This window comes from Prorops nasuta, unplaced genomic scaffold (genome assembly GCF_024137725.1).
Source record: "Prorops nasuta isolate Cenicafe-Biocafe unplaced genomic scaffold, Cenicafe_Pnas_1.2 PNAS00073, whole genome shotgun sequence".
NCBI classification, from domain to species: Eukaryota; Metazoa; Arthropoda; class Insecta; order Hymenoptera; family Bethylidae; genus Prorops; species Prorops nasuta.
This window is the reverse complement of record NW_027116870.1, coordinates 122092-266270: the sequence shown is the minus strand read 5'-3', so window position 1 is coordinate 266270 and position 144179 is coordinate 122092. Positions and strand designations below refer to the sequence as shown.

The 144179-nt window shown below is 42.0% G+C and overlaps 2 protein-coding genes across 5 annotated transcripts in view; one reads left to right on the top strand and one right to left on the bottom strand.

The window, feature by feature from the left end:
* spoon (spoonbill) overlaps nucleotides 1-5531 on the bottom strand; it is a 13217-nt gene extending 7686 nt beyond the window's left edge. The window contains exon 1 of the mRNA XM_066745712.1: nucleotides 5309-5531. The gene's annotated coding sequence lies outside the window, so the exon portion shown is untranslated. The remainder of the gene's footprint in view (nucleotides 1-5308) is intronic.
* Nucleotides 5532-38076: 32545 nt separating this feature from the next.
* LOC136784815 (nuclear hormone receptor E75-like) lies at nucleotides 38077-127394 on the top strand. Of its 4 annotated transcripts, none has more exons than XM_066745729.1 (5): nucleotides 38077-38583; nucleotides 111216-111304; nucleotides 118361-118505; nucleotides 121734-121975; nucleotides 122335-127394. In XM_066745729.1, the coding sequence occupies exons 1-5, from the start codon at nucleotides 38355-38357 to the stop codon at nucleotides 124411-124413; spliced, it is 2784 nt and encodes a 927-aa protein (XP_066601826.1). In that variant the 5' UTR covers nucleotides 38077-38354; the 3' UTR covers nucleotides 124414-127394. The 4 variants fall into 4 exon arrangements, with proteins under 4 accessions (XP_066601826.1, XP_066601828.1, XP_066601827.1 ...); XM_066745731.1 differs by lacking the exon at nucleotides 38077-38583 and adding an exon at nucleotides 75285-75692; XM_066745730.1 differs by lacking the exon at nucleotides 38077-38583 and adding an exon at nucleotides 110122-110810.
* Nucleotides 127395-144179: the final 16785 nt, after the last annotated feature.

Here is a 144179-nt window from a genome sequence, read left to right as displayed (position 1 = left end):
TATATTATATAGTCAGCGTTTTCGACATCACACTGCTGTTGAACGTTTGGATTAAAGTTTCGACGAGCGCGAGCTCTTATAAATTTATATAGATGTATTTACGTTATTGATTTAGATAGGCCTTCTAAATTAATCTACCGTAAATAATAGTTTTGAATGTTTTTCATTTTTTTTTCATTATTAAAAAAATACAGTTACTTGATTAGAAGCTGTACAATATCATTTTGCTATAAATTATGCATAAAACAACCTTTTAGTTTTTACCGCAGCATTAAATCGATCGAGCGTACAAAATTAAATGTTTTGGATATTTTTAATCGACCTCTTTCTCAATAATTCTAGCAAACTGACAGTTTCAATTATTGCAACTTGATATAATTTTTAATACTCTTATAAAGTACTCGAATGATTTGTTTGTAAAAATATTAAAAAGCTTCGTTATTTAATTAATCAATAAAATATTCTCTACTTAATATTAAATACGAATTGTTTTTGGAATCCATAGGTATCATATTTAAAAAATCCTGAATTTCTCTAATTAATATCTTACAGCTGCGAAATTAGCATATCAGATATTAGAGAATTTTAACAGAAAGGAACAATGCCACCTGCGTAAAGAATAATACTGCTGTAGTTTTGCAATTTTCTGTAAAAACGATATTTGAATAGTAGAAACCAAAGAAAATTAACAAATTCATTGGCTAATTTCGCACACCTTAATAGAAAACATCAGTAAAGGTTGTTTTTATTTAAATAAAAACAAATATCAAAATATTGCGAGCCTAAAATATTTAACAGTTTTATTATTTTTCTCAATACTCGAACAAATATTTTCTAGCAGCAGTCTTTGCAGCTGCACTTGGTTGTCATAGCGGCTCGTTATATTACAGTATATTTTATTTGCATAAGGCTCGATTTGCACTATTATGATGAATTTTAAAATGTAAAGTTAGCATACCAATTATTTAACTTAGATTTTCTTGTCTATAATAACGCGGTAGCACTCTTGGTAGATACAATCAAGAATTCCAAAACTACTTAAGCTGCGTATAATTAATGCTGTTATAATTCTTAAATTCTAACTTTTAACACACAAACTTCACAGCAGTTAATCTTTCGATCAAATGTTTGATAATATTTATAGAGAATTGGTTGTCAAAACCATTTTTACAACACTAATACTACCCAGTTTATAAGAAAAATGCAATCAGTAAAATTGACTACGGGAAATAAAAGTGGAGAAAGTAAATTTAATTTCCTTTCGTGACTTTTTACTGATAAGAATGATTAATAATTTACTGCCAATGATTGGCTCTTACCGCATTGTTTAGAATGTCATTTCTTTTTGTGTTAGGAACTTTCAAAAATCAACTTGATGCAAATCAGTTAAACAGAGAAAGTTCCCCTCGCTGGCTGGCCTAATTATAAAAGATTCTATTTCGTTTCTTTTTTAGCTCGTAACACGCTTACGACAGTCTATTGGGTCGTCGAGGTCGTTCAAGCCATTTTTTCCTTTTACATTCAACAGACTAAATTCTAAATAATTAAAATTAATTCTTACGACACAAGTATTGTTTTACAGAAATATATAACTAAAGTAAAAGAAAATTTAATCAACTTGTGTTATCGGTATAAACCTTTAACACTCGAAGATAATTGTTTAGATAAATAAGTAAATGATGCAATTATAATTTTTGTTCACTGATTAATGAAAAAAAGCTGTTTACAATAGTAGAAAGGCTTGTGTATGAGAAAAATAATTATTGAAGAAAATCATGAATTGCAAGTAGAAAAACAATGTTTATAAAATGATTGTAAGGAAATAATAGGTAGAGTTTCTTGAGAGCGGAAGGGTAGGTTTACAATATTAGGCTACTATACCATAGAAAACTGCCTGTACATTTATCTTCACAACAGCTTAGTTTGCAAGGTCATGTTACGCGCGTGGATCTTTCGAAAATTCTGTAATTCACAATGAGTTTGATTCTCGCGAGTCGTGAGATGAGAAGCAAGCAAGCCATGAATAGTCGAATAGACAAGTATGGGCAGCACAAGTTTGGGTTGTTTTGCCAGTGTAACAGACTGTGCAGAGAGACAGAGAAAGGTATCCGTGATGGTTCAACGTGCTCTTGGAATGCTGGACTAAAAGAGAGCCGGTGTCTCGAAAGCAAAACGATATGAAGTAACCGATGCAAAGCAAACTTGTAAGAAAGCAAGAAAACCACGAGTCAGCTGAGATAAGGAAAAGGGAGGAGCGTTAGAAACTCTTTTATATATACCACGTATATTCACAAAACTATTTTCAATCATTGTTCGATCATCCTCTCTTTGTACACCCTACCCGCTCATATATATTTCCTCTTGTTTCTCCAAGCTCCTATATAAATCTCCTTCACTCACTCAACTATTTTTTCAATTATTTTCTCTTAAATTAACTAAACAATACTTACAGAAATTTTACATTTATGTATATATACTTAATGTTATTTCTTCTTAGGGATTAAAACTCCTTCATTTCTTTCGTACAATTTTTATCGAATCTAAGTCTATAACCGCAGGCAAACAATGTTGGCTTTGGAGAAATAGGAGGAAGACATTTTTTGCAACAGCAGAGGGGCGATAAAGGTTCGTCGAATCAGTGTAGCTGCTCAAGAGAGGTAGTCGTCGTCAGTAAGGTCTTATGGAATACAAGGATAAAAGAGCGAACATCAGAAGCGGCCCAAACAGGTAAGAGGGTTTTTGTATCTAGTTAAGTTTAAGAGCAGTGCGTAACTCTCTGTAGAAATTTCGACTAATATTATTAGATTATTTTCTCATCAAATAAATCCCCTATACGTCTTTTTTCGTACAAAAATTCGTCAAGTTTCATTAAAATGAATAGTTTTACAAAAATGACAAGAGGATAAGTATTAGATTATTGTATAATGTATGGTTTTATGCAAAAAGAAAACAATTTCCACTATACTATTACGTTAATTGTCAATCACTTTTGTAATAATCTCATTGAGGAAATCTCATATTTCTTACTCGATTTATAAAAATTCAATGTTATTTACTCACTTTCGTTAAATTGCGGCTGGCTTGCTTTATTTTTGCATAGTTTCGTTAAATTGAAATTAAAATCAACGATAAAAAACTTAAATTCTTAAATACCGAGAGATATATTTAACCAATTAATGTTCCTTTCTTTATTACAAAAGGGATTTTGCTAGATAAATTATCCAAAATTGTGTATCTATATGGTGTTTCTCAAAGTGTAAATTTTAGCAGCTCATATCGATATGACTACAAGGAGAATAAAATGAAATAGAAGAAACCTGTACAACAAAGAATTAAAAAATTCCAACAACTTTGCTGGGAGATTGAAGAAAGAGCGGTATTAAATCTAGACCGTTCGTCCAGAGAGAGGCTCGGAGAAATAAACGAAAAACTTAACACAACTCAGAATCCTCTTCCCCTTTCTCTAAATGAATTCATAGATGTACCATTATTGGTCCGCGTGAGAGAGCAAAATTATAACATACACAATCATATATATATATATATATATAAATTAACAAAAAAAGAATTAAATGAAGATTAATCTTATAGTCAGGGAAAGGTTATTGGAATAAATTGATAATTTTATACAGTTGTTTATAATTTATTGAAGCGTCATATGTGTAAACTACGATTTAATTATTTATTTCGAGACTTAGGGATTAATTTTTATAAAAATATAAGTACCATGTTATTTTAAAGAAGCAAAGAAAAAGTCACAAAAATCAGAAGCTTTTTATATGCAACTTTTAAATAAAGAATAATATTACACTTTGATAAATAATTAAAATGTGTTAAATTGCTCTGTATTTTATATTGTTATACAACAGCTCGTGCTTCGTGTCTTACTTCGTAATATATTTATTCAAGGTGAATTCTCTTATTAATAATAATAGTGAGATAGTAATAATAACATTGTGTAAAGCTAATTCGTGAAGCATTCGTGTGAATGAGACATCCCTTCTCTCAGTGTTTCTCGCAAAAGAAAAAATCCAAACAAACAATTGAAATAAGAACATTACACAGACAAAATTATCAGTGAATTTCAGGTTTTATTTTTTATTACAACGATATTTCATTAGTAACATTGATTAAAATGTAGTAATACTTATCGAAACTTATTAAGCATGCTATCTTTGCGTAACGAAAAATGTAGGCTGAAAAAGTTTACTCTTTATTATCGACGATAACATTTTAAAAGATTAACGTAAAAGCAGCAAAGACTATTTCATGGATTATTTTAATCATATTTAAAAAAAGATCAAGAGCGCTTTAATTTGGTAGCGTTTTGCCCAAACTTTTTCTCGTGCTAGTGTATAGCGATTGTTAAATTAAAAATGACGTGCAAGGTACAGATTGTACGAGTTGCAACATAATAAATTGTATAAGCATAGAGATAACAATTATTCAATTACGACGTCTATTGACTAGTAACAATGTAAAAAAGAACGAACAAGTATGAATAACAATGTTGTGTGTTTCTTTGAAAAAACAACACTTATGGTGTTTACAAGTTTTTTTCTTCCGATTTTTAGGGGTAAAGAATAGAATTTATAATCGGAGGTAGCAAAAACTTTATGTTAAAGCCTAGAATCATTGAAAAAACTTATACGCGTATTACGGAAGATTGTTAAATCTCAAAACATTGTTGACTATGTATAGCGAGTTTGTTTGAAGTGCGATAAGTTTAGAGAGGATGTTATATATTAGGCAAGAGTAGAATGGTGAAGAAAAAAGGAAGCTGCTATAGCGAGATAGAGAATCGCTATCAAATAGCACATAGCATCTAAACTAGTCGAAGAAGCAGCACTAACGGCCATGCTTGAGAGCTATTTCCAGATGTCATCCGCTACTTTCATCTTACCATTTGTTTTTTATAATAATTAATATATCGACTTGGAGAAAAGAAAGAGAAAACTCCAAGGGCCATTTTGGCCGCTATAATGATAGTGAAAAGGAAAAGTTTGATCTAACACTGATTAAAATCATCGCTTTAAGGAAAACGTGTATGCGCGTCCATATTGTGAGCACAAATTGACGATTAACACAATGAATCTGCCAATACTCATAAACCGATGAAAAATAACTAAACACATACGCATGATCTTATTTTTTTCTGTAATAAAAAAAACGACTACAACGAAAACATTGAAAATCTCAATTCCATACAGAATTTGTACTGAGGCGAAGAGAAAAAAGAAAACACGAAAGGGGAGCCAAAGCGTTAGGCGTGTGATGAGCACACGGCTACACGATCAGGTTTACTTACCGGTTCGATTATAACGTTGACAATACTGGATCTTCTACTAATCCGTTACACGGGAATCACAAAACTCACTGAGTTATTATAGATACAGTAAACTTGTTGAAAGTAACGAACTATCAATGTATTTTTTCAAAATTCTTGCCGCGTAACCACAATGTTTTTCCCTGCAATGTAAGACACAATATGGCGGTTCCCGAACAAGACAGCATGTCTGGCATGGATTGGATGAAAGCATGAAACGACGACCAATACGCTCCCTTTTGATTTTTCTTTCTCCCTTCTCACGCGCACGTGTGTTGCTCGACTGGTGGCGCCTCCTCCCTAATTTCTATTTCAATTCCTAACTATTCCAAGAGATGGCGCTATTATCATAGTTTGGAATATTCGAAGGGTTTTGAAATATCTAACAAGGAAAAAGAAGATAATATAACTCTAAACTCTATTGTTGAAAATTCACCATTCTTCACACAGTTATAATAATAAAGACCGCGCGTAAGAAATATTAAAAATATATATATTAGGGTGGTCATTAAAAAAAAAATTTTTGGCGGATCCTTAAAAAACACTAGTATTTGATGGGAAACTACAGTGGTTGAAACCTGTGGCCTGACAAATGATATAAACACGTGACTCACTGCGATCAAATATAATTTTCGAAGAATTTTACAGTTTTTCGCTGATAACTCATTAAATATTCAATTCTATGAAAAGATGCATATAACCTTTTCTCTGAAGAATTAAATTCTACATAATAAAGGTTCTATACATTTTTCTTCTGGAATGCATACTAATCGAGATATTGCTGAAAAATCGATCCTCTTTTTCGTTTATACACATTATATCGATATGTTTATATGAATAATTATTTTTAGTTTACCGTACAATTAACATATTTTATTAAATTAAGAGAAATAAAATGTGTAACTACAGCGAAATAAGAATAACTATACTCATACGAGCATATGTCTATATAATGTGTATAAACGAAAAAGAGGATCGATTTTTCAGCGCTCAATATCTCGATTAGTATGCATTCCAGAAGAAAAATGTATAGAACCTTTATTATGTAGAATTTAATTCTTCAGAGAAAAGGTTATATGCATCTTTTCATAGAATCGAATATTTAATGAGTTATCAGCGAAAAACTGTAAAATTCTTTGAAAATTATATTAGATCGCATTGAGGCACGTGTTTCCATCATTTATCAGGCCACAGGTTTCAACCACTGTTGTTTCTCATCAAATACTAGTGGTTTTTGGGGATCAGTCAAAAAATTTTTTTTTTAACGACCACGCTAATATATAGTATGTATATACGCCGCAAATAATACAAGAAAGATTAATTTCTCCTTTCTTTAGTCTTCATAATCTACTCCTAGATGGCGCTAGCACTCCTTTATAGTCCAACTTCATTTTTATCTTCTATGCTTATAACTATGGATAAAATAGAAAACTTGCATTAATAACAAAGATATTTAGTTTGTTCAAGTTATTAATTTCTATAACAACAAGTATCTTAATATAAAAGCTTGGTGATTACTGCAGTGGTAGTGTTTATATTTTATCGGTAAACGATAAATTCCAATATTATGCACAGTGGATAACTCATCGACTTTGACAAATATGGAAAAAATAAGGTAAGGGCATGCATCTTTAACTATTATATTGTTTTATAGTGCAAACGGTAAAAACCGAACATAATAAATTGAAATTTACCGCCAGCTCACACAAGTGTGTGAGTAATAAATATGCACAGTTAGTAAAGTGTATTTGTTAGTTTGGTAAAACATGTATAAAAATGCGTATACAATCAACTATCAGTTTTAATGTAAAATAATCAAGAAAGAGACACTTTTAATATCGAAGCTAGGAAAATTGTTCTATTGCATATTTACATATATTCAGTAAAAGAAAATTGCACACTAGTTATTACTATTTATGTGGATTTAGATGTTAGACCATTATACCCACTGTCAAAAGTGAAACTGTCTCTCTATGACTTATTACACTTTCCACTAGATGGCAGGTATATGTATTGCAACAACAATAGCTTCTGTTTTCCTTTACTGTACTACTAAACTAATGTATTAAGATCAAATGAGAAAACAAACAGTGGTTGTTTTAACTTATTACACCGGTAAACGGTTTTGAAAATAAAAATCGAGTTATATAAATAATACGGCATTAAAAATAAATCAAACTGATTAATTACGACTTTTGAATAAAATTGTTCATAAACATATTTGAAAAATGTTTGTAATGAAGAAAGTGAAAAATATTTATCTCAATCCGATATTATATATAATATATATTCTATATGTATTATATAAATAATGTTGCAGTAAACAAATGTATTTATACACATTTATTTGACAAGCATTTAATTATTTTTGTACAATATTAATATATTAAAGGAAAAACTATATTGAGTTTTATATACACGAAGCAATAGTTAAGGTTAATTCCGTTGTATATAGGCACAAGCTGGAACGCAAGGTTAGAGCGGTCGTCGGGTCAGCAACACCATGGCTGTCGCTGTCCTCCTAGTCTTCTACTTGTTCCTCTTCTTCTCATTCTTCCCCTCTTCCATCATTTCCCTCTACCTTTCACACTCTTCCTCTGTATTCACCTCCATCTTCAGCTCCATCCCATGCAGCTCTCTCATTTACCTTTTTTACAAACCTATAACTTTCAATATTTTTCTGTCCATGCAATCACCGTGGTATCCGCAAGAGAAAGAGAGAAGCGAATATCAAGCAATTCGTTTTTCATATAGATGAAGTAATATATAAATAAGATTATCTGGAAGAGAAGAGATATATAGGTTTCTTTGTGTTATGGGGGATTTATTTTAGCATCACTTGTACTTGAATGATTGTTTTGCACGGAGGTAAGGATCGGACTGTTTGCAGACCACTCCGTAAAGGGGGTGGCGGCTTCTTGGACACCCTCTTTAGCGTTATTTTGTCTGGCCAAGCCGGCTGACTGGTCGGCTGTGACTGACTGGTTAGCCCTCTCTATATAGTATACTATATATACATATATATCAACGTGTATAGTTATTATACGCGTATATATAGGACCCTTGCTGTTGTGGTACGCCGTATACTTTGCGCACAAACGGTAACCCCGAATTATACCAACTGCTTTATACATAAACCAGTCTCGCTCTGGAGTAATCGTGCTACTCATGTAAATTCTATATTCTATACGCAATAACGTATGATACAATTGTATTAATAAATATACCGATGGGCTTGTATGAAAAACTTGCATCGCCGCTCATCCTCGTCGTCATGAAACTTTGAACGAGTGCGTACGATAACTCTAATGCTATAATTATGTAAAAGGTATATACGAGCTTCGCAGATTACCATGTATTAACACTTTCACGCATTATCTTAAACTAAGTCAATTTTTTCTTTGCTTTCGCGCTTATAAGATAATGCAAGGAAAGGTGGCTATAATTTTAATTGGCAGTGAAAGTGCATATTACACGCTTTGTAGAACGATTCCGCGGCAATTATTTCAATCAGTATATGGTTTCTAGTAAAAATACACTTGTTCCTCTCGCGCGCGTGCCTATCGCGTCTAATAAATTTAGCAAATAATGATATGAACGCGATCTAACTTTCATGTTACTGCCTGTATCTTCTGTACGCTGTGGAATCTGTATATGTATATATATAGTATATATATATATATATATATGAAACCGTTGTGAGAAGAGTATGCTGATATTATATAGAAAAGTGTGAATTTCGATCAGGAGAGAAAAGGATATAAACATAAATCTCTCCAATTTTTTTACTCAACAAATGTTTCGTATTGACACTGATTCAATATTACTGATCGCTCTCAGTGTCATTTTCTTGCAGGTCAGGTAAGGGATATCGATCGTCGACTGGTAATAATGACAAGGGTCCAAAAAATTAAATTTCAATTAAATTTCTGTAACAATCTTATTCCTATATATATATATTTTTTCTATACTATAAAAATAAAATTATGACTTAATTTTTCATTCAACCAAATATTACATTGCTGTGATGTTCAGTACAACAAATTTCTCATTCGAATCTGACCGAGCATCTTAAGATGATCCAAAATAGAGATACTTATATCCGCACATCTACTTTACTGAATTCTAAAGTTGACAGAATTATTATAGCGCAGAAAACTATGTTTGTCCAATTTGTCAATAAGATTTCTGAAGTAATCGTATATATAATATGTGTATTCTATGAAGGGAATATAAATTTTAGCGAATTATAATGGCCGTTTTTCGTTATCGGATAATCCAAGTTTTGCACCCTAATTCTTATATTGACTATAGCCACACTTCCAGAAGCATTTCTAAAGCCCTGATGGAGGGAGATCCAAGTTGGCTGGAGGGGGTGTCTGGGTCAATCCCCTCCAGTCTGGTCCGGGGGTTCCCAAACGCATTTCCCGGGGTTCGCAAATCACCCGGGCTCTTGGTGCACGCCGCGCATCAACGATACTATCTTGTACGAGACAAAGCTTCTTCAGCCATCTCTCTCTCTCTCTCTCTCTCTCTCTTTCATTCTTCCCGCCTGTCTGCCTGTCTCTGCCTCGCTTCTTCTCCCTCGCCCTTTATATCGAACAATTCCAACCCATTTGCAACAAGAAAAACTTTTGTTTGCGTTCCTTGTTCAAGGTCTGCTTGTATACATATGCATAACCTATATATATTTTGGCTTAATTATCATTGAAGAAGCAGCGAATCAACAAAGTTTGGAATTATTCATTTGTACGATAGGAATGAGGAAGAGGGTAAAAAGAGATATCGCGAAGAGAGGGGAATACTATACATAAATAGCAATAAGTTGTGGATTGGTTTGAAAGCAGAAAATGAAAACACAGACGAGGATATTCGTTGACATTGATCCGGTCGATTCACTTTGTCTACAGGTGAGTCATCGTAGTTGATTGACCTTCCGATACGTCCGTAACCTAGCGTAACAATATTTATTGATCGTACGTTCCTGTTATGCCTGCACATTATTGCATCAACGGCACATAATTTAATAAATCATTAATTGATAGGATAATATTCCTTTACTACTATTACTGCTAATATTACAACTACTCTACTACCACCAATATTATTATTATTACTACAACTGCAGATGTTGCCATTTGCTCGTAAACTTCAATGAATCCATATAGTAGTACGTACGCACTAAAATGATACACTTTTCTTTCTCTCTACGTAACAGTTAACGACTGCATGGAGTAAAAAGTTGACGTAAAATAAGCGAAATCAGGAAAAGAGCAGTTTTATGACTATAATAAAACTTGACGAATATATGCGATCAATTTAAAGTATCATAACTGTTTCAATAGGTCTGTAACTCTTACAATTTATACTGTCATTTTGTCTACATTCAGATTATTCTCTATACGATAAAGCAAAAATATATGATTCAATCGCTAAAGAGGGGGGATGAGCAAATGTGATACACACGCTTCTCTTACGGTTCTTTCTCAGAAATTAATAAATTATAAGATACAAATGATCACATTGCAAATAAGACAAATTTTTAATAAACGCGATCTAATGTTATAAGGCTTGCAAAATTTGCAGGAAGGAAAATTTTTCTTTTCCGCATCATATCGAATATAATATAATTAAGAAGGTTACGAGTATTATAGAAATTGAGTAGAGAGAATACACAATCGGTAGATTTATGCAAGTGATGAGAGGCGATTAAGAGCATTGATTAGGATTAACTAAATGAAGTATATATATATATATATATATATATACATTTGGGATATTTAGAGATAAAAATGGTACAATTGGTTCAGTGGGGCGGCCGTACTCCTGTGGCCTTGCTCTGGGACAGTGAACTGGGATTGTAGCGCGCGACGCAATAAGCTGAACGAGAAGAAAAGAAATAGAAAGAGAGGAAGGGGGTGCGCGATCCATGTGTAAATATTCTCATATTTTCATCCGATAAAAACCATTTTTTTCGCTTTTAATCGAAATAAAATTCCGAAGAGCGCCAACCTCGCACGACAACTTTCAAGTAAGATATGTCTTCTTTGAAAAGGGGATTTTTTTCTTGGAAAGATAAATACTTGCAAAGATAACTTTCATACTATATTTATAGCGTCAGTGTTCAACGCCTCAACCGAGATGCAATTTTACTGCCTGCGTCCCTTTGATTGCGCTAACGTGATTTATTCAATTAATTGATCATTAATATACCAACGTTGCTTCGTTTATTAATTATAATAAGTCAACGCCAGTATACATACTCTTAATAAAGCTTAAGATGAATATTATTTTGTAATTCTGAACAAGGATCTGAGTGAATTGAGAATGGCATTGAACCGGAAGCATATAGTTACTAATTTTAATAGAATTGCAAATAAGGGAAAAAATACATACATTTATTTAACTTAATAATATATTATTCAAACACAAGAGTGATAAGGTCTGGAGGGAAGAAAGTTTAAGGCTTGAAATCAATGTTATTTCGATAAATTCTAACGCAGGGCAGTTGAGCAAACTTGAAAACAATAGTTGGATCGAGAAAGTTGTGTAACTCATTATTGTAATAGTATAATAAGAAAAGAAATATTTTGAAAATTGTGCGATTAATAAATGTTCGTATTAGATGTGCAGCAGTGATAAGATTTGAAGAAAGCATCAAGGTCTGAGGTTTGAGATGGATGTTATTTTTGAGTTGTGAGCGAGGAGTGGAAGCAGGGAATGGCAGCTGCATCGGATGCAGTAGCAGAAGTAGCCAAGTATTAGAAGCAAGAGAATGCAGGATGCTTTGGTAGAGGGAAAGAAGCAAGTCAAGTTGAGCTGGAGAGCATTCACCTTGCGCTGGTTGCGCGATGCTTGCTTCGTTGCTCGTGCGGTTCAACGCACGTAGCTCTCTGCTGCCGCTGCACGCTTTACGTCGGCACATGTGCGAATTCATCCCTCGCCTCCCCACTCCCCTAATCTTATATACCTATAGCACGAGTGAGACACCGACCACCTCGACAACTGTTCGATAAATAGTTCCATTTTACTATTACCATCCTTCTCTCCTGCATTCATTACCCACCGTTTCTTTCTTTTAATCATTCGTCGTCCCCTCAGCTGCTACCATCTCCACCCTCTGATTCTCACTAATTTAATCAATACAATAGTAAACTACCCTTTCACTCTTTCCTTCAAGTATCCACTGCATTCATTTCTAAATGCAAACTAGCAAATTTTAATGTTCAATTTATATATACGTTTTTCTTCAACTCCAATCCTCTCGAATATCTTCTCACTCGCAAACTACATATACAATCTGTCGCACACCAGTGGTCCAACAATATTTTCTGGAATATCCAACAATCAATTCTCTTTTATCTAGGATTAATCAATTCAGATATATAAGTTTGATTAAATTTTCAAACTGAGCTTACGCTTTATTATGAGTCGTAAGAGAAGTGATTCCAGTGAATCTATATAGCTATATATATATATACGCAGGGTGACGGAGGCAAGTTTTGCAAAAACGGAAATTGATGCAAAAGGGGTAAATTTCTGGTTTCTGACTACCACCACGAGACGATTCGATTGGTCAAAGGTAATTTTAATTTTTGCAATGTATAGGACGAGGAGTGGGGGTAGAAGCGGGCGGAGCAATCGCTCGCATTGGATAGCGCAGGAAGAAGGGTAAATAGTGGTGGCGGATGACAAGCTTGGGCATTGCACTTTCTTGGGAATGCGCTTGAGCAATCCAGCGTTCTTGAAGAAATGGAGGATGAGGATGCGAAAGAAGGGAGAAGAAAGAGGCGAACGAAAATGGCCGAAGGGAGCCGGACTCGCACGAGCTTTCGTAGTGGCAACGGTCAACGAGAGTTCGATGCACTCGATTGGCTGTAGAGCTTGCATCGCCCTATCGGTTTCTTCGGCTATCTTGAGCTATTCGTTTCGTTCTCACTCATGCGATTCTGCACCAATGACCAATGACTCAGCTCTCTTGGTTGGCTGGACGATGCGCTCTCTGCCAGATGTGACCTTGACCCGCCTCCCTCCTCCACCACCTCCATATAGAAACGCGCCAACGAGAGAGAGAGAGAGAGAGAGAGAAAGATGGAAGAGACCGTGGATTGCCCGAAGTAAGAATGTCTTTTCTTCTACATCTTCCACGTTTCTTCTTCTTCCTCTTCGCGATGGAGCGCATCTTCATCGCTTATTTTTGCTGCGACTCTCTTCTTCTTCTTCTTCGGTTGCTCTCTCTCTCTCTCTCTCTCTTGCTCGTTCAAGGTCTCGCGCGTCAAGTTGCGGTCAATAAGCACACATACACGCTATATGTTTGTGTGCGTACATATATACGTATATGTATATATATATATATATAAACGCAAATACGTTATTGTCCCCGGCGCCGTCGCTCGCCGTTCTGCCGTCGTCGTCGTCGTCGCTCACTACAGGGTTCAATGCCTGCGGAACAAGGGTGACAGCAGGGCTGTCACGGCTCTTGCCTCACCCCGTATATATATATATATATATATATATATATATATATATACACTCCACACCTCTTCCAGGTAAACGCGAACGTTCAGCATTGAGTCAATGACACATTACGCTGCTGCCTACGTCTCATGCCAGAGCCTATTTGCCCTTGCCTCGATCCTCTTCTTCTTAAATTAAACGCGACCTCGAAACTTCTTCTTCTTCGCTAGAAGAAACTCAATTTCTGCGAAAATCTCTTCCCCTGCTGCTTTTAATTGCGTATATATGAGCCGATGCTTTGGATTTTTTCTTTAATTGCTTTTCACTCTCCAAGGTCACTCGTGTTATTTGTATAGAAATTAATGGGAATGTTTGTTAATTCTTTTTTGTACGAGTCTTCAAAGGTTTTCTCAAGTTAATTGATGCAAGAGTATAGATGTGTCTTTTTATATGTGTAGGATTGAAGGATAAAGAATAATAAATGGTTTGACTAGTTTGAAGAGGAGCCATGTTGGGTGTAAAGGGAGAGATTTTTTTTTTTTTTTTTTTAGGAAAATATGGGAGTTTCTTATCACCGTTTTTAGTGCCAGACTCACTAGGGTGCTTTGTTTCAGTTTGTAAGGTTTCAGGCGCAGCAAAGCGTGTAAACAATGCTTGAGACACGAAAAAGCAGATTCAAAGAGAGAATCTTCTAATGGTAGCGACTTGGCTGTACACATGCAAGAATCGTTTTCAAATGCAGACTTAAAAGAATAGAGATATGCTGACAAAGATTAAGATATAGACTGAAGGCTTATTATTCTATATATTTATATGGAACTGTATAATTGTAATTGTAACGATTTTAATTTTATTCTTGTGTATATTCTATATATATATATATATATATATATATATATAATCAAGATTAAATGAAGATTACAACAAAAATTCTGACTATTTTCTATAACTTAACTTTATTTTAATTTTTATACAACTGAGTACTATAATTTGTGCTTTTTTTTAAAATAATGTAACACATTTATGCTTGGGGAAACTTAAGATAGGATTGACTGTTATTGTATATACACTTTGTTAGAGAAATCTCCTTTTTGATAATCTCATAAAACATGTTGAAATTGTTAAATAGATGCAATGAAGAATTGCGCTGTGTTCTGAGAAACGGAAAGGGGTATAAGGCGCAAAAAGAGTGATTACTGTGACACTTGTATAAATACACCCAAAGTGCATACGAGAGAACTTCAAAGAACGTAAAAGTATAAAAATCAAAAGTGTTATTTATATTAAAATGTTTCTTTTCATAATAAAAATGCTCTTTGCTGCATAAATAGACTAACGTTGCTATTCAGTCAAATAAAGTAATGAAATTATGAAGAAAAAATCATTTTCACGTACACGCAACTAGTTCAGGGATTCGCTTTAACAATGATTGATTAACAGTTGTCTCATGAACGAACGAAAATTTAATTCAACATTTTTAACACCTTTTTTCATTTGCTAAAATTTTTTGATCCAAGATAATAAATTTCCATTTTTTAAAAACTGCTATTATCTATTTTTTATTATTTCTAATAAAATTTAATCTTCATTATTACAATAAAAATAAAAGTTATCGCTAATAATAAACGTATGAACACCTTAACACAGTGTATTTCGATAAGAACTTGATAAATACTTTACGGGCAGAAATTAAAATTAAACACATGCATTATGTAAAAGTTACTGTCACTTGATACAACATATATTAACAAGTCAGCTAAATTCAAAATGGTCAATAAAATAATTCATCGAATTGGAGAAAATACCAAAAATCTATAATAACTTTCTTCTTTCTTTCCGACTGATTAATTTGAATTAGATAATAGAGAGATTTGTTTATTTTTCGAATTACTCACGACTAACCCCTTTACTATTTTACACACACCTTTGACTTTTATTCCCCTGCTCGTCCTCTGAACCCGTTAAGCATGTTTACCTTTAAACTAGTCTGTCTGCCTTAAATTAAACTATTCTCCTTATCCAAATAGTAATCTCATTAAAAGCAAGTACGTATATTTAGTAAAGATTATATTATAATTGCATCTATTAATCATGTGCTATAACTTGTGTGACTAGAAAAAAAATGCTTCTTATATATTTTTTATTGAATACGCAATTGTTATTGATTATTATCGTATTCATATAAGAAAGTATTCTTTTATAGTTCGTATAATCGATTTCGTGGCAAAAACAAAATGTGATTCAGCGACCCATCGAAGACGAAAATATCGAAGGATAACTTTTTCATCCTGATGAAAGTGACTTTCGTTTCTCTGAGTGGGTACTAAGTTATTGGCGATTGGGCTTTTCTTGTTTTCCTAACTCTTTGTCTATTTATATATGGGCGAGAAAGTAAGTATTTTGGTCCAGAATTCACTGGGAGATGAGCTTTTAACCTTGAACCGAAGAACGTAGAAACGCAATCATCCACACACGGTCCACAGTGAAGCTCGCGACAAGAAGCAACAGTAACGGTGCAAGTAGAGCAGTAGCGTAGCAGTTGCAGCTTGCTCAACTATTTCTGGCAATCGTTTTTCGGGGACTGTGTAGAAACATTGAAAAAATCTTCTCCCGCGAAGAAATTCTTCAAAATGACACCAAAACCTATAGATATTATTCGTGAATATTTTGATACTAAGAGACAATAAATGATTAATATAAATATTGCCATTTTCTGTTTCAATTCCATGCCATGCAATAATATAAGATTGATAAAGGATGGAGACTCGTCAGGCAATTAAATTATTACATGTTGTTAAAAGAGATATTGGATGAGAGAGATAGGGGGAAAGTGAGTCATGGCCAATGGTTCGTCGATTTACTGGCTTCCTGAACTGAGACTATTTACATGGACGAACCTGACCAGCACCGTATTTGTCCTTATTGATCGCGTGCCGAGAAACTGGGGTTGACTAATAAAGCCAACGCTCCGTGGCTAAGGGTACAGGCTGTGCGTCTGAGAACAAAGGCCATCTGCGGAAAGACAAACCCTGCCATATCTGGCATGCAAGGTCCTACAAGGTCGAGTAAGGTCGTGTATAGGACTCCCAACGAGCTTCCATATTGGTTACATTTCTCATGCTTTTTCTTCAACCCCTTTGAGAGGTTCTGTGTCAGCGATTCCTGGGAAAATAAGTATCATTGGGAACGTATTTCTTACAAAACATGTATATGTGTCTCTAACATTGTCACGATACATCAATTGTAAATAGTTTTCATTGCTATGATTAATAGAAAAGACGCGAATACTTAAGAATAGAATGTTTTTTACTCGAAAGGATTAAACATGCATCGTTTAGGGATGAAAAGAGTTGACCTAGTAAATATAGAGTTATACGAGAGAAAGAGACAAACAGATGTACAGGATGTTACAATATTTGCCAGACAGAATAAGAGGTCGTTCACGTCAACCCTTTGTAAGAACACCATCCTTTTACTACCTTGCAGACAAATGTGTAATTATTTACAGTTATTGAGGTTTTGACTAAATCCGATATATGACGTAAGTTCTCAATTGTACAGGTTGCACGTTTATAAAGAGAAAACCCTTCATATCTAACAAATTACGCAATTATGTACAAAATGGCAGAGGAAAAATATTCTTAAATTTGTTCGTAGAGGATGAATAAAAATTGTTTCCGAAAAATTTAGCAAGGCCCTGTATAATGCAAATTTGCGCGTAAGCGCGGGAGAAATTTGTAGACGACAAAAGCTACTATCTCTCGTCAAGGAATATTAACGTAATTTCGAAAGTAAATCCGTATTTACATATAATACTTAACGGATGTCCGAAGAAAAAACCAATATTAATGCTTTTTATTAAGCGGGAAAGTCAGATTGAGAGATTAAGGGGGAGAATAATAGCGATGCTAGCAGTTTGAATTGCGCGAGCGTATAGACCCATACGAAGGCATTAACGGAATATAGTCGGTGCTTATATATAAAGAATCTTCTGGTTTTGTCGTTTTAGATGCTTTTCTCTTTTTATAGCTGCTGGCGCGCGCGCGCGCGCGCGTCCATAACCGATTCTGGAAGCTTTTTGGCTTCCAGCTAGGAGAGGGTATGGTGGGGTGGAGAAGCAAGGAAAGAGGGTTTAAAGAGGGATGGAGGGAGAGAAGGAGGAGTTGGGTTGGATCGGGTCGAGTCGAGGCAAAATGGGGTGGGTATGGAGTATGGGGTAGTGGGTAGGGGTTAGGGGGATAGGGAGGGTGGATTCTAGGGTAAGGTAGGGAAGATAGGAGGTTGAGGTCGTCGGGCTCGCGGGAACGAGGCATTGACCTCGAGTGAGTTAGGATGTCTGCCGGTATTGATTCGGCGGCAACAGCAGCAGCGGCGGCGACGTTCGGTGCAACTCGACCGACTCGCAGCTCGCAGTTTCGCGTCGATTCGACCGACTCGCCAAATTCGTCCAACTCGCCCGATTCTCACCCAACTTAACCAACTCTCCCCCTCTGCACAGCACAGACTTCTCTGTCGGGGGTGGCGAAATTCTACCTATAGTATACAGCGTATTATATGTATCTACATCACTCTACATCGAACCTCTATAGCCTAGTGCAATACATATATACGCAAAGATCCAGAGTACCGAGAACATGACGAAGGGACCCTGCCATTGGCGTAGCAATTTATTTCGCATTTTCACATTATTGTCGTTCATTCCATTCTTATGTTATGTGTATATAAATATTGTCGATTATCCAAATTTATTAACCACCGAGTTTTTCTTTCATTATCAATCCTGAGAACACAAAGAATTATGTGACATTTTTTTTACAAGAAATAACACTTTTTACTTGATATATACTATAGGATAGCTTTGTATTTCAATAACTGATATAATACGGTTTGTAATGTATTATACTAATGTTTATTTCCTTGGGGAGGTAAGATTTTTTTAATCATTCCATTAAGATTATTTTAATCATTTTCAAGTATCGACAGTAGCTGTTAGATAAATAAGGATGTAAGTGGATTTGTCATATGATAGAATTTTCCCACCAGACCTTCAATGTCGTTTCAAACATTCTAACAAATATTGTTAAGCAACGAGAAGCTGTTATTTATTAAGTGATCATCTGGACTTGAGAAATATCAATAAATTATACATATAGCTTACTTTTTTTACGTTAATAACTGACGATAAATGTTTTCCCATATTTAATATACACATAAGTAAATAATAATTAACATTATTATTTTGATTCACTCAAGATTTACTCTTAATCCAAAGTCCTTTGTTCCTCCGGATCTTCTCCAACTTCCCTCTATTTATCTCAATTTCCTCTCATGCATTTCCCTTTTTCCTCAGAATAATTTATCAAACATTTTGAAAATTTTCAGACAAATTTTAATCACAACAGTTATGTACTAATAATTTATTTACCAATACATTAAACTAAAAAACATTTTTGTTAAGCAACAGAATAGTGAAATGATTAATAATGACCATTATGACACGAAAATGTGTCGGCAAACATTCAAGATGTTAACTAAATTATTATTCTTTATGAAAATGCGAAATCACGCAGAGAAATTAAGATAAATAAAGGGAAGGAAGAGAGGAAAGCCGGAAGAACTAATAAAATCTCTGGATTAAGTTTAAATCATGAGTGAGCCAATATAATAACATTATCATTTAATTAAAAATAAAAAAAGTAATTATAAAAGAGTATTTTATCGTCAGCCACAATTACAATAATAGGTAATAGTTAACTATTTAATGATTTCCACAGGACCAGCTGTTTAATTTATAAACAATAACTTTTTACAACTCACGTACATTTATTTAAACATTTGAAACTACGTTAGAGGTGTGGCACAAAAGTGTTACAATGAGGTATATAGGTCTGCTTAAATATTTTGTTATTTAAAATTAATCAACGACACTTGCAAATGACTAAAAAAGCTTCGATCTGGGTGATCGAGGAATCTCACCCCCAGAGAAGTGCATGATTAACGTATCACGATTTATAATCATTTAGAAAATAATCGACCGGTTAGAATTGAATAGCACGCCGATTGTATCAAATAGCAAACGATAGGATATGATATTGGGTATCGTTTCGCCTCGCGGGACTGCGAAAATAATGATATAGCGTGAGACAAAGAGAAAATAGTGCTCGATCGGAATAGGATGGGAGCTCGTGCGAAATCAGGACGAATTTCGTTTTAGCAAAATACTATTCGACATTGTTGACGTTCCTTTTCCTGGCTGAAAGTTATACCTGAGTGTAGTAAAGCTGCAGGCAAGGAATTGGAAATATGAATGGAATAACCGCAAATGTAAATAATGTGATAGATATTTGGCACGAATTCGCCATTATGATGGTAGTGAAAAAAGTGTAGTAATTCGACGCCAGTGCATTTGTATAAGTGGGATATGGAAAGGGAGTGATGGTAGTGGTAGAGTAGGAGTGGGAGATGGGGGGGGGGGGGGAGGGGGTGACGCGACGACGCCCAGGAGGGGGGAGGGAGAGTGCGTTGAGAGGGGAAGCGGGGTGAAGAATCTCGCGATGAGGGTAAAAGAAGGGCGGTGGAAGGGGAGTGGAGGTGGTAGAGAGTCAGTGGACGAGAGAGGGTGCAACGTACTGGGGCAAACTTTCCTCTCGGCGCTCTGCTGCCCTTCTCCCCTCACACAACCCCATCCTCCCCTTCCTCACTCCACCCCTCAGCCCTCCGCCCTCCCTACTTCTCGTCTCCTTCCTTTCTCCTTGCACCCTCCCCCCCCCCTCTCACTCCCCTCACCTATACATATATCTATATCTCTATCCTTATAACGATGCACACACACACACACACACACACGCATCTTGTCACTGCATTGCTATATAGACTTTGTCCATTTGCCAAATTGACAGAACGAGCGAGAAAAACACCTTGAAAAGCTCCGATGAAAAACCTCTAGAAGGTCAACAAAAACTACCACCACCCTCCTTACCTCTCACATTTATAAGGGACGTTTTCAAATTATACCGTCCAATCTGAATGCTAATTTTACCCACTTATCGTCCACGGTTCTTATATTACCTTTCTCTGACATTATTTGCCAGCTTATTGTTATAAATTTTACATAATTGCATTGCTCGAGCTGTTGAAAATTATTCGCGTTATTATATATAGGTTTTGATTAAATTTCCTTTACGAGTACTGTAATTGTTAGCACATGAGCTGGTAGAGAAAATAAATGCAAGTTTATATAATTATTATAGAAATGTAATGAAAATGGAAATGGGGGTGGGGATAGGGTGGAACATAAAAATGGAATGAAAGATAAATATTATCATAAATAAATCTCTGGTAGAGAAAAGCCATTAATTTTTTTGTGTCGGAGATTTTTGGTAAGGGGATAGTAAAAAAGAGTCGCTGCCTATACGAAAAAATAAAATAAGTAGAGGTTTGAATCGTCTCCCATCTCATTTCCAAGGTGATACTCCATCGAAAATGGTGTCAACGACTGTCTGGCCTCAGACCCTTGTTCTCCTAAAATCCATAGGATCTGCTATCTCTGGAATGAAAATGGTAACCCTTCCAATCTACGTTACGCCGTTCCCTTCGATACACTTGAAACGAAAAATCGCCAGACTTTACGCTCCCATGTGATTCCTTATTTTCTATTTATTTTTCATTACTAAGCGTTTTAGCAGCAAGCAGTAAAATAATGCTGAAATTTGAAACTAATCAAACTTACCATTTGAAGTGTAATTATACAAATTTGTTGCAGCTTCGATCCTTGTTTCACCATTGGTCAGTATAAATTTGCTTGTTATAATTGTACTCGAGTATAAAAAGTCTATAAAACTTTGAATAATCGGCTCGATAGGTGAAAGCAGAGTATAGTGCACAAAATAATATATTTTCTCTGGAATTTGTCTCCAGAGAAGGAAAATTTAATTAAAAGAAAACTAGTGGATATGTGTATATAAATTTTCCACTAACAATACGTTACAATTAGAGTGCAATGTGCACGTGCATGCAATCTGTGGGGGGGGGGGGCTTTGGTCAGCAGCAGGATTATACAGTTACGGGGTCATTAAGCCTCGGGGGCATTGTCACTACCAGCTATTTTCTCTTCTACCTACTCTTGCAAATATCTATCAATTTTCGTTCCACTTATTATTGCCTTGTTTTAATTAGTATTTCAACCCTCTACATTACACCCCTCGAATGAAACCTTATCGAAAAGAATATTATAATTCGTACAATTATCTCCAAAATCAGTGTGTATATATATATATTAGAAAAGTATTTAGTAAAATGTCGTATTTTTATGCGAAGGCTTTCACAACCAGAGAGAATAATGGAACTGAGAGAAGTTTGCAAGAGAGAACGAGAGAGAGAGAGAGAGAGAGGGAGAGGGAGAGACGTATAGTAAGAGGGTAGTAGGTTGGCATTGGCGTATACGAGGATGTGTAGATAAGGTTGGTATTGCGTTTCCATGTGATAGTGCAGACGCAGACAGGAAAGGGTGAGGCGACCCTCTAGTGGACTCATCCAAGACGTCTAATACGAGTCATGGATCTGTGACGATAACCAGGTCATTCCATATCTTTATACACAATTGACAAATTCCTTTCAATTGCCATTGGTCGCAATGACCCTTTACTTCTCCAAACCTACAATAATTTTGCTAGCAAAACCACATGGATTGAAATTTCTAAATTTTTAAATTACATCGAACAAAAGATTTTGAAACAAAAAAAAGGAGCAAAACAATCCTCTAATATACTATAATTATACATTTGCTTCAATTAAATCATCGATGAATTATCGCAGGTTTTGAGAGAGTAGGAAGAGGGGATGATAGAGAGACTCTCGACACGTATGCTCCAGATTCGAGTAGCGGCAAACTGGCTGCTCGGTGGTTGGTAGAGGGTAGGGTTACGGTATACTATATATATATATATATATATATAGCAAATGCAAAACGAGAGGGATGGACGAGAGAAGAAGAAGGGGTTGCAGTCGAGACACGGTGAAATTAGAGGGGATTGAGAGGGTGAGAAAGGCTGAGGTTGAGAATGGTTGCGCGCGCAGGCTGCGTGCTCGGTGCAGCGGAGGTCATCCACCTGAAAGGTCGGGGTCACACTCTTGGTCTCATAGTCCGACTCTCTTCCGAGGGTTGCGGAGGGGTTGGAAGGGCTCGGGGGTAACGGCATGAGGCATCAGCGTCGTCGTCGGCGTCGGCGTCGGCGTCGGCGTCGGCGTCGGCGTCGGTTTGACGACTGGAACGAGCTGTGAGTGGGCGAGGGGAGGGGGAGGGGCAATATTATCGCCATAGCAACCCCCACGCACAGTAAACGCTAGACTAGACCGTTCCATGGTTCCTAAAGGGCCAGAGTGTATCTATGGGGGAGTAGTACTATTTCTACCAGACTACACTCTCCTTCCTTCTGCCCCACCATCCCCTACCACCCCTCTCCCCTTACACACTTATACCCCTACCCACCTACTAATCCGTCTGGCGAATCCACTTCTTCGTCTTTCCAAAAATGCCTGACCTCCCTAACCTTCCCTCACTTTAATCGAACAAAAACGGAGAATAGGGTAGAGATGAACCTTTGGTAAGACAGAAAGAAAAACCAGGGAAAAAGTTTAAGTATTAGAATAAAAACAATACTGAACTCTGTGCAGTTCAAATGCAATTGACTACTTTTTTTTAAAAATATGCATATTATTATATTGTTGATTGAAATGGGTCTTGCTTTAATAGTTTATTTTAATGGTGTTATTTTTTATTTATAAGAATCAACAACTCCAATTGCTATAGATTAATCGATTGAATTATTATTTTGCTGTATCGCAGTAGGTTTACAGTATGTTTTAATATTTCATTATCGAAGCATTGTCTCCGGTGCAGCGTGCGAAATGGCTGTTGTTAGACGGCATTGATTATTTCCCTCGCGCTCTGCTATGCTGTCGAAGCTCTTTGTTTTGGGGAAATGTGAAATATTGCGTCGTGTTCTTCGCTAGGTCTCGCCACCTGTTCTCTCGTCTGCCCTCAACGATTTTCAAGTTTCTCTGTGTGGCAAATTAGAGACGAATAATAACTATCGATTTGGAATTGATGATATAGCTGGATGAAAAAGCGAGGTCAGGAGTAACATTTAAACGGTGAAAACGAAGGAGGATATTCTATGAATTGTACAAAGTCCTCTCGCTCATCAAGTGGTTTATGTAAAAAGTTATTATATACGTGTTTTGACTAGAAATATTAATAGGCATGGTTTGTGTTGTAACAAAAGAGAGACATTTTTTAAGATATGGGGGCGCGTAATTAACAAACATATTATTTATGATACATAAAATTAACTTTGAGATAATGAGGGTTGCACATCTGCAATCCAATATCTTAATAAATTTGAAACAATAAAGAAATAAATTTTAACAACTATAGGACTGTTAATTGTACAAGAAATGTTGTGTATTCTTGTGTTTCTAAAAATTCAATTTCACGAATTTAGACTTATGTTTTTAAATAAAAATTGTACATAGCGTTACACCCTTCATTATTTCTTAAAACTTTTTTAGACCCATTGTTACACTCTACATTTACCATATTGTACTCGCACAGAAGTCGTGATTTCTCTTTGTTTCCCAAAATAAATCTCTGTCCCCTTACGATGCGGGTCTTACAACCTTGTTAGGTCACAATTCATATACTTACGAATCTTGTAGAGCAAAATTTACAATTGTATCCAAATAGCCAATAAGAGGAGCTAAGTTAACAGCGAATAAAAAAAGAAACTATTAAAACCAATATTACTTTTTTCTTAGAGATTGATTTGTATTTAAGTTAACATAAAGATAAAATTGTGTGGAGTTTTAGAATGTAATTTAATTAGAATAAACTTAAGCTAAATGTTTAATTTAATGTAAAGTAGAAATAAGTTTTAGTAGACGACATTATTCTTGTGGGATTTGTTAGTAGAAATTAAAAGAATGGGGAAACAGATATCGGACGGGAAGCTTGAGGTGAGACCCTCATGTTTCTTATCAACACGAAACACGAATGTAAATTTTACGTGTGACGTTTGCGATCATCTCCTTCCGTATGCCATTAAACTCTTAATAACTCAATTAATAAAAATGATTAATGGACAGGTGTTTTGCTTGAGACGTCGCCAACTAAATTTGTTATTATGTAAAAGTACTTAATACTCTACAAGATTTTTCATATAAAGATATATTAATTGATTTAACAAAAAGAATGCATCTGAATTTGATGTTAACGTAAACATGGCGTATACTATCTGCATAAAAGTGTCTTAAAAGAAAATAATGAACAAAATTTTTTTATTTTGTAAACAAATAATTTTGTGTGGAAAAACTAGCTAGTTTTGATACTATTTATTTATATATAATCTTATACTATTTAGAGTTGCTATAAAGAAATACAATTTTTAAATTAACATTTTAACATTAATTGGATAAACAAAAAAAATTCTAAGAGAGCAAAATTATTATAAAAAGATTAATAACAAAGTGTGAGATATTTTTAATTTTTAAGAATCCGTCTTTTCAGTGGTAGCCACGTTCTCGCGCAATAATAGGTCTTTTAATAAAATGCAATATATACTGAAACTCGCTACAAAAAGCATTCAGTCATCAATTTAAGATGCGACTCTACGTTCACGGAAGTGTTACAATTTATCACGTCCACGGTTAAAGGTTAACACGAGAAAGATTAGGAAATTTTCGGTAGAAAGGCCATTGGTTACGTAAATCTAGTCTCACCGTAAAATGATCATTTTTATGAGATCTACAAAGTTAAAATTCCTTCAGAAAAGCATAATCACATATATACATTGGATCATAAGGAAACTTTAAGTAGACTTTTATAATTAAACATTTAAATAAAACTTGCGTTAGCTTTTCTCGCCCAATAAATTGAAAATATTTTATGTTACGTATATATCTTATATATTTTTTCATATCATTAAACAAAAAATTGGAATTTGTACAACAATAACAAGTCGATTATTGTTTAAGCGAAAGCTCGTTATCCTAGAGAAACAATTGTTATTTAATTAATAAGTCGATTGCCAACCGTTTAAACGTTGCTCCGTAGAACACGAATGATTAAACACAAATATAATGTTATTTGCAATTAGCACATCGTATACGATTAAGGTTAAATTTTAACATAACAGTTTAATCAGTTTATTAAACTGGATTTATTGCTGCTGAGAAATCGAGATGTGTTATAAAATCCTATCTGATATTTATTAACGATAAGTTTGTCAGGGAAAACAATGGCTTTGCCAAAAATATTTTCTTTTACGTAATTGGAGAGCGTCGCATAAATTTATGGGCCGATGCACCCATGCAAAGCGTGAAAGGTAAATTTTCATGCGCGAATGTCGACAAAATTGCAATCGAGCTCAATAATTTTGTTGGGTTGTGACCGAGAGTGAAATTTATATCGACAGCGATAAGAGGATTGTACACAAAAGATTCGAGAATAGGCGCCAGAAAAGTGGCCAAACGACGCGAAACCAATATTATTCCTCGTTCCTGAATCGATCTACTCTCTAATTCCGTAAATTTCCTCACGAGACTCATAATTCACTTTCGCGCCCGTATTTCAATCATGTGCATATGCAATTTCTTTTATTTCCTTCGTCTCATTCTAAATTTCCGATAAACCTACAAAAGAAAGTGTGCTAGAATCTGTCACAATCGGGACGTCATTGATTTCTGCTCTGCAAATACCTCATTAATAACCTCTGATATATTCTTCAATTTTTTCTATCAAATTTGTTATTTTTACAACCCTATATACGCAATGAGCAATTAAATACTTAATGTATGTGAGTTTGATTATAGTTACCTCATAGCACAATACTCATATTAAGAAAACAAATACAGTGGCACATATTAATTTTTATATTACAATAGTGCTATAACCAAGATTAGACGTGGTTATACAAAAAGGAACCAACTTTGTAATGAAACTTCAGATCTTTAAAAATAATCTCTAAAACAATGTAAATTACAGTCATAAATTTGGATTTATAAATTTAAAACTAAAAATACAGCTGATGTATTATAAAGAAATGGACTGTACTTTATGTATAATAGATTTTTTCTCAGAAATTTATTCTCGTAATTCAAGAGTCCCACATGTGGAGCACTGGTCTATAGCATTAATTATTATGCGAGTGTTATGTTAATGTAAATTTTACAACTTATATATCGCACCAAAGGGACTAGCTCTGCATTTGCTAAATAAATATAATAAATCAATTTTATTACAGAAATAGAATATTTTTAGGCTATGCATTCAACAATATTTGATGTTGTCAATTTTCATAAAATTTTGGCTTGGTTCCTTTTAATATACTGTGTGTCCTACTCTTTTTTTACACTAAAAGTAGTAACAATATTACGTAAAAATTGTACGTGGATTCGTGCATGGTAATAATGTCTTGGTAAGGTATTAAAAAAATGGAGAGATTAAGTAAGAGAAATTTGGTACACGCACAAGTCGCGTATCTCTATAGATATATTTTTTCTCTTTCTCGTTTTGGAGAGAAATCATAGGGAAAAATTCCGTTGATGACGCTCGTACAGCAATGATGAAGCGTCGAAATGCAAATTGCGCCGGGCGCCCGCTGTTTTTTTCACTGCTTGCGCGCTAAATAAAACGGTGATAAGAGGTTCAATGTCAAGTTCGGTGCAGCTCAAGATATCGCAATCAGCATTCGCCTACATATATTATATACATATATTTGTGTGTGACAAGGCAAATGTTGCTGTCAACGAGCTTCAATGCGCAAATTGTCGTAGGTCACCTACAATACCAACCTAATATCCAAGATAATCTCGCTTCTGATCCTCCAACAATTGTCTGTATTAATAACACAATAATATAATAATAAGAATAACAGTGGATTTAATAAGACGATGATTTTGGCATCACGATTATCTTCACTCATTGTAAGGTGATTACTAGAGAAGCTTTGAATTTGCTATTTCTTTAGCGAATTATTTCTCAAAATTTATTACAACTCGTGCGAACTTGATAGAAGCATTTTTTGATAATGAAATATATATATATATATATATATATATATGCAACAAAGAGAAACGACGATAATGACGTTAAAAGACCTGCGGTATCTGAGTTATCAGGTTTCTAGGTTAAATTTTTCACAACAAACTCTAAAGTAATTTCAGTACAACAGTCAATATATAATTAATGATTCTTTTACAGCATATTACTATAATTTCATCAACAAAATTTAATATAAATTTATAAATCCGTCTGTGCTACAATATTGGCGTTTCATCGTCAATTAAAAGAATCAAAAATTATATGAAATTATAAGAGGTCAGTGGACCAGTAAAAATAAATATGATTAATATATTTTATTGTAAAAATATAAAACTAAAACTGTGTAGAGAAGAATAATTTTTATAACGATGGAACGGGTGGCGTGATTTTATCATTTCTTTGATGGTAAATTTAGCACGAGCATATTAAACAACGCTTCACGAGAGAAAATGTTATAAATTTGGGAAGAGCGTCTAGCTATTATATTATATTACATTTGGAGAATAAAGAAATAGCGTAATCGGTTACTTGCAAAATCAGGGAAGATACGAGAGAACGGTGATGAAGGCCACGAGGTTAAGGCAATAAAAATACTAATACGAAATGCATTCACGTCTGAAGATATGGTATCTGAATCGGACACACCGTCCTCTAGCCGACCGTGCTCCGTTTCAATGTTAACATAAATTATCACAGGTGATACCGCCTGCTGGCTTACGACATATCGTCTGTACAGATAATTTCTTAACTGGTATAACTTTTATTTTCGAACGCCTACCTAAGATTCGACTGATTCTGTCACATCAGCTACGACGATAAAACTCCCTTGTCATCGTCGAAAAAAGCGCAATCGAGACTCACTTGAACCTATTTAATAAAAACCATTGTCTACAAATAATTCTGTCCTTTAATTAAACTCCTCCCTGTGATAATCTCAATCATTGTATTTTATTGAATTTCTCAACTGTAATAGTAAAAAAAGCCATTTAACAATGAAATAACCTACCCTTGATCGTCCCCGAAGAGGTTAAATAAATTTCCATATAGGGAAAGAAAGATGTTTACGAAAAAAAGATATCAATCGACTATAAATTAATGATGAAGAAGTTTTAACGTCACTCGCGATAGGCTCTCTCTCTCTCTCTCTCTCTCTCTCTCTCTCTCTTTTATTTGCTTTTCAACTTTTTACCCAGATTTTTTTTATTAATCTTCGGCAAAGTTTGAGCAAAGGTCGAGGAATAGAGTTTTATCAATCTTAGATCACAAAAACAAAGTTTAGCATTTGTTCTATAAAGATCTGATTTCTTAACCTATCGATTGATATTTTGAGTTTATTTTGACACATATAATACGTATATAGGTACCATATTATGTGTAATATATATTGATATGTGTATTATGGAGTACGTGCATATGGCTCTAGACACACCCTTGGGATTCCTTCTTCTCAAGGTGAGATAAAAGTTGTGTGTTTATTCAACTTTTACACCCAAAGTAGCGATTGTAATCGTCGTTTTTATTTTCTATCCAACACACTCTTACATAAAAAATACCTATACCACTGTTTACAGCCTTTCTCCTGTTCAAAATCCATTCGGAATTATGTTTTGGATGAAAAGAATGTGGTGATAAACAGAGAAAATTTGGTTAGAAATTAATTTATTATCGAGATTTCCAGGAAATTATAATATTTTTAATTAATGACGTATATTGACCGATTGCAATCGCAACAGTGCAGATAATACACGAATTCCTCGCGTTATAATTAATATTAAAACTCCTACCTGTGTGTGGTTGTTTTTAATTTCATTGTCTTATTATTATTGGCTTTGGATATATATAGATCTATACTGTATAGACCACGCGATGACTTTGAAGATTTACGTTCGTCAATGAAAATCATTTGGCGCAAGAATGTGTTATACCTACTCGTATATCACGCGAAACATCAAAAGTACCTCGTTAGGCGATATATTTTTCATTTAATTTCATTCCGCGATTGTGTCGTCAACAAGTCGTTTGCAAGCAAAAAAACAGTAAAATATTTCCAACGCATCAAGATTATTCGGTAAAAGTGGAAAGTTTATTTTGACACGACTCACAGACGCGATGAAATTACTGAAAATCAGTATACATATATACTCGAACTCTCTGTGGGATTTAAGTCGTTTGAAATGAACGTTAATGAAATTATCAATGGGTATTATGAGATGAATAATGAATAGAGAAAAGTGAAATTTAAATGAAGAGGGGATTTTTTTCGTCCATAGGGAAGGAGAAGTTGAGAGGAATGAAAGGAGGCCGAACTAGATGGTTATCGAAGGGCTGGAAGAGGAGAAGACCGGTTCTCTCGTATGAAGGTTACTAGTTCAACGGCGCGCACTCTTTAGCGAAGGTCGTTTCACTTTCGGCCCAACTATAACTGAACAGAAAGCGCGCGATGCTTTTCCATTTTGCCCTCGGCCTCCATTTCGATTTCACTCTCAATGCCAATCCTCATTTTGGCTTTAACTTCCTATCCTTATAACCTCGAATCTCGCTCCGACGTTCTAATCTCACCTTCAACGCCGATTTCTACCTTGACTTTTACCTCACAAACCTCCTACGTTTCACCCACAATACCGCGATTCTCACTTTCGCTTCCTCGTCTATCTGGCTAACGACCTTTACCGCACTCCTGTTCTTTATTTACAATGAAAATTCTATCCTCCAATACTTGGATTTTCAGCTATTAGCGTCTTCTTGGACTTTTATTTATTCTTATAAACTTCCCTTTCACTTATTGCAATGTCGACTCTTAGTTGACCTTTGCTTTTGTTCCTTGTATGTGATATTTATACTCATATATTTTAATTTTCTGCCACTAATAGAATCTCTATATTAAATCTTCTCGTTACACTTTCACTCGATTAATCTTTGATTAACATGAAAAATTCCAATTTTCGTATATATACGATTAAGTTTTCACATATCAGCGTGAAATTTGGCTTTGACCTCCAACTCCCTTAACCCACATTAGGTATATATAATCGCGAGTCACAAGTCTCGGACAAGCTATATACTCTTATTTCAGGGCTATACTTTCGAGTCAAACGCCTCGTTTCTATATACTTGTATTCTATACATTTATATAATATATCCGAGGCCACGAGTTTCTCGGTGTCAATGGTAATTTTCGATTTCGCGTTTCAAGGACCAATACCAGAGCTGCGAGTTTCTTCTTCAGTGTCAATGTCGAGTTAGCCGTCTTCCTTGGGGCACTCTCTCGAGAGGCGATTTCGTCGATTTCCATTTGAACGCTCAGACTCAGCTTGAATTTCGAGGACGATTTTAACGCGGTTTTTTGGCCACTCGGAATTTTTCGGTTTCGCTTTCGATTTCTGTGCCATCGGAGCGAGCGATGGGGCGGACGATGTTGGAGGTGGATATCTCATCGACCTCTGAGCAGGGATGAGGGGGTTCACGGGGCAGTGAGGAGAAGCTGAACCGGAGAGGCCAGCGACGAAACGCGCTTGCCCACCTCGCGCGAGCCCCACACAGCTCATCCTCCCATCCGTTCTCATCCGATTTCAACCGAACCAGGAGAGCCACTTGCACTTTCGGAGCCGGTTCAAGGTCGCGTTCGGACTCTCTGCCTCTCGCTCTCTACCGATTTCGGCCCAGCCCACCAAAATCGACCAAAACCTATAATAATAATCGATATTCAATTTTATCTCGTTTTTACATATATATATATATATATATATATATATATATATTCAGTAAAATTCAAATGTCAACCCGTGGGAAATCCTGTTTTAGAAATCATTATAATTTACACGTCCCAGTTTTATGCAGAATTCACTGTTACGCGTTAGTATTTACATCGAGTATACTCGACCGGTTTTACGTCGCTTTCCTATAACGTTTGTCGATAATCTTCTTCAATCATTTGTATTCCTTTAAGAATCGTGATGGCTTCGCACTAAACATTGCTAAATTGCAATTTTATTCTTTCTTGTTAAATTGACTTTGAAGAAAATCAAGTGAAATTAAATGGACCATAAGTATAGAAAGACAATGGCCGGGTTTCCAAAAGTGTTTATTTATCATAATTAGACCAAAAGTCACATCAGTATATTATCCTGGCATATAGAAATAATACAGATTATTGATGATTCTAATTTACATGTCCCAGTTTTGTTTCTACAGAATTCACTGTTACGCTTCGTGCATCCAGCCTCTCGACCGGTTTTGCATCGTACCTCCTATAACACGTACAGATGCTCCTCTTCCACCATTCTCATTCTTGTTTCAATCCTGATAATTTTACAGCGATGATCGCTGCCAAATTACAATTTTAGCCTTGCATTGTATGCGACTAATATGTTAACAATTAAAGCCCAACGGAATTAGTCGATAGAATTTCTCATATGACGTTCTGGTAACGATCCACGCTGAAATTTATATGATTATCATTGTGTGAAATTAAAATATCGTTCTGTAGAAAATGTAACTTTATGTCATCTACAATTTTCCTTGTCCCAGTTTTGTCCCTGCTGAATTCACTGTTTACGCACGTCGCGCATCGAGCACCGCGACCGCTTTTCTTACAATGCTGATGCTCTTCTATCGTCTCAAAGGTCTGAATACAGAAATGACAGCTAGAATTCTTGCACGAATGGTGATTAATCTTAGGGGAATTACTGTTAAATTGCAATTCAAGCTGAATTCGATATTGTTCTCCACTGATAGCTGTACGTCGGTAACTCTCACTTTTAGATGGAAAGTGGTCTACGAAGGCATTGTCCTTGTTTTCACTTTCCACAGCGAGGACTCTCACATTTGCTTTTCAAGTCCGGCGATCAGCAAAGAACGCCTTGGATCTTCGGGTCTCCGTCCGATCCCATAATCCGATTTCTAAAACTCTCGCTCGTTTCGCTTTCATTGGGCCAACGCCATTGGCACTTTTTCGCCCAGAAGGAAAGTAACCAGCTCGTCGAGAGTGACCCTGAAAAGCCTGGTCGTTGAACCTATCGAAACCAGCCTAAAAACTCGCCACTACCTCGATTCCGTGCCTCCCTCGTCCTCATTCTTCTTCAATCATCGCATTTTTAATATATAATACAGTTTTTCTTCCCACCCCCTCCCCCCACCTCCCTTTCTCATTTTATTACACGATAAGCCATAAATTCAATCGCAACTTTACGTTCTTGCGCGCAAATGCGAAAAATACAGATTAAACAATTATCTGTACTTTCTTATTTTTACTCGCTGCCTTACGAAATGTGTGTATTGATTGTACTATGAAAAAAACATGAATAAATTCACGTTGCATAATTAGAGATTGGAGGTCAATTTTATAAAATGACCGAGATCGGTTATTTTTGCGAAGAACGTACGAGCGCGTACAAGTTTGCAGGCCGATACCTCGGGTTCTTGGTCGATGAACTCGCCTTCTCCCGTTACTAAATAGATTACTACTAGCTTATTGTATGGGGAACACTGCATTCGATAATCTCTCCCGACTTAAAAAGTATAACTTACCTTCTCAAATAATCAACATACAATGTAGTTTTTTTTATGTTATGTTTTATTCGATTAACATCAACACTCGATTACTCCGAGAACGAGTTTATTGTACCGTGTTTTCCGTTCACGTCATGTTAGTGAATACATCTACTCTATTCCAGGCACATTACTGCTCAAACCAATAATATATTCTATTTTTTACAAACACTCATCGAGCAAGTACTCGAAGACGTTTGTCGTCTATCGCAGAGATCCTGTTGCGGGGTGGATCAATTGATATCTTTTAGAATATGAAAAAGATAAAGTTTAAAAATTAAAGTTTAAGCATTTTTGTAAACTGTCTCATCTAAGAGACATAAGTATTTTGAAATCGTTTCAACATGTGAAATTGAGTCCAAGTACGTTATAGAAATGTTTTTGCCACTATAGTATGCGTGGTGAGAAAGTATCGGCAAACTGATTTGTTGACATTTCAACTGTCTTCACTCGTGTTATACTATAGTACGTTTATACTGCAATATATCATGCACTGTCCTACATCGACTCTACTTCCGAAAAGTTGACAATCGGGATGATTCCAGCAATATAGGCTCCCTCTCCTTTTTATCTCGAGAAAGTAAAATCGAAACAAGTCAGTTTGCAAAGTGAAGTCAATGTTTCGAAAAGCTCTTGAAAGCTTCTGAAAGAATACACAATGATATGCAAGCTGTTCTATTTAAGAAATGCAGATCAATCTCTACTTTGTCTTCAGAAATCATCTCTGAAAGTCAGGTAAAAAAAAAAAACAATATTTAACTCCAGTTTCTCGAGCCTCGAAACTTTCGTCTAAAATATTATTATTTTATAAATGCATAGTTGATGAGATGTTTAGTTGTGTAGTGAAACGTTTGGCACCTAATATGAAACAGTAAGTGTCGTCGTGCGATGGAACAATATTGAGATCGGTGTTGTTGTTATCGAGTTGCGAAAGGGGGAAAAGAACTTTGGTGCATAGAAAATGGTGAAAATATTCCAACTGGTGATAAGATACGGTATAGGGATTTCGTATCTGGATTATGTTATTGTCCAGAAGGGGTATATCTGATTTGAATGCAAGCCAAGCTTCCCCCTTTGTTCTTTCCTCTTGGAATAAACGCGAAATACTTGAGACGGCGCGCAGTGTTGGCGTTGGCGTTGATGTCAACGTCGTCTACATCGTCAACATAGACCGTCTCCCCTCCAGGGACATGATACAATCCCAGGAAAATACCACACGTATACGCACACACTACCTTATATATACATAGAGTACAGTATAAGAGAACGAGGTTCGAGGTTGCTCGACGAGACAGCGCGCGAGGAAAGAGCGCCTCGGTCTCGAAAACCTAGCCCTAACCTAACACACTTGGCCTCACTCTACTCCACTCCGCTCCCTAAGTCTCTCTCAACTCATGCGTACTATAACATTTCTTGTCCCTAACCTAATACAACGAGAGGCGTAAGCTGAGTTATACCGACCGGCCACGCTACGGACCGGTTTAATGATTCAGGTTCATCTAGATCTAAACAAGACAACTGGCAGAAAGCGCGCGAAACGTAACACTGCAGCGCCACACATAACTCGCGCGCGACACACAGCGGCAAATTCCAAACCTTGCGCAACATACTTGTGCCCTCTGTCATCCATTAACCAAATTTCCTCGTACGTCTCTCGTTGTGCGTGCGCGTTTCTCGACCGACCAAACGTAAACATCCTCTTGAGAAGAATCGTGAGAGAGTAGAGCTTGCTCGTGTGTAATAAATCGAGAGAATAATAGCATCAGTGTGTATCGATGATTGTGCGTAGTAGGATCATAGACGAGGTTAGGTGTATATTAGGGTCACGGCGAATTAGGGGGAGGGGAGGCCTTGACCTTGCTCGTTTAGACGACCTAGAACACCCGTCTAGCCGGTACAACTGCCTGCTCTGCCCTCAACTACGAGCTGCGATCCCCAAATCTTCCAAAGCTACCCAAAATAGCGTCTCTGACTGTCGCAATGAAGCGTAGCTCGCCGCTCTTTGTCCACTCGCGTTCGTTGTGCTTCGTTAGAGTACAGGTCACGTGTTGCAACAAGGTACACACAATCGCAATGGAATTATTTGTGAAAATTCATAGATTAGTTGGAAAATGTAATTTATGATTTTATCGCGAAAACTGCGTTGCTCGAAAATAATTGTATTTTGATGAAAAAAATGTGAATACGCAAAATACATTGCGCACATTATATGTATATAGGTATAGTTTCTAGAGTGAATAGGTGCAATAGGTATTGCCGTTGTATCGAGATGGAGGAGGACGGGTGGTGGTTATATGGCGAGTGCGTCGAAGCGGGATGCGGGGGCTGATCGATAAAAGCGGCGGTCGGGTTCACGAGCCTCATTCAAGGACAAGGCCACGTGATAGCGGTAGCGCAGTCGCGGTCGCTGCTCTTGCTCTCGTTCTCTGCTTATCCCCCTACCGGCTCTCTCTCTCTCTCTCCCCCCTCCTCCCTCTCTCCTCCCTCTCTCCTCCCCTCTCCTACTCTCGCTCACTCTACACTTCCTCCCTGCATACACCTCTGCCCCTAATTCTCCAAGCTCCTCAAACCTTTTTCAAACATTATTATTTTTACAATCCAATTTTTTTCCAATCGTTTCTAATAATAATAAAGTCTCGCTCTTTAACAGCAAGCTTTCTTTTCAATACTGAATCAACAAGTTGAATTTTTCTCAAATACGGTCAAGAGTTTTGAGTAGCTTCTTCATTCCATATATTGGCTCTTGAATCACATGAATTATTTCAGCAATGTGAGAGGGCTGGTAACAAAGAACCGTGGAACGTCGGGCGCGAAAAAACACGTAGCCAGCATTTGTTTCTCCCCTGATAACCCTCGGAATATACACTACTTGCGTCAGACGCGTCTAGGTCAAACGCATCGCTCCTTCCACCGAATTATCTTCTTTGCCTGATATTTCCATTAATTCCCACTGCACAGCGATCGCGCGTTCTCTCGTTAAAGCCGATGAAAATCAATTTTCAATAAACTCTCTTTCAATTTTTTCATTTTCATTTCTATCCAATTAAAAAAAAAAGGGGGAAAAAGTAGAAAATGTCGTAGGATCAGACTAAAACTAGATAACGTTACCTTGAAAATAAAGGCATACGAGACACAGTCGATAGATATCGTGGAATAACGAAGGATTCGATGAAGATAATAATGAAAGTAGTAATTCTATGATAAAATTTAAGAGTAAAGCGAGCGAAAGAAAAGAGAATTAAGATAAAGTTAACTTGAAAATGATAACACATGGAGTAATAAATGAAGGATTCGACGAAGATGGGTGGCAAAGGTGGGAATTTGTGGATATAAGTCAAGGGAAGGGAGAAAGAGATTGAGAGAGAGAGAGAGAGGAGTGTGAAAGAGCGAACGCTATAGGTCGAGTCTCTCGGAGCTGCGAGGTTGGTTTACCAGGAGGCAGCGAAGGGGCCAAAGGGCCGTGCTGCGTGCATTCGACTGCTCGTAAAAGGGAGAGAGACTGGATTTGCGAGGGGTGGAGAGGCTCGCCGCCGACGAAAGGGAGCGAGAGAGAGAGAGAGAGAGAGAGAGTTAGCAGAGTGCGCCAGCGCGTCCTCGTGCATCGCTGAATGCTACGCGCGCGCGCGCGCCAAACTCCCGCTCGCTCGTGCCACGCTCGACTCTCACTTTCGTCCGCGCCGATCACGCGCGCTTCCCGACCGAATTTCAAATCCCACCGTTGCTCCGCATCGCCCCCTTCGCTCAGCCAGCCTTTCTCCAAATTCAACGCAGAAATAAACTAATAATACTGTGAAAAGCCGAAGGTAAACATCGACCCGGAGAAAATGGACGTTTCGACTGGTACGGAAAATTAGACAATTTCGCGTTGCATTGTTTGTGTATTGGAGAGCATACTGGAGTGGGGAGAGTGTGTATATGCGTGGACGCGTGGGTGGTGGGGTAGCGTAGCGTAGCGTGGCGTGGCGTGGCGTGGCGTGGCGTGGTGCGCGGCGCAGCAGACAGCGCAGAGGGCGACGACGACTGAAACGAGAGAAAGAAAGAGGAAGAGAGAGAGAGTGAGTGAGAGGGGGGGGGGGGGGAGAAAGGGAGAGAGAGAGGCTCGTGCCGCGCCGGCCGCGGAGAAACAGACGTACACGAGACACGAGCAGAGAGCGAAGCGAGCCGAGTAACTGCGTGGAACCATCGGACACTTCTCTCTTCTTCGTCGTGATATCGTTTCTTTCACAGAAATTATTCTCTATCTATACCTACTCTCGATATTAAAACCTCAAAATCCTCCCCCCCCCCCCCCCTCCTCCCTCTATCTAGGATACACAACAACTCGCACTGTGCTTATACATGTGCGCGTGCACGCGCTTCGAAAGACGCGCGCGCGTAAACAATTCTCGGAAGAAACTTGTATCGTTGAGTGAATCGAGTTGAGAGTTGGCCAGCAGTGATACGTCGATCGAGGAGACTAGTGTGAGCGATTGGTGGTCCATGGCTAAATTTGACGCGACGGTTACGTCAGGATCAGTGATGTGCGATTGTGGACAGGAAGATCGACATTTTAGCGTGGTGTAGGATAACAATAAGGAGGCTCTCGCAGGATATTATACCGTAGCATTTATATATATATATATATATATAGTTTAATTAACAAAGACGTAGCCCGCTGATTGGCGGGTTTATTCGGCGAAGGTGGCTCACGCAGGGAGAGAGAGGGCAGCCGAGCTGCAGGCGGAAGTGCGCAGTGCTATAAGGGTACTGCACGGTTGGTGTCCAAGAGCCTCAACGTCAACGTCAACGTCAACGTCCACCCCGGCGTCAGCGTCGATTTCGATCTCGTCACCTGCTGCTTCGGTCCAGGCAACCGTCGCTAACGGTCAGGGTCACGGCCAGGGTCACGGCCACGGCCGCACCGCCACCGCCACCGCCACAGTCCTCATGGCACCACAGACCAACGCGCAGATCCGTGCAAACTCTAATCAGACCAACGCTCAAATTCACCACGGAACACCTGGACAATTGACGCAGTCCTCGCCCACTGGAACCGTTGTCGTCAGCTCTACCTCCAGCATGAGACCTCCACCCCCGCCTCCGCCCCCTAGGTCCAGGGCTTCCGGCGATGCTAAAGCGCACCACGAGGAACCCACTAGTTCCATTCCCGACCTTGGTAAGTGCTTTCTCTTTTCTTTCCCTTTTTTCTATTAGTATTGGCTTTGCATACATTGTTTCTCGGTTCTTCTATTTTTTTCACAAATGTCAGCTCTCTTGATACTGTTTTCTTTTTTCAAAGAGTATTTTCGTCCAGGAACGAAAGATTTGTGTACGTGCAATTGTAAACACGTTGGTTATTGTATTGGATAGGTTTGTTATTCTTGTACTTGGGCTGGAGTTTATGGTTATGTAATTCTGCTTTTTGGTAATCTCTCTCGAATTAACTTGTTTGTTTGTGCTTTTTAGCCAGGTTGTGGATAATGATACAGATTTTATTTTAGTGTGAAATCTTACTTTGGTCGATGATTAGGGATACACATGTATTTTATAAATATGAAAAATTCATGTTTTATTTTTATGTACTTCTTTCTGATGCTTGATTTGACACTTTTTCATTTTAATAACTGTTTGCAATAGTGAATAACTGGTCTTATAATGTACTATTTGCTCTACATTTGTTAGCAACTTTACAAGAGCCTTGTAAAATTTTTCTGACACGTTTATTGCCTCTAGTTTATATTTCTTTTATCGTGCACTAATAACATTGTTTAAAAATATCTATCATATTTTCAAATTCTCTCTTTATAAATAATTTTCATTCCAGTAAAAGCTTTATTTTGCCAAACTTATGCAACAGCATCTCTCGAATTTACCTCTGCAAATTAAATCGGTAAATATAACTACGTGGGTCCAGTTGTGCACTCTCCACCCTCTCCCTTCTCGCAGTATTTTCAAATTTTTAAATTTACACGTCTTAAAAGATTATTGGCAGTCTTCTCTTAAAAGTGTTTTTAGTGAATTGAATGTTTTATTGAAAAAAACAAACCTATACCGATGACTCATTGTTATTGTTGAGGTGTATATTATAATGACAAAATATTTTATTGCAAGCTGAATCATGGAGTTTTAGAAAGGCGAAAATTGTCATGAAAATTACTCGCAGAATTGCTGGTCGATTAGATTAGAATAAAGAAACTGAGGAGAAAGAGCGGAATTGTAATATTACAGCGGCACTTGACACAAGAATTGAATTGGAATGCATTCTCTCGAATGTTATTTTTGTTGCGTCTGAAAATCGATTGCGGTTATCGCGGGAGTACCGTCATATAGTAACTGTGATAACATTGCTCTTCTCCCAAGGTCAGCTTGGTTTTGTTCATATTTTGACAATTGCTCAACAGTTGGGTGTTTATATTATTCAGTTGCCCACATCTCACCGTTCGAAATAACATATGTAATGTATGTCGATTGGGATTTCATTGACAAAAAACTAATACATGGAAAATGTGGATAAAGGACACATTATATATATAAATGCTGAGACTTCTTTGCTTGTTATTTACACGCACCACATATTCTCTATCTCTTTCAAACTCAACAGTTTTAACCTTTTGCTTTTTCGGAATCCAACTCGTTCATGGTCAAGGTTAGCACAAGCGTCACCGTTGAATTTATATTTGGAACACCAACTCGAACTTTCGGCTCAAGTTTGTATATTAACATAGATCAGGCACGCATTTTGTTCCCAGGGAGAGACATAAGAATTGGAGAGACCACCTCTCTCTCTCTCTCCTCCTTCTAACTCGAGCATCAACCATTTAACCCAGGCACTTTTCTCTCTCTCTCTCTCTATCTTTTGTACACTAAATACCATCGGTATACTTGAGCCTTACTTGTTATCAGTGAAATATCCTTTTCCACTACTGTACACTCGCTCAATTCATGGATAAAATACTTTCGTACCACTACACTTTAAAAGCTTGTACACTGCTCGCTTCTATTTTTAGTAAAACTTTGGAGAGAGGAAAAAGATAAATGTAGAAAGCAACATTGGAACAATTAGTTTGTTTCGCTGTTGATTTAATTTAACTTTCACAAAATTTACTCAAAAGTGTCTCATTTAGTAGGATTTTAAACAATAACTGACAATTTTTCAAAACAAATTCTGTGAGGATTGTCGATGATTTGCTGTCTTGAATTCGATCACAATTTTGGTAATTTTAGCTATAACTTATAGCGACCGTGAAGAAATGTTCAATGAGTTCTATATTCACACGTGTTATCCCATTGTCTCGGATTTTTTGTCCAGACGTTGACATATATATATATATATATATATATAGTTTGTAGATTATATTTAAATATTCTATAAATAAACGGTTCCGAGGGTTATTCATATTGTTTTATCTTTATACTTAATTATAAATCGATACATAATTACAATTGAAATTAAAAGTGCTGGCTAAATGATTTATGAAGATTCTTTGTTTTTTCGCGACAGTAATACGACCTGTCTTTCTTATCTACGCATTTTTCTGCACTTTTTACAAAAAATGTATTTTGCGTATCATACAAAGCGTAATTTTTTAATCGAAAGCTCGGAAAATGTAGGTAACAAAAACATTCATATTTTACAACCGCCTACTACAAACTGCCTCTAAGCGTATTCTTACGGTTCGGTCATCATCCTTATAAACATACGGCATATTTAAGTTCGATGAATATAAAGGATGAAATTAATTTTTTGACATGAGGGATTTCTTACAGCGATCACTAGTCAAGCTAAAGAAACAGTTTATTGTACGAATCTTATGTAATTATTATTAATAATTAATCTTAGAAACATTGTACAACATTCTCTCAAAGAGGCAACAATAATAGTCTTTGCATCACTGGAACAAAAATTATTTAAATCCAATCAATTTTTAATCTCCTTAAACTTCATTAATGTCAAAGAAATTTTTAATTAAAGTTCTTTTATTCCAATAATGTCTCTCAATACAGTAAACTTTTCTATTATAGTAAATTTATTTTAAGCAAAGTCCATCGTAGTAATTTATAAAAAGAAAATAATAATTATTGTGCATATTATACATATAATATATATATATATATATATATAATAAGGGAACGGTACAAGGGATTTATTTAAAATGTAATAACGGTCTCACAGTGGAAAAAAAGGGTAAAAAGCTGCAGTGCATGCTATACGCAACGTGTGCCATGGACCCAGACACCCTTCAAAGTTCGTTGTTCGTCGGTATTAGTGTGAGTGAGCGTACTTCCGAGTATACAGGGACAACGAAGCACGTGCGCGTCAAGTGTGCACGATTCTATCTGCCTAAAGGTACCAGAGCGCACGGTACGCGCCCTGATAAGCAAGATAAATATTATTAGGTTCTCGTTCCTTATCTATATTCTGACTCACCGAAGATGTTTTCCAAATTTCTTCCCCACCATACTCCACCCGCGTGCATTAGCCTCCGCATACCAAATTTCAGTCCACTTAAAAAAACAACAACTCTCCTTAATGGCAAGCTAAAAAACTTGCAATTTTCATCCCTCTTTATCGATCGAGCAAAACTCTTATCAGTAATCGGTTAATCGAAGATAAGAAATATTCCTGTTAAAAAGGGTAATGGAAACACCGGTATCAATAAAGCTCTGAAAACGAATTTTTCGTTGGATGTTGCTGGTGATTCGGAAGAGGAAATTAATTAGTGCAACGTGTAGTATGGATCGCACGAATCATGGTGGAGTGTGTGACGCCTAGCCAGACACCCCCACTCCTTTCCCTTCCCCACCCCTGCACCCCCAAATAGCTGAGGATCCGCACACACGCACGCAGACTTGCCCCTTCTTTTATCTTTCGCTATTACTGTCTGTATCGTCTACCATATCCCCACCCGTCCTTCTTTCTACCTCCCCTACTTCCCCCACCCTTTCCTCGCCAACTCTCACTCTCACTCTCACTCTTGTCCTCCGCAGTGCGCGAATCCCTAGTGATCTTTGTTTTTCCCCTTTCGCGCTCTCCTCTCGTCTGGCCTCTCTTTCTCAAGGGAAACACAGCTTCGACAAAAGGATTAGTGATAGTCAGCTTGATTTTAACGTTTAAACTAAACAGTTCTCTCTCTCTCTCGAAGAAGAAGAAGAAGAAGAAGAAGAAAAATAAATGTATAACGAGCGCTGTGTGCTTCGACTATTGGTCGATTTTTTCATAAACGAGGAAACAGAAAATTTCTATATCTATATACGGATTAAATTTTTATGAGCAAGGTCATGAAAGATGTTGCAGCTTCGTCACTTTTTTAAACGGAGGGAGGGAGGGGGGGGGGGGAGGGATATTATATTGAAAAAGGGACGGAAGGAAAATGCACGGAGTGTTGTGCAAGAAGGACAAATGAAAGGGCACGAGGATTGGAAGGGTTCAGTGGCTCGCAGTGACCTCTGTTAGCCCGGCGTCGTGCAAGGCGGGGGGAATGACCTAGTCCCCCCCCACTTCCACTCTTTCCCCACTCCCCCACTCGCCCAGTTCCGCTTTTCGCTATGTGCTTGCGCGAGGGCAACTCGACCCTGGCTGGACTCTGGAACCTACAGCACTGCACAATATATTTTACCCCTTTCTCGCACACTTTTCTCCTCTTCCCCCGATTATTCCTCTTTTCTCCGAGCAATCTTAACACTGTGATAATAATATTTTTCACAGAAATTCCTATAGATTCTCGCGAAAATGACTCTCGATTTCACCGGGAGGAGGATTTTTAATAAAAGGATAAATATTTAAAAGATTCGAATGGAGTGGGGGGGGGGGGGGGGTGGTGGTGGTGGTGGTGGTGGTTGTGGTTTCAGGAGCAGTTTGGTGCAGGGATGGGCTAGTGGGTGTTGTATGTAAGTGAATGGTAAAAGGTAGGTAGGTAGGTAGGTAGGTAGGTAAGTGGATAGGTAGGTTGGTAGGTGGTGGATGGATGGCATTGGTAGTGGAGAGTGGGCCGCGACGGAGGTAGTGTGGGCGACGGAAGGTGGGGGGAGGATATGCCTCGCTAAAAGCGTGGAGTGGGAAGAGCGGGAGGAGGTGAGGGGTGGGGGGGGGGGGGCAGCGCAAGCAGGCAGCGATGCCATTGCACTGTACCGTGCACTGGGTGAGGGTCATTACTCCGAGCAAAGCGAGCCAAGCCGGGTCGAGCCGGTGACCTCGGCGGCAACGCCCGGAATCGATCCAACCCCTGCAGAAGGAGAAAGATGCAACGAGGAGAAGTTAGAGAGGGACACCGAAGAGAACGAAGAACGAAAGAGAGGCGGGATACGATGCACCGTTAACACTCTACCAGCACACCGCATACTTTTACCCTTTTATTGCCCTTTTGCGGGGCTAGCGTCGCGACGCCCACTACACTTCACGGGCCCACGTGCTCACACGCCCACGCACTCATCTCTATCATTTGATAAAACCTTGCTTATCCCCCCTCCCCCCTCCCCCTTCCCACCTGTATAGACTATCATTCTTACGACTACTTTAGCTTTTTTTTCATCATTGTCATTCTCATTATCATTATCATCACCATTAACATACTCGTCATCGTTCACGACTTTTTTATTACCCATTACTAACGCACCATAACCATCAATCACGATAATTCTTATCTAACGTGTATTTCATGCGAGAAATTGCCTGTTTTTAACCGTGCCAAACTGTGCATTCGAATAAATATCAATCTTCGTCTTTGTTTTCATAAACTCTATCCGCTATTTGTTTTATTGTCTTGAGGGGTTTCTAATTGATTTTTCATACTATTCTACGAAATATAATTTTTTGCGGAATTATTTTTGCAATTATTTTCTCTCAAATGATTTTATCCTGTGAGTTATTCGTTTATCCTTTGGACTTTGAAGCTTTTACCTTAAAATTATGTAAAAGGGCCCATAGATGGCTCCGTTACATCAGTCCCAAAAGGGCCCACCGTTGATTTTTGCTTTTCGACTCCGTGAGATGTCAGCACACGTTCAACGTCCAGAATTTTTTTCGAGAGTACGTATTGCGCGTGACACAGAAACTGCGAAATTATTACTATTTTTGGTAAAATATTTGTTTAACTCTTTTTCGGTGAATTTTAAAATATATTTGAAATCATTTTAAATTGCTGTATTATTTCGCAGCAGAGAATTTTGATGATTTAAGCAGAGATGTGTACAAGGAAGCGTTATGCAAAAGGAATCAAAATGAGAAAGGTTGTGTGAGATACATATGACACACACACACACACACGATGAGTATAAGGATTTTTAATCGTTGCATTCCGCACATCTGTTCAGCGGTTGAGTTACATTTTATATTAACTCTTTGACTTACTGATTGTGGTCGATGCAGCCAGCTGCACTCGACGAAAGAATGCATGGCCAACGAACCGTTGGAGGACACATTGCACATGAGTTGCACAAAACTATTTATGCATTTTGACGAGCGTTCCATTCAAAATTTCCACAAAAGATGCTGCGATCTCAAAATTCGCAGTGATGAATCCATTTACATTGATATATATATATATATATATATATATATATATATATATATATTCTCTCAATATGTTAAGAATGCTTTTCGATTATTCCCATTCAACATTTAATTTTCAATCCTTTCATAGAGGCCTCGTCAGGATTGGAATGTTTCGCGGTTTATTTTATCATTACTTATCCGATCCGGAATAAAAATTGTTGCTTAAGGAAGCAAAAATGTTAAGGCCATGGCACAGAAAAATGTAAGAAAAGCTTAAACATTAAAGATAAAAATGGACCAATCACTGCAGTTATTTATTGCTGAAATTTTCAACTCCAATTGGTTTATTTTCATCTTACTGCTTAAGTCTTGCTTGAATTGTTCTGTGTACTTTGACCCTCTTACTATTTAAAAAATAAAAAACATACGAAAAGTGAAGAATGAGATGGTATAATCAATGGATGACAAAATGCAACTAGTTATACCATATGGCTGTTGAAAGGTAAGACTTTCTTAAAAATGTATAGAGGAAAAAAATATTATTTCAGGCAGAAAAAGATTAATCGATATGAAATTTTAAAAAAGGATTGAGGATATTTGGTGTAAACCGGATGTGACCCAAAACTCGACAGATCGCTCGAGCGATAAAGGCTTTCCGAGTTTCTCGAACAAAGGGTATAGTTGGAAGGTTCGAAGATCTATATGATTTTTGGAAAGCAAAATTTCTGGCTAAAGTAGAAGAAAGGGAGGGAGATGGGTCTTCGCGTGGGAACTGGTCCGGAAGGGTTGTTTATACACGCTGGGCGGGTTAGCGAAGGGAAAAGATGAGAGGGAGAGGGGGGGGGGGTGGTGGTGGTGGTGGTGGTGATGGTGGTGCAGATGCATCCGTCACCATTCGCGCGGGCATATCATCCTTTCCCGTCCTTTCCGTTTTCATTTTTCGCGATCTGCGCCCATACAAAGACCGACGGGATCTCACCTGTCTCCACTCGCGTGTGTTTAGCTGCGTCAAATGTTAGCACATCCGGTACAATTCCTCCGCCAACACAGTAGTCTTCCGTATTATACCTTGTACATACCATGTTCACTGTTTATATCGATGATGCAACAGAAGCAGTTGCAATATTTCCTATAGATTACTTCTAATCATCTCAATAAGAATCGTGTAGAATTATGAAGAAACATTGGAATTTTTTGTTTTTGGACTACTATTTGAAAATAGTAATATGGACAAATTTGAGTTTAGCGTGAATAAATAGAAAAGGAAAGAAATTTGTGTAAATGAAAAATTAATTATTTCGTTTTACATAATTTTCAAATATATATTTCTAGCTGAATCTCATTATTTAACAACATTGCTGTGTTGGGTTAAAGAGAGTGTCAAAGAATTTTATTGTTGACTGTACACTAACCGTCTGTTGAAGTTAATTAATGCAAGCTTGCAAAAAGTAATGAGGACATTGCAGCTCTCTTAATTACTCCCTTCCCCCACTCCATACAATTTTATCTAGAAATTATCATTCAACTGAAAAATTCTCATCTTTAAAAGATTTTTTCCAAATCATTCTAACAATGGTTCAAGAGTTTCGTTGAATTTTCTTTAAATGAAGCTCTTAAGTTTATAACCAGATTGGGAAGTAAATCTTATCTGGGTTATTTTCGCCAGGAGATAATTGGCAATTAATGGAGAAAGATAGCGAAAGAGACGCGATGAAATGTGAAATGGTTGAAGAAGAGTGGAGCAGGGTGGTTTAGAGTTTCAAAAAGGGTGTGGTAGAGGGTGTCTGGTCACGTGTTATGCCATATCCAGGAAAAGATTGAACGCCATTGAATATGGCATAATAATAAAAGCTCTTCGGTATTGCATAATGGGACTCTCTTTGGTAAAGGAAAGGCGCGTGGCTCGCAGCTGTCCCGTTTTATGGCTACCTCGAACACGAGGCTAGTGGGCGTCATAACTCTGCATTTTTCTTTCGATACTATACCGACCGACCAGTCTCGCTTTGCCCACTGATTGACTAAGCTTTACCTTAACCTTGCTGTTAGCAAACGAAACCTACACATGTTTTCCTTGCTATGAGACAAAAAATGTTCTATACAGCACAGTTTTTTGCACCTGTACCATTATTCCTTTTCTCGTTGCTTTGGAAAATGTATGAAAAATCAGTACAACTATTTATTACTCAAAATTAAACCTCGATTGTTCGGGTGTGCATCGTTATGTGAGAATTTTACGACGAGATTTGGCAGTAATTTTTGCATTAATTTTTTGTTAAATATCACATTGATATTAGAGAGGTGTACAGTTCGAGGATAAATGCTTTAGAATGGTGAAAAGCGATGGAAATGCGTTAACCGATTCCGAAGTTGTTACCCTTTTTCGAGAGCAGATGCAAATATTCTGACCTAAGCAGGGTAAAATCTTTATTCCGGCGGATTCTTGCGTTTCCGGGGATCTACAGATCCACTGTGTGCTACTTGCATGCTTTGATGTTGCATATGCGGCATTTGCGTAAACACCAGCTGCAGCTGTAACCCTTTTTCCTCTGGCCATACCCATCTGCCTAATGTCACCAGTCCAAGCACCTGGTTCAATGAAATCGTACAATAGTTATATGTACTTGCTCCATTTCTGCTCATGTTAACCTTGTCTAGGTGAATTTATATACAGGAATACAGCATGGTACTTGATTAAAAATTAAAACATTTCTCCCTAATTGATAATAAGTTGCTATATATGTTACGTGTACCCATTGCGAGATAAATGAGATTAAATTAGATAAAGGGTGGAGGATAATCGTGTACGCTCTATTAACCTTAAGGAGCCTCATTTACTTTTAATTTATTTCACAAGAATGACAAATCAAGGGACACGATTTAAATTAGGTTAAGTCTTATGTTGCATGAAATGAGTACCATCCATAGTCAGAGGGTCATTTTTAACATTTTTTACAATTGGTTTACATTAACGAAATTATGAATCAAATATAGATAAAAGTAGTAAATTAACATGGAGAATCTGCAATATTAACGTTTATTTTCGGTTTATTCTTTTTAGAGATTGTATTATTTTATAGTAACAATTGCTACAAATCATCTACGATCATGTTGACTAGCATCAAAATGTTCAAACATACATACATAATTTTTATTATTAACATTATACATTAAAAGAGAAATTAAAAGAATTTTAAAGAAAATACACTTATCATATAACTTTGCACTAATACAGTATTATTAAATTTCTCTCAAAAAAATCTCAACTCGTATTATATTCCAAATGGAAATATTTTTTATAGCTTCCATAAATAGCTAAATTAAAAATTGAATAATTTTTGTCACATATCGCGAAGTGGTCGCGAGAAAAATTCTTATTATACAGAAATAATTATGATGGGGGAATAATTATTGATACAAGGATGTTCTTGTAATGAAGAAAATTGTTCTGTTTGTTAATGTGTATACAGGATTTATTAAGATAAAAGCGTTTGAGCAGAGGGAAAATGGTGGGGGGGGGGGGGGGGGGTGAAAGAAAAGTGTGTTAGTGAGGTTAGGCGAATACTGCTGTGTGCATGTGCGTTACCGTGTGGAGGTTAGCCGTGACCGTCGTCGACGACGACAACGACGATAACGACGATGGCTGGTTGGCTGAGGGATAGGATGGAATGGGAAATATACTGCAGAAGACTAGGGCGTTGGACGGGGAGGGGATGGAGAGGAGGGGAGAGGAAGAGGAAGAGAACGACAGAAGACCCTCTCCCACTCTTTTTCTCTCCCTCAAGGTCTGTGCCGTACATTGATCCTCCTCGGTCAGGGACCCTCCTCATTTCTCCTCTCTCCATCCTCTCTCCATTCTATTCTGCAGCAAAATTTCTTCTTCTCCCCCACCACTCTTTCACCCTCTAATAACCCCATTCTTTGTCTTTCTCTTCTTCCTTCTTCCCTCCCTCTCTTTCCTCTCGAATCTCCCAGAGAAACCCTTTCTTCCAAAAAAATATCCAATATTAATCTCTCATAAAGCAGTACAGATACTCTCTTTGGAGGATAACGAAATTGGATAAAACATACGTTATTGGAAAAATCTCTTTCTTAGTATTATGTGTGTGTGTGTATATATATATATATATATATAGAATCTTATCAGATGTTAGGAACTTGAGGGATTCGTAATTTTCGTGATAATTTCCAAGATGATGAGTATAATCTATATCAGGGTTGGAAATTGGGAGAAGAAATAAACTGAGAACGCGTGAGTAAATCGTAAGGGGGACTGATAAATAGAATCGCGAGACATAAAGCTTGGCTGTAATTTGCAATCAATTGAGTTATGTGGATGATTCATGCTCTTTGTTAGAGGAGAGTTCGAGAGAGCTCTCGGGAGAGAGAGAGAGAGAGAAGCGATCTTACGAGTGGTTCAAGGTTGCAGACTTATCTAGGGTCTAGTCACCAAGGAAACCAATGTTCTGTTTAGGGCTCCCGACCTTGGCCACACTCGTGCTCCCCTTTTCATAGGCTCATCTTTTATTTCCATTGCTTCGTCCAAAAGGTCTCCCCGATAATCTTGGGTCGATTTTAGATTTCAGTCACGTTATACGGAGAATCGTCTACATTTATTCTTCAATGATTCTTAGTAATCTCTTTATTTTTCCAAAAAAATAAGGATTATATAATGAATATTAAAAATAATTCGTTGGCGATTCGGGAGATATGGGCTTTAAAGACATTTGCAAGGTAACGAGGGGCGCTGAAACTGGGCGAAATTGCTTCTTGCTTTAAAATGTTGCTTTATCAAAAGAGCTGTGAGAATTTCTAGTCATTTGTCATAAGTCGAGGGCGCTATTATCGTAAATCACAGAGTATTAAAGGTAAAGTGTGATTTTACTCCATTTGTTAGATTTACAGACTTTCGCGAAAAGGGTTCAAAGTTTCGGAATAATTAAGTAACCGAGTGAGTTTTGCGTGTCTGCAGTCCAGGGCTTTAAATTGAAAAAAGGCAATTTGGCTCGGTTTTCACGCAGGTATTGTGGGACAATGCGAATCCTGCTGGGTTAAATCTATCTGTCCCAGGGGTAAGGCCACAATAATCGTAAAAGTATATCTGGAGCAAGCTAAACCCTTCGACTGGAGCAAGGTCGTAGAGCCTAGAGAGAACCCTTTGAAGGCTCTCTTACAAACTTTCGTCCTCCTGCGCCTGAGTTACGATGTCGAGGAGCTCCTCTCTCAACACTGACGGACGAACAACTGTGCGGTATATGGGAAGGATTTCCGAATTTATCAAATTTACCTGTTCCACCCTCACCAATCTGTGGCTACCTGCATGACTAGTCCCCTGATATGCTTGCTCTTCGATCTACGTCTTACTCCTAATTCAACCATTCTTCTTCAGCAATTTTTTCACTAACCTCACACTCTATTCCTCCAAAAACTTTAACTACATGAAATTAAAGAATTACAAGAATGTATTAAACTAAGAAAATAATATTTCAATTGTTTAAAAGTACAATTATATAACTCTGTATCTCTCTATCTCTTTCTGAAACGATAACCAAATTCAAACTATTTACTTTGGTTCAATCGTGACTCATTCGATCAATGTTTACCACTTGTTATCACTATTTATACAATATTAAATAATGATTCCTTTGATTTGACTGTTTACACACTTGTTTGATAAATATTACCCATTATTTCTCTTCATCCAAATAAGTCCTTGTGTAATTTTGTAACGGAAGCGAAAGAAGCGAAGGGCACAAACGTTATTCCCGGGGACAGAAACATGATAATGGGAATATTTGTAAAGGTCAGAGAGATGCGAGGAAGACGAGGAAAAATGGACGCAAGATGGTCGTAAATTAATAGGAATGTCCTTGGTGTGGCGTGGCGTGGTCAGTGTTTGGGGTTTTGAGACTGGAGAGTGGAGAGAAACAGTCGAAGACTGGAGTTTGCATTTGGCGGGGCTGAGAGAGCACGGTCCCAGCTACCCGTAAACCTATAATGCTATTTATGCTTCGAATCATTCGAACCCTTAGGCCTGATTTACGACTTTACGGCCTGCGTTATTTACGGCCATAAGCGTAAATTGCGCGAAAATGAAGCTATATATTATTTATACTTCTGTCTCAATTCTTACCTAGCGCTCTGCAGCTTTCCAACTTGGAGGACTTGCAGCATTTCTGTCCAAATTTATTCCGGAAGTAAACCGTGCAAGTTCCGTTCGCTTCCTTCCTCTCTCCCCTAAACATTTCCTACCTGTTTTTACTACCTCGCTATTATTATATTTTCCAATGGTACAAATTTCCAATTGCTGTCCATTATCTTTTTTTTTTCATTTCCTTCCACGGGCAAAACGATTTCTACCGAAATTTACAATCGCGGCGAGTAAAAAGAAATGGGCGAAATAACTGATTGTCATCGGAGCTGTTAGAGCGTAATGAAGAGAGAATTTACGAAGGAGACTCGGCTGCATAATAGCGCCAGCATTCTCCACGTGAAATTAGAGACTGCGTGATATGAGCGAAGCGAAACTGAAGCGCCGCGCTTTATGATTCTCGCTTGTCAATCTAATCGAATTATTTTTTCAATCGTCTACTCTTTCAACTTCTATTAATACTGCTCATTATCTTCTTGCGGAATTATTGCGTGAGATAAGGGATGCCTGATTATCGAAACTAATCGATTGCTGAGTGTTGAACGTTTTAAATCGGTCTGTCGTGGGTAGAAAGAAAAGGAGGCGAAAAATAAATAAATGATTGTTGGTGTAATAATTGCATATATATATATATATTTATATATAGGGTAGCTTGTGCGAAGATGGCGCGTTACATAATTTGGGAAGAATAAATTAATGATCCGAGAGAGGTCAGGATCAGCGTTGGCGTTGCGTCGTTTTGCATGGCGTTCCATTGCGTGGCAGTGGCAGTGAAGAAGAGAAAAGGGGGGGGGGGGGGGGGAGGGCAGCAGTCGCGCTTTGCTCTCGAGTCGAGCGAGGCCGGGCAAAGACCTCGGGCTGCGGGACGATGCACCCTCGGCCTTGTCCCAGCTTTATACCAGCTACTTGCCAACCCTCCAGAGAGAGACTTCCCTCTATTCTCCTCTCCTCTCATTAAGAGGGGGGGGGGGGGAGAGAGAGAGACTATAAACGTTTACATTCGAATAGTTTCTCTAGATACATCTCTTTTTTTTGTCTTCCCTCTCTTCTATCTCCCTCTCTCCTTCGTCTTTCCCTTTGCTCGTATCCAAGTGTTTGACCAGATAAAAGGGGGAACAGCTTTCACCGAAAGACTCCTCTAATATGCATACAGCTCCCTTTCAACCGATCAACCAACCACTCACAAAGATTCATGCACATCTTTGATCAAACTTCTCTTATATACTTGTCTTCGACACTCGCCAGCCTTTATCCGTAATACCATAACTCATCTTACGTGCATCAACAGAAGCAGACTGCTTTCCATCCACAATTAAACGACACTTCCCAATACAAATCCTATACGTTACGTTCGTGTATACTATATTGTTCCATTGTTGGCAAAGGTATTAAATTATGAGTATAAAGCAAAATATTTTTTACTATATTTTTTTGTATGGGAGAAGTATCAAAATTCTTTGTAATCAATATATATTTAGTCCATGAGACACAAGAGATATGATTGTACATATAACAGTTGGTGTGAAAATATTTGTGAGAATATACCATTTATTGTGCAGAAATTATAATTAAGCTTTTCTCAGTATTAGTGGTTGAATCTTTGCAGTTTACATTCGAGTGATAAAGAATCACTGAAAGTTGAAGGAACATAATGTTGTCCCGATAGAGGATCCGATCGAATTTTAATGGACTTTTCAGGCATTCGTCTCTTGCTCATTATACTTGGCGCTACCTGTCGAAGATAGCTGAGAGATCGAGTATATGAAGAATGAAGAGCGATGTGTGTGTGTGTGTGTGTGATATAATGAGAGGCTAAAGAGCAACGTTCGTCCAGCGTGAATCAGCAGAGATTCCTAGTCTTATGCTACTGACCCAATAATATCCATATGTACAATCTTCACCGTTGTGCCTTGCAATTATTCTCCTCTTTCTGATACAAGCATCTATATACAATTGTTACGCCAAATATTTAGTTGTAAATTTTTCATTGCTCCACGATGAAAATTCTGGTCTCTTATATTGAACATTTACGTTCGTATTGTTAAACAATAAACTACTAGGGTCCATCTTAAACTTGTCATTAACATTTCTCTATATACATTAACCAATCATGGTAGAATTTGAGGAATTTAAAAGGAGTATCACTGAGAGATCGCTAAAGCCTATAATAATCATGAAATAATGAATCTGGCTACTTTCCCCTCTAACCAAAGAACACAGGTGATTCAACGGTGGCTAGCGAGTGAAATTGGTAGAGCAACGCTGGATTAAGTTGGATTATACGAAGGAGAGTAAAGCGAGGTGAATTTTACGATCTCGCGTGGCTAAATCGGCAGATCGATCGGTCCAAGTTATTGCTCGCGGAGGGTCGGCGACCTCCTGCCGCTAGCGGTGAAGGTCCGCGCATAACCCACTCCTTGCTCGCTGCAGCGGAGATGTCGGTGACCGGGACGTCGATCCCTACGACCAAGGTGAAGGACCTGCCTTGTACTCTCGTCCTGACCATTCAAAACAGACGAAAAAGGTGGCACACGCCCCGTCATCTTTATCCCACCTCTTTTTCTTCTCCATGCAAATCGTCCTTAAAAAATAAACGTTCAAATTTGTAAAACGATTGGGGCATCCGAGACTAACACGAGTGAGTTTGCTTCTAATGGGCTGGGGGGAAAATGTATCGAGCATCGCGCGATGACACGACAAAAGACTTTATATATATATATATATATAAATATTTATGACATACATATACATGTACAAATCTGCGAAGGAATAAAGCTTGTGATTTTAGGAAAGAGGGGGAGGAATGCTAATTTCCATGGCAAGTGGAGGCTCCAACGTCGAAACGCAGCGGTAGCTTTGTTGGGTGGGCGTTGCAGGGGTGTCATAGTGGCGGTCGTCATGGCAACCCCCAAAGCTAGACGCACACTGCACCCCTATCCTGGACCTTGAATGAGAATCGAAGGGCAAAGCATGTATACGCTCGACGCGACGCCACACGACGCGACGCCAAACGACGCGCCGCGCTGAAGATTCTCTGCGGGTGCGTCGCGTCCCTTCCACCCTTTTCCTCCTCTTCTTCCATTCTTCATGCGATCCCCCCCCCCCCCTTCTTTGCTCAAACCACGCCGCCAGCTTTTGTCCTTCTCAGCTGCATTTTTCCACCGTCGAGCCACTCATTCTCCACGGAATTTTTAACTACCACTGCGGTGCATGTAACCCCTCCCCCCCCCCTCCCCCCTCTCCCGTTAAGCTTCCACCTGAAAATAATAAGAGAATACTAGTGCGCGCAGTTCTGTCCACGAACACAATCGACGACATCCAATCGGGTTTTTGACTCTTAGGCTAAATTATGGAGCTTAAAAAAATAACATTATGCATTTTATCGATCGTGTGGCAAACGCTGTGGGTTTCCATGGTTACGCAGCGCCACTACACTCGCGTGAAAGCACCTTCGACCCTCGGTTCTCTCGGCGCATTCGCCCTTTCCGCAATATGCAGCTTTTATGGGGAGCCATACCATGGTACAAGGACACAAGTATGGTGTGACGACGAAAACCTTCATGATCAGGAGGACCTTTATGGAGAACGACGGAGAACTTTACGATTCATCACTGAGCACCAACTCGTTGCCAGAGTTTCCTCTCGTGAAACCTTTCGTAATGGATGTTCTCGCATTTCGCTCGATTGAACCAAGCAATTGCATGGTTTTTTAAATTATTCATCTTTCGTTAATCCGGAATGAGATCTCCTCGTGGACAATTTTTCGATCGACCCTTCGGACAAAGACCTTTGTTCTGTTTCGGAAAGAGTTCTTGTGATAATCATTTCTCTCATTGTTGTTCAAATATAGTAACGTACAATGTGTATTCGTATAATCGATTTAGTCATTAACGATAATCACGTATGTTTTTATGATAGTGCTTTGAAAGGTTTTGTAAATTTTCTTTATGATTTTTGCCCATTGTGTTTCGAGTAAATATTGGTTGTTTTTGAAATAAAGAGAAATTTAGTCGTTGTGACGTTATTGTGGTTAAGTTGGTTCCATGGATCATTTGGATGTTAAACGATGAATTCTTTCACAATGGATATTCTCGTATTTGAATCGATTCAGTGGACTGCGATCATATATACTATTTCTATGAAACTGTAATATATTTACGATTGATCGATACAAAGCGAGGCTTTTAATTAAAAATGTTTCTAATCAATTCCCGAATTATATAGAAATTCATTCTACTTCGGATCGACTTCTTACGACTATGATCACTGTAATTGTATATATAAATACAGCATATACATATTTATAATGGATTTAGGCGACGACGAGAGCCAGCACAACGACAAACAAGTTGAGAAAATTCAGAAGCAATTCTCACCGATCTTCTACATTGTGTCCTCATCTCTGCTTTAATCCGATCACGATTGAGTGAAATATAAGCAGGCAGAAACGATGATTAAACTACTGATCAGCTTTAGAAACTTGGCTAGAAACTTTTCCAATCGCAGTCCCTGGCACCGCTCTTACTTCATTCTTCGGACGGAAACTTCTCTATGGCAGTGGTAATTTCTATGGTGAAAAAATTCTACGAGTTTTATCGCGTGACTGGTGAAACGTTTCTTTCTACGAAGATTGTGGGATTCACGGGGGAGGTTGATCGTTCGAGGGTTGCTGACGCGTCGTTCCGAGAATTAGGCTAACACTCTCGTAAACTTGCGATTTTATCAGGAGATTGTGTAGGATTTTAATTAACGCGATTCTCCTTATTGTTGAAAGTTTTGGCGATTTTGTTATTGAAATTGGAGCTTGCTGGGATACAGTGTAGTAATTAATTTGTTTATGAATGAAATTATCAATGTATGGCCTATCGAGCAAGGATTAAAACAGGTTAATCAAACGTAGACTCCGGAAGGACTAGTGTATGCAATTTGTGCGGGAGTCCGGTACAAGGTCATCCTGGTAGTCATGGCAACGCAAACGAAGGGACTCTTCGTCCCTTTGTCTTCGGATGCGTCTTATTTCCCTTCGGTAGGCGCAGCCGCCGCCGCCGCCGCCGCCGCCGCCGCCGCTCCAAAAGCCCTACACAGTCTTGTCAAATTTTAAATTGAATTCCTCCATCAGCCGTAATAATTACTGCCACTTGCCCACTTCCAAGCTATTATATACGTCTTGGAATGCTTCGATATAATCGATCCTGATGAAATGACAAAGTCTCCAGATGCCTATAAGGTCGAAGGTCATCGATGCTATCGCGTGCCACGTGCCGAGAAATTTTACTCAATTCTCACCCTTTTCCCTTTCAATTTTCCTACAATATTTTAATATTTTTCCAATCTCAGGTTTATCTTACTTTTTCGTCCCCTACCACCGTTGTACATAGGTTTCCCTAGAGCATATGTTTATCTTAATGACGCAGAGAAAATATGCAAAGGACATGACGAGTATATATGTTTAAAGAACGTTGGGATATCCTTAGAATATTTTGAGGATGCTCGTAGGATGTTTGTGCTATTTTAGCGATTGCAGTGTGGGTGTAATAATTAGAATTTACGGAAATACTTTGATAATTGGAGGCAGGCCCGATAATGGAGTTTTGATAAGGAGGAATTTTTCTGAGTCGATCGGGTCAATTTTCTTCCGGAGCCTCGAAAAATAGTCTGGATCAATGTATTGTATATATTTATGAGTTATACTCGATATGGAGAGAGTCGAGGATTAAATTCCGGACGAATACTAAATGGGGTGAAGGTCTCTCCGACCAAGAATGTTATGTGGAGAGGAACTTTCCGCCCAGGAGGATCAAACCTAACCTTCCACCCTTACACTCATCTTGAGAGACACGACATACACACAGGGTGCCGGGTTGCCAGAAACTAGTAATTTCTTCGCCCCACTACGACTCTCAAGCTCTTGCCAACATATGGACTGTGTGGAAGCGCGCAGCTATAGTATAGCGGGGAGAAGAAACTATCCGCTTCTAACGACTCTAGGTTACAATAGGTGGGGGATTATGGTAGGGGTAGACAGTAATAAGCAGTGTACATCGATATACTGTAACTACTTTACTTTTCCTAAGGTTCTATGTTACGGCCAGAGGCTTAGAGATATTAGGTAACTTCCGGCTGTTCCTATCATCAGTTAGGCTTACCCCAAACACCACGTGTCTGCTCTCTAACTTTTTCACTTACCTCTCTCTTATTACCCTTCTTACAATACTTCACCTTGTATAATTTACTAGGAGCTTTTACAAAAAGTCGAATTAATTTTTAACTCTCTCTATTTTTAAAACTTGATCGAAGAAATTAATAGTATTAATTAAAAATCTTTTATATTCTACAATAATGAACTATTCCTTCTTTTTTTTTTTCAGGTAAGTTTCAAACTCTGAATATTCGTCAATAATCCCAGAAGTTTGTAAGTAAATTATCAAAACATTTTGTAATAATTTTCTTTTAATTTATAAGGCATATACAAGTTGAAAATGCATGGATAAAATGGTAGTGTGTAAATACATTATAAGAGAGCAGCAGCACGTGCTCTTGGAGTGAATCACGTGTTTGCGTGCGTGGTAGACGCAGACGCAGAGACAGATACCACAGCAGTACTGCATGAGAAACATGAGCTCACTCACAGCGCTCACAGTCCTCGCTCAAGTTGAGTCCCCGAGTAGAGCGCTAGACCTGTTGCAAGGAAAGGTTTGCTAAAACAATCGCGAAGACGTCCGAAAGATGTCGCTGTGCAGCACGTCGAGCGCGCACCCTGGTGAACGAATATAGAAATACCGAGCACTCTGCTCTTGGAGCTCTATATTTTCACCTCGCGCTTGTGTGTCCGACTTGTACCGCCACCTACTACTGTTTTCATTCCTCCGGATCTGGCTTGCCCGATATGGAAGTTACCTACTGCGCGTACAACCTCCACTCTCTCTCTCTCTCTCTCTCTCTCTCTCTCGCTCTCTCCCATCATACACGTTACTTTACCGCATTGTATCGACTGGGAACAAACAGTTTTCCCCTTAAATACCTCAATGGACAGAAAAATCCCCCATTCTTTACCGACAATTTCCATTTCTAACAACAGACACGCTCAGCGCTTCACGTTTCATCATATTTTATAATTATCACAACACTTTTTCTACTTTTTTTTTTTTTTTTTTTTTTTTTTTTTTTTTTTTTTTTTTTTCAACTTCCGGCAATAGTCGACGAGTTTTATATTCCAAGCTCTCGATCTCTGAAAATTCGACAAGTAATAAATTGAGGTAAGAGAACCGATAAAGTTTCAATAATCAAACCGTGGACATGAAAGTAACGGTTGTACTAGTTTAGTGTTCCCAATCGTGCAAGGCGTTGGGTGATACTATAAGTTTTAGGTCTGATTTCTATTGCTGCACTGTTCAACTACTGCAATAAGCTGGAATGAAAATACAATTATACTTTGTCTTGGTTCAATTTATTGCACCAGTGCACTATCAGGTCTTTATAAGTTTTAGGATACTGGTAGTAGTTTTTGCAAAGCGCGCGCGTGACGTCACTCGCTGCCAAGTTGAGATTCGCTTTCTTATGACAGAGATAAACTGGAACGATACATTTTTAGCTGCTTCCTGATTGACACAACACGTGTTCTTCGATTCCTTGACAAATTTAACAACGTGAAAGTCGTAGCAAGCTCTCTCTCTCTCTCTTTCTCTCTTTTGAATTTTTCCTCCCTTCAACACATTTCGCACTTTCCTCTATCCCTTTTCACCAACCACTCGACTTTACCCAATAATTACAGCTGCACCAAAAATGTACCTATTGTTTCCTATGTACCATTTTTAAACCTTATGATATTTCTGAAACTACACCCCTTTCACTAAAACTGAAATTGTCCAAAAAGCTTCGATTAATAGAATCAAATAAAAGTATATGTATAATTTCTTCGGAGAAATAAATTTTGTTAGATTAATCGTTGCAGTTGACTTTGAAATTCGAGTGCATCAGACAGGTGGCGCCACTCGCGGGAAATGACGGTGTTCTGGAACGGCGAGCGCGTTCTCGTGCCTCGTGCTTGTTTATCCTTTATCGCGTACATAACTTTTGAGAAGAGTGTTGGCATATCGTTAGATTCGACTTTACATTGGAGATATGCTTCGAACGCGGTTCTTTGTAGAATTTGTCTGTTACGGAGTGAGGTTAAGGGAGGGGAATAAGCTTTAAGCGCGTTTAGCTTTGTAACATAACCACCGAAACCCGCTACGCGTAACTGCAGTTGCAGCAACCATCTCAAGGAAAAGGCTATCGGTTTATATTGCGTATATCAGCTGTCCGGTATTATTTTCTTCTGCGTTGTTTCAACAGTTTGGAAGGAAAAAAATGCACATACTTGTCTTTCTTCAACTTGTCGCTTAGTTTAAGAATGCAACGAAAAGTACGTAGATGGCCTATGTTGCATCGTTGGAGAAATAGATCTGTGTCGACGAGACACAATCGGGCTTAAATAATTCCAAGAGTACATGTGCCACATTGTGCGTGTGTGTGCGCGGTATGCGAGCTCCCGCGGAACATCAAATGTTGTCTTTACGCAGTGATTTTTGCGGAAAAAGAAAAAGTGTGAGGAAAAGGAAGGCGCGAGCGTCGATACGTGCAACCGTCGAACATCTGTCGGTATCTTTATCTTTACCGACGCGTCGTGACGAACGTGTGTATGAGGATGTGTTCGCATATACACAACAAACGCACTCTCTCTCTCTCTCTCTCTCCTGTTTGTGTCGGTTAAGAATAAATGTGTGTAATGCACACATATACCGACGCGAAACGCTACTCGCATGAACGTAACAAAAGTTCAGTCACTCCATAACCTCCTTTCGATCGAAACTATTACACACTCGGTAAGCAGTGGTTCTCAAAGTAGGTCTTTTTACTTTCGTTCGGGACATGATTTTCGCTCGAAACTTTCTCAATTACCACAATTTCTCTTTTTCTTCCTTTCTGCCAGAATTCTCACGGCTGTACGAAAACGTATAGGAACACTCGGCCGGGGGGGGGGGGGGGGGGGGGGGGGTGATGGAAATGATCGAAGAAAGAAACGAAAGCAATAAAAGCGAGTTTCGCAAGGAGCCTTTGAACGCGTCGATATATATATATATATAGGGACGAGACGACAAACATTGCTCTAGCGTAGAATTTGGCGCGAAACGCTTTTGCTTTCACCGCCCCCCCCCCCCCTCCCCGTGAAAAAACTGGCTTTCGCTCACGGAGAGACGTAACTTAATTCATCCCGGAATGGTTATTGTCGTCGAGTTTTCGCATTATCCGCTGTGACGTCATCAAAGTGTATCCCGGGACAGTGGAAGAGCTCGTGTCGAGAGGAAGATCGATACGGTCCAGGCCTGGTGAAATGCTTTTGCCGATAAAACTTGCGACGGGAGAGAAAATCAGCTATAGATTTAAAGCGCAAAGGGAGAATCCATGTGGACGAGAGATGAGGGGATCTCTCAGCTATAGGTTTCTAGAATCTATCGAAAATTACGTTTTAACAGTTAGGTTTCTCTGTCCGTGGTGCATTGCTCGATCGATTGCTCAATACAAGTGGGGAGTGAGTTGTCTTTGGCGCGGTGCAGCGACCGTTCGAGGACGCGTTTCGAACCGGCCTCCTAGCTCACACCTACTTTTACTTTCGCACTCCGTGTCTCTGGACCACCTCCCCTCCCCCCCCCCCCCCCACAATACTCAACAATCTCGACCGGAGAGAGAAATTGGTCGATCGTTTAGCGATTTGGACAAAGCAGCTCGGATGGATGGTATAAGGTGAACGGTGGCTGCACTCGATACTCGGTGTGGAAGTTTAGTCGGTCGTCGCTTACGTTGAGCAAGCCGCCGAGAGCGAGAAGCAGTCACCTCGATAGCGAGTGTTGAACCCGCGGCAATCTAGGCCAGCGCACTGACACACCACACCACGCCGTACGCCATATCGCATCGCGTCACACACGCTGCGTTATACGTGCATGTGTATATATACACCTCTACGAAAGTCATGCGCCGCTTTATTGTCGCAACTGGCAATCGCACGCTATTCGTCCTCCATGATTCGACGAGACGATGTGCATATATGTTGCTCGAGTGTGCGAAGGCGCCCCATGCACACCGATGTATAGCGTCCTGCGATAAATATCAAACGAACGACGAAAAATCTAGGGGATCGTCAGCTTAAAATCATAAGAATGATTTTTCAAAGGGACGATTTCACGACTTTTATCCAAGTGGATCGGCCGTGGGGACTTTCCAAACTGTGTACGTGTGTGTGGAGGTGTTATATATATATATATGTTGGGGTCGTTGCTCCCAGCGTGCTGCTCACGCACTTTCGGCTTTCGTTGCTGCCACTTTCGTTCGTTGCTATTCGCCGCTAGTTTGCACGTGTACACTCTCTCTCTCTCTCTCTCTCTCTCTCTCTCGACGTTTTATTAATCGATTGTGGAAGAGATTCTTCGTCTCATCCCTCGCAGTCGATCCACGTGCCATCATAGAAATCGAGATGATTGGAAATTAAGCTGACAAACAGGTTGAGAAGAGGAGAAAGAATGTATTGTTTCAATTGGAGATTCTCCCCTCGCTGCTCGATTGGTATCATCTCCGGCCTTTTTTCTGCCTCCTCCTTTCGCGCTCCGCTTTTGCGCTCCGCTTTTGCGCTCTTGGTGGATTTATTTCGTCGGTTAGCATCGATTATTCCCAGATGGAATAAATACACGCAAAGTCGGTCGGCTTGTGCAGCGCGGACGTCCAACTCTCCTGCACTCGCGCCGCGCTATATATGAAATCAGGAACTTTCAGCTCCAACGTTCGTCCGTCCCTCGACGTTTCAAACGTCGTTCTATCGCTAGGACATCAATCTTGCGCAACTTTTCGTACTACGCGTAACAAGTGGGCGTACCAAAACTAATGTAACCCCATTCGCTTTTCTTACATCTATACGTCTGTCGTTAGCAGGACTCTTGCGTGATCGTACCAGACGTATTATTAACATATTAGATTTTAGCACGGACTCGCCGCAGGGAATATTTTACGAGAAAGCTCTAAGGATCGTTTTTCAATTTCGATGACGACAATTTGTATAGTTATATGGATATAGGGGTAATACGGTCGTTCGCTTGTTATAGAAGGAAAAACGAGAGAAGTGGAGGGAGGGGGGAGTCGGTGCACTCTGCATAAAGTTAATTTGCATAGTACGCGGCGTGCTTAACGAAAGAACGCTCGTTGTGAAATATTTCAGTGGTATATAGTTGCGATTAGAGAAGAAACGCGTCTCACGCGTATGTTGCATCCTGGGCCCTAATTTCGTCCTTCGATAAACTCGTCCCGTGCTAAGAATGAAAAAAAAAAAAAAAAAGAGACGGAAAAATAATTGTGATTATTGCAAGAAACGAGACAGTTGTATCGAATCGATAACCACGGGAAATTTCTTTTCTTCGACTTATTGTGCATTGTATATTATTAATGTTAAAAGCAAAAATAGAAATAACGGTGATTGCTAAAGAGCAAGGGCAGTTGTATCGAGTCGGCAGGAGAGATGTTTCGTTGGTCTGTGTGTTGCAATAGGTTAGAAGGAGAAAAAATGTTATTTCTATATGTTATTTCGACTCGTTGCACCAGTTGATAAACGCGCAACGCAATATATATATATATATACATATATAGGACCTATATTGTTAATGCTGAAAAAAAATTAACGGTAATTATGAAAAATTAAGGACAGTTGTATTGATCGAACAACGACAACGAAAAGATGTGTTGTATCCGACGAGAGACGAGCAAATACACGTGGATTTTCTTGGAATGTTTGGAGTATTTGTATAAAACGCGACCTTGAAAGAAGGACAACGATAACCGCGTTGGATGGAAGTAAGTAAATACGGATCGGATGAGCGATATCTTGGAGCGGGTCGAGTCGAGTTGCTGAATAGAGAGATCGAGCAAAGTTGAGAACCAGCAATGTGCGCAAGGCCTCGGCTGAGCAGAGTGCATTGAGCTCAGGCTTCGGTATATACACGGCAAAACCGAACAGCCACCACCAGGCTAAGCTTACTCACAGCGCTCCGAACTCTCCTTCCATACATCATCGCGAGATTTATATTTCTCGAACGTTCCGATCAAATGTTCTCCGCGTCGCGAGCAAAATAAAATCCATTGCTTAATTTCTTATTCCTATATACTGACTGAAATTAAAAGCAGAAAAAATCTTTGCAGATTTTCTTTCCGCTTTTCTTCGACACTCTCATGTATTGTATTATTGTACACAAGTACTACACGATACTTATCAAAGATAAGTCGGTGGGTATAGGTATTTCGGATGGTTTGGGAGATTCGAGTGGATTTTCGTGGTTTTTTGATACGATTGAAGAGGAGAGAGGGGAGGGAGGGGGGGGGGGAGCGATGGAGGGAGTTGGTTAAGGCTGAGAGGCAGGCAGCAGAAGCTTTACTCTCGCTTGGTTGAATAGGGAGGAGAGGTTATGACGTCAGTGCGGAGTTGCAGCGGCCTAGATCGAGGGAGGTCACCGTATGCCAGGCCGACGGCCCGTCGAGGTCGTACCCTCGCTTTTCGTCTAGTCGTTTCTAGGTGTTTCTAGGTCACCCTAGCCTGCACCATGTTTCCAGAACGTCAGATGCAAAATCTCCCCTCTCCCCATCAGACTTTTTACAATCTCGACAGCTCTCAACTACTCCTAAATCAAGAAACTAGACTATTACGATCAAACTTGTGTACAACTGCCCTTTCTCTCTCTCTCTCTCTCTCTCTCTCTCTCTCTCTCTACCCACCACCTATATTTCTTCAACCTATTTCATCAAATTGAAAATAGTGAGGGAAGCGCGAGTCACATTAAAATCTCTTCCTCCATAGCTATATATACTATTTTCGATCAGTGGACGTATCCTTTGCCAAGCCTCGAAATAACACTCGTTACTGATCATCGCTTAGCAGGATGTAGGTATATCTCTGCATTCGGGACAAATTGTTCAATCTTCCTTAACCCTGGCTAGTTGATTGGAATGATAATTCTTCCATGTGTTCTGTAATTCTGAATAAATAAATAATAATGATAGAGAGAGAGAGAGAGAGAGAGAGAGAGAGGAAGGGAGGGAGATTGTTATACCGAAATTAGTTTCATAATTAAATCAATCGTTTTGATAAAAATTGCTGTAAGGGACTCTGGGAAATTGGCCGTTGAAATCCAATAATCACGGTTCGTTATCAGAATTTTCTGAGAGCAGAAAAGGAAAAAGTGTGTAAAAGGGGCGGGCTGATAGGAAAAAGATGTAAGAAAATCAATTTTAATCGTACGGGCTGTCGCGAGGGAAAAAAATGAAATAAGTAAAGAAAAAGAGTGGAGGGGGAGGGGGTGAGGAGTTAGAGTCTGATAGTGGAACAACGTACCGCCGTGAACCCAAGAGCAGCGAGCGGCAAGCATCGAGCAGCTGGAGGACTAGCTGCGCGACTTTGCGAAGAATCGCGCGTCAAGTGCAACCATGCATTTACGGCGGATTCCTCCGTTGCTCACTCTTACATTCGCAACTCTTTCTTACTCTTCTTCTTTATTTTATTCCTCCCCCTTTTTCTACATACATACGTTCCTTCTGTGCATATTTGCAGCATTAATTACTCGTAGGCATCGCATTTCTAATATATTAATTCCAAGAAGCTCTCTCGGAGCTTTGGCTTCTAACGAAGGAAAATGTAAGAGAAACGAATCAACCAATTTCCTCTTAAATAAGGAGTAACGAGAATTACAATGACGTATCGCAGTGTTACTTGTTATTTCGTTTTAAACTATATTTTTTACATTTATTTATTATTCGAATTGTAATTGTTGCAGCATTGGGAGGATCTCTGGGAAATATTGGAACATATATACAAAAGCAAGGAGAAATTTTATTTTCGACTCTACTTTTATATTTATAATGTGAATTACTCTAAATAACTATTTCTTGCACACACACGCATCAATAACTCGATTAAAATAATAGAGTATGAAATATTGCAAGAATTTTTGGGAAAATTAGAATGTTTACGAAAAAAAAAGAAAACATAAGAGAAACAATATCCCATTTCCATGTTAAAGGATCAAGTACGTAAGATACATATAGTTACTCGTTTGCACCATTCCTTGCGACAGTAATCGAATTAAAATATTAAAAATACAGCCACTTTATTAGAATATTCATTGTGCGAAAGGATTTTTAGGAAGTCGGAGTATTAATGAAAGAAAAGGTAAGAGTAAGCGCGACAGCTGCGGGTTGTGCGTTAAAGGAGTGAGAATAATATCGAAGGTTCGTTGTTTGAAAAATGGACTAGCCAAGGCTCGACTGCATCTCGAGTGGAGGCACTTTCGCGGTTTCGTTCAGCGAAAGATATACGGTGGAAAAGAGGGAATTACGCGTTCCTTCCAATATATGCATGCATCTATATGTACTTTAATAGATATATATATATATATAGTGAGTGAGTGTGAATGAGAGACCTCGGTTGATTCTTTTCTTTCTCGCTGAGCTGCCCGCGCCCCTCTCCTTCTCCTTCTTCCTTGCAAAGGATCGCGTTCGCGTTCGAAAGCAAGGCCGCACCGCGGGATTCATGCACTTATACTCACAATCGGTTATTAAAAGCAGCTGCGTTAATTTCAAATGCCTCGCCGCCGCAACAGTTCCTTCGATCTAATTATACCTTGCACTTACCTTTACAGTAATGTCAGAGAACACGTTGGATTATTCGACTCGGTCGAACGGAATAGAATCGAAAGCCCGTTTATATCTTGCACGACCGGGTCATTGACCGAGTTCCTCTTTAAATACCTTATTACTCAATATAGCTCTCTATTATTAACCGTCGTTTCATTAATGCGCGCTAAAAACAATTTCATGACTCGTAATGAGTTTCACTGTACAAGTGCGAATCTAGCAATTGTTCCGTCTCAATTATATTCAGAGAAGAATACCAAGTGGGGTGAAACTGAAAACTTGATAATTAGGATTATTGTAAGAAAATTTCCAAAGAAAACACGTCTTTTTGGCATCATTAATTTCTCTCCTTCTCAACATTTTCCTAATTTGCACTTGTCATTTATTAATTGAGCAATACTCTCATGGAATTAATTATTGTTGCTGGATGGGGTTGCTGCACCCAGTGCTGGAAAGTGAGAATTTTACAAATAAATTCCATTGGAAATTATATCGACGAGAGGACTCGATCTGCGTGAAATATTATTAGAGAAGAAATCTTTGGAAATGTCGATTAACGTTGCGCTAATTTCTTACGTATAACTTATGAGTCTGCTCTCGTATCAACGTTATATTTCGCAAGGAACTCTCGTGATTTTCTTTCGAGTAATCTATTTGTCCGCGCGCAGGGGAAAAAGTATATCTCTTGTCAGCCAGTGTCCTATATCATATAGATAAGCTCTTGGATTAGATCCTTCGTTCGAGCGAAACTTTTTGCCTCGTTTGAGAAATCCACTTTTACCCTTTCTCCGTTTAACTTTCAGTCAGCCTGCGTATATATATATATATATATAAACTTAATATTCGTCTAGTCTTATATAACAAAAATTATCTCTCATAGATATAAAAAGCCTAACTTTATAATATATTATATACCGAAGCTTCCAATAGCCGATAGAAGGCTTTGTGGTTCATTAACCCTTCGTCTAGTTTGTGCGTCATTGACTCTGATAATGCATTTGAAAAACGCACACTTTGTATAGACGAACTCTCACAATTCTTATTCCTCCTACAATATCTCGTGGCATTGATTTTTGCTAGCGTATATAGAAAATTAATTTAATAATTCTGAAAAGCAATTTTTTCCTCAAAAGTGTGTCGCTTGTATTTATGATGGACGTATATATATATATATATATATATATATATACGAATAGCATTTATTTCAAGGAGCGATTAATCGAGAGAGGGTGGATGGGTGCATGGGTGTGCGTATGTATGTATGTGTGCGAAGGGGGGAGGTTTCAAATATATACAAGGAATCAACGTTGAGAATAGAATAGTTTGGGAGATTTTATGGGTGAAATGAGGAAGATTGAATGTGGAGGGTTGGTTGGGGGAGGGTGGGTGGGTATATAGATAATAATAAGAGGAAAGAAGCGATAAAAGAACGTCGATAAAATGAAATGAAACGGAACGACAAATCCGAGCTACGCTCCGGAGAGTGTTCGCGCGCGCATATTAACTTCCCAATGACAGTAGTAGGGAGAGAAGGAGGGGAGCGGGAGTGGGGGAGGGAAAGAGTCCGAGTGTGTACTGTATAGTTGATGCAGGTCAGGAGCTGCTGTGTGGCTCCTACGCAGATGCACCCACGTATACCCTGCATGCACACGCACACACACACACACACACACGACCACTCCAAACGCGTTCAAGTATATCGTCGATTAAAATCCTTCTTCTCCAACGAACGAAACCAAAGCATAAAAGATATACCACTGAAATAAATTTCTATTCAATTAAATTCTCGAAAAATTCCTTAAAATTCTACAATTTTACACCCAAATAACAAAGCAGTTTTATTACATTGACCAAATATCTCAGTGCAATTTTTCAAGCAAAGAGTATTGCATGCGTATATCTGAAAAAAGAGAGGGGGATAGAGACAGTTGATCCGATTATGATTGATACAAGCTTAAGAGAAGGTGGGGAGGGGGGATAATTTTGCTTTGTTAAAGCTTAAGCACGTGGAGGGTAAGTGCAGTATATATAGGAAAACGCGCGAACGATGCGAATATTGACGCAACTCTGTCGACCGGCAACTGTGGCCCACTTGCTGGCCGTTCACCCTATCTTTATCCTTGCTTCTCTCTTGTCCACCCCCCCCCCCCCTCCCCCGCTCACCTACCTTCCATTCCATCTCATCCCGTTTCAACGACGAATATCTCACGTTGCCCTGACCCGCCCTATTATTCGCACTCGTCCAATCTCTGCAGCGAGAATGAAGAGAAACATCGTCAGGTGCTTAAAAGTGCGCAGCGTGAATCTTGGAGATTTGATTGCTTCGCGAGGAAATCTGGTTTGTGTCGTTGGACACTGCTGATATTCGATTGGTCGATAGTTTTTCCAGCGAGAAGTAGCCGATGCAAATAGACGATATAGTCGCGTTGTTCCAATCGGGGCCGGCTTGATCGACCTCGGCTGCACCAGAGGACGTTGCACTTTGGCCGTATCTAATATAAGATACGTCGCTCGTAGATTTATAGCCATCGGCTGAACGTTCGCGCGCGAGCGCAAACTCGCACCGGGATCCGGAGGACGCCAAGGGAATCGAGGGGTGACTTTGCCTCGAACGAAGGAGGAGGGGGAGGGGGAGGCATTGCTCCAGAAATAGAACACTCGCATATGCTCGCTCTAAACGACTCTGCGTGCCTTTCTTTGTGTGACTCCTAGCTCTCCTCGTTTCTTCCTCTTATATATTTCATCAGACTGAAAATCCCGATAACCTACAAAATATATACAATTTATCGCCGAATTTTCCCTCAGCTGCCTGCTGCTTTCTTGCTTCTCCCAACATGACGCTGCACTTTTTTTAATACGTCTATCGAATTTCTCTAATACAGCTTTTGGTCCGCTCGCTGAAAAATTGGGACAATATCGCGAGTAAGAGAAAATTGATTTTCTGCATTTTTCCATTTATAGCTTGCTCTTTTAAGGAAATTCTCTCTTCTTCTTGGTCTTTATCCGCAATTCATTACCGCTTTTGGCTTGAATTATTGAAAATAAAGACTGTTCTCGAATTATAGCTGACATAAATTTCTTTATATATACATATATATTTATATACAGCTGTATCTCTGTAGAAGAATTATATAGTTGGTATAATAAGAATAACACAAATTAGAGATAAGTTTATTTAAAGGAAAATTGTTTCGCGAGTATATAACGCGGTCTGTATTCAATTTTCATATCATAATTATTTAAAACAGTTTTGTGTTTAGAGGGGAGTTATTACAATGCCAAAAATTGAATTTATAAAATTTGTACACTGCTGAGAATATTGGCGCGCGATCGAATTGTTATAAAAAAGTGATAATTACATTTCAAGTAATAACGATCGAGAGAGAGATTCCCAAACAAGGTTTGCGGGTAACTAGGAGAAATGAAAGAAGCACTTTCGATGCACCTAATGCGTCATGGCAAAACAGAATATATTTACACGATTCTAATTATAGAAATATTCAATGATATACAATTAAATTCTCAGGCTTCTTTTTCCTTCTTTAAAAGAAAACACATACACAAACTTGTCTGTTATTTAACAATAGGAAAAAGTGAGCGAGCATAAATCGTGGACCTTTAACATTTAATTTCCACCGTTGTCTCGCGAGTCTAGAAGATTTATATTAACCTAGTGCTAGAATCGAATATTGCTTTCTGCGAATCACACTGTAAAAAAATTACCTCGCGGTGATGAAAACCTAAATTCCAAAAATAATATTTGTTAAAAATTTAGTTATTTTGAAAGGAGAAAAATTGCTGGGTCAATGTTCTGACAAATGAAAATCTCGTCAAAGTTCATTCAACTGGATTTCATTTGAAATATTGACAAAGCAGCAGATATAAATACAGCAGTAATTTTATTCGAGTTCTTCTAGAAGCCGCTTTGCAAGCAGCATCCTTCCACTAAATATTGATTATCGACAATTTGACATTTATTATTGCACTGAATAATGGAATTTCCCAGCTCTATTTTACTTCTCATAGAGTGAAAAAAAAACTCGATAAACAATCAACTTGCAAAAGTCAAATCGAACGACCAAAGATTCCGTGTGAGATTTAAACGCGATTCGAATAAAATAAATATTAAAATGTGTTTATTGTCAGGATAAGTGAAATAATTTTGATCGAGTTATCGGCAAATATAGCGATTTTGGATTTGGGTGGGTACAGAGAGAGAGAGAGAGTCAAACGGTTTTCCCACGCACAATATATCAATGTAGTTGTGCGCTTGGAAAATAAAATGTTGTGCAAAGTGAAAGGGCTTTGCACGATAGAAACCAGGCATATTGGAGCATGGACGTTTTAAACGTCAATTAATTAAGAGAACGATAAGAATATTTTCCTCTCGTGAAATATTCTATCGCTGGCAAACTAAATTATATACTTATCGGGAACTATGCTATAATCGTAAACAATGCTAGAAACAATGACGGAATGTTTTCGAAATAATGTAAGGAGGGGGGAGGGGGGGGGGGGGGGGGGGAACGTAGATATATTCGCAGAAATATATAATATTTATTTATCTCTCTCGAGTGTGTGTCGCGGACAATGATCGATTATCAATAGCCTGGAAACAGATATTGATGTTTTACGTAAACTAATGATCTCTCTGCGGTCCGACTCTGAAGTATATCGAAACCGATAAGAGTCTTCGTGTCTCTGAAAAATCTCTGCTTGCTTTAAAAACGAATCTCGAATGCTTTGACAAAAACGCAAGAATATACGGTTGAAAATTTATTTCAATTTTCCCAATCGTTACAACTTCTTTTTTGCATTGTAAAAAAAAAAACAAAAACAAAAGAATCGTAATGAGATGTATACAATTTTGGTTTCGTTAATCGATTGTATAACGAGCGCGATTCTATGGTCATTAAGTGACATTTGCATAAATAGAGTAAAAGAAAGGGGTAACGTACTGAGCATGCGAGTGTAATAACTGCATAAAATGTTGACATGGAATTTGCATGATTGCTCGTACAATCCGATTGATAGTTGGTAAAGGGAAAAAAGTGGACGAAATAATAACAGTGCTCGAGAGAGGTTGCGTGTAATTGTGTAGGCGTGCAGCAGCATTACTGGGCGAGGAGGCCAGGGCAAAGGCACGATATTACACAGAATAGGGGAGAAAAGAAGAGAAAAAAGTTGGATTTTATGAAAGTGCGCCAATACATAATAATAATAATATGTATGTAGATGTTAATTTGCAAAGCCGAGAGTCGCTGACCGGGGCACATTCTATACCGTTTTGCCATTGGCCAACGCAACGTAACCCAATGCAGCACACGCGACACTATATGTAAGAAGAGACGAGAACTCGTTCGCAATACTCCTCACCCAATTATAACGCTTATTGTCGTAACTTTTTCCAATTTAATATACAATATTTATAATCAACTACGGTACACTCGATTTTCATAGCTATTTTTTCTATACGCCCTTCTACACAGAAGAATTCCTGAAATGAAGAATGAAACGAGTATTTCTTGTAAAGTGTGTATTTTCTCTAAATTATTGTTGAATTTTTTTTATCCAAGATAGAGAGAGAGAGAGAGAGAGAGAGAAGGACTCTTCAAGTTGATCAATATAATAATATCGGAATATACCCTTGAGAATCCAAGTGCGATATGAATGTAGGTTTTTGTGTTATTTTGGTAATTTTGCAGCGCGCAGGTCAAGGTCCGACAGGTAGGGTTGCTTGGTGCATCGGTTCGAACAATAAACTCGAGAGAATTCCAACGGTGTATGTAGAGAATTTGACAGCTCCACTGTTTTTCCCTTTAACGACGAAACTCCTAATCGAGCTAAGAAGCATCCAGCGATTTTCCCCCAGCGCTTCGACCAATATCCTCTATGTAATTGGGACGAAAATTGCCAAGATCCATGAATATTCATGAATCAAACACGTGACTCGCCATGTTCAAATTGCGCGATCGTTGCAGAAATCACACCGCTGGAGACTACTTTTTATCGATATTCAAAGTAACGAGACTACTTGCTCGATTTTACGTGGGATTTGGAATCTGTCTGGCACGTCCCACGCATGTTCGCTGAGAATTTTTCATCTCGGACGCAAATAAGTAATAGAGTCGCGATTAATTATGCTAGTTGCGCAGTGGGGGTTCCTAAACTTGCAAGAATTACGAGAATTCGTGCGCCTGCGGAGGGTAAGGTACAAGTTGGATAACCGAGAGACGTACTCGTCGGCTTTTAATGGAACGAGTGTACGATTTAAGGTAGCCCACTGGCACAGATTCGCTTTCGCACGGAACGAAAGTTTTGCAAGCCCAGCCCCGACACTAATTGCTGACGAAAGCGTCAAATATCCCACCACCACCGCCACCTTTCATCAACGTCTACTTTCGGTTTTCTTACAGAATTCTTTATTTACAAATTCAAAGTATACACACACACACACATTTGTGTTACATTGTGCTCTTTTAGACCGTGTATATATATATAGGATAACAATGTCGCTACGATAAGTATTTGAAATATATATAGTAGCAGAGAAAGCAGTAGCGATGTAGTCATGACAATAAATTACTTGGCCCAGTGGAAGTAATCATGAAATTACCGTAGGCAAGAATTTGGGGTTTTTCACGTACAGAGGAAGAAACGTGTTTCTCCATGGTTGATTCGAGACGTACGATGAGCGAAGGTACGCCGAAGGATTTTGACGATTTTCTTCGGTAGTCCGGTGATTTATAGGTCTTCGACGTAGACACCGTTTCTGAAAATTTATGAGCAGCGCATGAAGAGAGTGTGAAAACCGCAGCCATAAACTCTGGCCGCAACCCCGTAACTACTTGACTACCGTTCCGCCATAAATCCTCCTCCACACACCTGCGACCACTGCAATCTTCTTTCCGTCAAGGACCCTTTCACCACTGCTATATAGTATATAGTCACTCTCTTACACTCATTCAATTCTCCTCCGCCAAACTTTGATGCTGCTACGCCGTTAAATTTCATCATTCTTCTCTCCTGTATATAGTCCCTCTTCGATTATCGGCCAGTGCGGCTCAGCTGCAATTCTTTTGCCAACAGTCGAATGATGTACCGTTCGTGTGTAAATCCGTGCAAGGAAATTAAATAAAAATCAGTCGTTGGCATCGATGGAAAATTTCTCTGGGATTCGCGGGCAAGTCCATCCAACCACTGTGCGTGCATGCTCCTTTCCGTCGAGAATCTTTTCGCCATTCTTATAACCGAGCTTCGCCTTCAGGTCATTCGATTCTCTTTCGCCAAATTCTCACGTCGCTCACCTTGATCGCGCGTTCTTGGCTTCCTCGATTGTCCTATCGATTTTCCTCCGATCCTTATGCGCGAGTATATGCAACGTTAACACACACACACACACACATATATATATAAGTACATGTGTGAAAAATTAAGGGAAAATGAGTCGAGTTGTTATCGAAGGGAAATTTGTGGGCCTCGAGGGAAGGGTTTGTCAGCAGGTGTCTCGCTCGAGTTCCGATCGAAGAAAGTCGTGGTAAAGTCAATTACACGCTAGAGAAAATCTGGGAAATGAGCGTAGTGAGTTTGGTGGAAAGTGCACAATGAGCGCGTAGGTGGTCCACCCTTGTTACGGAGCTGAGGGATACGAAGAAACGGTATTGGCTGGTTTCTGCCTTCGAATGTATTGGAACAATGCCTATGGCGAACGAGCCATAAAGGATAAAATAAGAAAAGAAACCACACAACGGTTCGAAGCTTGCGTCGCTTGTTCCGTTTATTCAAATCTGCGAGAAACCTCGAAGAGAGATTGCTCGTTTGATACTTGTGCATTTGACCTATTGTTCCTATACTGGTCTCAGCTTCGCTGATTACGTCAGAGAATACCAAAGTAATCTCGAGTTGTCCAATCTACCCCTCTCACGACGCGACTCTTGCTTTAACACGTCGTTAACCATACGGCTCACGGAACGTTTCGCGTAAATCTAAAAGTTACACAGCCAAATACGTTACATCGAGGGACGTTCCAAAATGGGATAAAACTCACTTTCGGCCACTCTTCCCAATGTATATATATATATATACGTGCGCGACGACAGAAGGTAGTATATAATTATAAATTTGCACGTAGGTTGATAAAACCGTACGTCTCCGTTTGCCCTTTCGTCAGATTCGCAAAATAAGCGGGATTAACGAGAGAAATTGTAGGATTTTATCGAGGAAAACTCGAGAGGAGGGGGTGTCGAGCGATCAAGTTCCATTGTGCACGAGTCTCGTGGCTTTGCATAAATTTATCAACAGTACTAGAATGCGTGGCTGTCGTTCGCGCTGTCAAAAATCCTTGATCCTAATGGCAGGTCAACCGTGCTAATTATAATATATGTACAAGAAGGAGGAAGGGGTAAGGCTCGCGTTTATCGAGAGTACGGGCAAACGAAAGCTTTGCTTCTTCTTTCGATCGAGCAATATTTTTCACTCTCGGAGATACGCAAAATTTATTCATCTATTGACAATTTTATTAAGACGGAGGAAAGTTTTTTCAATGCCTTTTCGCACAGAGCACACTCGAGGAAGATTTTGACATTGAGAAGGGAAAGTGGGAGTTTTCGAAGAAGAGAATGAGAGATAAGGGAGAGAAAGAAGAGAGAGAAATTTTGTAATAGGGCGCGAATGGTACAGCGCCCGCGCCCGCGCACGAGAGAGAGAGAGAGAGAGAGGTGGCACGGTTATGCATGTGCCCGAGTTGTGAAGCAGAGAGTAGAGCACGACGCGCAGGCGCCAGAGAGCCGGTCGGAGCTGGCTCGGTTAGCGCATACGGCTGGCCACACACGATCCAATACCACCGTCATCATCAGCTGAGCGCAGCAGGCAGGCAGCCAGGCTCCGATTTGCAGGTTACCGCGCGCGAAAGCCAGCAACAAGAGCCACGCGCTCGCGACGACGAAGCAACAGCGTCTTCTCTCCCCCCCCACCCCACCCCTCCTACCTCCTTATTCGCACGGCTCGGAAAATCCCCTCCCCCCCCCCCCCCCCTATCCTCCTCCTCTCACACCCCCCTATTCCTATCCGCAGACTCGTCTCTTTTTCATTCCGTCTCTGTGATCCGTATGTAGTATACGAAACGACGCTCCGAAATCTTTCCTCTACGCTACGCCACGAATCGCATCGCAGTTTTTCGCTCGGCCCAGCCACTGTTGTTCTTCTGCTTCTTCGCGAATGCCCCCCTCCCCCCTCCTCCACGCAACAGTCTCGCATAACACAACCGCGCACCACGCCTCGTCTCTTACCTCACCTAACCCCACCCTATCTCTCAGCGCGCCTCACCTTACCTTACCTAACCTAACCTAACCGAGCCAATACCACTTCATCACACTTGCCACCACGCGAGAGATACTCCACTCGACTCGACTCTACTCTTCTCCGCATCGACGACGCAACATTACACGCCAAACACTCTTCCACGCGTCGGACAAACAAATGGACAATTAACAGTGTGCAGTGGTGTCTCGTTCTTCATCCTCAGATTCGTCCATATATCTCTCTGTCTTTCTCTCTCTCTCTCTCTCTCTCTCTCTCTCTCTCTACCCATTTCTCTGTTTGTGCGTGCATCAGTGCAGGAACGCGCGTTACCAAAGTCAACCGACTAAGTTGACAATGGTAGAATGTGTTGTTTACCGATAAAACGCGCGGCAGTGACATCTTAAGGTACTCTCTCGGTTCTCCTCGCGGACGTTGAAAATTGTCATTCGAGAAGCAGCTGGCACAATGACCGTTCAAAAGTTCAAACCCCGCGGAGGCACTGCACCGGAGGAGCAGCAACCATCGGGGGACTTTCTGTCCCTGAGCAACGAAAGCCCGGAAAACGAGAAGGACTTTCAGCAGCAGTCCTGCTACCGGAATCTGCCACCGGACAGTGAAAACCTTCTTGGTCGCGTTCTAGCCGGTAAGAGATACAGCCTATTTTTTTCCATTCAATTGTCTCCCTCGACGAGTCGTAACGCGGACGAGCGCGCGCGCGCGCGCGCGAGCAGCGGTCGAAATTGGAAGCTTTCTCGGCGCTCTCGGATTCTGCTTAAAGTAGCATTTTCGAGGTGTCGCTGAACATGTGTGTGTGTGTGTGTGTGTACGGGGATGATGAGTAGAGCGACATATAGCGGTAAAAAGATATTGCTTCCTAACCTATCACCAGGTATACGCACCGGATGGGAAAGGAATAGAGAAAGAGACGGTTTCACTTTCCAGCGAGCTGGAATGTAGGTCGTGGGGCCCGGGACGAGGTTAGTTCGTTGCTCCCGGTCGCGTTGGAGGGGGGAAGGAGATGGGGGTTGAAGTGGGGGCGGGGTGACGGTTACGGCGACGGCGGCAAATCCGACCAAGCGAGGTGGGGAGTGAAACTGTTAGTAGCGATGGCCTTCCACTCGGCGCAATGACCATTTTTTCCCCATTTCCATTTTTTCCTCAATCGCTCCAAATCAACAAGCCCGACCGACCCCTGCAATCCCTATATGTATACCCGTGACAATAAGAAACAAATGCGAACGGTTGATCCAACATGAATCTCCCTTTAATCGCCACAATCTTCTCTTCCGTCAACGTTCTTTGCTTTTTTGTTCTTTGTAAAAGCAGCAGCAGCCTCAGATTGGACCACGGTATGGGCTGTTTTATCGAAAAAATCGTGAAAGAGAGGCGAGTATCCGGCCTATCGAACGAGAGAGAGGACGCCAAAATGAAAAGGAAAAGAGATTACAAGTCTCTCTCTCTCCGTGCGATGGTGGAGCGTATCGGTGTTGGTGATTCGCATTGCTCGCTCGCGGTAGAAGACGGAAAGTAGGTCGAAGGGGCCTTGGCGCGAGGCTAGTTCGTTCACCCTGCCTGTCCCGTAACTGGGGCAAGATGAAATTAACCGAGCGCGAGCGTATACCGTCCCCACTGCCCGAGCTACTCGCTCTCCCTCTCTCTCTTTCTATTCTCCTTGTCCCCCCTCCAGGCAGAACTGAACTCTAGCTAGTCGCGTGGCCAATCGGCGACGTGTCGGTTCAATAAACTCCAACTGGGTCTGTCCCCTCCAGTTGGCGGACGTGCCGACGACCCCCTCGCCTCCCTCTTCTCTCTCCTCCGTACTCCTCACCGTACATACACACAGCTACACACCATTTGCCGCCGTTCACGAAGGTCACACAACACACGCCGATACTCCCCGTTTTGCCCCTTCTTATGTACTACCACATGCCCCTCATGCCAATTCCCTATTTTCCTTCTCTTCGATACGCGGCTGATTTTCAAACCGAACCGAATCCCCCCGTGAAACGTACAGCCGAGTCAAGTGCCTCCTGGACAATTCTCGCAATCCTCATTGTCCTTACCCTATATATCGGGAAAGATGCCTTATAATACTCTCACTCTCGCCGTCTTTCCATGTGTACTTAAATATATATATATATATATATATATATACATACAACCCGCCTAAGTTACGTAAAATTCACTCTCCATTCTGCCTCGCGCGAAAGAAGCTTTTAATTTACTTGCATTTCTCTGCAATATTCAGGCCGCGTCCTCCTTATATCCCGTTCGCGTTTACTTAATTAGGCTAATGAGGAAGAAGGAGGATTCCTCGGGGAGACCTACGTACCTATATACATATATATATATATAGTATAAATAATGCGTTACAATAGCAAAAATATCTGGAAAATGCGAATATATCGGTCGGGCGGGCAGGTAACTTTGTCGAGAGTGAGAAAGGAGGGGGGAGGAAAGGGGGCCGTGTTCGCGTGGAGAGAGAATTATGTACAACCGTTACGTAAGCGCGAGATAGCGAATTACGTATGCGTATTTGCTTGTGTGTGTGTGTGTGTGTCGGCGGGACTAGCCTTCTTTCTCTCCTCTTTCAGCCGACTCGCCGTCGGAGAAAGTAACGTTGAGCGAGCGCCATCGTCATGCCTCTGCACACAAACAACACACCGGATCATGATCACTCTCGCTAAGCGTCAAGTGCTTTCACCGTTCTCCTACGTCCATCTCTCTCTCTCTCTACTATATATATATATATATATCCCTATCCAAACACCCATCTTCCCCATCTTCGACGAAACAAAATTAAACTGTTTCAGTACTGACCCAACGTAATGCACGAAGCACATATTCGGCAAAAATTGAACGATTCTCTATATAGCTTCATGGTAGGAACCATAGGGGGAATTTTGCATTCGTCCAGAGTAAATCTGTGAAAACTGCTAATGCACTGGCAGAAAACGATGCGCTATAATTATGGGGGAAAATGCAGCGTCCCAAGTGGGAGATGCAAAAACTATACGGGACTCGATCGGGTTCTGCTGCAATTCATATATACAGACGCGATACAGTCAAGTGGAAGAATCGTACATGTATATACGGTAAAAGTGATGGAAAAAGAAGAAAATTCACCGATAGCACTCTGATGGTGCTGCTACCAAAACACCATTGCTATTCCCATACATTTCAATCCTGTATAGTATCGTTAACGCGAAAAGCCCGAGCTACACAATGTTTCACCCAAAAGAGGATCGAATGATTTTCCGAATGGGTCGTGTGGCAGCGTTAGCGCGAAGCGGATGATCGCGTCGAGAGAGAAAGAGATGATTTGCATGAAATCGTTTGTAGTGGTGGTGGTGGAGAGAGAGAGAGAGAGAGCGATCGATCGATTTCGAGTGGAAGAATCCGAAAGAACGCGTCGAGCCAAGTGGGAGAGAGAAATGGAACTGGGAGGGGCTGGAGAGGGAGTTGGTGTCGAAATAGACCAACTCCATCGGGCATTTTCTAATTACGCTTTGCTGACGACTGGTTAACCTCAAAAGCAAGGCGTGCGGGCAATGGCCTGGCCTCCTCCCGGTCCCCAGTGACCTCGATTGATGCGCCGTTTGTCCTCTACTCGTTCTATCGTTCTCTCTCCATCGCACGCTCTCACATAGATACAAACGCGCGCGCAAATATATACTCTTCCCCTAACTGCAAAATGTGGCCAATCGCAGCTCGGTTCGTCGACTCTCCGACTCGCTCTCGGGGTCGTTCTAATCTCGCAACGTCTCTACGTCACGGTACGAGCCAAACGACCAGAAGCCTGATAACAGTGCGCGATCTCTACCCCTCCCCTCCACTCCTCCTCCCCCACTACATCTCCAATCCTGCTATCCTTGATCAATACCCGAATATATATACATATATATATATATATATATATATATATACACTATATAACACGAAACCCATGATCGCTCTTGCAAGTGTCTCTTTCGCGAATATAAAACTAGAGTTATATATATATATATATATATGTGAGTACGTGTAATCCAGTTTCATTTATAGACGCGTTTTGCGCTATTTTTCTCTTAGAATACTCTCGATCTCTAGGAGCAACAGAGCAGCAGTAGCGCAGCAAGGTGAACAACCTCGAATCGTGTCGGGGCTCTTATCGCACTCGACTGGTTCATGCGCGTTTGCCACCTACTATAGCACTCGATCATTCGACGTTTGCTGCTTATTCGCGCTTATCGAGTAACCACGTTCTTTCACCCACCTCATCCTCCTCCCCCCTTCAAAAACCATGACAAATGGCGAAAATTTTCATAGCCATGCACACGTACACGCCTCTATATCGGTCATGCTGCATGGCCTCTGTACGATTTCTCGTCATCGACGTCGTCAGGAGACTTGCACGACTCCCACAGAAATCCCCGTGCCATCTCGGCGCGTAATCTCGAAGAGCCGTCGACGAGTTTTTCTCGGTTGGCACGGAAAATTACTCTCGCTTTCCTCCAGTATTTTCTCCAGCGAGATTATTTCTCGACGGAAAGATTCGAAACGGGAATCGATATGATTCTTATATCGATTGGAGCGTGTGTGTGTGTGTGTGTGTGCGCGCGAAGGATGAATGGGGACGAACGGTCACTTTCACCTATAGATAGGAGAAGGAAGGAAAGGGGAACGCATTGTTGATCGTACGAGGTTGAATTTCGTTATTACAGCAACGTTCTTTTGCAACGTAACGTACAGTGTAATACTATTAGAGAGGTGAGAAAGCGTGAGTGATTGGTCTATATTGGTACGCGCGTTTCCCCCTACTCCGCTCTCTCTCTCTCTCTCTCTCTCTCTCTCTCTCTCCCCCCGTCCCTATCTCTTTGCCACAGTATATGTATGGAAAGCAAAAGTGATACGGCCAGGAAGTTGAAGCGAAGGCAGTTTGTCCGGATGCCAATGAAAGGGAAAGAGAAGACCACTTTCGTCTCGAAAACGATCCACTCGTCGATCCCGGGCCTTTCGCTTCCCCTTCTAGGACCTCTTATTCATATATGTACCGCTTAATCAACGTAATCATCTATACTAATTTCGTCATCGAGTAAAAATACTGTGCGAAGCTTAATCCTATTATGTCAATAAGGGATCTTGCGAAAATCATTTGGAACATTGAATCCAATTCAAAACGTCCGCAGGTTTGTTTAAATTATACTGGCTTGTTGAAAAACTATATACGGTGTTGTTTGACGATAATGATGGTGGAAAGAAAGGAGAATAGCAATTTCGTTTCCGCAAGTCAAACTACTCCTCGATTTCTTTTGATTTTCTCTTCGGCAGTTCTTGTCGAGGTTTCTCTAAATCGACGTAATTCATGAATTTCGTCATGGAGTAAAAATATTATATGAGAAATTGAAACTAGAATTATGGGATTCTGGGTAAATCATGACGCACACTGTATAGTCAGGTGAAATGCGAATGGAAAGAAAAGGGCCACTTTGGTCGCGAAAACGATCCACTTGTTTCCCTTCTCACGCGTTTCTCATCCGTGTGTCGCTTAACCAGTGCAACATACATCTCGTCATCGAATGCTGCACAGAGTTAAGACCGACGTCCTGAGGAATGTGTGAGTAATCGTATATATAGAGACTTACTTATAGTGTCACTCGATTGGCAATGGAAGAGAAACAAAACAACTACATACTTACTTTGCTATCGATAACGACTCTTCGACTCTTCTGTTTCCCTCTTCACTCGCCCCATTACGATATCTCCTTAAACGATGCATTTATTAATTTCGTTCATCGAATTCTGTGCAAAGCTGAGATTAACGTGAGAGAGTTTGAGTAAAAATCGTGCACGGTTGCTACTGATATATAAAAGGTAGAAGCAAATTTGTGTCTCTGAAACGATCCTTTCGCGCGCCATGCATCCATGATACAAGAAATAGGTATCAATTTTGTCATCGAGCAATGTGCAAAATTAAGGCTGTACGTGTGTAATGCGAGAGAGTGTGTGTGTGTGTACCGAAGAGGGGGAAAGAGATTGGGGGCAAGAAAAAAATGAAGCTATTTGACGGATGAGAGAAGTGATCCGAACACTCGGAAAATTCACTGGAAATCAGGCCGAAGCTGGAGGGGTGAGTAAAGAGAGAAAGGGGGGAAGAGGGATGAGAGGCAAAGTAACTTTGGGGTCATCGACCCCTGACCCACTGGGCAGCCCGGACCAGTACCGCCAATCCCATCCCTTCCCCACTCTCTCCTCTCCTCTTCTCTTCTCTCTCTCTCTCTCTCTCCGCTTCAACCCTCTTATCTCTCCTCTGCTTTACCATATATATATATATATATATGTATATACATATATTGCTCACCAAGCCCCTTATAAAACCAGCCACTCTAAATACAGCATATTTTCAGCAAACTCGTCACCCTTGGGCGCTTTTTCAGATCTTATCGCATCTATCACATAACTTATCTCGATTTAGTCATTAACCAGCTACGTCACAAAAATCCATTATCTCTGCTGAACGCTGTACAGCGAGCGAATAACCAAAGCAACGCCTCGCTCGCTTCTAATTTCAGTAGTATAATTAATATAATAAGGAAAATTATGAAATATAGTTGAACGTGTAATGATATAATCCGTGGCGAAGGAATACACACACGCATAGTATAGACGCGTCCTCGGAAGTATCGACGAGTTCTTATCGTGACTAGCACAGATAATGTTGTATTTATACATACATACAGATACTGTATATGTATATATATATATATATATATATATATGATATACAAAGGCTGCACAGAAAAGTTCTAGAGAGTAGAATGTGAAGAATTCAGGGAATAACGCGAACGAGGTGCGATGTGTATAAATACATGTGTGTGTGTGTGTGTGTGTGTAGGGGCTGCGTTCGAGTGCAGGTCCCTGTAACGTAAATTTTAGTAAAAACATGAACACGTCGTTTATTCTATAGCAATAAGCGTGTGTGTATGTATAGGTGTCGAGTGGACCCAGCGAAAATAGCAGAGAAGCTGGAACGTTTGGAGGTGGAAAGGAGGACGAGAAGGAGAGAAAATGTGGAATTTGGAGGGGATGATACGAGGAGGGGGGGGGGGGGGGGAGGCGAGAACCGTTGGCCTAGTTAGGGTGAGTGCCACCCTCGTCGGTCAACGAACTTGCGACCTCGACGCTCAGCTCTATCCGTGCAGTCACTACCCACCTCGTTCTACTTTCCAACGGCCCAACGCGCACACATACACAAGACCCCCCATGGCCACCCGAGTACATTTTCCTCGTCCTGATTGGACACCGATCACCTCGCCTCTCTCACAATTTCCCATTGCTAAATTTTCTCATTTTCCTCCCCCCCCCCCCCTCCCACTCGAATCTCTATCTCCCCTCCGCCCCCGATTGATTCGCCAGTTAACTTTGAACCGGTTTTACATTTTAACCTTTGCTGTACATTATTCTGCCCCATGCCACACTATTTCATTTTTAACGCATGTATATAACTATATAGCATATATACACATATGGTACTTTAATCAAGGGGTAGGTTCAACAATGAGTTATTTTATATTATTAAAGATTTGATAGATTTTTTTCATAGCGTTGTACAAGCGTTTAAAAAGAAATGGACAGAAATTTGTAGTCTTGCAGAATAGCGTAGGAAAGATCCCTGTTGCTGAGGTGCGAGCGGGGGGTGCGTTGGGGGGACACTAGGGAAGTCGGCCATTAACTCCTTTATTTACCCCTTTTAAATCTGTCGTCGGTACGGATAATAAAAAGCAGGCTTCTGCCATGAGTCTCGTGTTTTTCTACGTACTTTTTGCCGTAGAACGATTGACCTTTCCAGTGACTTTAAAATTTCAAGCCATAACCATGGCAAAGAAAAATGCGCCGTTTTCAGCTTGTGCGTTGTCGTTTTACCATTTTTTTGCCTGCTTTTTTCCCCTGATAATTCATAGCGACCCTGAGCAAGCCTTTTTTAATCCCGGAGCGCGTAGCCGGATAGGTGTTTACAGGCAGTGGGGGGGGGGGGGGGGGGGGAGAGGAAGGGGTTGAGAAAAAGAAAATTTTACGAACTTGTAAATTTAGCAGAGAGCGAAATGGGCTCGGGAAATAAAAAGACGGGTGCATAATCCTTTAAGTTTTACGAGGCCTTGGAGAGAGAGAGAGAGAGAGAGAGAGAGAGAGAGAAGGTTCGCGAGGAAAGGATTTTCCTCGCGCGCTAAGAAATTGACTTTGAAATTGGGGAAAAGGGTAGAGACTTTTTAAAGCCGTTACAAGTTTTACCCTTTTTATTTGACCCTTTACCCTTTTGCAGGGTGGTTGAAAAAAACCTCCTTGCCTTCTCGAGTACAGTTAGATTGGCAGTATAGCTTTGCATTGTTCAAGAGCGAGGCAGTGTCGTGTCAGTCGGTACATTTTAAAAATGCAAGCCATTCTTTTTACCGTTAGCAGTAAAACTCACCCTTCGCTTTTCCTCATAAATTTCTAACTCATTGTTGACGAGCTACTCGTAAAGCGCATCAATCTCGCAAGGAGAATTGCTGCGGGTCCGGTCAACGGACTCTCCACTATATATATATATATATAAATAATACACGGAGCATCTCTAAGAAAATTAGGCTAGAAGCGTATGTACATCATCAAGGCTGATTAGCCAGAGTTGAGAATTGATGCCACACCACTCGGATTTCATTGAAAATTGCCATGTGTAACTAAGCAGCGTGAAATAGTTATTTACAATTGGACGAGATTAGTCGAAGGAGTTAAACTATGAGCAAACGGCTTGTATATGCGAAGGAATGGTCGTTGATATAGCGGGACCTCGCTGCGATAATCGAAAGGTGCGAGATAACGAGACCAACCAACTGGTTGCTGCCCGAGGAAAATCAATCCCGCACGAGGATTATTGCCACTTCGCGCGCGCTATTTCGCCAATTGATCGCCAACCTCTGACGCAATAAATTTTCCTCTTAAGCTTTCGTCATTTAGTTTCTAACTTTCCCACTATCCCGAGTCTATTATAGCGCGCCTCGTTCCTCGCTCTTCTTGCGCCGTCTTTATTTACTTTCTATCGAGCTATATGTAATTCTATAGTTGTATACATATATATGTATAGTTTACATTTTTCTCATGGTATCTGCAGTGAATAAGATACTCGCGCGTTACTGGACTATTAAAATTGAGAGCTTGGCATTTTTCACGAATCATCCTCAAACTGATAATGACCAAACTTGCAATAATCGAACGTTTCGTGTAATGCACAAGACAGTCTTTCTTAGGTGTTTTTCTATTCTTATAACTTTACCGTCTAAGAAGAAGACAGTGAAATAGGTAGGAGAGAATTATATATGAAGGGTATATAAGTAAAACACTACGAGTGTTATACTGCGAATTTAGATTGTTTATTAATTTTCTTCTCAAAGTCTATACGATTAAAAAAAGATTTATAGCATTTTCTTCATTTGTCAAGTACACTTGCACTTTATATAGGAAAATGGAACTATAGCAATAATAGACTTGAAATTGTTCTGAATATAAAAATACTTACTAAATCTTTGCTGTATAATGATGCTTGAAATAAATTGCACTAAGGTCATCATTGTTTCGGTGTATAATTTGGATTTGAAGAGAAAATAGGGCCGGTCGATGGATAAATAAATGATGTTCTTTGTTTAACGTATAAGTAGAGGTGAGGAGAGAGAGAAAGGCTTGCGGGGGGCGAGAGGTGGTTCGAACGGCTGATCGTGTGCAAGTCAGTTATTCTCCTTGGATGTCGATGAACCATTCAGCGAGTAAGGAGCACTAAGCGGCAAGCAAGCGCGCGAAGGACGCCAGGGCGTCGCGAAATCCCCGTTCAGTTTCTCTCTTAATAATGCACACGTGCAACCGTGTTGTGTGTGGTGTTCACACAGATAGAAAATACTCCGTGATCCCAGACACACTCGGCACAAAATTTAAACGACTATTGGAGAATGAAAAAGAGACAAAATAAATAAGTTTACTTGACATTTTAAAAATCTTTTACATAAAGAGCAGCTAGAATTTTTCACTGTCAATATCGCAAACATTTTTCAATACCTTCTAAAGGAACGTAAATTCTCATTCCTTTCCACAATCTTCCTATGTACAGTCGAAAGCAAATCTGTTTAACGTGTAATTATATTCTCGAGAAGATTAATTGTTTGATGCAAAGCGATCTTCTGACTTACATTAGCTTACATTGAACGTTAAACGCGATAGTAATCTCTATTTGCTTTTACAATGCGTAGGTGCCAATCGAGCAAGCATTTATTAGTGTATTTCTGTGCCATTTAGAGAGAGAGAGAGAGAGAAATTGCGCAATAAGCTTTCGAGCTGCATCGGTCTGCGTAAGCGTTGGTTGCAACTCCCTCGTACTTTCTCGAAACTTTCTAGCCGCTCGATTTTCCTTCAGCGCCTCTTAAGGAGAGCACTTGTTTATTTCATCAAGCTGCTCTCGTCGATTGACATTTTTCATTTGGATGGAACTAGGCGAGGAAAGTAAAATTCATGCTCTTCTGTATTTCTTGCTTTCGGCCGGTCGCGCGTAAACAGAGCGTTTGTTATGGTTACGAGAGTGAGCGAGAGGGATATAGAGAGTGGGAAGGAAGGAGGGGGGAGGGGGGGGGGGGAGAGAGAAAGATGTACCGAGCGCACGATGACTTGGCTCGCGCTTTAAACTGGTAAATACACGAAACTTACACGCTTACCCATGCCGTACTTTCACTTTCCAAACGTAGGAAAACGTAACGTAATTCAAAGCTCGTTCCAAATCCAAAGAGATTACCCTTCTCGTTCGTTCGCCAGTTTTAACCAAACGTCCAATTGTCGTATATGTATATATATAGGATTCGGCGAAACGCGTCTAATTATAGGGGATAACCATCGCAGAGGCTCTCTATTACGGAATTGGCTTTGCGTACGTGTTTCCCACCAACGGGAATAGTTACGTACGATAAGATCGTTGCGCCGCGACGAGACGAGACGAGACGCCAGTCAAACTCGTTGCGGAAACTAAAACTCGCCTTATGTAAAACCGAAAACTTACATAAACCCCGTGCACTGTCTCTGGCCGTTCGATGCGATCGTGACGAAATCTTCCGCGGTTTCTTCATGCTTTTCTTCGGCCCCTTATCTCTCCTCGCGAGCCACAGTGGTCATCAGTTTCGTGCCCAAAAACAACGCAAAATATTCCAGACTGTATTTCTGCAATGTTTTTAAATTCTCGAACGCTCGAATTATTGTTGTTGTTGTTTTTTTTTTTTTCTTTTTTTTTTTCTTTCTTTCTTACATTGCCAGCGCGCGCCAAGTATTATTTATTGACACACAAACAGGCCAGAGAGGTTAGTGTTTTGGTATGCGTGTGTACGACGCACCTTTGTGTACCGTGCGTGTTTCGTGGACGTATGAGTGAATTGTATACGTCACTGATCTCTCAAGGCCTCGCGCAATAACGCCTAGTGGCGTTCGCTTCGTCTCACTTTCCTTCACGCCGGTCAACGACCCGTTATCCGTAGGTGAGTTTCCAAGGTACTCCAACACATGCTCGTACTCCCCACCTCGTCAGTAAAGAAGCTTAACCTCTCCTAGATTCATTTATCTACCTATTTTCATTCTATTCTTGCAAATTCTTTACGCCAATAGTCCGAGTAGTTGTTGACCTATTTTGTAAATATCTCTCTCTCTCGCCCCCCCCCCCTCCTATAAATATATTTATTTCTTTGTTAATATTGTATTTTTATCGAAAAAGCTTTCTCTTGTTGAGAATCTTGTAATTATTTTTTATTAGAGAGCGTTTAACATTTGAGTATTATGTATGTTGTTCAATTAGTATTATTTAATAAATATTTATGTGTTTTTCTTGATATTTTGAGTGTAAGAACTTATAAATATATCGGTTTTTAATAAAAATTTTCGAAATTCATTTATTTATGGAAGGAAGGACGAGTCGAGTGAGTGATTTTTAGAAAGAGTGTTTTTCAATTGTAGGGAGTCGTTTTCCGGCATAACGTTCACTTGCTGAACGCGAAATAATTCGAGCTTTGGTCGTGCAGAGGCGCCACCGTCCTTTAAGCGAATCTTGGCGGCAAAGTCGGTACAACAGGAAATTTGTAAACCGCGAGAATCCGGGTCGGTATCAATATCAGGAAATGCATTCCGATAATTGAACGTGTGCGTCTACTGCATCATCGCTAAATGTATCTGTAGAAATAGTGCGTGTTTTCCACAATGAAAAGCAAACTTTCCCTTGCCACAGCGAGAGCCCCCCCCCCCCTCTCTCTCTCTCTCTCTCTCTCTCTGCACGGACCGAGGGTCCTTTCAGGTAGTTTTCTTTTACGACCAAATATAATTTTACATTTCATTGCCTTGTAATAATCACTCTAAATCCCCTGTCTCTATTTTTCTTATGCTACAACGCGTTTACTTAATTACAGTATGTTTCATTGTTCAACTATGTATATAATTACAGTTAATTATTTATTATGACATGTTGCACTATCTCTTAAAAAATAATTGCTTGATGATGGATTAATATGGAATTATTCTCTTTTTTTCACAGGTAAGTGCCTTTCATCCAAGTTTTGTGAAACGTTAAGAGTTTAAGGAAATGTAAGTAGAAAAGTTTTTCACATAAAATTAACGCAAGAAAATCCTCGTATAACCACTTATTTTGATAAAATACGTAGTAACATTGCATAGAAGAAACGAGTTTAGAATGTTCAATTTATTAGTTTACGTGTTTCAACGTTCTTCGAAAATTGAGCTTTTACAAATAATATATTTATTCAGATTTAACTAATGGCAATTCTTTAAAATAGGAGTGACAATAATGTTTAACAGAAATTGAAAATATATGTTTTATAGCTAGGGTACATATCACTGATTATTTTGGCACAATAAAATTAAAATCAAAGCTACATTTTAAAATAATACAGCTATTTAATGAAGCAAAAAGCAATCCTTATCGTCTATATTGAGAAATGTTGCAATCTTGTAATCAGAGATCGTAAAAATTTATTTCCAAGAAAAAAGTGACGTTAAAAGCGCGTTAAACATCATTAATTCTTCAGGGGCTAGTATAGATAATTATGTACACTGAATTTGAGCGCTTTCCAAATTTTTGGTTGGTAGAACAGTAATTCTGTGGGTGTAGTCTTATGGATTCGTTTTAGATGGAGCTGTATATTGCGTTGTAACCAAAAAATACTGTAGTTTTAACATATTAACACCAAACGATGATTTAAGGTACCTGATCCATAGATCATCATAGGCGTCAAGGGTTAAATTAAGATATTTCTTTGCATTGAGAATTTTAATATTGGAAAATGTTACCTTTTTTTATCCAAATTTCTTATGATTTACATGACAGAAATTTTGTAAAATACAATTTAAACGAGTCATTATAGGCGAATACAATTGATTAACAAGTGCAAATTATGAGCAAATTATCGAAAAAATGAAATAAAGAAAAAAAAGGACATGGAAAGGAAGGCAATTGCTCAAACATTACGGACCATCTGCCTACACGAAATCAATAATATTGTTACAATTGTAGAGTATCGATCGATTGTGTTCTATAATTTGGCAATAAAGCAATCCCTTAAATTTGGTTAACAAGTAAAAGCTGCATCGATTCAATTGGATGATGATGAGTCGATCTGACACGGGGATAGAGATTAGGCTAGGATCAAGAGACGAGTATATAAGATGCGAGCGTGTGAAAATCAAAGGAGAAATTAGGATTGCGCGAGAAATGAGGAGAATAGAGAGGCTGGGGGGGGGGGGGGGGCAGGCAGGCAGGCAGGCAGGCAGGGAGAAACGCGTGGGTAAGGCGACGCTTGCGCGGGAAAGGCGCCCTTCGAGGTGAGAACGGGGCCGTCCGTGTCGCGGCTGCGCTGCCGCACGTTTTGCCGACAGACATGCGACTCGCGCGCGGCAATGTCGACGTTCGCCGAACATGCCTCGCGCTACGAGGAACCCGCACGAGAAGCACCGAGAGCTCCGTCCCGGCTCCGCGCACCTGCAGCCACCTACGCGCGCAATGCCTAAGAGACTCGATCCGGAAGCGTCCGAGCCCCCGATCGTCATCCGCCGAAATCCGTCAGCTCCGTGCTGGATTCACTCAACGCGTCAAAGGTTCGTTCTCTCAATCGTCCCACACTATCGACAGCAGCAGCCTTCGTCGATCCTCATTGTGTCGACACACACGACCCTCATCCTTCATCGCTAATCCAATCGAGCCACTCGCCTTCCGACAAAGATCATTCCATCTACCCCAAAGATGATAAACTCGCCAAGTCATTTCCCGTCCATCGCAATAATGAGATGTCAAGGTTGCTGACGAATATCGAATCAGCACTCGACTGCGCCGCGCGCGCTCATAAAAACACGCTTGATTCGAGATTCAGCTCCGAGGCATCGTTGCAAGTGCGATCGGTGTATCATCGATTGGTGCTTTTCAATCATGTTAACACGGTGCGTGCGCGCGCGCGCGCGCGCTTCTGGCTTAGTCATTTGTCGCCTTCCGCGCAACATCGCCATTCATCTATCTCGAGATTCTTTGTTGCTTCTACTCGATTGTACAGTTTAGGGCACTTTGCAAACATTACATTATTTTTCTTTTTTCTTACTTGGTGCTATATGCATAATTCAATGTATTCATACTTTCGAATGAGAGTACAGCCGTCGATTATTAAGATTAGTGCTGATACACGAAATTGAGGAATAACCATGTTGCAATGGAGTGTTTTGCTGCCGGGGAAAGCTTTGATTGCGAGGCGTATCGATTTTTCCTCGAGTGAGGTCTCACGTGTTCGATGACATTGACATTGTCCGCGACCGAGCGAAGCACAGCCACTCGACAATCCTGCCACCTGGCGTCTGCCAGCAGCGCTCAGTCCACCACTAGCTTGGCTCGTTCCCCCAACGATGGCGCTCTAGCACAACTTACTTTTTACTGCCTATACATATACTCTCTCTCTCTCTCTCTCTCGCGCTTCCTTCCACAACTCTGATTTCCGAATCGCCATACTTTTTCCACCTAGCGCAAACACTTTTCTCTCTGCCGACGAAAGACGATGAAAATTTTGTCGATAGGAATTGAGATTGTCCCGAAAAAAAAAAAGTAGCGATCCACGCAAGATCCGAGACGAGGAGCTTTAGTCTCTCTCTCTCTCTAGATAAAGAGAAGTGGGACCATTGCGCAACGAGAGTGGCTTGCGTTTCGAACAGGACGCGTTGAGAAACCCGGCATACCGTTGAAAATGTGGGCCAACACAGTCGCATAACAATGTACTTATACATACACGTTTGCTCTCCCTTCGTTGGCCGGAAAGTCCGTGAGGAGAAAAACTTTCCAAAAGAAAAACAGCAGCAGTTGGTGCGCGCGAAAATTGAAGCCGTCGGTTTTTTGTCGTCTTGACCGCGTTGCGAGAAAAACAGAGATAAAATGGGATTATAATTGAACGCTGGTTTCCGGCAAGAATGTTGTTTTGCCTGAGAAATAGGAGGAGGCAGAGGTTAATTCCGTTTGAATTGCGTTAACACGTTGGCAGGCAGGGACTGTGACACTCGATCTCTCTGGATGAAAATCGCGCACTGACCATGATGAGGTCTTTGAGAGAAGGAAAAAACTCACGTAATATAATAGTAAAGGAGCGAGAGGGCGAGCAAGCGTATAGCGCACCACCTCTCTGGAGTGTGACGCAATGCTCCTCGCAAAGACTCAGGGCCGCCGTAATTCCACGGCTATGCTATATATGTATAGCACAGACTTATAAAAGATATATATGTATAAACCGCGCGGAGGGTCTACGGCCGAGCTCTCCGTCGTCCCTTGGCCGTTTCGTTGCTACTCGCGCGCGCACACCATCGACGCCGGCTCTATTGGCGAGAAAAATCTCGAGGGAAGAGCGTTGAATAGTGGCAGACGCATACATACGTGCGGATATACATATATATATATATACGTGTAAACAAGAAGCCGGTGAGCGAAGAGATGTTGGCGCGCGGTATGCCGGGAGATGAGGCGAGAGTGCTTTCACCTTTCTCTCTCCCCAACGCGCTGTCTTTCTTCCGAGCGACCACGAGAAAGGCTTTTACTCTCGATCGCCATGTGCCGCGGTATACACCTCGCTACTTTACTACCTTATTGCCACTACTACCGCCGTCGCTCGCTCGCCTCTCCACTCTATACGCACTCTGGTGAAAGCAGCAGCCAGCGACCTCACTGACCGACTCCCAGACAACGCGAACCAACTCTCAATAGTCACTGCCCTCCCTTCGGGGGCACACACCAGCATCCGCTCGCCATGCGTGACACATTTTTCTTCCACTCATCCTTCTTTCTTCTCCAATTCTTTTCTCCAACGATCGCGCGTCCCACACTTTCCATCTTACATAAGCATCCAACTGCACTGTCCACATCTCGCGCTGGTCGCTCCCCTTTTCGAAAACCGTACGTTAGACCTTTTGCTATAACTTTCCAATTAATATCAATGGGTTTAACGTCCGGGAGTCGGGGGATTTTGCGAATTCGGGAGGGGGGGGGGGGGGGAGTGTTTCGTCACGAGGCGAGGCGAGAAACGGCCGTGTCCAAAGGATTGAGCAACCAGCGACGAACGGGCCCCGTAGTCGTCGTCCTGAATGCCGGCCGGTAACCCCGTACCAATCAAGGCCGACGACGCCATGCACGGCTCTTACTTTCACGCGTTGGAGACGGTGGCAGCAGCAGCGGCGCTTACGACGTTCCTCGCGCTCGCGTAATGTCGCCTCACTTTTCTTCTCTCTCGTCGTGCTTTCGAGTGTCTTTCACACTCCGTCATCGTTACGCCCTTTAACGCTAGATTCACGGGTTAACCTACTTCCTACTACAGACTTCCCTCATAATGCCATCGTAAAATTATACAACTCATTTTTCTCGCAACAACGGCCATCCGTTATAAATCAAGTTACACACATCTTTCCGAGCGAAACACAGCTACGGGTTCAATCTTTCCAAGTGCTTTATTGAATTTTATGCTTATCCTTTATTGAGAGCAATGAAGAATATCTCGCTGCGCGTTTTAATTGGTTTTAACGATTTAAGGCTTATTCGTGACGAGGTTCAACGCTGTGGCCTCGTACGATAAAATCCTAGAGGTGGCTCGACAAGAGCAATGGACCATCTACTTGTGTTACATGGCTTTACGCTGCTATAGATTCTAACCTGAAAATTATATACGATCCACGAAGATGGCTCTCGACTGTAACGTAACAAGAGTGTGAAAAAGACTTGGTGAGTTGATTAACGTGAAATCGGGTAGCAGGAAGATATAAAGAATGTTTTAATGAAATTATATATATGAGATATATATTGGATAAAAGTGGTGTCCGTACTCGAAGCAGATCCGTCACCCGTTTCTCGCTCGCTTCTACCCACGTACGGTCAGAAACGTTCCTGAAACGTTCCCGGACTCGATTTGACACGTTGGAACGACACCAATGTCGCGAAAGAAAACTATAAACGTTATCGCGACTAAAATAAGGTCGATTTTCGCTACAATACCATGCATATACACATGCATAATTGGAAACACGCTGCATGATCGAGCTGCTGTCCTTGCTCTCCGCGCTGGACCGCGACGATTTTGCGAAACCCACCGTTGCGTTGCTCCACTCTCTGCCACCGCTCGATTATTTTCGATCGATATCGCTCTACTCTCTAATAGTACCACTCGCAGCCTCGTCGCATCCTCCCATCAACCTTGAAGCTGTAGCGACCGCTCGCCGCCGAGCGGCGCGTACAGAAAAATTCCCTCTTGGTCGAAACACATAGGCAGCCCTCTATTCGTATACGTTTCGAATACGAAAGATGGCTCTTTATATCTCGCGAGATTCGGCCATGGACCAAATTACTAGAGTAGCCTTAATTTAGAAAATCATCTTACGTTTCGAAGCTTTTAACGCAGATGTTGGTCATAGCTAGATTTCAATACGTTACATAAATGGTGTGGTGTCTTGCTTAGCGCGCGAGGCAAAACCAAAAGAGAGAGAGAGAGGGTCTGAGTATGAAATTGCGAAAGTGTTGGGAATGGTAAAGAGAGTAGGGCGAGATTTATGATAGGTCAAAACGGAAGTGGCACAGTTCTATCGGGCTATTTGGGGCGAAAAAACTGAAGAATAGTCGGGGAGGATCCGTTGTCGAAGAGAAGAGAGAAAGAGATATACGCGTGTGCATGCATGCACACGTATATATGTATATATATATATGGTAGGTTTGATCAGCGTTAACGATCGTACGCTATGCGTTATAAGTTGGTGCAGCGACCTCTTTAGTAGAGAGCTCCTTCACAACCGGGGGGAACTTGCGCAATAACCGAGAACTCACGGTAGCGCCCCTAATAAAATTTCAGTTCAGCAATGCCGGTCTGGTCGTTGCCCCCGACCCATTTGCTCGCGCACTACTCTCCTCGTTCCTTTTTACTCTCTGCCTGCTCCTCCCTTCCACCCTTCCCCTCTACCTCACCTCACATTAACCCACCTCCCACTCCGCGTCTCATTCCTCACTCTCCCCTTACCATACAACATACTTAATCTCTCCTAACCTAGCAGTTTCGCTAGACGCTCGCTCGCTCTCTCCTCTCCTCCCCACCCCTCTGATCTGCTCTGGCCTGGCCTGGGTCGATGTTAATGACACCGTCACTCGCGATATATACCCTTGCACGATTCTCGTCCTTATGCACAAAAAGATCATTCTCACGTCCGAAAGTCTGCCCCACTAATTTTCCCGCCAATAATCCAATATGGCCGCGCGCTACTGTTACTTCCATTCGACCAATCCACTTTGGTTTTTTTCTTTACAATAAGTGTCCAGCTTTCCGAATGTTTCTACGTACCCACCCCAGACGAGTCTGGCTGGCATATCCTGCAGTAGCGCGGCATTCGCCAAGCGACAATCTATCCTTGACACGTGCAGTCGTTCGCGCCTCAGGATATATTTTTCCTATAACGGTATATCGCGGTTTCGACGTAGGACGCGCGTGTCCCAGGATATTCCTCCTTTCTCAAACTTGTACATACAAGCACGCCAATAAATATCGCACGAATACGACACTTGGATAATTCGAGCGGATCTCTTGCTATTGCACGCGCGTCTCGAAAAAGTCCCTCGAACTTGTACACCGGCCTTTTCCCCTCGTCGCGCGCGCGCGCGCGCGATCACTCTTCTCTCCTTTTTCATAACCCAACTTTTTTCGCACTCCTTAAAATAGATATCTTCGGCCTCTGTCCCGTTGAGATGGTATTTCACCTGGAAAAGAGGTAATATTAATGAATCTTTGTCGAGGCGTAATGAGGAATTTTTGAAACGTGAACATTCGAGTGATATAATCGAGATGGGAGATACAACCGAAAAGAGCAACCTCTACCACTGGCTGGCCAACGGTAAACACTTTCGATCACAATTTAGGCTGTCTGCTCTCGTCTTTACCCCACCCAAAACAAACTCTTGTTTACGACACGTTAGAGCCGTGCTAGAAACAGCTTGTACGGTCTAAGCACAACAACTCAACTTATTCCTCCTCCTCCTCCTCCTCCTCCTCCTTGTTTACATGATTTTTACCAGTTTAACAGCAGCAATCAAGTACCGCTATATATGTAAAAATGGACTAGGATCGAAAACAAGAAGATGGCACGACGAGGCAACGTTTTCCTGCATGTAAAATTAGAAAACCTTTTCTTTACCGATGTACATACAGTAGATTATTTCCCTCGTGAGAAATAAATTTCAAACACACAGTTTTTATTGGTTGGCAATTATAAGATCTATCGACTAAATAATGTATAGGAGAAGAAGAAGAGGAGGGGGAGGGGGAGATCAGGTGAAAATGGAATTGTTTCAACGAGAGCCGAGCCGTCGCGGCGCGACGGCAGGAGTTGAGTAACGCACGAGAGGGAGAGAGAGAGAGAGAGAGAGAGAGAGAGAGAGAGGCGAGGAGAGGAACTTGGGTGGAATTGAGCGTGTGGGTTCTCGCATTTCGTCACTGGTCGGCCAGGTTGAATAACCGGCGCGCGATTACGTCAGTGGCACACGCGTTCGCGGACTCGCCTGGAGTAAAAGAGGGGCTTACTAAGGCTGTGAGGTGTCCGTATCGGAGAGAATCGGTAGATCGGGGCCGGGAGGTGGGGAGACTTATGGAGGTCGATCACCTACGTACCGAGAGTCAGTGACACCTTCGACCGAGGTCGTTCTTCTTCTATTCCTATCGCATGACCCCCAAGAGTCTGCGCACTCTACTTATAACCATTAATTCCATAGGTTTATTCTCAAATTACCACTTCCTCCTACATTCCTTATTTTTCACTCGCCTATATCACCTTTCCCCCTCACTTTTTCCACTCTCTTCATCTCTTTCCACCTGAAAGCAACTCTCTCAAACCCCTCGTAAAACTCGCCCAAGATCGCACTCGTGCAATCTTCGGCGAGAGCTTGACAATCCGCTATAATTATACGAGCGTGCCTATATTAATGCTTGCATGCGGCGAGTTTAAGAGCGCGCGCGCGCGCGTTGCTACGAGGAAGCGACATCTCTCTCGCTCGCACACGTGTAGAGAGCATGGGAAAATAAGGAAGAAGCGCGAATGCACGAGTGTGATGGCGGAGCGAGATGAGCCGGAAGGAAGGACACCTTCCGAGCGCTTCCGTTTCTCAGTCCTAACGTATACGTATACCTCTTTCGAACGTAATGCTATATCTAGACTGTTCGATCGACGCGACGGTCACCTTGACAAGTTGATAGCCGCGCGCGCGCGACCGTGAACCCCGAGCTCGGAACGCACGAGAGCGGCCTATAGCCTTATCGATTTGCAACGTTCGTACAGCGTCGCTTCTTTTTTCCGCTCTCCAAGACCTTGGATCGCGCGGCGCGCGACGGACACGTTATTTTTTTCTTCTCTCAAGAAGCGGAATAAACCTTCTCTGCGGGGGCCCTTGACCCCCGTGACACAGTAGCCGTGTCGCGTACATATAGCGATCATTTCCGCCAGCTAATTCTCTTATATACGAGCTTTGGAATATGCCGTTCCCCTTACAAATATAAGTACTTTGTAGCAAAAATTGCGCGTGAGCCGTTGACCCAACAAGGCCATTGAGCTCTCTCGAGCAGAGATTGCTGATACACATTACAGACGCGGAACTATCATTCTTATAATACGCAACACAGCTAGTCCAACCAGTGTACAATTTCCAATTTCCACCTGTTGGCAAAATATACATTTGCTTTCAAGCTTTTTACGCGTGTATGCACAAAGGAATCGGGGGAAAGCTTCTATAGAAGCCGCGGCAAATTGGAAGGAAAACAGAAGATGAGAGGCGGACACACACGGTACAACGCCGTTGACCGAATAACCAAATTCTCGCTTGCCTACTTTCATCGTTAACCGTTCGTCCTTATGTAACAAGTTGTATTTCCACTACGACTATATATGATGATCATCGTCATCGAGAGAAGCCAAAATATTACCACTGTATAAACTGGAAGATTCGACCCACTTGTATCTCTCTCTCTCTCTCTCTCTATACATATATACGAACCTATAATTGCGTGGTGTATTTTGTATTACGCGTATACACTTTAATAATAAATAAATAGCAATGAGAAAGTGCAGGAAAAGTGCAGAAAAGGGGAAAGCCTACAGTTGAACACGATCTCGTCAATCAATCACGTAATGGTGAAATTTTGCTTAATGGTACTAGAATTGGTATTGTTTTGGAAACTGAAAAGTTATTACGTGCGTTGAAAAAAGTTTGCATGCGCGAATGGCCAGGGAGGTCAGGCTTGTGCCACGCAATACCAATTGGGTTTTCAAGATACTCTCTCTCTCTCTCTCTCTCTCTCTCTCTCTGACCGTAAATACTTTCTCCTCCGACTTTTTGTCCATTGTTTCATCACGCTCTCCCATATTTACAGTGCACACGGTTGGAGCGATTACGCAAGTTGTTATACGTTCTCGCATAAAAGGTAAACTGTAATTGAAGGTGGTTTAGAAATGGGTGATCAGGGAGGATTTAGCGAGACTTTTGCAGGGGAAAAGCATTGATAAGTCGAGAGGAGGAGGAGGAGGAGGTGCGCATAGTCAGTGAACAGCATAGGTTTCTACCACTCCCTCGATATTCGAACAACGTCCCCCGCTCCTCCCTCCCACATTTGCACACTTTATCTTCCGTGGATGTGGAGCAATATGCTCGGAGGTGACTGACCGACGTCCAGTTGCGTTCACTAACCTCCCCCTGCTTCTTCTCCCTCCCACCCTTTCTCTCTTCTAACTGCACGCGAATATACGCGTTTATATACATGATACAGTATTGTATATATGTATATATATATTTGAGATACATACACAGGGCGCCTGACAATACTGCCAAACAAATGTTAAAATCGAAACACGAGAGAGGGAAACATTTATTTGAATTAAATTTAAAATTATAATCGGCCAGTAGCATTAATTTGGAGCAACGAGATTGTGATTAAAATAATCGTAGATTGTTTTATTAAAACTTGAATAATTTCCAGATTATTCGGTAGAAATTGAACATTTTTTTATATTATTCTATTTCTTATGGTCCGACTAAAAGCGATGACGTAAAAATTGTGCTAAAATTTACGAGACAACCTATATAATATTATATGTATATACAAATCGACTATACCCACCCCCCTCCTCCAGCACTCGGGGTAAAAGCAGCAGCAGCGCGCGCGCCACCAGAGTTTCGCTCGTAACATGCGAATATGCTTCGACTGTTCTCGATTAACGCGCTAACATTTGTGAATTTAGAGCGTCGGATGTGGAACACTGGCTCGCCAATGCGCGCGCAACTATTCCTCCTAACCTGCGCCTCCTCCCCCTTCAGCTATTTCAATACACAATGGAGACACGTCAAAGTTTGCCCTAATTCCCGTTATTCCCAATTTTCCTCATTTCTATCCCTTTCCACGTCGAGCAGCACGCAATCCAACAGTTTCACCCAGTACTCCCCCTGACACCCTCCTCTTCGTTTCCAACCAATCGCGAGCAGAGATCCCCGCAGGATAATCAGTTAATATCAACGTCGACAACCGTCAATAATCTTGTCCATTCCAAACCTTCCACACTCGATTAGTATAGATGTTTCAAAAGTAGGTCGTCGTCTTATTTCTCGCGGTCTGGCGATTTCTGCAAGATTTAGAGGGAGATGCGGGGGGTTGTTTGATATATATATATATATATATAGGAATACTTTTGGAGGGCATGGTTTTGCATGTTTATATAGCGATTGGTCGCGCCGCCTGTGCTGCGTCGAAGGAAGGGCGATAGAAGGAGGAGGAGGAGGAGGAGATAGGGACGAGGGTCGTGCCGATGACCGATCAAAGAAGAGTTGGCGTGCGGTGAATACGCGATACACGTACGTAACCGTCCAGGCACACTCCGGTCCGGGCCGGCCACTGACCGATCAGTGACCACCACCGGCGACCAGCAGACCGGCCACTGTCCAGTGTCCCCGTCCGTGCCCGTGGCCCGGACGACTCGAACGAACCACGTCGAGCATTGTCCTCTCGACTCCGGCCTCTCCTCCCCTCGCGCGTACCTCACCGCCCGTCGCAAAATTCTATACTTCGCCTCGCGATACGCGCATATACTCCCTGCACCCAACCTCTATACTCGCATCCATCACTCTTTTCTCTCGAAATCTCGCACGTGCGCAAGCCATTTACAAACAAGTCCAATCGTTTATCGGCGATTGCTAAATTTTTATTCGAATCCTCGATGATTAACCGGAAGTTGAAAAGGGGGCATTTTCGTGGACGAGCGAGCGAGTCTTTGGATGCGTGAAAGTAAGATTTTGCGGTGATCCGCCGGCGGGAAGTCGATGCACCATGGAAGGAAAATGCTCGCACGAGCGTGCGCGTCAGGTATATTATATTATAGAAAGGAGAGGCGGCCTTTCGTTATATAGATTTCTTTTCTTCGGACTTTCTACGGAAAAGCGAGTCTCGATGCTCGCTCGCTGCCAGTGTCAGTGTACGTACGTAAAGAGTGTGGGCCGGGTGTCAGTGCCACTGGCCGGGAAGATTCTCGATTTCGAGGTAGTATCAAGCGAGGAGCGATGAACTCGGTCACCGGGCAACAAACTGCAAGCCTCCCTCCTCCTCCTCCCTGTACTTCCTATCCCCACCACACATCACCCCCCCCCCCCCCTCTTCCTCCTCCTCACCTTATCTCTCTCTCTCTCTCTCTCTCTCTCCACAGCCGGCCGTGTCACGCTGTTTCTCTCTTTTTCCTCTCCGACACTCCCCCCTCTCCCTCTTTATACTACATTTCCTCCTTCGCCCCCCCTCCCCCCCCCCCCACTCCTCGCTACTCGGCAAACAATCACACTCGCGCGCATCAAAACTATTTCAATTATGATTCAACGATGAAAGGAAATTCAAAGGAACTCGCGGGAATGGGAAACACGGCGTGTTTCGTAAAGTTTTACGACGATGGAATATCAATGGACGAAAACACGACGAATTTACCGGTTTTTCCCCGCGCCTGTTTAACCATTACCGCTTAATGAATCGAAAGCGAGCAGTGACTCACAGCCGTGCCTTCGTGTATGAATGACCGATGGAAGTCTGGAAATTTCGGTATTACGGTACATACACACACGCAGGCGTAAGCTGCGTACCCGCGCTGTAAATCGAGCGCGCTCGATTCACCCAACCCTTTGCAAAAGGTCGAATTTTCCCTGACATATACATATATATATATATATATATGTATAGCTCTATGTTCGAGACCAACAAACGTTGTAAAAATCTTGCACATTTGGACGTGGTACAAGTTCAAGGACGTTCGGCGAGTATTTCCAAGATGTTGTATATAAAAGGTGAAATGCGGGAAAGGGAGAAGAGAGGTGGATGGAATTGACGAAAGAATAGGTATAGCTGCGGTAGTACGAGTTGAGAAACATGGAGAAATATACAGAGGAGTGGGGGGGGGGGGGGGGGGGCGGGGTAGAAATAAACGGTGAAAAAGGCTGAAGCATAACCGTTTGTGCCTCGGTGGTACCCCCCGCGTCACGCTTCTATTGCTGATGGTTCTGGCGTTGCTGCGCTGCGCATAGCACGTTGACGTTGTTGGTAGTGTGGGTTACCTGGTTAGTGACCGGCCAACCGAGTTCACTGGCATCGGCCCTCTTCCAGGTTGGCTAATCCTTGTGCGACCAGCGGAGCACGCCTGCTCGACACTCGTTCATCCACCTCAGTCCTCCCCCCCCCCCCCCCCCCCACCCCCCTCATTTCTTACACACAACAGTGTAAACTCACTCGCTTCCTTTGCTTTCTCTCTCCATCCTCCTCCTCTTTTTTCCGACTTGTATCGTATCATCGTCGTCACCGTCCTCATCATCCTCGTCCACATCCTTAATTTGCACGATCCAACAGTCGTCAGTCGTGCGCGGCCAAACTCTTCGTCCAATTTGCTCCTCGGCTAAAGGCACCTAACAACAAACAGCTGTTCCAATCTCTAATCCAATTTCCTCGGAGATCCGGATTTATTCCAATTGGAATAATCCTCCGCGCGGGTATGGAGTTGATGAAAGGGTGAAAAATGTCTAGGTCCATTTGGCTGAGAGGAGTCGAGGTTCGTCGATCGATCGAGTATTCCAAGAAGCGAGTGGATGACGCATTGGGTGATTCCTCCAATAGCACTGACACTAAACGCAACGGTCATGCTTGTGTACCCATGTGCCACGAGACAACGCACCTTGGTTACTCTTACTGTTACGTCAGATTTTTGTGTTATTCTACATACGGGGGAAAAGAGAAAAGAAAAACAAGTAAATTCCTGGGAGAACGGTTCACTAACCTGCCGATAGCCTACGATCCTACGTTTTTCGAGTCGACGAACCCGTAAATGTGTATAGTATATTTATATATATATATATATATATACATGTAGAGTCAACACAATGCCGTAACGCCATACCTACCCAACGACGACTCTCTCGTATCTTATAGCGTTTCGTTTTGTTTTCGCTATATATATATATATATTGCCCAAGGATATGCCAATCGGGAGCAATATTTCAGTGGACTGTTAGAGTTGAGTAACTTTGCTCACAAATGGATTTCAGTGGTTATTGTTGGAAAGAAAAATTGTGGGCCAGAAGCCAGTCGGAGCTCGGCAACGAAAACACACCTGCGACTTTGGCCGGGGACGTACTACTCATGACGCAGAGTATCGGCGTGGGTACTAATACGCAGCTCATTCGAACCAATGGCAACGAACTTTTGGCAATTTGGGTGAGAGAAACATTACTCGACTACCGGGAACGACGGACTCTCGCTGGAATTACGATAGGAAAACAAAAGAATGACACTCGAAGAGCGTCTCTTCAGCCCCTTTTGTGTCGTAGCCAAACATTGGAGTATCGGATTACACGAAGAATTAATTTCACAAAGTGCTCGCGGCTACTTTTCAGAAATTCATCGATACGACTGATAGAGAGAGAGAATAGCTTCGTGGAATAATGCAGAGGATTTCCGAGGAAAGCCGAAGCGAGATTTTGCTGATTATCTTTTGGTTTGTCATTGTTTGCAGTGTAATGATTGGAGCCGAGAGCTGTGAGTGGGGCGAGGGTATAGTTGTTGATAAGGAAAGAAGTGAGAAATAAAGGTGTGATGCGGTGTGCTGCACTGGCCCAGGCCCCAGGGTCGACGTCCGGTGTGCCTTGAGCGTTTGCACTCGCGATCGTTATGTCATTCATGCTCTTACGCATGCACGTAAGCTCTCTCTCTCTCTCTCTCTCTCTCTCTCTCTCTCTCTGTACGCGCGCATGTCTACGCGTACACACTCCCAGCGTAAAAACATCAAAGTACTGTTATCCTTCTACTGTTAGTCTTCCACACTTCGTACTCATCCTTCAAACTTGAGCTCTAATTTTTCAAACCTATTTTAATGCACAATGCGAGTCGACCGATCGCGAACCGTGTTTACGCTTGTTTTAAATTCACGCATGTATGATGGTCATTGTATATATATATATATATATGTATAATGCAATTGTGCTGTATCCTCGATATAAATGTATTTTGAATGGTTAATAATGAAATTATTCTTTTCTTTTCATTTTTCAAAGTTTTTTCTGCTAATACAAGGTGGGACGATTTGCGAATTAAGATTAGCTAATTCGGCATAGGAATTGCGAAAGGAGAGGAGGAACCAAGAGTGATCTGCACTGGCCTTTATAAAGACTAATCCCTGTCTCTTTTTCTCTTTTTACCTAATTTATCCCAATCTTCATACATACACACACATTCGCAATGACACGTATTAAACTTTGTTGAAATACCGCTTTCACTGCTTGCGTTGAAAAGTAAAAGAAAGCTTGTTCCATGCCATAAGAAACGCTCTTATTTTGTGAATAATTTTCTCTTAAATGGAGAAGCTGTTGATTGGTCACGGAAGCAGGAAGCCGAGTCTTAAACGCAAAATTGCTCTTGTATTACCAAAGAGAAAATTAGAATGAAAGGAAGAGAGAGAGAGAGAGAGAGAGAGAGAGAGTGAGGGGGGGGGGGTGGTTTGTGGGATCAACGAACTGGAACTCGAAGAATAAGTTTTCTGAAACTTTGAAATACAAGTTTTTTACACAGCTGGTTATTCGACCTGCAGATCATTTCGTTGAAAATGGAAGAATTGCGAATTGCCGAGAGCAAACCAGTTTTTGCGTTTTGGATTTATCGGTGTACACGCAGAAAAGCGTAAGGGGATGAAGAAAGGGGAAAGGGTGGTATTCGATAGGGCATTAGTCGCTCGTTACTTGCACGTTATATCGAGGATACCTCGTATATGGTATGGTTGAAGGACTCGCTGGGAGGAGGACGGTGGAGTAAAGAGAGCGAGAGAGAGAGAGAGAGGAAAGTACGGGTAGCGGAGTTTGTTACGTTGAAGGATACGTAAGGGCAGCCGAGATCGTTACACCTAGGTAGGCCATTGCACCGATGAGACGTGTATGTACAGTGGTAATGTTTAGCCAATGCGCTTACCTATGGTTGCTCACTCGCTTGCCTGCTCGGCAGACAGCAAAGTAAGCTGCAACATTGCGCTCGCCACTTACGAGTAGCGCTCGCATAGCCGCGTGCAGTGACCCGCCCTACCGTTAGGATGGCCCCGAGGATACGTACCCCAACGTCCCTCTTTCCTCTTTTTCTTCTACTTCTTCTTCTTCTTCTTCTGCTTCTGCTTCTGCTTCTGCTTTACCATACAATTTCCCTTCTTCGTCCGTAATGTATATATATATATAAACTTCTCGAAAAATACAATTCACTTTATCTGGGCTTGCCCTTTAAATATTTTCTTCGCTCTCTACCTACATTTTTCCAAATGGTTCCAAATAATAATTGTAGAAACAATTTCATTCTTTTCTTTCTTAATCGATAATTTTCCCAGTTCCTCCACAATCTCTGTACATATCAAAAAGAAAGTTGGTATTATTACTCTTGTGTTTTAAATATTTTTTTAGCGAAGAATCGTATATTATTGTTGATAGCAAAAGTTAGCCCGTTGCAATTGCAGGAAAATTTTTATTTAAATTAATGTGTGTGTGTGTGTGTGTGTATATATATATATATATATAACTACTATTTGATCAAAGTTCAAGCCTTACGAGTCGATGATTATATTCGTCTGGCGATCTTCTCAGGGATTTAGAAGCATCTCTCTTCCTGTTCCCCTTTGACTCGAAGGATCTCGAGTGTTTCCGTGCAGAAGAAAGAGAGATAAAAGCGCGCGAAAAACTGCCACTATCCGTGCCGCTCGCGGTCTCTCTCGCCTCTCTTTGTCGATTCTATTCGCGTTGCAACAAAGCGCGCAGCACGGCGTTCAATGGCCGAGAAATGCGACTCTCGATGCTCCCCGCAAAGTCACGATTCACCGATACCGGTCAAGGGTCACTCACCCTCAGAGTCGATCAGCTGCAACTCTCGCACAATTATTCCATTTTTTGCCTCGCCATATATGATAAATACCTCCTGAACGCATCTTCGTTTTCGATGATTTCTCTTATCCCACGAAAAAATTTCACATCCAATGTAGTTCCCTCGAGCCTTCCACAGCTTCGGAGTATATATATATATATGAAAGCATTGCAATGAAAATGAAAAAATGGTGAAAAGCACACGTAAAACGGCAGAAAGAAAGTGTCAATCTATTTCTTCCGCAGCATTTTTTCATAGATTTAAAATGTGCAAAAATTAATTCATTAAATTGCTACAAAGTGGCTGCGATCTATAAACGCAGCGTCCAGTTTTGGCGCGGGAAATCACTTTCGATCGAGGACGAACGTCGCCCGATAGCTGCGATCCTGTTTCGGCAATGGCGCACGACTTGGGAAAGAGGGTTCTCGTCGAATCTGGATAATTGCCTGGGAATCTCGCGGAGTTTGCTGAAAAGGAGAGGCCAGAAGCTGCGGTAAAAATGAATAGTTTGTGGCGTATGATAGGAAAACGAAGAGAGAAGAAAAGGATAAAAGGAGGAAGGTGAAAGAGGGAGCGAGAGAGAAAAGAGTGCAATTGTGGGGTTGGCAGGTGGAAGACGAAGGAGGATCGCGGTGGGAGTAAGTGCAAGGTGGCAGAAGGAGTGTTGGCGCGAGCGCATGCAGCAAAGAGCCGAGCGAGCGGCGAGGGAGGTCAGTGACCGTTTTGCGAGCAACGAGTAGGGGTCGGTGCACGGTGTGTGCACGTGCACGTGCGTGCACGTTGCTCTCCTCCTCTCCTTCTCTCATTTGTCGAGGGACGCGAGAGAACGAACAGTGCAACTCGCACAACTCCCACGTCGCTATGTAGTCCCGTAAGATTCGTGGAACCTACAGTTCTCTCCTTTTCCTCTCTCTCTCTCTCTCTCTCTCTCTCTCTCCTCTCATCTCATCTCCTTGCACCTATACCGACCACTCGTTTCTCTCGCACGTTCCATCCATTCCAATTTTCATCCTTCCTTCCGAATATCCTCGTTGGCAGCTCGCGAAGCCTCGCCAACCCTTACGCAAATCCAATAGTATAACAGATCGCTTAACGCAATCGAATGACCATGGCTGCTACATTTCAGACACCGGAGTCAAATTTCAAGAAAACGACGCGATAGAGGTGTCGAATTTCGAGATGAAAATTTATATTTTACTGCGCATAAATATTTAACTAATGGGATTGTTGGAAAAGAAGAATATTTCTTTTGAAATCAACTCTTTTTCCTAGATACTAATATAATATGCATAGAATTCTATTCAGCTATAAATTTATTATTCTACGTGATATTATGTATATATATATATAGAGTTGAAACATTAATCGGTTAAGATAAAAAATTGACGATAACTTTTTTCTTTCAACCGTAGTATACATGAGAATTTAAAAGTTGGAGAGTACGAGATATTTCCGATTGCCGGTCAAAGTGGCAATGCGGAGCAGGACACGTCGGGGCCACGGCCACTGGAACGTTACTCGTTCCCCTTGTTCTTTCGCTTTCCCCAGCCTAGCTTATATCGAGCCTCGTCGATTATCCTTCCATTTCGAGGCTCGCGAGCGTTACGCGTTTAAGTATATATTAATTTCAAAATACTTGTGCTAAAAATGAAAGAATCGCTTTTATTAGGAAACTAGAGGGACGTTTATTCCGGCTGTTGAACCTTAGTGCATAGTTTAGGGACAGCTGAATTCTTCGTGAATGGCGCACGCTTCTAATGCGAGTCTCGATGATTGGAATGCGCGACACGCGACGAAACACGTGCGTGTCGGGTTACACGATCCTGATCGGTATCAACGATTCTACGCGTTTCATATGAGCCCTCGCGCAAGCTTGTATGCTGCCTATGGCTAGATCCCATATATATCTCTGGTACACTCGGAGATTCGCGATAGGAAGATCTACTATTGGACTTTAAAGCAGCAAAAAACGTGGCGAGGTTCGGCAATGGGTAATCTTAGGACAGCGGCGCATTGTTCTATCGGTGCGTTACGCGACGCAAAGCCAGCAGGTTCAGTGACACGAATTGCACGCATGTGCGTGACGTGGTGCACGCACCGTTATGGACACCATACACTGCTCATACCACTCTATACCGGATGAATCGATCGAGGATCGAATCTAGTCGATTTCTCACCAGACCACTTCCGATTCCCCCAGATGCTATGAACAGCTGCAGCAGACATTATATAGATAATCAACGATTAAAACACCATTGAAGAATATAACTTTTATCTCAACTTTTATCTTAGTTTTTTATATGCTTGAGACGAGTATGAAATTCTTCGATGTATAGTGGGAATAAAATTATTAAGTTGAAAGTCCAATTTGTGGGCTGTATCGATGGATTGAAAATTGTATCATATTCGTTTGAATCTATCTGATCTGTTAATGATAATGAGACGAATTCGAATCGAGGACTTGGAGCGATTGAATTTTATAGATCGTATATATATATATATATCGAGTGTGCTGTATATATAGTGGGTATAATGGAGCATAAACAGAGGAGTTTAAGGACATAAATTTGTCGAGTAGTACGAGGCATAAATTAGTGAAACGTATGGCAGGCTCAAGGTCTTTTGGTCACTGATTAAATTACTTTACTTTGATTTTCATTGATTTCAAGATGGACGTAATGAGGATTTTTTTGGTAAAGAACTTGAGTAGGAGGAATAATTATGGAAAAGAGAGGGGAAGGAGAGAGGGGGGGGGGGGGTGGATGCGTTGAAGGATATTAAGAGGAGTCCTTGTACAGGCGGTGCTTTGAAATAATCTTCCTCAACGCACACACACTCTCTCTCTCTCTCTTTCTATAACTCGAGGAGGTTCGACAGACCTCGAACGAACGTCAGCGTCAGGGGCCATTATACAGCCGTCAGGGAGCGTCGGAGGTCAGACGGCGGCGTTTCCTTGAAATCGGCTAGCGACCCACAAGCATACGCGCATTTATATGCATTCTGAATATCCTTGTTCCTCGTGTTCAACGCAAAAATTCACAAAACTTTTAATCTTCCTTTTTTTATTTTTATTTCTTATCACACCATTTTCGACTTTTTACCTCCATTCATTAATCGAAGGTTTGCTCATTAGTATACTGAAATAATATCTCGAACAACACTATAGGAAAATTCATTGACCAACGTTACAGCGCTACCATTTTCATTTGAAAAGATACTTTTGTCAACGTAAAAGGACACTGGTACTGCGATTGATATTGCGGATAATGTGAAAAGTGGTCACACAGTAAAGAAGGGGGATGGGGGGCTGAGAGATAGACAGAGAGAAACGAACAATGAGTAAAATTTGCTGAAAGAATATATCCTAAGAGGCAATCGTAAATCGTCAAGTGACAGAGTGCAGCGCTTTAAATGGCGGTATCGTAAAATCATGAAAATAAATTATCGCCTCGATGATGGTGCGCTCTAACTTCCAGTCTGTTTTGTGCGGGGCTGCAAAGCGTGCGAACGAGGAAGGAAGTAAATTTGGAGGGAAGCAAGGAAGGAACCAATCGTTAAAGCAGAGAGGAGACTGGAGAAAGTTTTGCGTTTATGCGTTTATGAAGCAGTTAACGAAACGTTCGGGAAGAGAAAAAAAAGTTGGCCAAGTTTACGAGGCCGTGTGCCCATGCCCGTGGCCGGTTTGTACCCGTGCCGCGATGCACCACCAATCTCAAAACGTCCGCGTCGAACCTTCCGGTAAAAGGGTTGCCCACTCTTCCCCCCCCCCCCCCCCCCCTCCCCAACCCCCTTACTCTTCATCGTTTACTCTTACCTTTGCCCTTTCCTGCCGGGAACTCAAGGGTTGAGAAACGCCTCCAATTATTCTCCTACCCTTTGCTTGGCCTTCCAATATTCCCTATTATCGCTCTTATTACCCTCAACCCAACTCGCCCATTTTCCTCTACCGCGCGATATTTCGGAAAAAAAATATCGTCTTTCGGATGCTCCGATTTTTCTCGTATACCAGCAATAAGATTTCCGGTCGTTTCCGCTTTCACGCGAAACCCCCTGGGAACCGATGGCGCAATTCCTCTTTTTTCACCTGTGACAGAGAAGAAACCCTATATAGCCTTCATTCACTATCATCCACGGAAAACTAATACTCTCGACGGTTCGAGAAGCGCCAGAATCCCGAAATGACCGACCAACGACGCAATAAATAAGAAAATATCAAGTAATTTTCCATCGACGGATAAATCGAGAGAATAAAATTCCACGTGTATGCGGCAAAGCGAATAATTCGAAGCGCTAATGTAGTTGGCGCGATCAAAGACTTGGACCGGAGTCATCGTGTTATGCTTTTTGCGAGCGAAGCGACATTGCGCGAGTAGTCCTCCTATTACGCCCAGAGACGGACGTTCGAAAGTGTAAAATATCATGCGCTGATCGGAATTTGCGCATCTACATTGGCGAGGAAAAAAAAGCTGTGAGATAAGCGTTTAATAGGGATATCGAGTGACAGAATGCACGTAAATGGAGAAAGTGTCGATGGAAAGATTTATTATGATACAATAACAAGAATAAATCTGATAAGTGCGACAAATGGAATATTTATAATAATATTAATGATCGATACCGATCGATCCTTCCACGGGGTTTGCTTCTTAACGATAAATCAGGCACGATATGTAAATAAAGAAGGAAAAAATTAGAGTCGATCGAGACGAAGGGGGTTTCGAAGGGGGGAAAAAGACAAAGAGAATTGGTTAAGAAGAGAGCGGAGCATCGCAGACAGAAGCGGGGAGTGGGGGGGGGGGGGGGTTCTGGTGTGGTTCGCTCGGTTGACTCGAGTGAGAGGGAAGATAGTGGGAGCGAGAGGCACGGAGAGGAAGAGAGAGGGAGCATGGCCTTGGCCGCTGCTGCGGGGTAATTCAGTCAAGGTTTCGGCCGATGAACTTGCTACGACGAAGGAAAAGGAGAGAGAGAGAGAGATGGACGGGGAGAGGGGAGATGGAAATGAAAAGGATGGGGGGAATCGGTACGCTGGTGGGCCGCCCGAGCAACCAATCGCACTGCCTCGACTACTCGAGGCAATTCCACCATTGGCCGGGCCCCGTTCGTGCTCGGGCCCCGACACCGACTCGCCGCACGACTGACTTGTCAGTGACCTCCAGCATTGAAAATACGATGAACTCGCTATCGCCGACTATCCCCTCCACTCCATATCCATCTCTCTCTCTCTCTCTCTCTGTCCCTTTTCATCCTTCGCAAATGCCTTTCATACCCTCCTCTCCCCATCTCTCTTTCTTCCTTCCTTCCGTCCGACCTTCCTATTGTATTCCTCCCCTCCCCTCCCCTCCCCTCCCCACCCACCAAACTCCTCTTCCAATTTTTCAATAATAAATATTCATCTTTATCGTCTGCCCAAACTCGATTCTTATTTCCACGCTTAGTTACTTGGTTGGGAGAATGAAAAGCTCGTATCGATACAGTTTGGAAATTTTTATTTGTATATACATAAACGTGTGTATATATGCAAGAGAGAGAGAGAGAGAGAGAGAGACGTTGGAGGGTATTGCAAGCATTCATCCCCCCACCAGAGAACGTGGAGGCCGAGTAAGGGCTGCAGGTAAGCAGCGCTCGCCAAAGTCGAGCGAGTCAGAGCAACGCGAACCTCCCTCGAGCGAAGACTCACTTTCACTCTCCGACGTATAGCAACGGAGAGTCTTTTCTTCCAACTGTTTTTCTCTCGTCGCCTCGTCTGTATCCCCTCTCCTCTCTCTCCCTCGGCACTGGTTGCGTTGGCCGCGAGCTTACTAGTGTACATCGTGTCGACTACTGCAGCAACCTCGGCAGCCTCGGCTGGCTCGGCTCTCCGCTGCTGCCACACACACACACACACACACACACAGCACGGCGGCACGGCGAGCTCGCTCGAGTCTCTCGACTCGACTCGCCCAACCGAACGTCTAGTTCCCCCACCAAAACCGAGGCGCACTCGTTCGTGTGGCTTCCGCGATTCAGTTCTCTCAACTAGCGAGGCCTAGTCCAGACGCACCACGCCACGCCGCGCCACGCCACGCCACGCCACGCCACGCCACGCCGGTATAACACTCGCCCGTACCCTTGGCCGGCCACAGATCGCACCTGCCCTTCGTCCTGGCAGGACACGTCCGCGCGCGTACGAATTTGCAACGATTCACCACTCTCCTCACTCGGATCTTCTCTCCCTCGACGTCCGCCAGCTACGCGTCCACGTGGATATTCCGCCAGTTGAGCGATCCAGTTTATCATGTGCAAAAACCTAGTGGGTGCTAGAGAAATTCTACAATTTGGTGCTAACCCTCATCATTGTGCACGGTGCAACCAAGCCCTTATCACTTATCGCTGAGATTCTTTCAATGGGATTACACGAGTTTATTCTTGGACTCGACTTTGTGAATGAAAGATTTAGTGAGCTGTGTTTTCTAACGTCACGTGTCGACGTGCGTGTACCAGTGTGTTATTAGACTTGGCTTCGTCGAGCTTTCCACTCTCTTCTCCTCGCTCCGCCGTGCGACAAATCCACTCTTTCTCAGGGAAGATGATCCTCACTCCGGACAGCAGCGGCCAAGGCTCCATGGCGATGTTGCCAGGTCCGGACTCGCCGGTTTCGAGCGCATCCTCGCAAAGTTCGCGCGCTTCCAGCGTATCGCGCATGTCCTGCGTTTCAAGCATGGCCAGTCCTTATCACGTCGCTCAAATGCCCACCATGGATTCCACCGTGTCCTCCAACAAACCCGAGCCAGAATTGAATATAGGTAGGGGGACTCTGTTGTTTTGCTCGAGTAGAGAAATCTATATGTATATATATATACATAGTATTATATGGGAAAATTCTGGTGAAAAAAGTATTATCGAAAAGTTTGCCGGAGAAATTCCAAGAGAGAGAGAGGGGGGGGGGGGGGAGGGGGGTGGGAGGAGGAATCAAGACGAAGCAGGGGGAGAGTCGGTAGAGTGAAAGCAGAAAGTTGTAACGCGCAACGATGCTGTAACTCGGCTGCTTCGATAGAGAGAAAGTCTTTTCTGTGCCTTGGACTTTTCTTCTCGTCGAGAGCTCCACGTGGTTCTTCGTGAAAACCGCTGCGCAGTCTCCGCGGTCTCTCCCCACCCCCTCGCCCTTTCTTTCGCACGCTAATCTCACTGTTCTTTCTTCTCTTTTTTAGAATTCGACGGGACCACGGTTCTCTGCCGGGTTTGCGGGGACAAGGCATCCGGTTTTCACTATGGAGTCCACTCCTGCGAAGGATGCAAGGTGAGTGAACGAGTTTCTTCGTTTCCTTTTTTCTCCAGAGGATCTGCGGTGTGGTCGGATATCTGTATAAGAAGTGTGTGTGTGTGTGTATGTGTGTGTCCAAGGTCACGGCGGAGAAGGCATTGACGAGAGAAGACGGGCGACAGCCTTGAACACACGGAAATGGGTTAACGCGCGCGCGAGGAACATCGAGAGAGTCAAATGGCTCGACGAGGTCCTTGAGCTTAAAATCCTACACCGGAGTAGCCCGAGGCTCCACGCCGCGATGTTTAGTCGCCCAAGGTCCTTTTTTCCACTGCGTTCCTCGAAAAGTGTCATCGGTAGAATTCAAATTGGTTTGCCTTCGACAACTTGAAATATTCCTTTCCGCTCCTCGGGGTACCCGAAGAATACGGCGCGGAGTACAACTGCCTCATAATGACAATGGCCGAAACACGTTAGCCATTGCGCAGCAAAACCGGAAAATGTTACGAATTACCGAAACTTCCTCTCTTCGGGTATACCCTCCTCCTCCTCCTCCTCCATTGCTATGGTGGTAGGACTCGACAGGTAAACGGACCACTTCGTAAGGATCCTCCTTTGTCCGAAGCGGTTTTCCAAAATTCACGCTTTCTCGACCTACTCCCGCAGAGCGGAAATAAATTCTAGACCCGCACGAAATTCGTAAAGGACAACCGCAAGTGGTGACCTTTGGCTAGCCTACCTTCCAAAGCGACTGATTTCTGTCCAAAATTGTGGTATAGTTGTAGGAGATAAATATTTCTATATATATATATAGAAAGTATCGAGCTTTTTCAACTTGCTCTCTGCTCTAGCAAAGTAAAAATAAATTCTACATCCTCGCGCGATGTTCGAAAAGGATAACCGCAAATCATGACCTTTGGCTAGCCTCTATATTTTATCACCACTGATCCATGTAAAAAAAATTTGCTGTATTATAAAAGAACAAAATTAATTTGGAGCATCGAATTTTTCCACCTATCCTCAGTGAGAATCAAAAGAAAATCCAAACGCTTGCGAATTTCGAAAAAGATAACCGCAAAGTGTGGCCTTTGGCTATCCTCTTTTCTATCGCGATTAATATGCGTAGAAAATTTTGCTATTAGGTTATAGTTGTGAAAGACGAAAATTGATATGAAATATCGAAGCTCGCATTGTTCCGTGCGAGAAACGAGAACGAAACACGCGGGCGAAGGTCGTTGGAGCGGAGTCAACGGCCTCCTCGTGGCCGTCGAGGCGCAGGGGTCGTTTGCTTGTGAAGCAGTGGGGGAATTCGCGAGTGCCGATTTGCTCGCGAGAAACGCGCCGGTTTTCCCCCATCTCTCTCTCTCTCTCTCTCTGCTCCTTCCCTCCCTCCCCTCCCTCCCACACCTCGACACGACTCGACTGCATCTGCAGATTCACCAAGTTATTCCTTCGGGTAACGGAGGACGAGCCACATCTCTCTTCGACACTCAATTCTCTATATTTTCAATTTTACAAATATAAACGTATCACATACATACTAAATAAATGCAAGAAAAAAGTTTTGCATCGTCATTCAACGCACGCAGTCTATGTAAAATTAGAAAACCGTGGATTAAATTCGTGGTTGGGAGGGGGGGGGGGGGAATTAATAGGAAGCTGAAGAGGGGAAAGGGAAGGAAATGGATTTAATGGAAGAATGACAAAAGATGATCTCAGGCTGACCACCGAAAGAGAAAGTTGCTGTGGTTGGTTGAGTTTATCCAAATAGTAGTAGGAGTAAAAGTGGCAGGTATGCTTTGCTTAAGATTCGAGAGCCCTTTGTAGTAAACGAAAGACAGGAACTGGATCGCCTCGCATTCCTACGGACGAGACAGAGAGAGACAGAGAGAGAGAGAGAGAGAGAGAGAGAGAGAGAGAGAGAGAGAGAGAGAGAGATTCAAGGACTTTTCCCTTCCACGCAGAGCGGCGCTTCTACAAAATCTTGTAGAAAGCTCGATGACTCGCGCGAAGCGATCAGCCTTGGACTAGGTCAGTTTGAACCAGCAGTGACTGGTGCATTCGCTCGAGAACCAACCGTATCATTCTAATTTTCTACTCCAAGATGGTGTATAGTTTCTTTTTCTTCCATTCCATCTTTTTCTACAAAATCTTGCCAATCCAAAGGACGATGAAGAGAGCTCCGAAGGTGTTCTCTCACCTCGTTCGATCTCGTTCTCGTTCTAGTTCGCGTTGTCCAACTCGATCTCGATCTCGTTCCCGTTTTCCTCCGTATGACCTAGCCGCTAGCGGTTCGGAAGCAGCAGCAGCGAACGAGTAAGAAAAAGAAGCAAGAGTCGAGGATGACGATGGCTATGCCCCAGGAGTCGGTGGAAAGGGAAGAGAACGCGGAAGAGTGTTGGATATCTTTAAGACTAGGTCGCTCGGTCGTACTACTGTTGCACTATTTCACCGTATTCGACCCACTGGCGTATGCTCCCGGGGGGGGGGGGGGGGGCTCTCTCCCTCCTCCTCCTCCTCCTCCTCCTCCTCCTCCCTCCCTCTTCCAACTCTTCGCAACTTTTATCATACGCTCGCTGCAACACGGACGATCCATTAAATCCCAATCATATTTTCCCACGTGAGCTCCACCGGAATATCTCCATTCCTCTTCGAATTACAACGTAAATTAGCTTTTTATCTATCGCGCTATTCATCAACATTCGGTTCGTTAACCTCTCGACGCTTAACCGCTCCCCATTCGTTACTCGACTCGATCGCGACTAAAAAAATTTTTTTTTTTTCACGATCCTCGCCAATATGCGTATCGAAGATGGCGAATTTCATTGTATATTCGTAACAACGTTTCGCTGCTTCGAGCTGGATTTAAAGGACGGCAAACCTTTTTCCATTTTGGATCGCTCGAGTTTCCACACATGGCGGGAATAAATATCCCTGCGCGTGCAGGACTCTAATTCAATGCGATAGAAATTAACGTGATCCGATGAGCAACGATTGTTTTTAATTGGAAAGAAACTATAATACGTTATAGGTATGTGTATAGTATATTATATAAAAATGTAAACGAAGCGAGATGTCGTCGGTGAAGTCGAATAAACAACAGAGTGGTGTGCGTATATTTTTCAAGGCTTTTGTTCGTCGTGTGCCTCTACGTGTCCGCTCCTCCGTTTGGTTGGAAGCGGAGGAAAAAATAAAGAGAGAGATAGAAAGAGTTTACCTACTATGGAAAAGTGTGAGTGCTGTTAACGGTGCGAGGAGAGAATGAGGGCTGGTGTGTAGGGAGTCGGATGTGTAGTGGGGGATAGGGAGGTGGAGTAGGAGGAGTACGTTGAGCTTTTTCCGGAGGGTTGAAATCAGGCGGACAGTGCATTAACCCTCCGGTCGTCGACCCTCGAGCGAATTACGTTACGCGGCTGCTGCTGACCCCTTCCTCTCCCTTTCTCCTCCTCCTCCTCCCGTTCTTTGCCCCTTTTCCCGTTTTCCCCTACCAAGGGACCTCTTTCTTCCTCTTTCTTGGATCCCCTCCCCTCCCCCCTACCCCGCCCCTCTCTCCTCCTCCTCCTCCACTCAAACCACGAAGCGTCATTTTTGATGTCGTAACCAGTCGTGATCTCATTTTCATTTGATTGCGCCGGGTATTTCGGTGCTCGCTCTCGAGGTTGCTGACCTCGGTGCATCTACTTTAGAATCGGGTCAGTCGCTTATTATCGTGTTCTCTAGGTGTTTGCCTCTCGCGCTCTTAGCGCGCGAAAATCTAGTATATACCCATGCAGAAATCGACGCACGTCTCTCGCTCCAACGTTCGCGATCCACTTTCTCCGAAATTATCTCCAAGGCATGTTCTCCCGAGCGACTCCCGGCTTGGATGGGAGGAGGTTCGAGGGAAAGATGGAAACGAATCGGGGGATCGTCGATTTCCAGAGAGTTTCACGTCGTTGAGAGATACGCGCGTGTGTATGCGCGCAGAGGGCAAAATCAGGAGGGAGGTGTACATCTATGCCCGGGGACGAGTATAGAGCGAATTCTCTCTCGGGATCGAAAGAGAGAGAGAGAGAGAGAGAGACTCGAGTGCGCTGGCGCGGGTTAGGACGACGCGGGAGAGCGGTTAATGCCCCCGACACGATAGCTGGACGGGTGCACGCGGTACCGAGAGCAAGTGTTGAGAGTGCACGCAGAAGCGAGGTGGGGGGGGAGAAGCGCGAAGAGGCGCGAGTGCGGCGGAGCCCCGCGAGGCGACGCTGCGATCGCGTGCGCGCGCACTCTACCTACTACGTCACCGTTATTCCGTCGCCGGTGCCGCGCGGGGTGGGGGGCTACGTAGCTCCCTCTCTCGTATACATGTACCTTCCAACAACCCACGGAGTCGCGTGCGCTCCGGTCGTTGGCCTCGCGTACCATCGCGAGCGCACTCACACCTACGAATACGCTGCACTCTCTCGCTTAGGCGAGAATTGCCAATCACACCTATATACACATAAATATATATATATACACACACTCTCTCTCTCTCTCTCTCTTTCCACTTTTGATCCTGCAGCTGAACGCTTCTATCATAATACCTTTTCCTTGCAAAATTTTCGTCATCACACTTTGGAAGCACGCTTGTATACAGGCTTCTATCGGTGTGTATATACATACATAAACTGTTATTCTTTGATCGCGGTTAATTAAGATAGAGAGCTCGGGGATTTTTGGACGTGGAATCTAGGGGGGTTAGAGGTATGCCGGATAGTAAGACTGGTGTTGTGTATATGGGTAAGCGGGGTATGGGTAGGGGTAAAGCACAGTTGGAGAAATCGATGCACACCGCGCGCGTCAGCCGGCTCTCGAGTTCAACAGGGGTTGCTGCCCTCGTCCGGGCACTGGCTGATCCAGCTGATGCGAGAGAGGCCATTCCCCCCACGCTTTGCACTACAGCTCACAGCTATTCCATCCTTTGGCGAGACCTACATTCTCGAGCCGGGACAACCACACACCACCCGTTGTTTCGTTCTTCCTTCGGCTATCCTTTCCTTTCCCCCCTCTTCCCTCCGTTAGCGTCAGCAGTGACCCTAATGGACACTCTTCGCTCGAATTTTAATATTATCCTCCATTCCTGATGCAGCGGTCGATCCACAATGCTGCGTGCGCGGTTTCAACAGTCTAGATTCCCAAGATTAATCGCAGACGCGCGTTGGCAACGTGGATCGGATGGCTCATTGGCTTGCATCGAGCATAAACCGACTCGAGTCGATTGACAGCGAGCACTAACGCAGATGCAACGGTATATCGATGGATGGATGGAAGAGAGGCTCTATAACCTCTCTCTCTCTAGAACGTTTCTGCACCTATATAGTAGCCTATAGAGAAGAACCTAGGTCGCGTGCCTACCGTCCAACTATATACCTCTAGAGGCGTCATTATTCCTCAGCTACATTTTTCCTTTCTCACAGCGAGAGAGCTATATAAATAACCGTGCTTCCGAGATATATCATCCGACGACTCGAGCAACTTGCGAGTTTATCGCGAGTCCTTCCTCTGTATTCGTCGCGAGTATATATCGGCGATGCAGCGAGCGGATCGTGGGGGTTAGTGAAATTTTTCAAGGCGCGATGGAGGTTGAGAGGAAGAAAAGAAATGAGACGAGGAAGAGGAAGAAATAGAGAAGAAGGGATTGTGTGCTGGTGGTGGTGGGGGGTTGCAACGGTACTTTGGTCTCGCGTTCCCGCCTCAAGCTGCACGACGTTGAGGTAGGCGAGGTCGCGTGTCTGACGTCACGATAAACTCGTTCGGCCCAGAGTTGAAGAAACCCGAGAGTTTTGTGTACGAATATACTAGCTGCATATCGGCGGCTCCTCTTTTCTCTCTCTCTCTCTCTCTTAAGCCTCGCGCCCCCCTCGCGCTATAGTTATGCAACGCGAGCTAACCACGGGGGAGGTCATTGACCGATACGAAGTCGTCGTCGTCGCCGTTTAGCAGCCCGCGCGCGCACCGTTTTCAGCAGCCTCCCAGCCTGACCTGCCTCAACACTCTACGTTACATATATATACACACACTGTATTATAATAATATCGCATTAGCATTTGAATAATTTACACGCGTAATTGGCCGAATGGTCGTAGAATCGTATATACGGTAAAACGAGCCATTTTAGGCGGTGCGTGGATCGACGAGCCACGGGTTAAAGGCGTGGCGCGAGGTAGTAAGCTAAGGTGACGAGGTAAGGTTAGGATTGGCGAGATAACACGGGGGGTAAGCCAAATGTTAGCGAGGTTTTAGGTGGGTGTACGTTTCAATGTATCTATATATATATATATATATGTATAGGTGCATAGATCGGCTCTCGTCAGAGTCGTAGTGTGCGTCGTAGCACCAGAAGACTATGGTGGGGTTAGGAAGCCGTTAGTAGAGCGCGCTGCGCGTTGCTCGAAGCGCGGGGTGTGAGCGCTGGATACGCGAGTAAGCAAACGGCCAGGCAAACAGCTAGGCAGCAGGGGGACTCTCACTTTCACGCGGTGAACTGCGGGTGAACGTCCGGGAATTGGGTCAGCGAGGCCCCCACCTCGACGCGCCACAGCCAATGTGCCGAGGCTCTATGCGCTCTGTGCTAGAAACACTCAGTTGACGAGCAAGCTCCGATAGAAACGGTCGCGTGCCGTCGTGACTCCTCGCTCTCGGCGCCTGACCCACTGGGGAAGCTAAAGGAAAAAGCACACTCTCGGTTGCAAAAGAGTGGTGGTGCACGAGCGCCGAGTGATTCTGCGTCGAGGCTATTCGGAGTTGGAAGCCTCGCAAAATCCGGTGGATCTTGATGCGAATACGAGACAGTGCAGGGTTAACCGTTACCGCGGTTGGTGTATTACAGCGTGAAGAGGAGGGGCGGGGGAGGGAGGAGAGAAAGAAAAGGGAGACATATCGCGAAACTCTGAATCGGTGCGGGAAAAGGAAAGCTGGTGGGCCCGAAGAGGTTAAACCAGCACTCCGGGTGAATTAATGGGGTGCTTGTGCGAGTGTGATCCGACCACCCCGCCACCGGGGAGCGATCCTACATCCTCGGGATATTCCTCGGATAGCGACGGCCCCACTGACGAAGCTCCAATTCCTCATTCGCAGGGTTTCTTCCGTCGCAGCATCCAACAGAAGATTCAGTATCGTCCCTGCACCAAGAATCAACAGTGCAGCATCCTGAGAATCAACAGGAACCGCTGTCAGTATTGCCGTCTGAAAAAGTGCATCGCTGTCGGCATGAGTCGTGATGGTGAGTAAGAGACAATTCTTATATATATATATGTATATATCTTTGCCTGCGAATTTCCTACTGGCATTTCGCGTATATTCCCGTAGAAATTCTATATAGGGGAGAAAATCGACCACAGGGCGAAAATGGACTCGATGAAATTTGGATTGGTCGGGGGTCGTTGACCGTTTGCATAACGACGGTCTCTCGAGAGCGCGCTCCACGTCGAGGTGTCGCAACGCGGGCGAAAGTAGAGTCGCTTTGCCGTTTGAGAAAGTAACCGCGATTATATCCTTGCGATTGGTGTAACAGGTCCGCTTTCTTCTCTCCAAACATTCTCCGATCAACTTTTCTATACACGGATAAATCTCGCTTTCCATTGCTCGTGCGCTGCAACGGCGCGGATCAGTCCATTGAGAGAGGTCAATGACCCGTGGGTCGGGTAATATTCTATATTCCCAAATATATATAATCTCAGCTGTAATTCAATTGAGTGTTCGTACGAGCTCGATCGAAAGTTGCCGAAAATTTTTCACCAACTTTTACTTTCACTCGCTTCAACGAGATTCTTACGACCGGAGTTTTCTTTGCGAGAAATTAACGAGCGTACGAAGCCTCGAGAGAGGTTAATTTGGATAAAGCGAAGAGTTTCGTTGGAGCGTTTGATTCTTCTATTCCACGGCTCTCGCGCGATTATCGCTCGTACGTAGATCGTGATTGTAGGGGGAGACAGAGATTGAAATAAGTTGTACATACGTTGGAATATATATTGGTAACGAGTATAGTTGGACGAGGTCAATAATCGGTCGTTGCTCGACTTGCGAGCGCGACTCGATTGCTCGTAAGTCGTGGAGAGAGAGAGAGAGTACCGCTACGCACCGCTACGTCCTCGGGAATCCCCGCCAGATTCCCCGACAATCCCCACCACGAGCGGTCCGAAACCTCCACACCTCCAGCTCCATTTCCATCATCGCCACTTTATCCGCTCCGACTTCCCCTCCACCCGCTCCCCTACTCCCGATACGCGCGCGGGCTGCTCGATTTCTTCGGTATACAGTATTAGCGGTGCACGATCCCCACCCCGTTTTCCTTTCCTACCCCCACCACCACCACCGCCGCCGCCGCCGAATAGCGCCCCCCACCATTCCAATTCGTAGTTTAGCAATTGCCCGAACAAGCGCGCGCGCGCCGCCGTGTGGCGCCTCGCCTGCGGAGACCTCGCGAACTTATTCCTCGAGCTTCTGCACACCCCAACGTTCTTCTTGCACACTCTCGCGTTATCGTTGTCGTTGTGCCGCCGTCGTTGACGACGACTCGTCAGCGTTTACATTCCCGCCAATGTTATCGATACATCCCGCGTCTTCTTCCCCCACACTCCCGAGCGCATGCTCCGTTTCCGCGAACCCCCTACAGCACTCTCTCTCTCTCTCTCTCTCTCTCTCTCTCTCTCTCTCGCACCTGTCATCAATAGGAAATAACCGACCGCTCTCTATCAACGCCACACTCTTAATCCTCCGTTTTATTATATACTCACGAGCAACGCTCTGTTGTGAATCATACTGAAATAACGCCGCTATCGCAGAAGGCAGAGCTTGCGGAACGGGAATGAGAGAGGCGCGAAAGGTTAGGCGGGTCGATAAAAATGGCAGAAAAGGGACGGTGGTGTCGGCAGGTGGTGACGGGTCAAAAAGCGAGGAATAGGTTGGCTCAAGGTCGCTTCCAACGGATCATCCCCGCCGCAGTCAGCCAAATTGACCAAGTTGGCTCGGATCTGCGCATGAGACGGTGGAAAATGTAGGTGGTAGTAAATGAGAGAGAGAGAGAGAGAGAGAGGGGGGAAGGAAGGATGAAGGACGGAAGGAAGGAAGGAAGGAAGGAAGGAAGCGCGGGGGGAGGAGGAGGAGAAGAGTTTTTTCTGGCATCCCGCTGGACGTTCATTCGCTCCGCTCTCGCACGCTCTGTACGGTGTGTGTATATAGGTCGGCGGTACGCCTCGTGCGGCTGTCGCTGAAAGCAAGTTCAAGGCCAAAGGCTCGGCAAAGGCTACAATCGCGCGCGCGACTGCTACATGTCGTTGGTGGGGGACCGTTGATGGCTGAATAAAGTGGTGGGGCTGTTGAACGCGAGCCGTGGAACATCAGTCAGTCGGCGGTGATGCTGTCTCGCGTATGCACGCGTTCTACTGTTGCGCGCGCAAAAGCGGTCCGCCGTTCACAGCCACACTTTTACCACTAGCAGCCACTTACGAACGCGTACCACCTACCTACACCACTCTTCCGTACTCGGAGTGACTTTTGGGATTTACTTGCGTTATTCCATACCGATCCAAGTCAGCCGATGCAGACCAATGTCACCGTTTGTTGGTTGATTGGTAGTGTGAAAAAATCTGTGCCAATGTTACTCCACAATCTATAAAACACCGCGTCCTTCGCGAGAAGAAGAAACGTGCAGTTGAACGAGTTGTGTGTATCAAAGTGCGCGTTTTAACAAACCAGCAAGATTCTACCGTGCGATTCAAACATCGTCATCCCAGAAGTCATGGGAGACGAATTACCGATTCTCAAGGGAATCCTCAATGGTGTCGTCAATTATCACAATGCACGTAGGTGTCCTCTCTATCCTTTATCATCGCGGTTCGAGGTCCTCCCTCCCATTGATCGGGGAATCGCGCGCTGCCAATAATCCCTCCGGTACTTTCCAACGGAACATTCGAACAGTCGCTGTTCCAAGGCACAAACTGTGCGCGCGCCATGCCACTTTCATCTCTCGCGCGACGTGCGAGAAAGTCTCACGCGCTTTCCCCTTCGACACTCTTTTTCCACTCGCTCTTCTCCTCCACATTTATTACCATCGCTATATATATATATATATATGCATATAGAATATAATTCTATAACAATTTTTCCCGCTCTTTTTTCGCACCAATCTCAGGAGTGTTCGAGGAAGCTCGAAGAAGCAACGTTTGCTAGGAAATGAAATAAAGTGCGGTAGTTTTCAGTGTCCCTCGTCACGCGAATGCATCCGAGTCGGCGAAGGTCAACGCCCCCCCCCCCCCTTCCCCCACTCCTCTTAGAACAATATACAAACGCAGAGCGAGAGAGCACCTTATGGCGTTGACGCTACGCGAGTCTGTCGAGAATGATTCATCCATTGATCGCCTTAAGCGCATAAGCATCCTATTAAATCGTGTATAAAGAGTGCAAATCTATCGACCGATCGATTAAACTTTTCTCTCTTTTTATGTTTCAGCGGTGCGATTCGGGCGAGTGCCCAAGCGCGAGAAGGCAAGAATTTTGGCTGCGATGCAGCAGAGTTCACACAGCCGATCGCAGGAGAAGGCGGTAGCGGCTGAGCTGGAGGACGAGCAGCGTCTTTTGGCGACTGTTGTCAGAGCTCACCTGGACACTTGCGACTTCACCAGGGACAAGGTTGCCCCTGTCCTGGCCAGGGCAAGAGAGACTCCCAATTACACGGCTTGTCCACCGACCTCGGTGAGTTTCTTACTCTTCTCTCTCTCTCTCTCTCTCTCTATATATATATATATATATATATGCTTGTGTACGCAACTTTATGCTGTACGCGACGAAACGCGGAAGCTCGTGCGTTCTGGGCCCAAGTCCAGTACGCTCGCAGAAAGAGCGAGGGAAAGAAAAGAAGCGGGCGTCCTCGAGCGGTAAAATATACCGGAACGATCCTTGAACGAGGACGCGTCGCTTGATTCATTAAAGTCCAACCAGCAATTGTGCTTTGGCTTAGCTATTTTCTCTCTCTCTCTCTCTCTCTCTTTGAAGGTGACCGTATTGTGCGAACCTTTCAATAATCGGTACCCTTCGTTTCGTCAATGTTACAGGCTTGTCCATTGAATCCCAATCCACAACCTTTGACCGGCCAGCAGGAGCTCCTGCAGGACTTCTCCAAGAGGTTCTCACCAGCGATACGCGGTGTGGTCGAGTTTGCCAAACGCATTCCTGGATTCAGCCTGCTGGCACAGGACGACCAGGTTACGTTGCTGAAAGCAGGTGTCTTCGAGGTGTTGCTGGTCAGGCTCGCGTGCATGTTCGACACGCAGACCAACAGCATGATTTGCCTGAACGGTCAGGTGCTCAAGAGGGAATCCATTCACAACAGCAGCAACGCTAGATTCCTCATGGATTCCATGTTCGACTTTGCCGAGAGAGTAAACTCCCTGAGACTGTCCGATGCCGAGCTGGGATTGTTCTGCTCGGTGGTGGTGATAGCCGCCGATAGGCCGGGACTCCGCAACACCGAGCTGGTCGAACGCATGCACAACAAGCTGCGAAACGCCCTGCAAACGGTACTGGCCCAGAACCATCCTCAGCATCCGGACATCCTGCGAGAATTGCTGAAGAAGATTCCGGACTTGAGGACCCTCAACACCCTTCATTCGGAGAAATTGCTGGCCTTCAAGATGACCGAGCAACAGCAACAGCTGCAGGCCCAGCAGCAGCAGCAGCAGCAGCAGCAACAACAACAGACGCAACATATTATGAGCGCCCAGCAACCGCAGCACTGGCCAATGGAGGAGGAGCCGGCCGCATCCTGGGGCTCCGCCTCCGACGTGACGCTCGACGAGGCTGTGAAGAGTCCTCTGGGCAGCGTGTCCAGCACGGAGAGCACCTGCAGCGGCGAGGTTGCCTCGTTGACCGAGTACCACCACGCGACCCCGCCCAGTGGTCACCACGCCTCGAGCGCGCCGCTTCTGGCCGCCACGCTGGCGGGTGGTCTCTGTCCTCACCGTCGACGAGCCAATTCCGGAAGTACCAGCTCGGGCGACGACGAGCTCCATCGAGCCAGCCTCTCCAAGACCCCCCAGCCGCCTCAGTGTCCACGATTCCGCAAGCTGGACTCGCCCAGCGACAGCGGGATCGAGTCCGGTACCGAGAAAACCGACAAGCCTGCCAGCAGCAGCGCGAACAGCGCGCCGACCTCGGTGTGCTCGAGCCCCAGGTCCGAGGACAAGGAAGTCGAGGACATGCCGGTGTTGAAGCGCGTCCTGCAGGCACCGCCCCTCTACGACACCAACTCCTTGATGGACGAGGCCTACAAGCCTCACAAGAAGTTCCGGGCCCTTCGGCAGAAGGACAGCGCGGAGGCGGAGCCAGCGGTGGTGGTTCAACACGCGCAGTCCCAGCTCCACCTTCACTTGACGTCGCCTCCCGTCCGAAGCCCGTCCAGTCAGATTCAGCAGCAACGCCAGCAGCAACATCAGCAGCAGCAGCAATCCATGCAGCAACAGAATCAGTCGCAGTGCCCGCAAACGGCAAGTCTGCTGAGCAGCACCCACTCGACCTTGGCGAGGAGTCTGATGGAGGGCCCCAGGATGACCGCCGAGCAACTCAAGCGCACCGACATCATTCACAATTACATCATGCGTGGGGAGGCCAGCTCAAGGTCACCCACGGTTTCCCCGTCGCCGGCCGAACAGTGCGCGTCTACGACCACCATGAGCGCGCGCTCCCCTCAAGGATCCTCTCAAGGTCTTCTACAGTGCGCCACCACGAGTTACACGACGTCACGGTGGCCAGCAACGTCCGTCATTACGACGACGACGGGTGCCAGGCAGCAGCAGCAGCAGCAGCTGCAACAACAACAACAACAACAACAGCAGCAGCAGCAACACCATCAGCAGCAGCAACAGTCTTCCTCGGACTACCTAGTTGTCGGTAACTCGCCAGCGTCCTCACCGAGATATTTGTCGGCGGCTGCGACGAGTAGCACCAGCACGAGTCCAAGGCCAACTTCGAGCACGGCAGCAACCCTCGTCTTGTCCGGCTGCCCCAGCAACATGATGGAGCTGCAGGTGGACATCGCCGACAGCCAGCAACCACTGAACCTCTCGAAGAAATCGCCCTCGCCCTCGCCCAGGCCACTGGTCGGACCTTGCAAGGCATTGTCACTCGAGGCGTAGTGCTCTTTCCGAGCCTAGGCAGATTCTTTCCTTTATAATAATAATGATAACGATAATGATACAATATACCCACCGTTCGGCCCCGTCGACCTATGAGAATTCAAAGAAGATACTAGATCCTTCGACAGACAGACAGACAGACAGAGAGAGAGAGAGAGAGAGAGAAAGAAAGAAAGAAAGAAACATAGAGGGAGAGAGACGGAGGAGAAAGTGCCAGGACGCTCTCAGCGCGTGAAAAAACCAAATAATTTATTACTTTAACATGATAATTTGCGCGAGCGCACGAGGAGGTGGAGGACATTGACATGGTTAGTGACGTTTTCGGTGTGGAGACTGCTGAGAGAGAGAGAGAGAGAGTGCAGAGATCGCTTCTTCGTGAGAAACTGGACGTTTTACGCGAGTGATTTCTCTCTCCAACGCGGTATATATTACTGTATATGGTATAAGATGTATCGATAGATGATATATAAACATATATATATATATATATATATATATCAGTGACGTGTAGAATCAGTCCACCTTTGTCGCTCTATCACCGGATCGTTTGTGTAACGACGATACTGCTGGCCGCCTGGTCAGAGGCAACGTTTCTTTTTGCCCCGCGACTCCCCCTCCCCGTCCCTCCTCGCAGGGAATAAAAATCAAGATTGAATGTTTAAGGAAAATTAATAATCTATTACATGTGATAATCATGAAAATCGCGCATCGTGTACAGTCTCCACCTCATTCATCGATCATCTACTCTATTATAATTATTGAATATTATATATAAAATTCATTAATATTATTGTAATATCTTTAAGCTCTAATAATCGTAAAATTATCATCTCGCGTGCATGTACGAATTAGAGTGGAAGCGAGAGGGAGGGTATGAAAGGATTCGAGAACCTCGACGGATACAGTGTGTATGTGTGTGTGTGTGTGTGTGTGTGTGTGTGCGCGCGTGCGTGCGTGCGTGCATCTTATAGGGAGAGAGATGGAAAAGAACGCGCGTGCTCGGACAAATGATGAAGAGGGCAAAAGTTGAGAGAAGCAGAGTAAGAAATTTCTTTCAAACATTTTCATCGAACAGTGCGAAGATCGTGCAACGCCGAATGTAAACGGTGGAAAATATGAGGGCGCGAGATTGAAGGGTAGAGTTTGCGTGCGTGAGCGAGAGAAAGAGAAGCGAGCAAAATTTTTAAGGATTTAAGGTTTTGTTATGAGACTGACCCGCCCGGCCCTCCGCGGCTACCAGTTTGCAATTACCGTACCTTTGTACCGCGTTCCTCGATGGATCGAACCTTGGTTCGACTCGTCGCAGACGCGCTATATCCTCCAAAAGGCATCATGTAGTCCAGTCTTGTTAGCTATCGATAGTGTCGTTCCAAACTATCGTCGGAACGTTATACATATGCATATTATGTGTCTTGTGCATGCGCGAGTAGTTAGAGGAAGCATCGTGATGCATTGAGAGAGAGAGAGAGAGAGAGAAAGAGTGCTTGTATTGGAAGAATGAGATGAAACGCGATCAACAGCAGCGAGTCTTTGGCAAGGATATCGATTGTGAAAAAACGCGAGTTCGACGAGATGGAAGAACGTTGCTGGAAAAGAATCTCTTAAAGGATTCTCTCCTTGTCCCTTTTTTTCTTCGGAATGACAAGAATTTTTTCCGAGGTACGGATCGTCGAGCTCGAGTATAAATAATAAGCTTGTAAGGTTACGTCCTAGTAGGCGCGAGTGCAAAAGCGAAATAGTATCTCTGTGTGTGTGTGTGTGGTTTGAGACGTCCGGCCCGCCGAACCTCGGCATTGACATGCCATGTACGCATTGCATACACGCTCACGCATACTACTCTATTCAGAGAGATATATATATATGTGTGTACACGCAAAGGAACATACAAACACACGGACGAACGAACAGATACACGAGCTAGCAAAGACTTTCCCGTGTAATAATTGGATTTCACCGATTCGAGCGAGACAGCCGAGAGACGCACCGACACACACCGGACGTGGACGACAGACGCCTATGATAAACTCGAGGGAGTGCGCTGCACGCGCGAGCGGTCGCGAAGGTTCGCGAGCGAAGCTCCCCCCGAACGAGGGGGGACTGCGAGAGATTGGAAGGAAGCGAGCAGAGCCAAGGAACCTCGTCTTTCTGCCACGAATCGATCCGAGCTCGCCTTGCTCGTACTACGTGCTCGAGCGTGCTCGATTTCGGACGCGCGTTCCAAGGGATACGTGGCAGAAACGTGTGGCGCGAGGCTCGTTAAAACGGTTTGTGCCGTGTGACTCGCTGAAAGTCGAGAGCTGCGTGTCGTGTCGGGCTCGGGAGAAGGCCATCTCGCGTATTTATTGTACCCAGCCGATATCTCGCTCCCAGACTCCCTCGCGGTCTTGTCGCCTGTGTATATCGACGAATGTGTGCAATAGAAACAGGAACCCTGCGCTGATATCCAGCCTGACACATCTGCGTGACACAAAAAATATCTCTTACTCTCCGTAACCACATCCTTAATCGAATACCTTTTCATGGAACTTCTCTCTCAGAGCTCCCGTGTTCCTAGCCTATACAATGTCCTCTATGAAAAGTCCGCAGAGCATCGTCTTGTTATCTCCTCTCAACTCCCCCCCCCCCCCCCTGCCCCTATCCTCCTCCTCCTCCTCCTCCTCCTCCTTAATTCCCCGCAAGCAAACCTAGCATCGATATTCGTAATACTTGTTATGCATAAACTACACATAATGATTATTAAATAGTAAAATGATACATAAAGTATGATATATTTCTCTATTCATTAAGAAAGAGATTACGAACAGCTGTTGTGTTTCCGGCGGAAATAGAAACAAAATAATGGAAAATAATAAGATGTACTCTACAATGCAAGGAACTACAAATGCAGCCCCGCATATTGCCCAGTGAGCACGTCATTTTGTACGCTTGGGAGTTGTGAGGTCGTCTGAATAAACATTGTCTGGTGAATTATACATGAAAAAGATCTGTTTCTTTATTTGCAACTATTCCTTTTTAATATATAAACCTATTCTCTCATCCGATCTCCAGTTTAGAATTATAAGCAGCTCGCTGTTGCTCGGTCGGAGCAGCATCAGAAAATCACCTTAATTGGACTCTTTGGTTCAATTTTTCACACAGAGAGAGAGAGAGAGATTCGTCTGTCCATAATTTATCGACTTTTTTCTTTTCTCTCCGCGAAACTGAGTGACCAGTGAGCTGCCGTGATGTCAGAAGGTCTTCGTCAATGCTATAAGCAAACGTTCCATTCTGATACTCTGTCTGGATGAACCTCCTTTTTTCGGCGTCACCTTGAACTTTTACACAACCTTGGCGAACAGCATGGTATAAATATAACTCCGGTGGAATTCGTCACGTCGTTATCGAGAAGAATTACGGCCAGCTCTCTCGCACCAATCCCTGCAGCAGCTTCTTCCGAGAAACATTTATTTATCAATGATTGCTCGGCTTTTCGAGAAACCAATCGAGAACAGTCTGTTTCTCCAATAAAATCGTCTCGAAAGCAGAAGCTACCAGCTTATACAATTTGGCAAGTATATCTCGAAGGCTCGGCAATAATTTCCCATCGATAACTACATTACGTAATTTACATTTATAGAGAGAGAGAGAGAGAGAGAGAGAGAGAGAGAGAGAGAGAGAGAGAGAGGCAGAGATGAATGATATAGTTTTGTGAATATACTCTGCATGAAATTCCTATATAAAGTTGGTGACATCAGTGTGACATCATGTATATAATGTGCACGCTACACCGAATGTAATAATTATGCAATAATGAGAAGCAATGGGAGAAAAGTATTAAGAAAATTCCAGGAAGTTTTTCAGTGGATTAGAGCAAAGTATCTCTTGGGAATCATAAGTATAGTGGAAGCAGGGGGGGGGGGGGGGTGGGTTAAGGAGCACACCTACGTAAAGCTGCACGCGTAAACAGAGAAATCGACGCGTGGCACGGCGTGGGTGCTTCGGTTGCGAGGCAACCTGCATCACCCTCCCCCCCCCCCCCCCACCCATCCCCTTTCTCCTCCCCAACAACCCACCTTCTTCAACGTAATCGCACGTTCCGACTCAACCAAGTGCATCAGAGCTACACCTCGAAGCAATTTTGCAGCTATTTCCACCTGAAAATCACCTCTTTTACTTCGAAATGGCTCCTCAAACCCAGCCATCTCGTGGTAAATGGCCCACGACGAATCAATCAACCATTAATTAATTCTAAAATTAAACTTTTACGAGTCGACTTAATAGCTCGTTCGCCGCCTCTCTGCCGAAACCATAAACCCAAGATTGAAGGTAACCCTTCGTTTGCGAGTGATTCAAAGTCCAAACAAACGCCAGATTCACCATATATACCACGCTCGCATTCGCAATAGGAATCCTTCTCGCGAACTTTGACCTTAAATGATGAACCGGCTCGAATGTCGAGATCCGTTTCACATCCCGCACAATAACGAAGCTTTTTTCATTCGGTGCGTATATATATATATATATATATCAACGATGACCTTTGAACTTTTCAACTCGCCCTGTGCAGCGTACCGTTCAGCTTTTCTTTCGCTTTTCTCCGGAAAATTAGAGTGTTTCGGTTATCTCCGCAATATTTTCTGCAGTTCTCTTTATCGAACAAATTACGATGGGAGTATCGAGATTAATGATTTGTAGTTAAATTCCCAATTACCATTCAACGAAAAGATACTATATCCTTTTAAAGGTATAGATGCGCAATCATTATAAATAAGTGAAAAATATATGTTACTGTGGACCTGAGGGAGGGTTGGCTGTGGAAGGGCAGAAGAAGAAGTAGCGGTTTCCAAGGTCGAGAGAGGAGCTGCTATACGTAAGATGTTTTTTCATTTGGTATTGGCGATTCGGTTGGGGATAGGGGGAAGAGAGAAGGGAGAGGTGGGGGCAGATGAGAAACATGGATGGATGGATGATGGAGGGAGGGAGTGGAAGAGCTCTAGATATGACGCTCCCCCTTTATTGTCCTTCGGCTTCTTCCGGGTTAACGAACCCTCTTGGCCTGGCTTGGCCTGTTCTGCTCGGTTAACACCCCCCCCCCCCTCCCACCTCCCTCTCATCCCTACCCCATCAACGAAACCCATCCACGCCACGCTCACCCTCGCGCGCGAGCGCCTACTACGCGCTTCTCCACTGTTTTCTCAACACGTGGCAAGGTCACGAACCCGCGGAAAAGCAAGCTCACCCGAAGGAGAACGAACGAGAATGTAGGCCCCCCACACACCGGATTGGGCGCTTTTCCATCCCCTTGCGGCTGTCCTCGAGAATTTACGAGCAGCCTGGCCTTGGAACAATTGCGTGCCACGCGTGGCTCCTACCTTCGCCCGACACACCAACGCCCGGCATCTCCCTCCTTGCCAACACAAATTCTCCTTTCTTATACCCTATATAGCTCCTACAACATCTGCCAACTTTAACTAATTTGCCCCATTCATCCATTTCCATTTTTATCCTCCCTATTCCCACTCTTCCTCCTGCGATCGTGTAATGCTGCCAGTATACGTATACATACATTCAGTGTTCTCTCTCTCTTTCTTCAAAATATCCCCACCCCACCTCCCGATAATTTTCCCAAATTACCCTATTTATTCAACCCACTGACTAACTTTCGTCCAAATTATTATTCATTCGCATCTCGAGCTCTCCTCCACCAGAAATCTCTCTGCTTTGATAAAGATATCTCGTTCGTTATTGTTAAACGTGTTTTGCTCGTCAGGGTTTACTATATACGTACTATATATAGAATTTATTCGAAAATTTGATTGGGAGAGAGAGAGAGGGAGGGAGGGAGTATTTCGGGACCATCGACTCCAGTCTTCGTGCGAGGATAAGATAATACTCGAAGAGGAGTCTGACAGCATTTGTGTCTTCCTAAAGGAGAGAATCTCCCCTGAATTATCTGATAAATTGCGAGTCACAGAGAAAATCTCAACTCACCCCTTGTGCCAACTTAGCACGAAATCTTTCAAAATTCCTCCCTTTGTTCGAGCAGTCCTTTCCATTTCGTGTATACGCTTACAGATAGAAGACCCTATATATGACGTTGAATCAGCTTGAATAAGATAAATCGTTGCAGTAACGATAAATACAATGAAAATGAGTGTAGTAATATACTTCTTATACTTGACAATTTAATGTATATGTAGGTAATAAAGCTTTAATGTACTCTGTTATAAAAAGAGAAAGGAGTCAGTGGCTAAAAATTATACCGAGAATCATATTAAATTCAACAGGTTGAATACACAAATATAAATATAAATATTAAATACTCCAAAAAGGTCGAGAGACTGCGTCATTATCTCACACACAGAAGACTCCTTGATTATTTCCTCGATTTTTTCTTCCTCTAACACATTATGCAGCTTATTACATCAAGTAGTATAAATTATATATTTATTCGTAAAAAAAAAAAAAAAAAAAAAAAAATACTGAAGAATCAGTCGACTAAAACGTGCACGAATAATATTCGATAATCGTAAGAAGGAATTTCGACAAGAATGCGAGAAAATAGAAAGGGAAAATTATCGGTTCAATTGAAATCAGGAGGAAAATAATCTTACGACGAGCTGTCAATGTCACGTTATCGATAAATTTTTCGTTGCTTTTTCACGTATGCCCGCGACGATGCGACGTGTTTGCGCGTTTCATATTTTGCAGTTACCAAGGTCACGTGACCTTCACCGTATTAAGCCGCATTCCACGTTAAATTCAATCCGAGATTGCTGTAAAAAAGAGCGATCAATTTGTGGCAGCAGGGGTATGTAGATTTTTTTATATTGAAATATATATATATATATATATGCGTTTTATTTTTCAGGTCGAAGACAAAATAATGGTGAAAGATGTTGAAGTAATATTTGAGAAGATATATGGAAGGGGATATGACGCAAAAAATAGAAAAGTTTTCGAGTATTTTCCAAAGTGTTAATTGAGATGAGATAAAGGGGAGATTGATTTCTAATTTATGAATAGAAGTATAAGAGGCTTTGGAGTGTGTGTACTGTGTAAGGGAAGGGGAAGAAGGAGGATAAGAGGGGGAGAGGCAAAGGCAAGGGATATAAAAGCCATTGTCACTTGGCATCGTCCACTGAGTGATAAAGAGAGTCCGATGTTTGCTCTTTGCTCAAGGTTTTCAATATTAACCACCGCTCTTCGTGTCTGGCTTTTTTTCTTTTTTTCTCAAACTGATATAGACCTCGCTGGTGTCGTGCGATCATCCCTACGGTCGTATCGACAAACGTGTAAATATTATTCCAAACTTCTTTCGCGAGACATCCAAAGACGATAGGGCATATCTCGGTAATATAGTCAAGGAAAATGATTCCCGTCCGAAAGGTCGAATACTTGCAACGGAAAAGACCAAATTTCCATTTTCACATTTTCATTTGTAATTTTCCAATTTTACTCCAAGTGTTACAAAGAATCGAACTCTTTGTAAAACGCGTATAATTCTGCAATTAATTTTCTTATTATAGCAGAAATATATAACCAACAAATCTTGTTATTGAACTGGTATAAATTAGAGTTCCCCCTCTCTCTTCTCGGCCTTACTCCAATTATATTATAATTCCGAGTCTGATATAAGTAGATCGAGCAGCGATGAGCAAGGCGAAATCTTGCTTTTTAATGTTGATATATATATATATCGTGAAATTCAGTAGAATTCAGTAGATTTAATCGTACCATTTTTAACAGGGAAAGCACTTGTTATCGTTTGGCTAACGCGTGCATATACGAAAAGCTCATAAAGCAAATTTATATGGTAATTGGCAGCACTAATAAAGTCCAACGTAGAGGCGAGATTCGATTACTCACGATCCCGTTAGAATCCGTTGATATCAAGTGCCCTTGGCTTGTCTGAATCAGCGACCCACTTAACTCAAATGGTCTACCTTGTTGGGAATATCTCGTGTAAAACTTGTACCTTTCCATCTCAATCGGATAGAATAACACGCCGAAACACACACACACACACACACTCCTCACTAATATTATATAAAGTATACTATATACATATCTAAATCTGTATCTCTGAATCTCGATTTCTAACGTATGCCATGCACTAATTGAGCTCTTTATTTCTCGCATGCGTAAAGACAAAACACGGAAATACCAAAAAAATTTGTATAAACTTTAAAACTCTGTGGGGCCTATCAATATTATTACAATGATTACTTGTGCAATCTTAATGACAAATATTGTAACAACATTTCTCCAGTTTTAATTGAGAGTCGATACTTTTTTAATTTAAAGCTTTGTACGATAACTCTTATAAATTAAAAAATAATAATGAGAATAATTATATTCGACACGGTATGCTGGACAGTTGAAACATTTCAAGGTAGTTCCAAGTTAATTCAGCAATAAAGCTGCTGAACGAGTAGAGGCTTCATGTGGTTGGAAATTGATCGAACGATTTGGAAGATTTCAAGGTTATTACGAAGATCGATTCGGTAGAGGTGGAGAAGATCAAACTGCATCATCATCATCCGATCATCGTGACGAATCGGATTTAGAGTATTGGGTGAAGAATCATGCATGTCTACTTTTTTACCAATGACGTAATAATTTTCTGGCTTATTATTTAAAATGATTTAACGATGATAAATAGCAAAGCACTAACGGCGTGAAGCAAGTGCTTATCCACAAATGATGTAAGTTCATTTTTCCATAACCAATGCTCCCCGCAAAATATAGCACATATCTTACTCTTTATAGCTATACAGTGTAGAAATGGTCAGTTATATATCCATTCGACAAACAGCCAAATATAAATATCGGCCAGAAATCTTTCTGTGCGAAAGGTTATTGACTTGGGTTTTGTTCTCTCGTTGTATCAGTGACGCATGTGACTGTTTTTTCTCTATGAAATGTGATATAACAAACTTTCTATTTTCTGACTTTAAACTTTGCCATTATATATACCAATCTATTTCTTGTTCACATGACGAAATCTGCTGGGAATCAGAGAATTTCGACTGTTATCAACAGTCGACTATTCTTCACCATCTTAAGCTTCCTTTCATGCATATATATATATTTAATTTACCATGCATTGTGAAAAGTGTAGATTGATTTTCTAATTTAAAAGTACGCGCGATTATATAAACAAACCAATTTCTATTGTCATCGCGAAACAGAAGAAAAGTATAAGACTGCTAAATAATTGTGGTCACAAACCAATAGCAGACTCTTTGACATTTTTCGTCTTAAAATAGACTTGTGGAAATGTTTACTGCTATTGTCATACTAGAGATTATATTTTTTATACTGGTAAGAGAGTTGAAGGAACGAGACTGAAAAGAAAAATGCTTAAAAAGAAGGAAGAGGGAAGTTACTGGGATATAGAGAAGAGTAGGGACCATTGATATATTAATTATATGGAAATGATAAGTATAGTGATAAAGAGAATGAGAACATCAAGTGGAAGAGAAGAAGAAGAAACGTGGTATTGTCGTGAAGAAGTTGGTGGTGGCAGTAAGACAGCGCGGTGAAGCTAGCATCGCGCATTGTACTGACCCTGAAAGTTCAAGAGCGCCGGCCGTATCGGGTGAACGTCCTCTGCCTCGAGACTCCGCTCTCTGCCTCGATTCGACTCTCGGCTATACGCAGATACTCGCGACTCGCTGATGTCGCATTCGCGCACCCGCACACAACGCTGATCCAACAATGTTCTGACAGCAACTCTGTGCGCCCACTGCTTCTTATTTTCCTTTAATTTACCACTGAATCAGCACTTTTATTTATAACCGAACAATTGACAATTTTACGCTGCCATATACATATTTTTCATTACTTCATTTGGGATCAAATATATATATATATATATATATATAAGAATTCTACACAGAAAGCCCAAATGAATCAGATTGCATGGCGACTCTCTAGAAAGTTTAATTTTAAATAGTTTCTATTAATTTTAGGAATGAATTAAAGCTTTTTCGTATTACAGAAAAATGAACAATTTTTTATACATTGGAACGTATGTACCATTTGTCTATCTTTTAGTCAAATAAGAAGACGCTGTATAGAAATAAAATAAATGGAGCCAAGTCAAATCGCATTGAACATGTAACAAAAGCAAATTCTGTTTCAATTCACCAATAAAGCATAAATGTAGCGTATAGCAATATAATTGCAACAATTTTATAAGCATTTGTGCCTGTATAAAACTCGATGGAATTCCCATCAATAGGAAGACGTTAATTATAAAACACTCGAACGAACAAAGTTCAATGATCATAAATGCATTGCACCATTTGATCACATTATAGGACTCTGCGTAAATAACAACCATTATATATATATAGTGTTATATGAATTTTCTAATCTCACTATACTGATTGCTGAAACATGTGTGAAAGTATAATATAAACGCCCGAAGGTTTTATCTAAAAATATTGAAAACTAATACTCGACTAGATTGGAACAAATCCAAATTGGTTTTACAAAAATTATTTTCGGCGAACACGCACGCGGATTACATAATTGTTTGGAGAAGCCAAGGTCGAAATTATTGAAGAAAAAGAAGGCGAGATAATCGAGGACAGCAAGGCTATACATATATGTATATATATATATATATTCAAGGAAGTCGTTAATAAATGTGAGATAATGCAAAGCAGTATATAGCAATTGAGAAGGCCATGCAGTTGTTGGAGTGTGCTATAGAGCCGAAATCGAGTTTAGTAATCATTCTTGTTTCCTTTGTGCGCGAAGAGAAGTTGGGTGATGAGGAAAATGGAGTTTCGTCATTGAAATGGGTCCGAGGTGTCAACGCCCTCCTTATTCCAAGTAGCATAGCTGACGACAACGACGACGAGTCCGATAAACAGAAGTGTGCTGCCCATGCCTTGCCGACCGTGCTTATGCCATCACAATCTTTTTAACGGTTTACTTTTCGGCAACTGCCCTATACATATACCTAATAATTGATCTTAACGTAAACGTGGACCGTTTAGTCTCTCGTCTGCTACGCACTGTCTATTTATCACTGTTTCTTTACGTCTGGTATATATGTATATACATATATATACGGTACTTTTCCAAAATTTCCTACCAAACCTATTGGCTACACTGTTTGACGTTATTTTTTATTTTTAAAAATTTTATACGATACTCGATCAATTATTTAGGACGACACTACGTTTATCATGGAGCTGTCCGAGCTTTTATAAAGGTCTACTACTATTTCCTCATTTCTATTATACGTTGCTTTATAAAAATTTTGTATTTATAAGATTTTGGTGATTAATCGCGTAAGGTTTGGTGGTTTGAAAATTGTGTACGAAAAAATGACAGTTAAACACGTTGTTTTTCGAGGATTCGTTTATATCACGATCAATGACCGATCGAGGAAAATAGTGCAAGTAGTGTATGAGACGAGTGACAGAGCGCTGCTCGAACCGCTAGAGATCCATGCATGCACACAGGGATAAGAGAGGGCTGACGATTTTGCGAGAGAAAATTCATGATAAATTTAAAAATAGTCGCGGAGAAAGCGTATAAAATGGTGTATTTTGTATTACAAAAGAATAGAGTGTGTCCAAGTAGGTATAAGGTTTTTAAATTCTAATGATTTTATCAGCGATAAGAGACGACTGTTTACAAGCGTCCTACTTGTAACATCGCTGCTCCTGTCTATCGTTATAATTTTTGCGGGTCAATCGTATGTATCTGGAGCGATTTTGATCGAGAGTGGAGCTCCCGGCATCGGTTTCCCGTTCTTCCTCCGAGCTAATTATTTGGGCTTCCGATCTGCCGCGTATATAGTGACGTCACGGTACGATACACGTAACGGGTTCGTTGACCGTTCTCCTTAAATGGCACATTTTCGTCATTTGTCAGAAAAAGAGACAAGATTAGCTTCGAGTCTTGACCACGTACGGTGGAATTACATGGGTCGATCGTTCGGTAGAAGCATTGCAAACTCTATACGTATAGCACGTTACGTATATATATATATATATATATACCAATGCACCTACATTTCGCAACGGTGAGAGTTACGCATTACGTGTACATAACCATCAGCGTTAGATGCATTTTTAACTTTAACGAACATCTCGCGTTTAACGACAACTTATGAAAGCTCGGTATCTTTGGATCTCGAACGACCATCTCTGATCGATTCTAATCATTCTTTAACTTGTTCCATTGTGAAAAGATTCAAAAGATTTATGCGTACATTTTCTTTTTAATATACCATAATATCCTTTTTCGACGATAAAGAATGAAAAAATCAGTGGGGTCGGAGAATATTAAAGATATAATAGCTGCATTTGGGTATGACAGTCACGAGTAGTACATACGAGTGGTATAGTATAATAGTAGATAAGCACGTGGCTCGATGGAGAAGAGTTCCAAGCGCGTCGCTATTTCGTATATATATCGTAGCGTGCAGAATGCATGCGCAAAGTATCGAGTTCCTTGTTTGGAATCCGCGAATGTTCGGTCGTTGCCCCTGCCATTCTCCTCAGGTTAAATCACTCGAGCTCCTTCCACTCTGTCCCTTCTCTTTTTCTACCGCTACCTACACCCCCCCCCCCCCACCCCCACATCTTCACCACCACCACCTTTTCATTTTCGCTCTCATTCCTCTTCCGCTCCAATACCTCCCATAATAAATATTTCCACTCTTTTTTACTCTCCTGCGGAAACAAAACGTTGGACTTACTTTCGTTTCCAAAGCGCTATTGCTAATTCATTGGATGATGTGCCAAAAACTCTCTTTCGCCCTTTTGTAAAAATCAACAGTTATATATGATTGATAATAAGTTTGGAGCTGAGCGAGGGAAAGAGGCAAGGGGGGGGGGGAGAAGAATGGAAGATGGAAGAAAATTCGTGAAGGATTGGGTCATCGGTTCCCGTAGCGAGCGAGTTTCTTCCAGATACATATATATCGAACGATGCCATTCTGACGAGGGTGCAGTTATAACGGACTTGCTCGCTCGCTCGCTCGCTCGCTCGTACGCACTCGCCATACTTTGGACTATCTTAAATCGAGCTTTTCCATCCTGCGAACGGGGGCCCTACCTTAAAATCGTCGGTAATCACATCATGGGATGCGTTTCTGATAGACGGCACTTGACAAGTAGGTAAATAGCGCGAGGAATAATCGTTGCGTGTTGCGTAAGAAGCAAGCAAGAGATTTGTTCGAAGACGCGATTGTTCTGTTGGGAATATAGTTGAGGGGAGAGTGAATGGAGAGGTTAGGTTATGGAGTAGGGGGTAGGGGTAGCGTACACGTTCTACGCAAGGGGCGCTGTTTGGCGTACTTGGTACAGAAATGTGACCTAATACGGGGCCAGTAACCCCGACTCTGCCGGTAAAAGCGACGAAAAAGAACGGACTTGGCCGAAGCCGTTGAGAGCGCTGCGATCGCCGCGAAGCTTAACTATTTGTATCCCGTCGAGTCGACAAGCGCGCGTCGCGCCACCGCCACGCTTCCCAACATTTTCCGTTCTTCGCTTGTTTCGCCCTTCCCTCCCCTCCCCTCCCCCCCCCCCCTCGCGCTTTCTACGTATGTTACTGGCCTGGCACGCGTCTCTCGCTCCCTACAAACTCCCCCCCCCCCCCCCCCCCCCCCTCGGCCGCCCCATCAAGACTTCGAGACACGGGGCTTACCTCTCACACACGCTTCCTCGTGCAGATGTTCATTCATCTCCCCCCACCCCGCACGCTCCGACTTCTTTTCATTCGAGAATATTAAACAGCTCGGACCTGGATTACGTCACGCTATAACCTAAAAACGACCGATACGTAAACTCGGCCGTATATGTATGTATACGCGCCTCGTCTGGTCTTCCAGAGGTATCACAGCGTTTTCGACGAAAATTATCGCTTCTTGCGCATGGAGAGAAACCGATAGCTCGATTAAACGGTCTTTCTCAACGAGTGTAGCATAGCAGTGTAGCACAAGGTGAAAATTTTGAGAAATATTTCGGTAAGGTTGCTAAATTATTGCAGAGCGACAGACATCTCTTAGCAATATTCTTCATACATTTTTTTGCCAAAGTTGATTGAATTTAATTTAAAGGAGAGAGATCCGTGTCTCTTTTCTCGCACGGAGAGTGAGTTTGATGGTAATGGCAAGTTTGAAGGGCTAAGGGGGAAAAGGTAGCGAAATTGAGTGGTGAGACGAATAGAAGGAATATAACGAGGAACGAAAAGCGGAAAACGACGAGCGAGTGACGAGAGTGGTGGGGATGAGAGATCGGAGTGCCTCGAGGGGAACGACCTCGGCTCGGGCTTTCGTCCTCTTCCTCTCCGTCTCTCTGGCTGTGCCTCTGCTCTTCTCCTCGTGGTATATCGCATAGCCCGTTACCGCGTCGTAGCATCAACAGAGTTCCTCATCAGTGACTGCGCCACTGTCTCGACCACTCTTCTTGTTGGACGCGCCAACGCAACGCGAACCTCGCCAGAGGACGTTGACTCTCGGACCCTGCGAAAATTCCTCTCTCTCTCTCTCTCTCTAGACTTATCTCCCCTCTCTTGTATCCCTCCTCTTGCAACTTACTCTCCCTCTCTCCCTCTTCCACAATTCAAAATTCCTTTCCCGTTTCACGAAATCTTCCATTGTTGACCATTCACCTGCGCTTCGTTCTTTCGCCAGATTTCGATTCACGTCCAATCCAGCCTCTTGTATCTGCTGTACCGGTGTATGGAAAAGGAGAGAGAGAGAAAAAAAAAAAAAAAAAAAAAAAAGAAGAAGAGAGTAGGCCGCGTAGGTGGATAATTCGTAACTGTATATATGGTACACAGGTGAAAATTTGAGACGCGGAGCGTTAATAAAGCAAGATAACAATGGATATTTGTCAAGGAGGTATATAATTGGATGCTTCGGACGTTATTATATGTTGGTACAAGTGGAGCTCCGAAAATAGTAAGATTTGATCTGTGGATAAAATGTATAAAAAGAGGGCACGATGCGCAGGCGGACAAACGCATTTGCGCTGAGGCTCGTGCCAAGCGTCGCTGAGGCCGTTGACATATGACCTCGTAACCAGCCTCCCCCCCCCCCCCTCCTCTCCTCCTCCTCGCCCCTTACGCGCTCCCTTTTCTCTCTCTCTCTCTCTCTCTCTCTCTCCCACAAGCCCGGGCTCAATTCCGAGCTTCGTACAACTCTATATAAGAAAGACTCGCAGTTCGGATCAATAGAGCCCTCTACAACAATCGTGTTAAAATCCCCCCTTTACCTCTCTCCCACTCTCCATCTGACACAAAACCCTTAAAATTACCCTGCGGGGAGAGGACAGAAAATCACCCAAAAATCCTCATTGATATCGCAAAAAGTCCACTCGAAGCTCGTAGATCAGAGGTCCCGAAACTTTTCTGGAACAACGTCCTCTTTCTACGAAACAAATCCAACTTCCATATTATAATAGTGAATTTTGCATATTATCCAACAGACGTATGTTTTCTTCTTCGGAATGTCCGATGGTTCGAATTTGAAAGTGGAACAATCCTCTCCAAATAAAGGACTAATCTCGTCCAATGGTTCTTGAAACCGTCACACAGAGTGTTTATGAGAGGAATGAAAAGAGATACGCACACAAAGCGGTTATGTTTATTCGCGAGCAACTCTACACCCTTGGAAAGCGAAACGGATGTTTATAGATATTTGATATAATATGGAATCACCTGTTTCGTTGATGAAGGCAATTATTAAAATAAATGAGTAGTCTCTTGTCGATACGACTAACGAGGGAGAAAGATAGCGCGATCGGTGACGATAGCAATTACCGACTATCCGATTTCCTATTATTCCGACTTGGACAGTCCCTCGTACTATATACCATTGAATAGCATGACACTCTAGCTGATACTCGATGACCACCCGATATTCTTAGACTTTGTGATCAATTTAATCGCCTTTTTTTCACAGTCATATATCTTACACTCGCTCGCTACAAAAGGCTTTGTATAGAGCTTGCAAGGTCTCGAGAATTCTTCTCAACGACTGAATTAGCTTAGAAAATGTTTCGTCGATAGTTTACTTCGCTATGAAATTATGTTTCCAATGAGTCTATTGTACTGGAGACATATTTACTGCTAAAGTGTTTGATAAACTGGAAGCATTAGCATTGTTCCTTTATAGCTCAGAATTGTCTTATCGAGCGTTGGCATATTCCTGCTCGGTGGGGTGGAGGTCCGAGTCGATCCAAGCTAGTCGATGACGGGTTCAAGGCTGGAGCGTCCGGTCAGGGGCTCGCGTGGATACCGTGATACGTGCTTCGATTAATTATTACGCTACCGGCTACCACATCCAGCTCTCCTCTTCCCACTTCCATTCTACCAGACAGATTCATTGCAAGCCCCTAATAAATGTAAATATAGTCTCTCTCCTCGTCACAGAACTCTGTACAATTTTTCTCCTGTACATATATTATTCTTCAAACACATTCTTCGATAACTTAAAAAACCTATATATATATATATGCAGAGATTTGATAATTTTGTTAGGTTTTTAGTATTGCTTAATTATAAAGACAGCGACGATGTATATAATATGAATGTGAAAGAAACTTCTGGACACAAAAAATTCTTAAATTTAGATTACCTGCAATAACTTTAGACTACAATTGTAAACTTTGAAAAGCACAATTTGTCATGCAGGAAGAACATTTGTAATACGAAATCTATCATGCCGAGGCTGTTATCTGCTATTGGCTGTTGTAACAATTAATGTTTTTCTTATGTTTGGTAGGATGAATTAATGACTTCCGGTTTAGTAGAGAATACTATAGATTATTAGAGAATACACGGCAGAGGCGGTACTGAAATTACGTTGACGCCATTCTCAGCAGAGTCCTTTACAGTTATTCGCCACTGCAGTTCGTTGCATCCTAACGGAACATCCTGTTCCGGAAACGCCACGGAAGGTTGTTGTCCGATCGTAGTAAAGCGCGTAATTGCATAATTATAGCCTACCGAGAAAATTTTATTCCTTCGCTTCATTGCATTTCTTGCTACTGACTCGCCCCCCCCCCCCCTCCCCTCCCCCTTCACCACTTCAAACCGATTCTCACACTCTCCTCCATTCCCTTCTTCGATTGTAATCTTTCTGTCTTGTTGCACCGAAAGATTAACATTGAGGCTGTTAGCAGGAAAGTGTCGTGGATTGTCGTAAAGGACGTAACGTAATTAGAGATAAAAATTATATAGAGGGTGTCCCACGAACGATGGCCATGCCAATACCATCGGATAGAGGACAAAAATCTAAGTAAAAAAGTTGTAAAAACTTTTTTGCCAGCACCCTTAGTTAAAAAGTTATTTGCAATTAAAGATTCTCTCCATTACAGTACGTAACGTTTCTTAAAGAGGAAGATTGTTTTGGTCGCGCACATTGTAAGGCCAAAAATGCTAATATTCTGTGAATTGAAATACTGAGAAAAACACAAAGCCAAACATCCACTTGAGACTATTGTGAGGGGGGGGGGGGGGGTTGAAGTCCGATCGGCAGCAGTTTCGAGTGCGAGCGCCATAAAAACAATCAAAACATAAACATGCACCTTCGAGACAAGCTATAAGCTAAAATTGAAACTTGCAACTTTCGTTTAACAAATTAATTATTTATATTATGTAAATTGTGCGTATCTTTACGATAAAAATGAGTCTAAACGTGACATAATTACGGTTATCTTTAGTGATATTATTAATCAATTAAAACGTTTAATTAACTCTAGAATTGACGTAATTATGTTGCGTTTGGACTCATTTTCACCGTAAAGATACGCACAATTCATACATAATATAAATGATTAATTTGTTAAACGAAAGTTGCAAAAGTTTCAATTTTAGCTTATAGCTAGTCTCGAAGGTGCATGTTTATGTTTTGATTGTTTTTATGGCGCTCGCACTCGAAACTGCTGCCGATCGGCCTTCAACCCCCCCCCCCTCACAATAGTCTCAAGTGGATGTTTGGCTTTGTGTTTTTCTCAGTATTTCAATTCACAGAATATTAGCATTTTTGGCCTTACAATGTGCGCGACCAAAACAATCTTCCTCTTTAAGAAACGTTACGTACTGTAATGGAGAGAATCTTTAATTGCAAATAACTTTTTAACTAAGGGTGCTGGCAAAAAAGTTTTTACAACTTTTTTACTTAGATTTTTGTCCTCTATCCGATGGTATTGGCATGGCCATCGTTCGTGGGACACCCTGTATATGTTGTAACATAGTCGCTGAAGACGCACGTTTTATCATTACAACAGTCTCAAGTAGTTGCGTAAACAATTGCTTAGTGGTCTCTGCTAACAAGTGGTGCAGCAAAAATACATTGACGGTAACGATGTAGCGGACGTAACGTAGTCTTGTAAAGTCAAGGCACGCGAAAATAAAAGTGTATAAACTGTGTATAAAATTAATATGTTTTATTTTTCCTTTTCATTGTACCTTAAATGACATTTTTCTTGTATTTACCACATCCTTGTTGTTTCGAGAAATTAACACTGGTTCTGCTTCCATCCAGGGGTGAAGACTGGGTCAGAGTCGGGTTAGAGTTAACCTTCCACCAATGAAAATCTTCGGACCCTAAAAGTTTCTGTTGGTCCAATGCTAACTCTAACTAGATTCCAATCCGATTTTAACCCCTCGAAGGAAACAACCGCTAAGGCTGTTGGCAGAAAATTGTCGTGGGTTGTCGTACAAGTCGTAACGTGATCAGAAGTAGCAGTATGTGCTGTACCAGAGATGCCGAACACGCATGTTCTATGATTATACGACTGTCTTAAGTAGTTAAACAATTGTGTAGTGTTCTCTCTCTCTCTGTTAACATATCTGAGCAATGATGGCAGATGCATGGACGGAAGCAACGCAGTGGACGTAACGTAAGCCTATAAAGTAAAAGCACGCGAAAACAGAAGCGTAAGCGGAATATGAAATTAATATGCTTACGCCTCCATTTTAATCTGCCTTAAATTACATTTTTCTTGCGTCCACTCTATACGTCGCTTCATTCCAACTCGTGGAAAATCCCACTCCCCATCGCGTTAACTGCAAATCTCGCGTACTGCGGAAATTCATTTGGTTATATCTTAGTCAACTTCACTAGCTGTATACTTTATCCGCAAAACTTGTGTATACATATACTACTATACACTGTAGTGTCAAGTACAAAGCAAAGTTCGCCCAAGTGTAACCGAATCAATTTCTGTCAGTGTGTACGCTCAAGTTAGGGTGTGTCGTAGAGAGGACGTAACGTGATCAAGGAAGATTAATCTCTGTACAATAATAGAGGCCTTATCTGTTACTACGACAGTCTTAAGAGTTGTTAAGCAATTATACTGTGTGTTTTTTTCTTAAGATATCCCTAAAGCCCCGCTAAATGCTTATAATATCTTACTAATGATCTAATTCCAAATGCACTCGTTGAAATTTTTAAAAATTATAAAAAAGTGCTCGCGCGGTCAGCTACGTTCCGAAGTATACCCATGATCCTGTTAATTGCAAATAATTTTTCTTTTAAAGAGGTTGCAAATTAGTATTTTTGTAAGAAATTGCTTAACGATTAAAAACACAAATAAGTAATTTTTATGCAGCTGTATTGTTTATATTTTTCGTGCGCAAAAGTGTATGTTGCGAGAAACTTATAAATGCGTGTTGGTAATATAAAGCGAGTGTTGGAAGAACGATGAGGAAAGCGAATGGGACAAATGAAAGACGAGAAAGAGAGTGTATATAGTCTCAGAATCGTTATCAACGACACTCTTCTATTCTAGGAATTGGTAGTG

Bases quoted from the DNA above. Each gene is read 5' to 3' on its own strand.
- LOC136784815 (XM_066745729.1), top strand. From the start codon at position 38,355: ATGGCACCACAGACCAACGCGCAGATCCGTGCAAACTCTAATCAGACC. The intron at 111,305-118,360 runs GTGAGTGAACGA...CCTCATTCGCAG, and splicing joins ACTCCTGCGAAGGATGCAAG to GGTTTCTTCCGTCGCAGCAT. The intron at 121,976-122,334 runs GTGAGTTTCTTA...TCAATGTTACAG, and splicing joins CGGCTTGTCCACCGACCTCG to GCTTGTCCATTGAATCCCAA.